General features: G+C 35.5%; 8 protein-coding genes and 4 pseudogenes across 10 annotated transcripts; 9 read left to right on the forward strand and 3 right to left on the reverse strand.

The window, feature by feature from the left end:
* The first annotated feature begins 13,647 nt into the window (after positions 1–13,647).
* Positions 13,648–16,035, forward strand: LOC143625098 (serine/threonine-protein kinase SAPK7-like; annotated as a pseudogene). Its single transcript, XR_013152215.1, has 9 exons — positions 13,648–13,786; positions 13,882–13,956; positions 14,201–14,302; positions 14,671–14,724; positions 14,810–14,902; positions 15,101–15,193; positions 15,276–15,380; positions 15,539–15,637; positions 15,735–16,035. The product of XR_013152215.1 is annotated as a serine/threonine-protein kinase SAPK7-like (transcript).
* A 501-nt stretch (positions 16,036–16,536) lies between these two features.
* Positions 16,537–18,604, reverse strand: LOC143625099 (20 kDa chaperonin, chloroplastic-like). The gene is made up of 5 exons (XM_077095550.1): positions 18,412–18,604; positions 17,652–17,831; positions 17,378–17,533; positions 17,133–17,210; positions 16,537–16,769 (listed from the first exon to the last, which is right to left on the reverse strand). The coding sequence occupies exons 1-5, from the start codon at positions 18,577–18,579 to the stop codon at positions 16,596–16,598; spliced, it is 756 nt and encodes a 251-aa protein (XP_076951665.1). The 5' UTR covers positions 18,580–18,604; the 3' UTR covers positions 16,537–16,595.
* A 3,816-nt stretch (positions 18,605–22,420) lies between these two features.
* On the forward strand, positions 22,421–27,760 carry LOC143625176 (eukaryotic translation initiation factor 2 subunit gamma-like; annotated as a pseudogene). Its single transcript, XR_013152231.1, has 8 exons — positions 22,421–22,529; positions 22,633–22,694; positions 23,590–23,702; positions 23,789–23,891; positions 24,738–24,965; positions 25,457–25,675; positions 25,755–26,014; positions 27,251–27,760. The product of XR_013152231.1 is annotated as a eukaryotic translation initiation factor 2 subunit gamma-like (transcript).
* A 16,166-nt stretch (positions 27,761–43,926) lies between these two features.
* On the forward strand, positions 43,927–47,187 carry LOC143625100 (NAD(H) kinase 1-like). The gene is made up of 9 exons (XM_077095551.1): positions 43,927–44,063; positions 44,143–44,456; positions 45,125–45,238; positions 45,374–45,468; positions 45,578–45,681; positions 45,799–45,872; positions 45,960–46,038; positions 46,288–46,595; positions 46,879–47,187. Exons 1-9 carry the CDS (start codon positions 43,991–43,993, stop codon positions 47,185–47,187), a joined length of 1,470 nt encoding a protein of 489 aa, XP_076951666.1. The 5' UTR covers positions 43,927–43,990.
* A 2,060-nt stretch (positions 47,188–49,247) lies between these two features.
* Positions 49,248–56,250, forward strand: LOC143625177 (uncharacterized). Its single transcript, XM_077095607.1, has 14 exons — positions 49,248–49,675; positions 51,097–51,266; positions 51,493–51,596; positions 52,009–52,075; positions 52,878–52,970; positions 53,050–53,214; positions 53,335–53,475; positions 53,687–53,764; positions 53,850–53,962; positions 54,067–54,127; positions 54,313–54,480; positions 54,584–54,685; positions 54,761–54,850; positions 55,962–56,250. Exons 1-14 carry the CDS (start codon positions 49,390–49,392, stop codon positions 56,022–56,024), a joined length of 1,701 nt encoding a protein of 566 aa, XP_076951722.1. The 5' UTR covers positions 49,248–49,389; the 3' UTR covers positions 56,025–56,250.
* Positions 56,251–57,169: 919 nt separating this feature from the next.
* Positions 57,170–59,746, forward strand: LOC143625101 (uncharacterized). Its single transcript, XM_077095552.1, has 8 exons — positions 57,170–57,492; positions 57,581–57,668; positions 57,999–58,084; positions 58,175–58,253; positions 58,355–58,414; positions 58,516–58,637; positions 58,716–58,787; positions 59,422–59,746. The coding sequence occupies exons 1-8, from the start codon at positions 57,209–57,211 to the stop codon at positions 59,522–59,524; spliced, it is 894 nt and encodes a 297-aa protein (XP_076951667.1). The 5' UTR covers positions 57,170–57,208; the 3' UTR covers positions 59,525–59,746.
* Positions 59,747–63,710: 3,964 nt separating this feature from the next.
* Positions 63,711–66,841, forward strand: LOC143625178 (fructokinase-2-like). The gene is made up of 4 exons (XM_077095608.1): positions 63,711–64,137; positions 65,051–65,383; positions 65,456–65,572; positions 66,480–66,841. The coding sequence occupies exons 1-4, from the start codon at positions 63,724–63,726 to the stop codon at positions 66,609–66,611; spliced, it is 996 nt and encodes a 331-aa protein (XP_076951723.1). The 5' UTR covers positions 63,711–63,723; the 3' UTR covers positions 66,612–66,841.
* Positions 66,842–67,993: 1,152 nt separating this feature from the next.
* On the reverse strand, positions 67,994–69,757 carry LOC143625022 (uncharacterized). The gene is made up of 6 exons (XM_077095492.1): positions 69,648–69,757; positions 69,424–69,573; positions 69,151–69,323; positions 68,448–68,558; positions 68,303–68,344; positions 67,994–68,180 (listed from the first exon to the last, which is right to left on the reverse strand). Exons 1-6 carry the CDS (start codon positions 69,732–69,734, stop codon positions 67,994–67,996), a joined length of 750 nt encoding a protein of 249 aa, XP_076951607.1. The 5' UTR covers positions 69,735–69,757.
* An 8,855-nt stretch (positions 69,758–78,612) lies between these two features.
* LOC143625103 (glucan endo-1,3-beta-glucosidase A pseudogene) lies at positions 78,613–79,623 on the reverse strand (annotated as a pseudogene).
* A 7,455-nt stretch (positions 79,624–87,078) lies between these two features.
* Positions 87,079–87,966, forward strand: LOC143625023 (F-box/kelch-repeat protein At3g23880-like). The gene has a single exon (XM_077095493.1). It carries the CDS (start codon positions 87,079–87,081, stop codon positions 87,964–87,966), a length of 888 nt encoding a protein of 295 aa, XP_076951608.1.
* A 1,936-nt stretch (positions 87,967–89,902) lies between these two features.
* On the forward strand, positions 89,903–92,373 carry LOC143625024 (F-box/kelch-repeat protein At2g43270-like; annotated as a pseudogene).
* Positions 92,374–95,156: 2,783 nt separating this feature from the next.
* LOC143625104 (guanosine nucleotide diphosphate dissociation inhibitor 1-like) lies at positions 95,157–102,445 on the forward strand. The gene is made up of 13 exons (XM_077095553.1): positions 95,157–95,243; positions 96,874–96,936; positions 97,013–97,096; positions 97,176–97,283; positions 97,371–97,543; positions 97,683–97,794; positions 97,890–97,970; positions 98,087–98,149; positions 100,822–100,923; positions 101,120–101,244; positions 101,906–102,116; positions 102,181–102,255; positions 102,333–102,445. The coding sequence occupies exons 1-13, from the start codon at positions 95,157–95,159 to the stop codon at positions 102,381–102,383; spliced, it is 1,335 nt and encodes a 444-aa protein (XP_076951668.1). The 3' UTR covers positions 102,384–102,445.
* Positions 102,446–115,939: the final 13,494 nt, after the last annotated feature.

Consider the following 115,939-nt stretch of genomic DNA (forward strand, 5'->3'; position numbering starts at 1 on the left):
TAAAGATGCGTTGAAAGATTAAGCAAGAACCGACTTTAAACAAGCACAAGTTAACCTATAAATAAGATTATTGTTTTTAACGATCGGTTTTAAGTCTTGATTATAAGTTAGCATAATTAATAAGTAAATTATTATATATATATATTACCGGAAAAGCAGGGCAGAACAGGGAGGAAGACGGAGGCAAGAGAGGAGGGAGGCGGCTGAAGAACAACGGCAGAGAGTAAAAAGGGAGGAAGAGAATAAGTGTAGTGTGTGAAGTGTTAAGAAAATAGTACTATATATAGGCAAACCCTAGGGGACACAAACCCTAGAAAAGATCTCCAAAAGTAAAAGAAAAGATATCAACAGTAAAAAGTTATGAAAAGTAAAGATATCAAAAGATATGGTAGCAGGGAAAAAAGAGAAAAAGGCTGACAGGATTCAGAAAAAGGCATGGGAGAGGACAGATAAAGTTACTGGTCAAGCATGGCGAAAGCAGATTCTCAAAAGATTATGTCAGTCACTTTATCTGCCAACCAATGGGGTTGGCGCGCATGCTGCGCCGAAAGTAACTTTTCAGACATAAAGCAGATTAGGTCAACAGCTCAAAAGATAAGACAACACAAAAGCAAACGGCTAGATTCAACAGAAGGAAACTCAAAGGGTTCAGCGCGAGAAGGCTAAGGCGCGAAGGCAGACACAGAAGGTCAAGAGAGCGCGAGCGCGAAGGCAGACAGAAACAACCTTAACGCGTCGCGGAAAGAACTACATTTCTAAGCGCGTCGCGGGAAGAATCACATTTCTTAGCGCGCCGCGGGAGGAACTAGAATTCCTCGCGCGCCGCGGGAAGAACTATAATTCTTCGCGCGTCGAGGGATGAACTACGATTCTTAGCGCGCTGCGAGAAGAACTACCAATCCTTAGCGCGTCGCGGGAAGAACTACCGTTCTTAGCGCGCTGCGAGAAGAATTACAATTCTTAGCGTGCTGCGAGAAGAGTTCGTCTCGCGTATCGCTGCAACAGATGGTCTTCACGCAGGCTTCCTTGAAAGGAGTCTGGCGCGTGGAGCTGCGCAGACAACCTTAGGCGGGAAGGAACAAAGGACAAGCAAAGAGTTAGAAGGAAAAGGAGGGAAACAAGGTGTAAGGGCGGGACGGGGACAAGAGGGAAAAGAAGGCGGAAAGAGAGAAGAGGGACGGGACGGCGGGAAGGAAAAGAGAGGAAGAGGCGGGAAGGAAAATATATTATTATTATTAAAAATAAAATAAATATTAAATCATAAAAGAAAGAGATCGGGTCAGAGAAACGGGTACCTGGGTCGGGTCGAATCAGGGCAGATGTCACAGACACTGTACCCGCACCCGTCTTATAGTTACTTGGTTGCCAAGGTAAGGGGTATTTTCCCGCTTACTTTTGAATCTTTTTGAAATTTTGAAATTCGAAGAGTTGGTGAAAGGATAAGAACAGTCCAAACTGTTGAAACGTCGTGCGACGGTTTCTTCTGACTGTGTCAGGACGTGCAGGAAGTTATGGTGACGTGACAGTACATGGTCATTCCAGACGCCTTTTCAGGCGCGTGGGCGCGATTTTTCGGGCGCGTGGCCGCGAAATTAATGGCACGCGTCCTTTCAACAGCTGTTGCCAGCTTGCTTTTTGCCACGTGTCATAGTTTCATTGCACCTGCGATTTCTCTCTCTTCCGCATTAAATTCATCGCATTGATTGCGATTAGTATATAAAGGGGGAGAGGGTCCTTTGTAATCCACACTTTCACTTTTCATCTTCAAAACGATTTCCGGCGAATACTCACATTTTCAGTCGAGCATTCTTTTGAAATCGTTTTCTTTTATACCTGCAAGATGTCTTCTGCTTACGATCTTGAGGCTACAGCCCAGGAGGCTGGGGTGTACGCCGAGAACCCGTCATCCACGTCCGACAAGGATGACAAGAGTACTGCTGGCGAGTGCCAGTGTGCTCTGCCTGTCGATCTATATCAGTACATCGTCAGGAAGTTCATGCTCGAGTCTCTCGAGCCTGAGTTTCCTGAACCTCATCAGACGGTGTATGATGCCCCCAGAGGCAAGATCGGGGTATATGCCGCATTCTTTGTCTATGGGAATCGTAGGTTCCCCTTGACGAAGTTTGTGTACCGTGTTCTGGAGAGGCACGGTGTACACCTGACCGAGGTACACCCGATGGCGATCGCGAAGATTCGCCACTTCGAGTGGGTGTGCCGGATTCTGGGCGTTGAGCCCTTCGTCGACCGCCTGATGACCTTCTACTCTTGGAGGTGAATCCAGGGGTGGTATACTCTGATAACCCGGATCAAGGGTTTGAAGATTTGCGCAACCGAGCGCAGTCTTCGTTCATGGAAGCGGGAGTTCTTTTATATCTCCGCTCGCGCCGTCCCCCTTGCCATGAAGTTCAAGAATGGGCAAGCTCTCCCCAGCCTTCACGCCTCCAACTACCAGGAGGCGGAATGGTTTTCAAAGATTTCCCGAGTCCAATCTCCGGTTTACCGGTTTGCGGAGTCCGGGATGGTGATGCTCGGGATGAGCCGGGTGTGGAAGGATGCGGAGGCGCAAAAGATCCCGATCGTCCTTGAATACGGTTTGAACTCTGTTCCTTACGGTATGCTCTGTCTTCTTTGTTTATATAGGTTTGTCTTCTAACTGTTTTTCTTTTATTTCAGAGGGGAACGACTTGCAGTCGCTCCTGCATCCGCGGGAGGCTGATAGTCCCGCTCGGATGGGTACTCGCGCTCTAGACGAGAACGAGTTGCCCATCCTTGAACAGACGGCGGATCGGTTCGTGGAGGTCTACCCGCCAGGCCACGAGATTCTGAGCGCCAGGCGGCCAGGTAAGGGGTTATTCAACCCTCGACCCCTCAATGCTGAAACCTCTGCTGGAATTCCTCTAATCTTGTGTTCTGATGAGGAATCCGCAGATGGTCCTCCGTTGGTGCGGAAGAAGAAGGCTGCCGGCGGGAAGGGGAAAGCGAAGGTGGCCTCCACTGCCGATCCGGTGCCTCGGTCTGATTCAGAGACCGAGAGCGAGGAGGTGGCGGGGAACGCTGGTGGTGATAAGACCACTGCTCCGGAGGCTGCGACGACTGTCACCTCCGGAGAGCCCAGGATGACGACGGTGAGCGGCGTAAAGAGGCCGGCTCCATCGGGTTCGTCCCCGCCTGTCCGCACTTTTAGGCTCAAGAAAACCCGTAAGTACAAACTTCCTTTATTTTTGACTTCATAGCTTTCCATCATTAACACTTATCTTCCTTGTGCAGGCGTGGATGCTACCGCATTCCAGGGTGGAGCGGGGAGGAGTACCTCCGGACCCATGACGGTAGGCTTGGTCAGCCTACCTGAGGCGACGACCCAGGCGGCTGCGCCTGCTTCAGTTGGTTCAGTTGCTCACCCAGTTGAGCCAACTGTTCCAACTGTGATGACATCACCGCCGGCTGTCAGTGCCATATTTACTGAATCTTTCACTGAGCCGGCGGTTACATTTTCTGCGCATTCCGCAGCGGCGACCACGGTTGTGAGTTCACCTCCGGTAAGTTCACCTCCGTTGGTTTCTACCGCGGCGGCCTCCATGCCTCCGACGTCGGCAGCTACAGCCGATCCTTCAGGTATGCTTGGGGCTTCTCGCCAACCTCTGCCTCCTTCCCATCTGCCTGACCTCTTGGATGGATTTTCCTTGGGTTCAGGTGATGGGTTTGGCGGCTATCGGCCTGTTGTCGACCCTACAGGTGCGTAGGGTTCTTTTGGCCTTTTTTTTTTTTTTTATATATCATCTTTTCCTAACTGCTTTTTGTTTTTTGCAGTATCGGATTCCAATGAAGTGTATGTTCCACGATGGAACATCCGCCGAGGAACAACCCTTCGCACGCCTGTGGAGTGCGTGGAGTGGGCTCGTCACGCAGCTCCCAGCGGTGCGTTGGGGGAAGCTATGGCTAGCTACCAGGAGGGTAGGCTAACCAATGAGCTTCGGATTCTCCTGGCCCGGATGCAGCCGCGCGTCGAGCTGCTTTGTCGTGAAAACGACAAGTTAAAGCAGCTCGTATTCAAGAAGTAGCTCAGACGCGGGCTGTCCGGGAGGAGAACATAAGGCTTACCGCAGTGGCTGCGGAAAAGGAGAAGGCCTTCAAGGCCCTCGAGGTTGAAGTTCAGGCCCGGCTCGAGGCCCGTTCCAAGGCTGCCCAAGCTGTTAACGAACAGCTTCAGCTGGCTAAGGAAACTGCAAGGAACGCAACTGAGAGGGCCACCAAGGCTGAAGCTGTTGCTGAGCCTTTACGCCTCGAGAATGAGGAACTTAAAGCCAAACTAGAGGCGCTCCAACATGCTCATGATGCCTTGGCGATGGAAGACGCCAAGAAGCTCCAAGAGATCTTGTACCAGAGGGTGCTTGACCATACTGAGCGGAAGCTAAAGGGCGTTGAAGAGGCTGCGGCTAAAGAAGTGTTGCTTGCCAACCTTAACAAAAGTGAAGCCGAACGCGCCCGTAATCAAGCTCAAGCTGCCCTCCAGGAAGCTCTGGTTACCAAGGAATGGCTTCTTCGAGAAGCGTTGTCTCAGGTAAGCTTAGCTTCATAATGTCTTCACGCTTTTCTTTGTAAATAGAAAAGGTTTTGATACTTGTATATTTTTTTTGTAGGTTGTGCATCGAGTCTTCACGGACACATCATACGATGATGCCATGAGCGCAGCCCTCAACGCTTCTCATGAGGATGGGGAAAAGGCCGGCTTCCTGCTTGGTCTAGGGTTCGTTGAGAAAGGCATCCCGCCTTCCAACTTCCCTTTGTATGATGTGGATACCGAAGCTGTTTATGACCAAGCAGTGAATCAGTATGCCGCCTTCCCACATCCGGTGGTGGAGAAGGTGAACGAAGTTGCTGCTGCTGATGATGGGCTAGCTATCCTTAAAGCTTTCCTTGAACCGCCACGCTCTACTGATGGTGCTGGTCTAAGTGGAAGTGGCCCTGAAGCTTGATCCTGAAGATCCCTTCCCACTGTTAGGATAGGTTTAGCTTGTATAGATTTATATTCTTGTAGGCGGGTAGTTACCCGGCCATTCTTGTAATGAATATTATGAAATATAAATCTTTGTGCGGGTAAGACCGCTATTTTCACTGGATGACTTGCTTTATAAACGTTATATGACTTGCTCATGAATACTTTAGTTTAAATTAGCAATTTTCCAAGTGTTTAGAATAAGTTAACCTTTGAACGTGGTAGATAATAGGTTGAAGTTTTGCTTCCTCCTTCGTGATTGTGCGGGTAGGACCGTCACTTGCACTTAGGATGGCTAAACTTTACCTATATCCGACCTGCGTGGAGGTTTTCCTCATCTTTTTAGAAATCTTCTAAGTGTTTAGAATAAGTTAACCTTTGAACGTGGTAGATAATAGGTTGAAGTTTTGCTTCCTCTTTCGTGATTGTGCGGGTAGGACCGTCACTTGCACTTAGTAGGATGGCTAAACTTTACCTACATCTAACCTGCGTGGAGGTTTTCCTCATCCTGTTAGAAATTTTCTAAAGTATTTTGAATAAGTTAACCGTTCGACGCGCGGTTGTCAATAGGTTCGGTTTCCTCTCATGATTTGTGCGGTTAGGACCGGCACTTTCATTTAGTTGGATGACCAAAGTTTACCTATGACTGACCTGCGTGAAGGTTTGCCGTTTTTTGGGTTTATGCGGGTTTTGCCGCCTTCTCCACGCAACGACTTTCCACGTAATTATGCGGTGAAAACCGGCATCAGTGTTGAATAAATTAACCGTTCGACGCGCGGTTGTTAATAGGTTAGTGTTCAGTTTCCTCTATCATGATTCGTGCGGTTAGGACCGTCACTTTCATTTAGTGGGATGACTGAACTTTACCTTTAACTGACCTGCGTGAAGGTTGCAGTTTTTTGGGTTTATGCGGGTTTTGCCGCCTTCCCCACGCAACGACTTTCCACGTAATTATGCGGTGAAAACCGGCATATCCGTGTGGAAAGTTTATAAAGTATAAATGTAAAATAATCAGCGTCGATGTTCTAAGGAGAATCATTTCCATTAGAAGTGGCTCTGGGCCTTTTCTTTACAAATTTGGAATTGATCTACATGCAAACTGTGTAATTGAGCTCCCTTCCATGTTGTTGGGATGGGAGTGCCATCGAGCCGATATGCACCTGGTTCGGGATCTCGTTGTTTACGCAGTATGTAGTCTCCGGCATTGAAGCTGCAATTTTATTCGTGTTTTCCCCAACTGGGGTTCTACACGCATCAGCCTGCTCAGCATTCATTGCGCCACGAGGTGCGCGAGCGTCCCATCTCTGACAAATGCTTCGACCATGTCCTTTACGTCTGTGCATTCTTCAGTGTTGTGGCCTTTTGTCCTGTGAAAGTCACAGTATTTGCTCCGATCAGCATTGTGACGATGTCGGATTATTGGAGCCTTTGGCCATGGGAGCTCCTCAGTGGCGAATATCTCGGTGACGCTTTTGGTGAGTGGCGTCCATCTGGAGTTCTGGTTCGACTATACGTTATCCCTTCCGCCTAACCGATGTTGCAAGCCGGATGAGGTGTCAAAGTTTACCCTTGACTGCCAAATTCCTAGCTTCCGCTTTTTGTTTAGTCGGGCGGTAAGGACGTTGTCTTCTCTTGTTTTCTGGGTGTAGAGGTTTGTGCTCTGGGGGAGATCTCTACCCAGTTGCTTCTCCGTTTCCGTAAAGCGTTTAGCTGCTGTCATGATGGCATCCCATGTGGATGGCATGCCGTCTTTACCCGTTAAGGTGCGGATGAGCTCTGGGTCGTTCGCGCCCTGGATAAAAGCAGCGAACAAGATCTTCGCTAATATTACCCAAACTTAGCTTCTTTGAGTTGAAGCGAGTGATGAATTCTGGCAAAGATTCATCTTCCTCTCGAATGCATTTGAGGATTGTCCATTGCTCTTCGGTATACTTTCTTTGTTGGCTGAAGTGTTGGCTAAACTTCTGTTGGAAGTCTGCCCAGTCGTAGATGTGGTTGACCGGTAGACGATCGAACCACGCTCTAGCTGGCCCAACAAGCGTCATTTGGAACATGTAACACCACGTAGGTTCCGTCCAACTACTGACGGTTGCCCCCGCTATGAACCTGTTCAAATGATCGTCTGGATCAGATATACCATCGTAAGTGCCGATGTTGGACATCTGTTTGGCACTTTTCGGGACGATTGCTTCCGCAATGTCCCTTGCAAATTTGGACGTTCCCGCCTTTGCAGCAGCCGGTGTAAATTTTTTGGAGAAGTCGCGTGGGTTTCCACCAGTAGCTGGTATTCCCCCCAACACCAGTAGCTGGTGTAAATGTTCGTAAAAACTGTGTAGTCGCCGGTATTCCCCCCAGTAGCTGGGGTTGTGGTTACCGTAGTTTCTTTAACCATCTTTCCAGAAGTTTGAAAAAACTGAAAAGAAATGAAGTTCTAGCTTTTATGCACGGATGGCGCCAATGAAGAAACACTAAATTACCCCGGGCAGATTACGGATAATCTGGGGGTTAAATAGATGTTTCCCACGAGGGGTTAGATCCGGCAAAGATGGTTCTTCTGATAACACGCAAAACAGACACCGTGAGCTCGTCACTGAAAAGGGGGGGGGGTTCCTCCTTGTGACCACCCTCCGGCGTGAGAATCAGACTAGATTGCTCTTGAATATAAGTATATATTAAGAGATTGCTAGAGCAGATATCAGGTATAATATGTAAGATACCAGATTAGATATGATAAGATGAGATGATCATACCATTTGGGGTATTTATAGCCGAAGGTAGGTTTCCAAGAAGGTATAGCCGGCTGAATAGTATTCCTGTTCTACCAACTGTGGCCTACGCACGTGCCATGCTGGTAGTTGGTGGGTAGGCAGCGGCTGACAGTGACCAGGCCTGCTGTGTACTATTCCTTTTCCACCAACTGCCGGCTATGCACGTGGTATGACAGGAGTTGGTGAGTAGGCAGCGGCTAATAGTGACATACAGTACAAGAGCATGCTGCTCGCCATACTGTTGTCAATGAGCTGTCGTATCTTTGGTCAGATCTTTTGCCCATACCTCGTCAGGTACAGTACAAAAGATCTTCCCGTATCGTACGGACTGGCTTATTTGGGCGGGAGTATTCCCCCTCCCGCCTTTGTGCGGGATTGTTCCCGGCTTTGCTCATTCCTTCGGGTGACAACTGAATTATTGAGAGTTAAGTGCCTTGTGCGTGTAGCCTTGCTGCGCGGGTGGCCTTCCCTGATGGCTTGTATCCGCAGCTGCGGGAACAGGCGGAGTACTTCACCATTGGGAGGCATTTCCTGCGGGAACAGCTTGCGTACTGCGCGTAAGGACGTCACGTCTCTGAGCATGGTGGGTCCTGCGGATCCAGTTGGTTTCTGCGCAGACGTCTCTCTTCAAGGTGAGTCCTGCAGGTCCAATTGGGCTCTGCTGGGACCTACCTCTTCAATTAAGAAACCAAATTTGAGTATAAGTTTAGAAGATGTTTGAATAAGAGTGTTACTAAACGTGTCCCTCTTTATATGATTTTTTTATTAAATATACATTCTACCTTAAACTTATCAAATCAATTATTATTTCCCCTTAATGTTATTTACGTACATATCAGTCTCTCTAATATTTTGTTTCACTTGATAGTTTTAACTAAAATTAAAACTTATTTTATTATTATTAATTATTTTTTTATTATCACTGTAAACATTATTAATTTTTTTTTTAATTATATCAATATTAGCATCACTCTTTCACGCAGTCGCATATTTATATATAGTTTTATAAATGTAATAATGAATCAACATCGATAGTAATAAGTATTATTATGATATTATGATCAAGAACAATAAATACAAAAAAAGAGGGTCGCAAAAAAATAAAAATAAAACATTAAAAAATAAAAATAAAACTTTTAAAGAGAGGCCACAAAATTTTAAAAATATTAGAGGGTACTAATATGTCAAATAAAATTGTTAGAAGTCAAAATTCAGAGAAGGAAGGAATTATGACAAGTAAGGAGGGGGTACGTTTAGCCTGAACATTAAATAACTAATTAGAGGTAGGGTCCGGTACAAACAAAATAATAATTACTCCAGCATTAACATAATTATTCAAATTATTTATATTATCCTCACGTTAAAACTGTATGTATTCGATGCTAACACTAAGGGAATGTTTGGTACGCGGTAATGGAATAGATGAGGGAATGGAATGAACGTGATAATGGAATGGAGAAAGGAATGAAATGGATCATTACCATTCCATTGTCATGTTTGGTTACTATGTAAGAATGGAATGATTAATCATTTTATCATTATTAATATTTTTATTAGTAATAATAATAAAGAATAAATAAATAATATTAATAATAAATGAATATTCATAATAAGTATTTTTAGGACCTCGTGCTGCAACGAGATCGTTAAACTGTATATGCGTTGTGAAATGTTAACTCATCTAATTTAAAAATAAAATATATTGATAATGTAGTAATAGTTCTAATATAATAATAGTTATATTATAATATACAAAATGACAATAATAATAATAATGATAATAATAATAATAATATAATTATAATTTTATAATAGTAATAATGATGTTGACTTTTTGACTTTTTCATTCCTTGAAGGAATGGAAAAAAAACACCCATACCCAAAGGAATAAAAATCCTAAAAATGGAAGGAGTTTCATTTCATTTGAAACGATCCATTCCATTCATGCATGGTAACCAAACATTTTTTTTTATTCCTTTGAAATGGCTTATTACATTCCACCTTCCATTCCTTCATAACAAACACTAACTAGCTATTTAACTAACCAATTATTGGGGGCTAAAGGTTAACATTGACGGTGAGAAAGTCAAAGTATGAAGCCCTTGCGTTTCTTCTTCCTCAACAGCCGGCGACTCTGAAGATCCAAAACTCTTATACCTCACTCATGTGTTTCCTTCCATTAATAAAATCGATCTGGATTCATTCATAATTATAATAATCTTCCAACTATTACTACTTTTTTTGTGTAGATTTTACTACACACCATATATTGTTTTTTTAACAATTTTAATTTAAACTAATTACTCGCTTATCTACATCTACTTATTCTAAAAAAGTAAAAAAATTGTAGACACTTGTCATGTTTTAGTTAATTCTTACAATTCTTTTCCCTCCAAAACTAATATCTTAATTAACCCTAATATATGTAATAGATTAATAATTATTCATTACTCTATTTATATTATATATACATTTTTATAAAAATAAATATTAACATATTCTTTTACTATATATTCCAAAATACTTGGTGAAATTCAAAAATTAACAACAAACCATGTTTGTCAAATATTGAAAAGAATATAATTTCAGATGTTATCATTAACATATTGTACTATGTATATTGTAGGAAATTGTAAATAAAAACAAAACTTGAATATGCTTTCATTTTACAAAGTTATTTTATAATCATTAAATTATAAATATATGCTTAAAATTCGATCCGTTTTTTTTTAAATCAATCAATTTATCTATTATTATTGTTGTTGTTGCTATAAATTGTCATATAAATTTAAAAATTAAAAATCTATGCTTTAATCTATTCATTTATTTTTCAGTTAATTTACGAACTCTATATATGTTAAAATGTAAGGATAGTATATATCAGTCACTCTCAGACATAACAAAGTTTATCATATTTAATTTTTTATTATTTTTATCAAGGATTGTTCCGGGTTTTTTGTGTAACTTAATTTGATTTTTATGGGTCAACAGTTGGTAAATATTTTGTTCGGTACAAGTTAATTGTATTTAGAATCAAAATTTGTTACAGGTCAAAAATGGGAAATCTGTGTATTTTTAAAAGTTTGAGAATGCAAATAGATTTATTATCAAATTTGTTATGGGTTCAAAGTGTTGACTTGAAAATGTCAAACGGATGAAAATTAGAATTTTAAACACGATTCGGGTTTCAAAATATTTTCAAGGGCATTTTTGGAAATAATCAAAAGGTTCGGGATTTGACAAATTGACTATTTTTCCCTCGACTACTAAAATTTAAGAAAAGATTGTGAACACTTTCGACATGCCACCCCCAGACCTATCACTGCTTCTAACTTTTATCAAATTTGAAATAGTTGTGTAAGCGTTAACTTTTCCTTCAATTGTAATCAGAGCGTTGTATGAAAAGCATGTCATGCAAAACTATGCTCAAATAAAGCAAAATAATCACAAAATTGAATGAGTCAACATGCTTATTTTTATGTTGTCATTATGACAAAGTCATTATGCTCCCTGAAATTTATTGAAATCTTTTCATGGTGTAGCTCAGAAAAACATAGTTTATGAAAAGCATCCGTCGTTATAACTTATGTTCTCCTTTTCTTTGATGGGTGGTAAATTGATAAATTATATCAATAAAGGTAACACTTATTTTTTTGCATTTAAGCTGAGTTGTTAGAACTAGGGGTGTTCACGGTCCGGTTTTGACGGTTTTTGGGTCAAACCGTAAGCCAAACCGTTAGTACGGTTTTTTCTACTAAAAAACCGAAGCCAAACCGTTGAAAATAAAACCAAACCGAACCGAACCATTACTAACGGTTTGGCTCCGGCCGGTTTCACGGTTTAGGCTTTAATATGCTATTGTCAATAACTTGAACTCTAATTCACAAGTTCAGATTTCAAACTGTCCAAAAATAGAATAACCAAAATGCAAGTTCCCCATAACTAATAATATTGTCCAGAATTTAAGCCTAAAACATGTGGTCAAAATACACAAAAGCTTAATACAAGTTGACGGGATACTGGACTTTTAGTAAAGCTGGACTAAATTACACACTAGCATTTTATAGTGGGCTAAGACAAGAAGCCCAATTTTTAAAACATATGATATATTATAAATAATTATATAAATCTAATATAAATTAATAAAATTTATATATAAATAAATCATACGATCCGGTCCGGGTTTTTACGGCCGGTTTTCAATAAAAACCGCAAGCCAAACCGTTCATTACGGTTTGAAAATTTTGAAGCCGACCGACCGAATGCCAAAAAAAAAACAACCGCGAAGCCAAACCAATGACCAGCTTGGACGGTTTCGCGGTTTTAAACCAATCGCTGAACACCCCTAGTTAGAACTACTATTGTATGAGAACTCTTATACCTGAAATTAGTTAATAACCAAAATTCTTTCAATTATACATATGTGACACTGAGAATGAAATTTTCAATAGAAAGAGCGTTCTCGGATACATTTCTGCACGTGCATTTTTTTTATTAAGTTCATTAAAAAAATTATTTTGTGATTTAAATAAAATGAATTTATGTACACATAGTATACAGACAAGCATAGATATAATACATTTTTTCATATACGTTATGTAATTATTTGTTTTACTTGTAATTTTATAATTTGCATAATCCCGTGTGTGACACGGGCTCTAAAACTAATATTATAATAAAGTAAAATAAATGGGGACACTTGTCATGTTTTGGTTAACTCTTACAGTTTTTTCCCTCCAAAACTAATATACCATAATGTATGTAATAAATCAATAATTATTCACTTTTCTTTTACACCATATTTATATAATATCTATATATTTTTATAAATATAAATATTAACATACTATTTTACTATGTATTTCAAAAAACCTGGTGAATTCCAAAAATCAACAAATCATGTTTCTCAAATAAAATTGTTTCGGGTTTTTTGTGTAAGTTAAATTTGATTTTTGGGTCAAAAGTTGGTAAATAGATTGTTTGGTACAAGTTAACTACATTTAGATCAAAATTTGTTACGGGTCAAAAATGAAAATTTTGAGTATTTTTAAAAGTTTGAGAATGCAAAATAGATTTATCGTCAAATTTGTTATGGGTTCAAAGTGTTGACTTTAAAATATCAAAAGTATTAAAGTTAGAATTTTAAACATGATTCGGGTTTCAAGTTTATTTTTAAGGGCATTTTTTGAAATAATCAAAAGGTTTGGGATTTGACAAATTGACTATTTTTCCCTCAATTATTAAAATTTAAGAAAATATTATGAACACTTTCGACATGCCACCCCCATGCCTATCAATGCTTCTAACTTTTATCAAATTTGAAATATTTATGCCAACATTAATTTTTCCTTCAATGGTGATAAGAACGTTGCATGAGAAGCATGTCATGCAAAACTATGCTCATATATGCTATGTAATTATTTGTTTTACTTATAATTTTATAATTTGAATTATGCCGTGTGTGACACGGGCTCTAAAACTACTTTAAAACATATATTTATAAGTTCAACCCACCAACATGTTTACAAACTTTTATTACGATCATAAACCTACTCTAAAGCTATATATTAACTTGACACCAAAGGTATAATGAATATTTATGATTTTATATATAAAGCCAATCCAAAGGTTAATTGTTTTGAACGTTGAAGTAACAAGCCACTCAACATTAAAAAAACCAAACACAATAATTTAACGATTGGAGTCATGGGAGTTCGTGGAAGTCCATGTGAGTTCCCATGCCGACTTCATATATCCAAGTCTCCTTCCCACGTGTTTTAGACCCCATCTTCATTAACACTAGCGTGTGTTGTCAGCCCACATCTCAAAATACACACACATTTGAGTATATATACATTGGAAGAGATGGTTGTCAGCCCACAAGAAGCTCATCCGAATCGTCGCCATGGACAAGTACGAGGTGGTGAAGGATCTTGGAGCGGGTAATTTCGGTGTTGCAAGGCTCATGAGACATAAAGAGACTAAAGAACTTGTTGCCATGAAATACATTATGCGCGGTTCTAAGGTATGTGTATCGATTTTATAATATTTTATAAGCGAATGTTTATTATTAATTTTTAAATCTTTGGTGTTTAATTGTGTATAAAATTTATAATGTAGATTGATGAAAGTGTGGCAAGAGAAATTATCAACCATAGATCCCTTCGGCATCCTAATATTATTCGTTTCAAGGAGGTACGTGCTTGTATGTAAGTGATCAATGACGGATCTAAGAATTTTATTTTACAATGTTATATTTGTAAAAGACGAGTTTAGCTCAATATGCAGTTTGCAATTTTTCTAATTTTAAACTTAGACCCCCTTTTATTCTGATATATATTTAAATTATAATAATATAATTTAATTTCCTAAACAAATTAAGTTCAAAGTTCATATAGTTCATTGTTGGTTAACGGTTAGTTTACGAATATGGATGAAGGTGGTATTGACACCAACACATCTAGCAATAGTGATGGAGTATGCTGCCGGTGGAGAGCTATTTGATCGTATCTGCACAGCTGGTCGATTTAGTGAAGATGAGGTAAGCCTTTGATATTTTGCAAGTTTGATGAGATATGTGAAATTACTTATTTTTATGGAGAAATTTCACATATCCCTTGAAATGTATAACATATTATATTTCCTTGAAACATACAGTTCGAATGATGATTTACAATATTCTTAAACAATGATATGTTTAGATAAGATATATGAAACTCTTTTTATAGGAGCATTTCATATATCAAGCTCTAAACTTGATAAATAGTGTATTTTCACATAACCCAAGTTTTTGCACATAAGCGCTCTTAATGAATGATTTACAAATTTTTGTATTTTTAAAGTTTGAAAGATATATAAGAAACTGTCTATACTTTCATGTTTATATTTGTAAAATATTTAATTGGACAGGCAAGGTATTTCTTCCAACAATTGATCTCTGGGGTCTCCTTCTGCCATTCCATGGTACATTAAAGTTTCTATGTTAATGTTTGATAACTAACAACATTAAAGTGTCCCGTGTTTAAGGTTTCGATATTGTTACATGCAGCAAATATGCCATAGAGATTTGAAGCTGGAAAATACACTTTTAGATGGGAGTCGAGCACCTCGCCTCAAAATATGCGATTTCGGTTATTCAAAGGTTCTTTACCTATTTTGTTGACTGTAATCATTTAGAGCTGTCAAACGTGTCATGTTGTGTTAAACATGTCTGATTTACTCAAACATAAACACGAACATGTTTAATAAATGGGTTAGAACTTATGAGTTACGATACATATTTAACATGATTATACATAACTAATGCAATAACACAAATGCATATATATATATGTTATAGTCGTCGCTTTTACATTCAAGACCGAAATCAACGGTTGGCACTCCGGCTTATATTGCCCCAGAGGTTCTTTCTCGTCGAGAGTATGATGGCAAGGTACAAAATAGCCAAATTTATACATAATATTTATTCGAATTTTACTTATTTATATTTAATTGTTTTTATATATATTTTGTAGTTGGCTGATGTGTGGTCATGTGGTGTAACACTAAATGTTATGCTTGTGGGTGCATACCCTTTTGAAGATCCATCTGACCCCAAAAATTTCAGAAAAACCATCACTGTAAGTCACATCAAAATCTGTTTACTTTATTTTTATTTGTTTTTACAATCCCAAATTTAATAACTTTAATGTTTATGTAATGTGAAAAAGCGTTTGAAAAAATATTGACCGTTACCCGACCCGAACCACAAGTTAACAGCTTTCTCTTTGTCTTGCAGCGTATCATGTCGATTCAGTACAAGATCCCGGACTATGTTCACATATCTCAGGAATGCAAACAACTTCTTTCGCGCATATTCGTCGCGAATCCTTTACGGGTCAGAAACAAAAGCAAAAAATATTAAAAGTTTTGTAAAACTTAATAAAAGAAATATTAGCCTTTTGCTTAAAGTTTTATTACATTATGATGAACAGAGGATTACAATTAAGGAAATCAAGAATCATCCATGGTTCTTGAAGAATTTACCAAAAGAGCTCATGGAATCGAATCAAACCAACTATTATCAACGAGACAACCCGAGTTTTTCAGTACAAAGTGTGGATTGTAGCTGAGGCGAGAAATCCTCCACCGACGTCAAAATCTGTTGGGTATTTTGGGTGGGGAGCAGAGGAGGATGAAAAGGAGGAAGAAGTTGATGAGGAAGATGTAGAAGAAGAGGATGAATATGAAAAGAGGGTGAAAGAGGTTCATGCTAGTGGTGAATTTAATGTTTGAGCATATTATTGATATGTTCTGTTGTATTATGAATTGTAATACTAGTTTTTATTCTTTTGTATGATTACTTAAAAGTGATAAAACTTTGATGATTAATGAACAGGTAATAAACTATTGATTAATGATCAAAAATCAGCGTTAATCATACAATTTAGATGGCTGCTAAGTTCCATTTGTTACAACTCGCTGTAAACGAGAGGAGAGTGAGCAGAACAATCCAATTATTTTACCACTGTTCACCATGAAACTCGAACTCTCAACCTTTTGGGGGTAGTCGTCAATTTACACGCATGTGTGTAATTGCGGTACCTTGTACAAGAGAGGATTACAATTAAGGAAATCAAGAATCATCTTTAAAACATACAGAATTCTTGACACAAAAGTAGTAAAAGTAATTATTTTATAGCAATCACCAAAACATAAACATACATTGAATTCTCGCAACCGAATCTTGCTTGCTATAGAAACAGTTCGACATAAGTCTCAAAGGCTCAATACATCACTGCAAAACTATGTTATCCTTTTTTAAAGGAGCATACATTTTAACATAAGCCCAGGAACTATGAAAGAACAGCCATGACATCCGAAGCCCGAAGGGTAATATACTCTGAACCATCAACCCCTTTGAAATCGTTCCCTGCAAATTTTGAGTAAAGAACAGTGTTTCCTGGAGATACTGGCAATCCTACTCTGTTTCCTTCTTCATTCAGCGGGCCTGGCCCGACCGCAATCACCTGTGATTCCAAAGCCCACAAACATCCAGTAAGCACAAGATATAATAATAAAATACAACACTTTTTTTAAGGAATAGGCTGAAAAGTTTCGTTGTTTAATTGGGTCAAAACAGCAGGATTGGCACATATCGTTATCATAATAATAATCTGAATCTTTGAGTGAAGACAATTAAGAGAATTGTGCGTGGCAACTTTCAATAAGTATTGAAAGTTATACATGTTAAAAGTTAAAAAGAGTTTTTATTCGACCCGTATGAGATAAAGCATTGCACAACCAAATCAAGACAAGCAATATTCATAAGTGAAATCTATTACATATATACCATCCTTAATACAAACATATGTAGAGGTTGTTTAACTAACCGTGCCAATAGAGGGTTTCTCTTTGGTTGCTTGTGTTAGCAATAAGCCACCAGCGGTTGTTTCCTCAGCTTCCTCAACCTTTTATTTAATGTCAAAACAAGTGAAAATAAGAAAACTTTTGTCACTTGATGAGAATGTCAAACAAAATTTTATTAATATAAAAAAAATAAGATAAGCAATTATCTTGCATCATAATCCACAATCGAAAAAGCATATACACATCAAACCAGTGAACAATGTCCAACCTTGATAAGAACTCGATCATTAAGAGGCTTCAAATCCTTAACATCATCTGTTTCAAGGATACCAACAATGTCATCCTCCTTCAATATGAGGTGGCTTGATCCGTTGAAGTCAACCTCAGTCCCAGCGTACTTGGAATACACAACTGGAGTGCCAGTCTACAAAACAATAATATGCATATCAGTCAATAAGTTCACATCCAAATATGCATATCAGTCAATAAGTTCACATCCAAAGTAACTATGTGTAAAAATTCAAAACCAGTCAAATAATTACCTTCACACCAATCTCCACCTTTTTATCTCCAATTGTTCTACCTTCTCCAACAGCAACAACCTCACCCCCTTGAGGTTTTGTCTGTGCTGTTGATGGCAGTAGAATACCACCGACACTCTTCTCCTCCGCCGCCTTGATTTTGACCAATACCCTATCCCCCAACGGTTTCAATGTAGTGTACTGCAGGATTAAACGAAGACTCAGAACATCTTAACATGTATGAATAAAAATAAATAAAAAAAATAACAGTAATTCAACCATTTATACATCCTTAAAGCTTGAACAAAGGATATTATACAGTTATGTGTATTCATCAGTTCAGTTATCAGCTACTTCTGTTTCGATTTTATTCAGTAACTCACCCAACCAAATAAGAAAAATGTTTTAACTGTACATAATAAAGATTCAGCTACGGTTAACTAACTGATATTAACCAAATTAACTAACTTAACCGAATAACTGAATAAGAATTGGTTCGGTTATCAGCTTATTCAGTCCGGTTCATTCGGTTTTTGACTTTTTTCGGGTCGTAACCAAAAAGCTACATCGTTTCGGTTAACAATCAAGTCAACCGATATTAGCCTAATTAATTAAGTAAGGTAAATTATATATCTGATAACAAATAACTGATAAGAATTCGGTTAGGTTTACAGTTTAATCTGTTAGTAACAGAATAACGAACACCATTTCATTTGCAGTCGGCCCGTCAGTAATTTTTAATAGATAAGCAAATATCTTGTAAACTAAACTAAAAATTAACCTTGGGAGCAACGGTGGTGGCAGCTTTGACGACCAGAGCACGGGTTGACCGGAGAGTGAAGCTTCTGAACGGCGAAGAGACCATAACCGAAGAAGGTTTAGATGTTGAAGATCTTAGGCCTTCAAAGGACGGAAGAATACATGTGGATGTCAATTGAGCAGCAGCCATATCCTACAAAACCACAAACTAGCAAAGGCAAAGTGGATAATGGATTCAATTGGATATGAATTGAAGAATACTGTTGATTTAGAATGACATACCTTGATGGAAGAGACGAGACGATGTGGTTGTGTTGATTGAAAATGGAAAGGATAACGAAACCCTAGGATTTGGAGTGGAGTGGAGTGGAGTGGGTGAGAGGGCTTGTTTAAAACTGTGGAAAGATGTTTCCAGAAGGTTTGTTTGGTCTTTAAACGGCCTCGTTTTGATAAGCCTTTCTATGTCTTTCTCAACTCTTCCAAAATAACAACGATAATAATAGAATTGGTAACGGATGCTAGACTTCCTTCGTGAGGTCTCCGAACTAAAACGGAGGTTTTATTTTACATGTGTAACGCCCGGCGAGACTGGTATCAAGTGGCATAAGGGAATATGGTTTCTTCAAGGATATGGGAAGGACCTGAGAACCAGACAGAAACTCTCTAGAGTTCTAAACCGGGATCAGCTTAACACTCAATCATGCCGTAGTAGACTGTCGTCGTTTTAAAAATAAAATTGTATCAAAAAGTTAAGTTACGTATGCGTTTTATTAACATGTTACATTAAGTTTTGTTAAATCATGTTAACTTGTCTTGCTTTAGCTCGCTAAAGTTAGTAAACGTGTTGTGTCAAACACAACATATTTTGCCGACTCTACTCATCCCATTTAAGGTGAGCATACACCACTCTATCGAGCATGTTCAAAAAAAACATTGAAATTTGAAACATACCAAACGAGCTAAAACAGCCGGGTTAGGAATAATATAGTTTACAGTTGGGACAGAATGGGTAAACCAAACCTAAAACACCTGCAATTCTCATCAACCAAATTTTATCAAAACTTTGCAGCGAAAAATCGGTTCACATTCTTTATCTTTTGTTTTACTTACCATGTTGAATGTAGATTCAATGCACTGAAATATTTAGTTACAAAATAGTGAAATACATTCCAAGTCATCCCTATAGTAGTATACTAGATTTCATACAAGCCAAGTATAAGATTTATGACATTCAATCATTTCGAAAGACTTGTTAAATCCTTGGTTTTTCGCTTCTTGATCACAGCTTGCCTTTCCTTTCTCACTTCATTCCTAAAATTACATGTGTACCCTAGTTAGCAAAGGTTAAATCCATAAAGAACTTGAAGTCGTACCAATTTTAATCCATTGTCATTATTTTAAAAATGATTTTTTTTTATCATAACTCATTTTAACCCGAACCAGTTTTGGTCCATTACCATCCGTCCGTATTAACTCTGAAAAAACCCGAACCTGAAGAAACCATGACAGATTTGGATTGGGATTCGAGTCTATATTTAAAACTTTGAAACCCGAAGAACCTGACCTGAAAAACCCGAAATCCGAAAAATAGCCTGGAGAACACCCCTATTAACCACTATGCGTGTTTGATTTAAATAATCTTATCTTACTATACTATTAAAGCAAAACAATATATCCATATGGCCTTCAACTAGCATGTTCACATACGTTTCCAAGTCATTCGGTTTCCATATATCAAATTGTATATAATTCACTAATTAATGTTTTCTAGAATCATAACTTCACTAATTAATATTTTATAGAATCATAACTAATTATTTCCCTTTCAAATGATTTAAAAATTGATTTTGACTACAATTAATTATTGATAATTGATTTTGTGCTCCCTTTTTTGTATGACTATTACTTTAGCAATTCAATTATTTTTATATTTATACAATTTCTCATTCACACCATATATACATATTTTTCCACATCTTTCGGTTTTGCATAGAACAAGGTAAAGAATTCTTATAATATTTATCTCTCTCTCTATATATATATGGTAAGGATCCTAAGAGAACCATTGGCAAATTGAGAACTTTGAGAACCATTTTGGACCACTAAAAAAACCTATAAAAAATATTTAAAAAATTACAAAATAAAAAAAACGAAAATTTTAAAAAAGTAAAAAAACCAAAATTCTTATATTTCATTCCGGTTTCATAAAAAACGATTTTTTTTTCTTTTTAATTTGTATTATACCTATACACATATGTATACTTTCATTTAATCTCTGGTTACGTAATGTACACATATGTAAATTATCATTTACCTTAAATTATACATATGTGTATAGAAAAAAAACATGTGTGTACATATATGTACATATTATACATATATGTATAATTTAGCTAAACCGAGATTTTTTTACCTTTTTTTTATAAACCGGGATGATAAATAATAACATTGATTTTTTTACTTTTGTGTTTTTTTTTTGTTTTATGGTTTTTTTTTGGTTTTTTTGTGGTCCAAAATGGTTCTCATAGTTCTCAATTCCCAAAAAGTTTCACATGATCCTGATACTATACATATACATATAATATTACTATATATATATATAAATGAAAACCCTAAAATCTTACGTGTCGCGATGTGGTCGCTTCCCCTTTTATGGAAACCACCAGATTGCTTGATTTTTAAATGGAAGCCTCTCGATTTACCCCAAATTCATGGGTACGGGTCTTACCAAAACCAGATAGCTCTTAAACGGGTTATAGCATCTCATTAAATTAAAAAATAATCTTACCAGTTATTTGATATGAAAATCCAATAAAATAGGGATATACTAAAATTTAATATGCAATTTAAAAAGAAAAAGTTATTATTTATAATTAATAAACAATTTTATAGTAAAAAACATAAGCGGGTCACAGGTCACCAAATCTAGATAGATTTTAAACGGGTTATAACGTATCATTTATTTATGAAACCCTGTCATCATCAAACCCTAACTATATTATTAACTTTCTTACAATAAAGAAAATTAAAATTCAAAAAATAAATATTAAAAAACAAAAAATGTAAAACAACCATTATCTCAAGCCATTAGATTGTTTTATTTGTAAATGAAGGCTTCTCACGCATTTGACCCGAACTCACGGGTAAAGGTCTCACCAAACTCAGATAACTCTTAAACGGGCTATAACATCTCATTATATTAAAAATTAATCTCATCAAATATTTGATATGAAAATCCTATAAAATAGGGATATACTAAAAATTAATATCATATTTTATTTAAAAAATATTATTATTTATAATTAAGAAACAATTTTATAATAAAGAAAATAAACGGGCTATGGGTATCACAAAACCCAGATAGCTTTTAAACCGGATTATAACATATCATTTATTTGTGAAACCATTTTATCATCAAACCTCAAGTATATTAATTATTTTTTTTGAAAAATAGTATATTAATTATTAACTTTCTTACAATAAATAAAATTAAAATCCATATATATATATATATATATAAATACTAAAAACGAATAATTTAAAAAACCCCATAATACGAGGGATAAAATCTAGTATATATATGACGTTAGAAATATTTTTTACCCGTGTGTAACACGTGCCACCATCCTAGTAGATAAAATAAAATAAAAAAAGGGTGTACAAAGAACCAAAATGGAACCGCCCGAATGAACACTTTCGGGTCGGATAATTGAACCCACCCGGAACGTGGTGGGCAAGTCACAATATTGTCATATGGTCACCACTTTCCACAGAACCCTCAAACCCTAGCTAACTCAATATTATCCACCAACACCGCCACTGCTACTGCCACCACCACCGCCGCCGCCGGCGTCAAAGGATCACAGAATCTCTATAAGCGATTCGGTGCATCCTCACTGAACAAAGGTCAATTTCACTTCAATTTCAATCCCTGTAAAATCAGATTCACGATTCGTTAACTTCTAGTCGTAATTGCAGGTCTCGTGATAACCTAGGGTTTCTACAAATTCTGATATCGAATAGTGAATTTCAATATGGCGCGAAAAGGTTTAATGGAGCAGGATTTGAAGAAGCTGGATGTGGCAACGCTGCATCCTCTTTCTCCTGAGGTCATTTCTCGCCAGGCTACGATCAATATCGGTATATTAATGTGTCTGTTTAATCTGTTTATGTATTAATGGCCTTTGTTTTATTATTGTGAATGTTAAGTTGTTAGTGTAAACATTTTATATGTGTTTAACAGGGACTATTGGTCATGTGGCTCATGGCAAGTCAACAGTTGTGAAAGCAATATCTGGTGTGCAGGTAAACATTAGACTTGGAGTCATGCATTTGTTTTATGCTGTTTTATTTTGCAAATAAGAAATTACGGAAAGTTTTAACATGAGATAACTAAGCTGAAACTCATCATTGTTGAAGTAGTAAGTAGGAAGCAGTAACACATTATAGTTTTGTTGCTATCTTGTGTACGTGTGGTATGATTAAGTATAATTAACCTTTATATTTGTTAACATCTGTGTATTGTTGTTTGCCATATGCCATGTTTTGTGCTGACACCATGTGTGTGAACCACACAATAACTGCAAGTTATAAAAAGCTTGCACGGGCAATTGAGTGATTTTCAACACCATAGTGGCATAGTGATAACGAGGCCAATGAATCTGTTTTTTTTTCAATTTACAGATTATCTTAATTCTTTAAAAGTGCGTGATTCTTTTCTTCATTATGCATAACTAGCTATGGTTTTTGGAAGTGTGTTTGTTATTAGTTAATGTATCATTACGTTTCCTTTACTAAGAGTCCGGTTGCCTGATGCATGAGAGATAATTTATACATACAGGTTTCCGTAATACAATCACTTAAAAGATTTTATGTTCGTTCTTACAAGTTTCTTCTTTCACCTTATAAAGTCTCATTTAGTTGCATTCTAGTGAGTAGTGACCTACGTATGTATTAAGTATGCATCTCAAGTGACCACTAGGAAGGACGGAAGGTAATTGAAGGAGACTTTATAAGGTAAATAGAAGGATCTTGTTGAGGATGAGTATTCAATGTGTTAAGTTTTTGTTACCATGTGCCAATTTTGTATCAGTCAGTCATTAATACCCCGTCCTGTGTGGAGTGTGACATAGTTCTACCTCTAAACTCTTTTAAATTTTATACATCTTTTGTTGACTTTTTTAAACACCTTGTCATCCAGACTGTTCGCTTTAAAAACGAACTGGAATGTAACATTACCATTAAGCTTGGGTATGCTAATGCAAAGATATACAAATGTGAAGATGAAAGATGCCCCCGACCAATGTGCTACAAGTAAGAATGCAATTAGGACAATATTATTGTATCTTACCATTATCATCACCTAGCATGTTATTAAAGATTTGTTTGAATTTTTACAGGGCCTATGGAAGTGGGAAAGAAGATAGCCCTCCTTGTGATGTGCCCGGATTTGAGAACAGCAAGATGAAATTGGTTAGGCATGTATCTTTTGTTGACTGCCCGGTAAGTATATAACAGGCTCTGAAATCTTTCTTAAAACTTGCATTAACGTGATTAGATTTGTATTTGGTTACAACACATTCACAACTTTATTTTGCTATACTTTAGAAATTATCTGCGACTAGTTTTTAGACTTTTGAATCATATCCCTTGAGACATAAGTAGGCTTGTAAGTGAACACAAACGGATCATGTTAGTGTTTGTTCGTTTCAGTTTAACTGAACAAACGACTGAACAGGAACAATTAAAGGGACATGGTTTTCTTGTTTGTGCTTGCTCGTTAAGGAAGTTAATGTGTTCTTATGTTCATTCATGTTTGTTCATTAACAGTATAAACGAACGCTTCGTGAACGTAAGCGAACATACATAGCTGAAAATAGATGAATTAACACAACTGAAAGTTATTAAAGTTAGACTAAATTGCAATGATCCTAAAAGTTTTATTCAGTCTATTTATGAACGTAAACGAACAAATCTAAATAAACGTAAACAAACGAACATAAAGATTGTGTTCGGTTTTTTATAAAATAAATGAATTTTTCGTCCAACGGTCACTAAGCGTCTAGTTTGTTTACAGACCTAATAAAAGCAGTGGTACTGGTTCTATCCTTCTGATATAGGCTGCAAACAGTTTTACAAATTGAAGTATACCATAGGACTATAGATTATATAACATTAGAAATCATGCTAACATGTACAAGAAAATAGGATTAAGCTATTAGTGTATTTAAAACATCATGATGGCTGCATTTCTAGTCAACCCCTTTTTTTGCAGAACTTATGGTTTACAACATGTCTCACTAGTTGTATATTTGAAATTTCATCTATTTTCTTTTATTTTCTTTACAGGGACATGATATTCTCATGGCTACTATGCTTAATGGAGCTGCAATTATGGATGGAGCATTACTTCTCATAGCTGCAAATGAAAGTTGCCCTCAACCTCAGACTTCTGAGCACTTGGCTGCTGTTGAAATTATGAGGCTTCAACATATTATTATTCTTCAAAATAAAGTTGATCTTATTCAGGAAAATGTAGCCATTAATCAACATGAGGCCATTCAGAAATTCATTCAGGTTATCTGCCATGCTCTTCTTCTCTTACCTTCTGTTGATTTCCATGAATTGGTGACAATTTTGATTCGTTTTCTCTCGTGGGTCGGTTTGGGTATGTTGTATGAGGTTATACTAGTTTAGAAAATATTATTAGCTTAAATGTGTCAAATGGGTAGCATTTTGCTCAAAAGTGTTTTTTAATTGCATCAAGCATCCTAATACATTTGCTTTGAAAAAATCTAGTAAAAGTTTAGATGCTTGGACAAAAATCAGTAGGCTGAACGAACCAAAACAAACGAGACTTGTTTGTATTCAAACAAACGTTCAGACATGAACAATTAAACAAACAAGATTTCCTTGTTTGTGTTAGTTCATTGCGAAAATGATCGTGCTCTTGTTTGTGTTCGTTTATGTTTGTCGGTTTGAAAGTATAAACGGAGACAAACGGACATAACTGAACAAGATGAATGAACATAACCGAGCGACCATTAATTATTACTTTATGATATCAGGGAACGGTTGCTGACGGTGCACCAGTGATCCCGGTGTCGGCTCAGCTTAGGTATAATATTGATGTGGTTTGCGAATACATAATTAAACGAATTCCCATTCCTGAGAGAAACTTCATCTCACCTCCAAATGTGATAGTAATTCGTTCGTTTGATGTTAACAAACCTGGATCTGAGGTTGATGAGATTAGAGGTGGTGTTGCTGGTGGAAGTATCCTCAAGGTTTGTTCTTTCTTTACTTCTTTAGTACTAATATTGGCATTATTCTTTACTTCTTTAGTACTAATATTCTTTTATACAGGGTGTGTTGAAGGTAAACCAGAATTTGAAGTGCGACCTGGGATTGTTGTTAAAGATGAGAGTGGCAACATTAAGTGCACACCTATCTACTCTAGAATAGTGTCACTGTATGCAGAGCAGAACGAGCTTCAGTATGCTGTACCTGGGGGTCTTATTGGTGTTGGAACAACAATGGACCCTATGTTGACCCGTGCTGACCGGTTGGTGGGTCAGGTTCTTGGGGAAGTCGGGTCTCTTCCTGATGTTTATGTTGAACTCGAGGTAACCTTTCATAACATGTGAGCAATTGGGCGTACAATCTTTCTTTTTCTTTTTGTGAGGTTGATATATAAAGGTGCCATTTTAAAATTTCAACATGTTTACTAAGAAACGAGTACACTTAAAAAACTGGTTAAATATGGAGCGGGTTAAATATGCCTGGTGGGCAGAGTCTGGAAGGTGACCTGTAGCACATCTAACCAGGGTCCCAATTTTGATCAATTTTCTTATGAAATTTCTTGACTTGTGTTGTTAATTTGGTAGCAACAAGCAGGCCAAGTTGAAATTTTAGCTGTAAAGGGAATGGGTCAAATCAGTTGTAAGCTACCCCTTGTTTGCACACAACCTAAAATATTTTTTATTTAAAATTTTAATTCTTTTGTTTTTGTAATCATAATTAATTATTTGAGAAAATTACAGTTTGCGTCCCTGTGATTTTAAGGGGGAGGCACAATGAGTCCCTGAAAAATTTTTGAACTGGTTTGTACCTGTGGTTTCAGAAACGAACTATTTGAGTCCCTGCCGTTACTTAACTAACTTTCATTTTACTGAAACCACAGGGAATCAAATTGTTCGTTTCTAAAACCATAGGGACTCAAATTGTTCTTTTCTGAAACCATGGGGACTCAACCTGTTCAAAAAAATTTTCAGGGACTCATTGTGTCTCCGCCCTAAAACCACAGGGACGCAAACAGTAATTTTCTCTAATTATTTTAAGAAATGGACATAAAGGTGTTTTCCTGGTCAACCCACTCATCTTGCTACTTTTTGTATATCCTTGTAAAGTAGGTTGCTTTATCAGAAAATTGATTAACGTGTACAATAGTATTTTCTTTCTCCGTAATTAGGGGTGTATACGAGCCAGCATTTAAAAACCATAAAGGTATCCTCACATTTTAGTCAACAAATAATGTATAAATAACACCAAGATGGGATTAAATAGTTCAAATTTTAAAAACCACATAAAAGGTGAATGACATTAGTAGTTATCATGCATTAAACTTTGGGCTTGAATTCAAGCGAGCCAAATGAGCGAGCCTACGAGCCAGGCTTACCTAGGCTCGCTTAAAACAACTCAATTTCAACCGAGCCGTGAGTATTTTGAACAGCCCTGTTTGTAATGATATTTAATGCATTGATTCTTTATGACGCTGGATAAAAAAATGTTGACGCGTCAACCTAACTCTTTTGACCCCGAAAAAGAAAATGACCGATGCCCTTTTGGGCTCCTATTGTCAGGTGAACTTTTTTCTTTTGCGTCGGCTACTGGGTGTGAAGACAAAAGGAACAGAAAAACAAGGGAAGGTATCAAAGCTGTCAAAGGCAGAAATACTGATGCTCAACATCGGATCTATGTCTACCGGGGCCCGTGTTTGGCAGTTAAGAACGATTTAGCAAAACTGCAGCTGACATCACCCGTGTGTACTAGCAAAGGTGAGAAAATTGCTCTGAGCAGGAGAGTCGAGAAGCATTGGCGGTTGATTGGTTGGGGACAGATTCAAGCAGGTCTAACTCTTGAAATCCCACCTTGCCCCATTTAGACATACATTTGGATTCCAGTTTTGTCCATCACTTCTTCGTTTATTCTTATTTCTTGTTTTGGTTTACTTCACACTATTTGAACCTGTTTTAAACAAATACTCTGCATGGTGTTTGAAGAAATGATCATAAGACATGTACCTTTCACCTTTAATTGTTTTTATTGTTTTATGATGAGAACTAGATGTGATGATTTTTTAATACTTATGTGTAATGAGTTGATTTGAGTTGTATAATAGCCTTGTACCCGAAAAAATCTAAGTTAGTTGCGGGTATGTATTTGTACAGCCGATTAGAAACTTATCACGACTGGTAAAACATTGCTATATGTTTAAATAGCCAAACATACCCGCAACAAAGTTCTACGAATGCATACAGCAACAAAGTTGTTAAATAGTACATTGTATGAGTAATTGAGCGGTACAACGTAAGGGGGTCACGCTGTAGGTAGAACTCTGCCAAGTTTTTAAATATGACTGAATCACCAAACAAATCAACATTACTTGTTTTGTGGTTTAGATGAAATCTTGTACTGGTATGAATCCTAAATGATTACTAATTGATAAAGAACATTTAGCCCTCAAGCATAGTACAGGGAGAAATATGTCTTGCTTGTCCTGTCGAAAAGATAAAATGAGTATTGACTCGCACGCAAAATGATAATTACAAATCTAGTGATCGAAAAAATGATTAAAATTTTAATCATAGATTAAGATATAATCTTACAGAATGGATTTTCCAGATAGATTATTAAAAAGATATAGAGTTGTAGAAAGTGGCATAGATTTATTATAAAGACACGAAGATGTCCACGTCTCAATAAAAGATAAATGAAGGCTTAAAAAGACCTGACAACTATTTGATAAGGACAAAGATTGAAGCTAACATTTGGCACATCGCACAAAGGCGATAAGCTCAAATGAACAAAGTTTTCTACTTCAAATTTTAAAGAAAATTTTATTTCGTTGAGAAAGTCTTTTCAGAACCTGCTTCTTTTTTTTATATAAAAATTTAGAAGCCTTGGTGAAAAGAATAAAGGATTATTGCAAAGACTTACCCAAACTACAAATACCAAAGAAAAAACGATGATTTGCTTTTAGAAACAAATGCTTCAGAGTACTAATGAAGTTAACTATTTAAAAGAATATAAAGAGAAAATTGAAAGGTATAGAACAAATTGTATCACAAACACTCTCTCAAAAGATAACCATATAGATTTGACAGTGTGAAGATGAAATTTTTAAAACTTTAAATAAAAGAACTATTTCACAAACATACATTTATGTGTTTGGGTGACTTGTTATTGTAGGGCTTGCCTACTTGATAAAGGCACTCGCCCCTTGCCTATTAGTGGGAGAGATCCCATGTTCAAATACGTGAAAGGTATACTTCAGATTTTTTTTTGGTGTAATATTGCCTAGGAGTAACATTTTCCTTTCAGTAAACAAAAATTAAGTGATATATTTGTGTATGTACATACGTGCTCATACAAATATATAATTATATTAAATTTAAATGATTTTATTACTTAAATGCCCTATCACTCTTATGATAATACTATTTATTTATCTTATAAGTGTAATATTTATTTATCTTATTACCATAATACCAGAAGTGTGCAATTTGAAGTGGGCCTTGCATTTGTGTTTTAAATAAATGGGCTGATGTCCAACGTGTCATGTTTAGCCTAGCATGTTGCTAAGGTTGTTAGGGTTTTATCGAGTCCTTTGCTTTGTCCTAGTTTTCTGGAGTCATGAGTTTGACCTGGTTTCCAGGAGTTCGTTTATTTCATTTGAGTTGATGTAATGCTATTTATATAGCAGCCAGTTTATGGAATAAGATACCCGAAATTATTGAGTGTTTCTTGTTTCTGATATTACTACCATTACACAATTTACATGTAACGCAACTAGCCAGTTTTGTTATTGGAACAATATTCTTTGCCTTCCATTAGATACTTACTTAGGACACAGGGTGTCGTCGAGAACGTGGAGAGTAGGATGAGGTGGGCATCGATTGCTACTACCATCAAGGTGATCTGAATGAAGGAGGGAATCTCGTGGGGATGGACGTAGAAGGAAAGTCGCTAACACCCCATCTCCATCGGGAAAGTGCGGCTTGGTGATGGGAACGAGACGACACCGTCTGTCCTTAGTAGAAGCGGTTCTGTCAGTTCGTAGTTGATAAATGTATAAAGGTTGCCCTTTAGAATCTAACAACTACACAATATTATCATCCTATTAGTTTGTAGTTGTGAAACATGATTCAGATGACCAAATCATGGTTTGGAACCCCGGTTTCAAAGTGCAACAGATACATATACGAGTTTTTATTTTCATTTACCACAAAACAAATAAAGCATACATTGATTTCAAATTGGAGAGAAAAACAATTTTATGCCATCGAAAATTAAATAAAAGCCCACCCCAACTCCAAAATCAAAGAAACACACTTTTAAAATCAAAATCAGATGGCAATATAATATTTTCCTTTTCAAGTTCTTCGTTTAATAGACATAAAATAAAAGCACGTGAGATTCTAAATAAAATTCCTCAATTACGGGACCTGTCCATTACTGCTTGTTAACATCTAGATGGATTCCCACGTTATACTTTAAATGCATAAGATACTATTCCCACATTGTAAATTAAATGCATAAGATTCTATTAATGGAGTTTTTTCCTAAAAAAGTGTTCGGAAAAAAATATTTACCAATCTAGTGTTTCTTTAAAAATATTTATCAATCTAGTGTTTTTAAAAAATTGTATTTTCCTCACTCCTAATTTAATTGGTTGACCTATATTAACAAAATAAGGCATATTTTTGGGGGAAAAATGCACACTAATATTAACAACCGGCGAAGTTTTAATAGGTTCGAACGTACAAGCAAAGAAAAAGAAGCGTACACCAAGCTAAAAAGATTTAACAAACCAATTAAAAAGATAAATGAATGAAATTAAACTTACACCATTTCTCCCACTTCAAACCCACATATATTCTTTTTTTTTATTTGCTCAAACAAAATAGATCCAAATAACAATGCATTTAAAAAGGAATTTTTTTTAAAAAAAGCATTACGTACGTTAGTATATATAAGAAATATATAATTATATATCTATATATATAGGTTGATGATTCGTGAAAATAGCACCGAATCGAAAGTAATTTTTCCAAAAAAAATTCATAATTTTTCTTTAAAAAATTAGTATACTTTTAAAAATCATTTTTCATGTTTCTTTCCACAGGAAATTACTGCATATATGTTATTATCCTACTTTATTTAAATTGTTAGAGGACAAGGTTTTTAATTTTTCAGATGCATATTATTTGTATATTTTGAGGGAACAAGTATAAAAAAGAGTAAACATTTGATTACACGAAATGTAAAAAAACAAGATTATATTTTGTTAAAAAAGAGAGGTTATCCAATAAAAGTAGGAGTAAGAAAATCTAGCTTGAGAAAAAAAGTTAAAGAACAATATTTTGGTAAATAGTTTTAAATGAACACTAGATTGGTAAATATTTTTTTCCTCAACACTCTTTTGGGAAAAACTCTCAATTAATGTGGGATACAAAGAAACTATGCCTCAACACTTTTCACATATAGTCGGCTTTTATTGAAAATTATGCATTATGCTTTCTCTGTGTTGTTGTCAAATAATGGCCACACTATAAATGAATGGGCGATTTAATTTGAAAAATATATATGCTACTTCTTATGGGATATATATATTCATATATGAAAAAGCGTATATGATGCTATGCATGTAAACTTATGTGCAAAATCCCCGTTTTATTTGATTTTTTAATGAAAGAAATCTAAAACAGACAAGTTTACTTTCATATTTCTTTGATGATTCTAGCCTTTTATATTTTCCTATTTTTTCCATAAGTACTTTTCACACATTTTAAATGACCAACTAAACAGTTACTTTTGGTCTTTTTAATTGTGTCCAAATATTAGAGTTTCACATGATTAACGAGACAACTTCACTTGAACTCCACCAAACCGGTTGTAACCGGTCATTGTACCTAGATTTCATGTTTGACATTCGTTGTTCAGTTTCTTTATAGTTTATACCTCTCCTTGTCATATGCAAATTGAATTCATTTTGAGGTTTGTTTTGTAAAATTTAAGCTGGTATGCTTTATTTATTACCTTATTATGGTAAGAATATCATGGGTTATTTAGTTTCATATAATAAGTTGTTTTGTTTTTCAAATTATTGTTTTAGTATAAATAAATAGTTGGTCAGGGTTTTTTCTTTTTGTGTGTCATGAATTCTTTTTCTCTGTAAGGTTGTGATTATATATAAAGAGTTGTAGATTGTTTTCCTCAGTATCCCGTGCTAGTTTGTTTGATCTAATTGGACCAACAAACCTCGTCTATTTTTTAACAGTAAGTTCGGATGCATTTTTGTGTTTTGGCTCATTTATTAATTTTATTATTTTCAATTGAAATTCAAATTTATTAGGACAACATTGTTGATAAACAAATAGTTTATATAACTGCTAGCTTTAGAACCCGTGCGATACACACGATTCTTAAAAGAAACACAATTAAGCTATATAAATTAAATGATAAAATTTTAAAAATAACTTATATTTTATAAAATTAAATGGTTTCATAGGTTCAAATTATAATTTTAATGGAATATTTTTACGATTATGTGGCGTATTCTCGCACAATTTCTTTATAATCACAAAAAAGATGCACCTTGTGATTTTATAATTTGTAATTATACTTTTTTTTTAATATAATAGCGAATTATAGCAAAAGATAATAAGATGTTTCATTATAAATAACATTAAAAAATAACATCATATATAAAATTAGCATATAAAATAAGCTTTATTATTACAGTTTCGAAAGAGATGATTGAACTCTCTTTGGATACATGAAGGTTGAATGAATATATGAAAATAAAATTGATATTCATTCATAATTTATTCTTATATTTATATATATCTTAAACCTATAAATATCGTTAATTAAATTTTATTACATTCATCGATCTCCTACACTCAAAAGTGTATATAAATTGATTTAATAAAAAAATTTTAGATCTGATTTCACTAAAGATATGAATATTTTTATTTTATTGATATAAATATCTGTATATTTTTAACCCTATAATTTAAGTAATTAGTTATTTCTAAATGGTGATCTGATATAGTTTGATTACTGATCGATGTCGAAAGGTCAATCAAAAACATTTGTAAAATACCTTTACTAGCAAGGGCAAGTAAGGTGTCAAATCCACAGGGAATCAGTGGAAAGTGCTAATCGAGCTTAATGTTTGATAAATAGTTATGCTAGGCAGACAGACGATGTCAAGCAGTTAAATATTAATTTAGTTGTAAAACAATTAAAAGAAAAGTAACCAAACTCCAGGTTTCAGGTTGTGAAGCAACTCAATCAATTGATTAAACTTATTTGGAAAACTATATCTGACCTTACCGATTGACAGAACTTGATCTGAACAATTGGTTTGGTTGAATAATAACCTAATTGATTACCAGTTTTAGGATTTGATCAATGTAAGTGATTTAATAGCTAGAGATAAACAGGTCAATGACTCTAAGAACTTAATCCTAAAAGTTGATGACCACAAATCAATTAACTGATAAAATCACAAAACATTCAATTACGAAAAACTGTTGAATGCACAAACAAACGCAAAAGATTAATCAACCGAATGACTAATCAACTATAGTTCCAATGCAAAGATTCAAAATACAAAAGGTCTTGCTTACAAACACAACCCTACTCCCGGAGATGGTCACAGAAGCTTTAGCCTTGCATTATCTTGAATAGCTTGATTATGGTGTGGAAGTATGAAAGCATGGATGATTGTGGTGATTAGTAGGTGTTAGGATGGTGGAAAATGGCTTCATAATACCCAAAAACGGCTGGGAGAAGTTCCATTTTCGTAACCTTAAGGTTATATTTATATATGGAGGCAAAAACCTAAAATCCGCTTCTTTTTACGAGCTAGGCCGCAATTTGTGCTCAGAGGACCGCAACTTGTGGCCTCCTTTACCAAAATTCCCTGATCTGCGCCCCTGCATGCGGCCTCTCTTGTGACATCTGCCCGAATCCGACCCGACCCAGGTACCCGTTTATCCGATCCGATCTCTTTCTTTTATGATTTAATATTTATTTATACTTATACTTTACTTTTAATAATAATAATATATTTTCCTTCCCGCCTCTTCCTCTCTTTTCCTTCCCGCCGTCCCGTCCCTCTTCTTCTCTCTTTCCGCCTTCTTTTCCCTCTTGTCGCCGTCCCGCCCTTAAGCCTTGAACCCCTAACTGTCCTTTGTTTCTTCCCGCCTAAGGTTGTCTGCGCAACTCCACGCGCCAGACTCCTTACAAGGAAGCCTGCGTGAAGACCAGTTGTTCATGCGATACGCGAGGCGAACTGTTCTCGCAGCGCGCTAAGAATGGTAGTTCTTCCCGCGACGCGCTAAGAATGGTAGTTCTTCCCGCGACGCGCTAAGGATTTGTAGTTCTTCCCGCGGCGCGCTAAGAATGGTAATTCTTCCCGCGGCGCGCTAAGGATAATAGTTCTTCCCGCGGCGCGCTAAGGTTTGTCTTCTGTCAGCCTTCGCCCTCGCGCGTGCGCTCGATGCCTTCTCGCGCTAAACCCCTTTGAGTCTTTTCTTCTGTTTAATCTAGCCGTTTACTTTTGTGATGTCTTATCTTCTGTGCTGTTGACCTGACCTATCTTATGTCTGAAAAGTTACTTTCGGCGCAGCATGCGCACCAACCCCATTGGTTGACAGAAAAAGTGACTGACATTATCTTTTGAGATCTGCTTTTCCCATGCTTGACCAGTACCTTTATCTGACCCGCCCATGCCTGTTTACTGTTACCTGTCAGCTTTTCCTTTGCCCCCTGCAGCTGCCATATCTTTTGATATCTTTTGCTTTTGGAATCTTTTACTTTTTGGAGATCTTTTCCCCTTTTCTAGGGATTGTGTTCCCTAGGGTTTTCCTATAAATAATAATGTTAATTCCTAACACTACACACACAAAGCACTTAAACTCTCCTGTTCTCTCTTACTCCTTGCCGTTGTTCTTCCTCTGTCGTCTCCTCTCTCTTTGCCTTCGTCTTCTATCCTGTTCTGCCCTACTTTTCCGGTAATATATATATTACATATAATAATTTACTTATTAATTATGCTAACTTATAATCAAGACTTAAATCAAATCATTAAAACAATAATCTTATTTATAGGTTAACTTGTGCTTGTTTAAAGTTGGTTCTTGCTTTATCTTACACCACATCGTTTATCAAGTGAGTAATCTCGTACCTAATCCCTTTTTATTTTTAATGTTTTGGGATGTTCATGTGTTCATACAAACTTAGAGTCTTAAACTTGTTTATGAACTTTAGTCGCGCAGTATCCCATGTGTTGAGGACGTTTACTTGGCTGTTTATTTGTATGTGTGTATCATTAACCGCTTTGTTCGGCCTATTCCGAAGTTTTCATGGATCCATTAGATGAACACGGGAGACCTATCGTTTACGGTTTTCTTTGTTTACACTTGCACAGATGTTTTCTTGTTTTTGTGCTCATTTGGGAGCACGGATTGAACTATGAACTATGATCTATTTAGGCTTGATCACAATCTGATTACACCCTTGTTAAACACCAGACATACACGTGTTGCGCGCAGTGCTTATTGTTATCTATGTATGATATTAAACTTGATTTCTCACCAACACGCAAGTGTTTGACGTTTTATTTTAACACATGTTCAGGTTTGCTGTAGCTACATTTGGAGCTTGTGGACACGTAGGACGTTTTTACTTTTGGACCTAGATTAAAATGTAACAAGACAAGTTATTATTGTTCGAATATTTTGTCTTATAATATATTGATTTATGTTGATTTATGTTATCTTGTGTTTACGTTGCGCGTGCGCGAATGAATATATTTATTAAATATTGACACCCAATAGTGTCACGAGTAATGAAACAATATGTGGCGCCCCGATGTATAATCCGCCTTTGGTCGGGGTGTTACAGATTGGTATCAGAGCTCGTTGACTTTAGGATAGGTGGTTAGACGTAACGGCCTAGAATACCTAAGAGTCCCTTCTCGCGCATGAGAGAAATCTCATGTTTGCGCGCTTATTGTTAATTACTCGATATTTATGAATATGCTTGCACAGACGCAGCGTATGGTTTTATGTTTTATTTCGCGATATTTCGATTTTTGCTGAATTTCGATTTTTATTGATTTTACTTACATATTCGTTTGTTGGGATTGAAAATCCGAAAAGTCATGGTGATACATGAATAGTTGATTTTCAAATTCCATTTACGATTATGTTCTGAGGTTGGAGACTTGAAAAGTCGTGGTGATACATGAATTGTCAACCTCCAATACTCATTTTCTTGTATCTTTTATATTGAGGATTGAAAAGTCATGGTGATACATGAATCGTCAATCTCCAATACTCGTTTACTAGTCATTTTAAATTGGGAATTCGGAAAGTCATGGTGATACATGAATTGTCGATTCTTGATTCGAATTTGTTACCTTTATTAAGTCTGCATTTAGGGTCAATTATTTACTTTAACTTTTGACAGTAACTGACTCCGCGAAACCAAGCTTTTCGAGGTTATACTTTGCGCTAAGATATTAACTAAAAATTAAAACTTTTATAGAATGCCTCCGCTATCTCGCCGTCATCAGAGGAGAGAAGCCTCGCGCAGGCGTAGACAGCAACGTTCCCAGGAAATGGCCGCCGCAATAGCCCAAGCTTTGAGCCAAAACAATACCTCCGGTTACAACATTAAGTCCTTTAATGCGGGTAACCCTCCGAAATTCACAGGGCTTGAAGGAGCCACCGTGATGCTCCAATGGCTCGAGAAGATTGAAAACACTTTCCTCCATACCCAATGCCCCTCAGACAGACGAACCCTATATGCTTCCAGTGTCCTGGAATCTAGAGCGCTTACATGGTGGAATGGAGTAGCTCATGCGCGTGGCGCAGAGGCTGCTTCCAGCATGCTCTGGGAGGAATTTAAGGATCTCTTGACGCGAGAATTCTGCCCTCCCAACTAAGTTAAGCGCCTGGAGGAGGAATTTTGGAATCTTAAGCAATACAGCGGTGAAGCGCGCGAGTACGCGACGCGCTTCCATGAACTAAGCCTGCTTGTCCCTCACCTTGTTACCCCTTCCCGCCGAGCCATAGAGAAATTCCTTGGGGGTCTCCCCATGGAAATTCAAGATTCTGTATGGGCCAGAAACCCAGCAACCCTCTCTGACGCCATCGAGTTGGCCGCTGTGCTCAGCGACAACCATGTCAGAGCAGGAACCCTGTTCCTACGGGGAACTGAGAAGACCAAACCCACCAAGACTGTCCCAGAACCAATAGAAACCAAGCCAGAACCCTCAAACCGTAACAACCTCAAGCGCAGGCGCAAAGCCTATGCGCTTACCAGCCCGCCCATTGTCCAGCAACCCGCCTACCAACCTCCAGTTTACGCGCCTAACCCACTGTCGACCTACCCAACACCTCCTGTAGTCCACAACTATGCCTTAACCAATCCCGCACTCCCTGCCCCGTCAACTAAGAAACCTTACACAGGAAACCAACCCTTTTGCCCAACCTGTAGACTTCACCACCCAACCCAAACCCCGTGTCGACAATGTAACCGATGTGGCCGCGTTGGTCACTCTGCTGAGTACTGTAGAGTCCCTTCCGCCAACCCAACTACGCAAACACCACCAACCTACCCGCAAAACCTTCAACCAACTTACCCTAACCCACGACCCAGATCGTGCTTTAACTGCGGTGATCCCAGTCATTTCCGGAACGCATGCCCGAATTTACAAGTTCAGATTACGCAAGCGAATCCGGTGAACCAGATTTCGAACCAAGTGACACGCGGACGAGCTTTTAACATAACCGCGCATCAAGCGCAAGCGAATAATGACATAGTTAATGGTACATTTTTGCTTAACGGATTTTATGCTTCTGTACTTTTTGATACTGGCGCCGATAGAAGTTTTATTTCTCGCGCGTTTGAGCAGAAGCTTGCGCGACCGCGCGATAACTTAAAAGAAAATTTTTCAGTTGAATTGGCTAATGGTGAAACTGTTTTAATTAACTCCGTGATTAAGGATTGCACGCTTAACCTTAACGAAAACGATTTTCTAATCGACCTCATCCCCATGCCTCTTGGAAGTTTCGATGTTATCATTGGTATGGACTGGCTCTCGAATAATCGCGCCGAAGTTATTTGCGCCAAGAAGTTGATTCGCATTCCTCGAGAAAACGGTGATCTTCATATCTACGGCGAGAAACCCTCCAGTGGTCTTAAGCTTATGTCTTGCGCCGAAGCCCAAAGACTCATGCGGAAGAAGTGTATTGCATTTTTAGCCCATGTGGTTAAACCCGATGAAGGAAAGAAGAAGCTTCGCGATATCCCTGTTGTGCGTGATTTCCCTGAAGTTTTTCCTGATGATCTTCCTGGTATCCCTCCCGCTCGTGAAGTCGAGTTCCGTATTGATCTTGTCCCTGGTGCTTCCCCCGTAGCTAAATCTCCTTACCGTCTTGCGCCCGCTGAGATGCAAGAATTGGCAAGCCAACTTCAAGAGTTGACCGCTAAAGGATTCATTCGCCCTAGCTCTTCGCCCTGGGGTGCTCCGGTGTTGTTCGTTAAAAAGAAAGATGGTTCGTTTCGCATGTGTATTGATTACCGCGAGTTGAACAAGCTCACCATTAAGAACCGGTATCCCTTACCGCGTATTGACGACCTCTTTGATCAACTCCAAGGTGCCTCTTGTTTCTCCAAGATCGATCTCCGCTCTGGCTATCACCAGTTGCGCATCCGCGATGAAGATGTTCCCAAGACTGCTTTTCGTACTCGCTATGGCCATTTTGAATTCTTGGTCATGTCCTTCGGTTTAACCAACGCACCCGCCGTTTTCATGGATCTAATGAATCGGGTGTGTAGGCCTTTCTTGGATAAATTCGTGATTGTGTTTATCGATGACGTTCTGATTTATTCTAAGACCAAGGCCGAGCATGAGCAACATCTTCGGTTGGTGTTGCAAAAGCTTCGAACCGAGCAGCTCTTTGCCAAGCTCTCCAAGTGTGAATTCTGGTCTGATGAAGTACAGTTTCTTGGTCATGTTGTAAACAAGATGGGTATTCATGTCGACCCATCCAAAATTGAAGCAATCAAGAACTGGATTACGCCGACCACTCCTACCGAGATCCGTTCCTTTCTGGGCTTAGCTGGTTATTACCGGCGCTTCATTTCGAACTTCTCGAAGATCGCTTTGCCTTTAACAGCTCTAACGCACAAAGGTAAACCGTATATTTGGGGCTCGAAGCAAGAAGAAGCCTTTCTGACGCTCAAGCGTTTGTTGTGTGAAGCTCCTGTCCTTGCGCTACCTGAGGGTAATGATGATTTTGTCGTGTATTGCGATGCATCCAACCAAGGTCTCGGTTGTGTTCTTATGCAACGAGGCAAGGTTATCGCTTACGCATCAAGGCAACTCAAGGTTCACGAGAAGAATTATACAACTCACGACCTCGAACTAGGCGCAGTTGTTTTTGCCTTGAAGATCTGGAGACACTACCTTTATGGTACCAAGTGTATCCTCTACACTGACCATAAAAGCCTTCAGCATATCTTTGATCAAAAGGAACTCAACATGAGGCAACGCCGACGGAACGAACTCATCAGCGATTACGATTGTGAGATCCGATATCATCCTGGTAAGGCTAATATGGTAGCTGATGCGCTCAGCCGCAAACCCTGCCAGCTTAACTGTATCTGGCCGCGCACGCAGCTTCACTTTGCGCCGATTCAGAGCAATCTTGAATCACGCATTCGCGACGCGCAGCGCGCATCCATCAGTAATGGTAACCTTCGCGCCGAGTTAGCGTGTGGCGCGGAAGCGCACTTTGTCCCTAATCTGAGTGGAATTCTCTGCTATCTCAATCGCATCTGGATTCCCTTTGATGAGAATCTTCGCGCTGATATCCTGAGTGAAGCGCATAAATCTCGGTATTCTATTCATCCCGGCGCTGATAAAATGTACAAGGATTTGCGCATTACTTATTGGTGGCCCGGTATGAAAAAGGATATTGCTGTGTTCGTAGCTAAATGCCTGACTTGTTCTAAGGTAAAAGCTGAACACCAACGCTCATCTGGTTTGCTCGAACAACCAGAAATTCCTACGTGGAAATGGGAAGGTATATCGATGGATTTCATTACCAAGTTACCTTTGACAGCAAGCAAACATGATAGCATTTGGGTAATAGTGGATCGTTTGACTAAGTCTGCTCACTTTCTGCCCATTCGTGAAAACTACCGTGTTGAGCAACTCGCGCAGCTTTATGTCAAGGAAATTGTCTGCCGCCATGGTACTCCTTTGAGCATCATATCCGATCGCGATGGCCGTTTTATATCCCGCTTTTGGAAATCTCTCCAATCTGCGCTAGAAACTCGCTTGGACATGAGTACTGCATATCATCCTCAGACTGACGGACAGTCTGAGCGAACTATTCAAACTCTTGAGGATATGCTCCGATCTTGTGTTCTTGATTTTGGAGGTAATTGGGATTCGCACCTGCCTTTGATCGAGTTCTCTTATAATAACAGCTATCATTCCAGTATTGGTATGGCCCCATTTGAAGCACTTTACGGTCGTAAGTGCCGCTCCCCGATTTGTTGGAGCGAAGTGGGTGAAGCTCAAATCACAGGACCCGAACTTGTTCAAGAGACAACCGATAAAATCGCCAAGATCCGTGATCATCTGCTGACTGCCAGAAGCCGACAGAAGAGTTACGCAGATCGTAGGCGAAAGCCTCTCGAATTTCAAGTTGGTGATCTTGTTCTCCTCAAAGTGTCGCCCTGGAAGGGTGTTGTCCGCTTTGGGAAGAAAGGTAAGCTTGCTCCTCGATATGTTGGACCATTTAAGATTCTCGCTCGTATAGGAAAAGTTGCCTACAGACTTGACCTGCCGCCCGCGCTCAGCAATGTGCATCCAACGTTCCATGTTTCCAATCTCAAGAAGTGTTTAGCCGACGAGAACCTTCACATTCCACTTGATGAAGTTCAAGTTGATGAATCTATGCATTTCGTTGAGAAGCCTGTTGAGGTTATGGATCGCGAGGTAAAGCAAACCAAGCGCAGTCGCATCCCTATCGTTAAAATCCGCTGGGAGTCCAAGCGCGGAGCCGAGTTTACATGGGAAAGGGAAGATCAAATGAAGATCAAGTACCCGCACCTGTTCTCTGCGCAACCTACTTCAAGATAAATTTCGGGACGAAATTTCTTAAAGTAGGGGAGACTGTGACATCTGCCCGAATCCGACCCGACCCAGGTACCCGTTTCTCCGATCCGATCTCTTTCTTTTATGATTTAATATTTATTTATACTTATACTTTACTTTTAATAATAATAATATATTTTCCTTCCCGCCTCTTCCTCTCTTTTCCTTCCCGCCGTCCCGTCCCTCTTCTTCTCTCTTTCCGCCTTCTTTTCCCTCTTGTCGCCGTCCCGCCCTTAAGCCTTGAACCCCTAACTGTCCTTTGTTTCTTCCCGCCTAAGGTTGTCTGCGCAACTCCACGCGCCAGACTCCTTACAAGGAAGCCTGCGTGAAGACCAGTTGTTCATGCGATACGCGAGGCGAACTGTTCTCGCAGCGCGCTAAGAATGGTAGTTCTTCCCGCGACGCGCTAAGAATGGTAGTTCTTCCCGCGACGCGCTAAGGATTTGTAGTTCTTCCCGCGGCGCGCTAAGAATGGTAATTCTTCCCGCGGCGCGCTAAGGTTTGTCTTCTGTCAGCCTTCGCCCTCGCGCGTGCGCTCGATGCCTTATCGCGCTAAACCCCTTTGAGTCTTTTCTTCTGTTTAATCTAGCCGTTTACTTTTGTGATGTCTTATCTTCTGTGCTGTTGACCTGACCTATCTTATGTCTGAAAAGTTACTTTCGGCGCAGCATGCGCACCAACCCCATTGGTTGACAGAAAAAGTGACTGACATTATCTTTTGAGATCTGCTTTTCCCATGCTTGACCAGTACCTTTCTCTGACCCGCCCATGCCTGTTTACTGTTACCTGTCAGCTTTTCCTTTGCCCCCTGCAGCTGCCATATCTTTTGATATCTTTTGCTTTTGGAATCTTTTACTTTTTGGAGATCTTTTCCCATTTTCTAGGGATTGTGTTCCCTAGGGTTTTCCTATAAATAATAATGTTAATTCCTAACACTACACACACAAAGCACTTAAACTCTCCTGTTCTCTCTTACTCCTTGCCGTTGTTCTTCCTCTGTCGTCTCCTCTCTCTTTGCCTTCGTCTTCTATCCTGTTCTGCCCTACTTTTCCGGTAATATATATATTACATATAATAATTTACTTATTAATTATGCTAACTTATAATCAAGACTTAAATCAAATCATTAAAACAATAATCTTATTTATAGGTTAACTTGTGCTTGTTTAAAGTTGGTTCTTGCTTTATCTTACACCACATCGTTTATCAAGTGAGTAATCTCGTACCTAATCTCTTTTTATTTTTAATGTTTTGGGATGTTCATGTGTTCATACAAACTTAGAGTCTTAAACTTGTTTATGAACTTTAGTCGCGCAGTATCCCATGTGTTGAGGACGTTTACTTGGCTGTTTATTTGTATGTGTGTATCATTAACCGCTTTGTTCGGCCTATTCCGAAGTTTTCATGGATCCATTAGATGAACACGGGAGACCTATCGTTTACGGTTTTCTTTGTTTACACTTGCACAGATGTTTTCTTGTTTTTGTGCTCATTTGGGAGCACGGATTGAACTATGAACTATGATCTATTTAGGCTTGATCACAATCTGATTACACCCTTGTTAAACACCAGACATACACGTGTTGCGCGCAGTGTTTATTGTTATCTATGTATGATATTAAACTTGATTTCTCACCAATACGCAAGTGTTTGACGTTTTATTTTAACACATGTTCAGGTTTGCTGTAGCTACATTTGGAGCTTGTGGACACGTAGGACGTTTTTACTTTTGGACCTAGATTAAAATGTAACAAGACAAGTTATTATTGTTCGAATATTTTGTCTTATAATATATTGATTTATGTTATCTTGTGTTTACGTTGCGCGTGCGCGAATGAATATATTTATTAAATATTGACACCCAATAGTGTCACGAGTAATGAAACAATATGTGGCGCCCCGATGTATAATCCGCCTTTGGTCGGGGTGTTACATCTCTTACCAAACAGGACCACAAATTGCGGCCCTGACAGCACAATTTGCGGCATGTATGGTCTTCTTCATTTTTTCTCCATATCTTGACTATCGGCCTCATTCATCTTTGTTCTAACTTTCAAGTATCATCCCAATAGTTTCCGTTAAGCTCCATTTGTCTCCATTAAGCACCAACACACCTGCAATCATAAAAGATCTCAAAGTAATCGTGTTCGATATATATAAATAGCTAAATCACACGATATTAGACATTAAAAATACATTCTTTTACCCACTCATCAATTACACCGACATAGACATGTTTTAATTAAAAATATAAAAATAATTTAAACGAAAAATTTAGGCTAAAAATAAAATTTCAAGTGAAATGTATTTATTTGAGTGATAAATGTGTATATTTTAGAATCAAATGGCTCGGCTGTAATAGCCGTCTGATAGGCTCGCCGGAGTTGACGTTATCTGTGCCGTCAACATCTTCCGTAAGCCTTCCTACATGTGCGGAGAACTAGTGCCGGTTCCACGTGTCCAAATAGACCCCACCTACCCACTCACTCCTAGGGTTTCCTCAAAGTCAAATACAAAATCCCCAATTTATTTATTTATTTATTTCATCAATCCAATTCCAATGGAGCTCCACAATTCTAACCCTAATGTACGCCTCTTCTGAATCTCATATGTGTTTTATGATTGATTGATTGTATTTAGTTAGGGTTTATCAGTTTATGTATTTTTTATCTTTTGATTTCACTTCATTTTGGTTTGTTTGATCATGTATGCACACTTTACTGATTCCAGTTTTGAAATGGATTGTATATATATATAAATACTAGTTGTTAGGGTTTCTGTGAACAGATAGAAGAGCTTGATTGAAGTTGACATTTTTGGACATTACTCATTGCTAAAAACAGAATAGGTGCAGTGGTTGTACTGTACATAAAAGTTACAAAAAACAACTTAACAAATTATTATTTTCAGCTAAAAAACACAACAATGGTTGTTAATAGATATTTTTTATTTTTTTTAGAGTAATAACATGTAAAAAAGGATTCTAACTTTCTACTAACTTTATCAAGAATGGTTTTCTTGAGACATAATTCTTATTTTTGTTATTTTTTTTAATACTTTTTAATAGGGTAATGCATCTAATTTGCCATTTGAGGACGGTTTTCTTGTAAACTCTGAGAAAGCTGCAATGGAAATGATTCAGCAGCCTCTTGTTGAAGGGATTGATGATCATCTTGTGGAGTTTTCGGAGGCCATGAGAAGTATGATTCTGTTTTCAAATTTTATTAACTTGTTAGAATGACACGCGATGACGATCCTTTTTGTTTATATATTATACAGCTGTTGGTAAGGCTTTGAGGCGGGCGGCTGAGGGGAAAGCTTCAGCTCAAGCTGAGGCATCGGAATGGAAACGCAAATATGAATTGGAGAGAGAACGGAATTTACAGCTAGAAAATAAAGGTCTAAGACACGAACAACATAGTAACTGTACTGTGAAGAATGTTGACAACTCAGCACACAAGCTAAAACTCTTGTCTGAAACCGAGGAACCGTCTCAATTGTTTTGTGGAAAAACGGGAATTTACTCTCATGAGGTTCTTCGGGACAGAGAGCATAATGCATGCTCCAATGTTCATAGCAAGCTTATCCGCAAGGTTCTAGGCATATATAAATGGGGATATAAGTCAAATGGGTAAATAAAAAAGAACCTCAAACAAGTCAAAAGTCTACTAAAGTATATTCATAGTGAATTAGTGATCTATAATAAATTTGTAACTTATTTGGCATACAAGCTGTTCATTCAAAATTAATTATTTTTGGAGAAATGGTGCTAGGGTCAACCCAATCCTCTTCGAACTTGGGGAGTAAACGAGCCAAGCCCACCTAGGCTGGAGCTCGGCTCGTTTCGAGCTCTATTTCTTAAGCTTGAGCTTGACTCTTGCATAGTTTTTCAAGCTTGATATATCAAATAAAAATTATATAAATGATAGGCTCGTTTAGGCTCGTGAGCCAGCTCGAGCTCGATAAGTAAGGCTCAGATTCGTTTACTAAACTAGCTTATGTTTAGACTCAAGCTCGTTCAAGCCAGACTCGATTTGGGCTTTTAGCGAGCTGATCTCGAGTAGCTCACATTATGAGCGGCTTGGCTCGTTTACACCTTTACGGACCCATACCAAAGTGACCCATTTTGATCTGAACACATACCCAACTTGCCCATCTTGTCACCTATCTTAATTTTCTTTTCTGATACATCATCGTATTGTAGTCTATAGTTTTACTTTCTGGAAAGCATGACTGAAAGACGAATTTATCCCTGTCACAGGCATCATTCAAGCTACATTGGTATTGCAAAGGTGAAAAGAATGATCAGCATAAACATGATATTGTGTCCTTTGAAAAGGGAAATATAACAACAGCAGAGCGTAGCAGTAAACAGGTATGACACACTCCCATCGAGATGGATAATTAGAAAATTGTAATTGTCAACATCATTGCATATTCATAATTTCATATAGAATTTTGATCTGTTTAAGCCTGCTGTAATTGGTGTTTTTATTGTATTTTATTTCAGATTTGTTTGAAGTGGGAATCTCCTCCACAGACTGTTCTCATATTGACAAAACCAAATTCAACTTCTGTTAAAATCATTTGTGCGGAAATGGTCAGGTGGCATCCGTTTGGCCCGAATCCTTTTAGCTATATTTATTATTTTACTCATCTGACTTGTTAAGAGATGTTACAAAACCCAAATCGACTCATTAATAAGTAATTTCAGGTGGTTGAAGGAGAATAATTTAAATATTTATGTGGAACCAAGGGTAAGAACAGAGCTTGTAACAGAGTCATCATACTACAACTTTGTGCAGACATGGAAAGACGGTTAGACATGCAACTTATCCTCGATATATTCAACTTCTAGTGTCATAAAGTTGGAGAATATGTTCTAGAAAGTTCTCTGGTCAAATGGTCAAACAATGTCGTCTTGTTAATTGACAGATAATGGCATTTTGCTTCTGCATGAGAAAGTTGATCTTGTTGTAACACTTGGCGGGGATGGAACCGTGCTTTGGGTGCGTTCTTGACTTCTTTCATTGTTAATATTCATGGTTTCTAACGTGACCAATCTTAAATAACTTTGCATTGCTTACTTTTTGCAGGCAGCATCAATGTTTAAAGGCCCGGTTCCTCCAATTGTGCCATTTTCTTTGGGTTCGTTGGGCTTTATGACTCCATTTCGTATCCTTAAATCTTTCTGGAAATAATATTTTTCTTCGAATTTGAATCGTGTATAGTGATTAGCAAGTAAAGGGATGGGATGGCATGGCAGGCTGAGTTGGTTGACAAGTCAAAAAGGACCTGGGTTGGAAAGGGTCAGATTGGGTTAACCCGTGATCTTATTTTGGAGGTGTCTGGCTTCCGACCCATTGGACCTATTTTCATTTGACTTGCAATTTACCAAAAACTGTGATCTTTAACTTTGATAAGATAGTGAACAATACAAAGAATGTCTGAAATCAATCCTCCAAGGTCCAATTAGCATCACACTTCGACATCGGTTGCAGTGCCATGTCATCCGTGAATCGGCTAAAACCGAATACGAGACCGAAGAGCCGATACTCGTGTTAAACGAGGTTACAATCGACCGAGGGATTTCAGCATTTCTAACAAATCTTGAATGTTATAGTGATAACTCGTTTGTCACATGCGTACAAGGAGATGGCTTGATATTATCAACCACTTCGGGGAGCACGGCATACTCCCTTGCGGCCGGAGGTTCTATGGTCCATCCGCAGGTACGTTGCATGCAATATTTTATTAACTTTTGGTACTTGTTTGGATTTTGATTATCTGATAATCATCTATAACAAAACACCAATTTGATTTTGTACTAGTAGGATAATCAGATATTTTTTGACAAATTCTTATGATATAAGGAATTCATAGATAAAAACATTAGTTTTCTTGCTAAGCAAACCCTGTTAAAGGTGCTAGCTCCGTCACTGATGAAATGTGACCAGATGATTGCACTCAATTTGCGTATGTTATTAATTTACACAACTTAAACAAAACTTGCAGGTTCCCGGCATCTTATTCACCCCGATTTGTCCGCATTCCTTATCTTTCCGACCTCTAATACTACCGGAGTATGTAACACTAAGAATCCAAGTCGCCTTAAGCAGTCGAGGTCCTGCATGGGTGTCGTTTGACGGGAAAGGTAGAAACCAGTTGGGCCCAGGTGATGCACTTGTGTGCAGCATGTCTATCTGGCCTGTGCCCACAGCTTGCAGAGGGGATTCCACCAATGACTTCTTGCGCAGCATCCATGAAGGCCTGCATTGGAACTTGAGAAAGACCCAGTCTTCTGATGGGCCCCGAGATTCGTAACAGCGAGTTGTGTGGGCTTGGATATCTGATGGTGTGTGTGGGTCTAAGATTATGCATGTAGTGTTGTGGTTTAGTCTGTAATTTTATGTGGTGGATGATATTATAGGTGGTGGGTTTTCTTTAGGGGCTGGTTAACTAGGTGGTGACCAGGATTGAAGGAATTTATTTATACAAACAATATTTGCTTAAAATAAGTAACCATTTAGTAACTTCATGTTATTATGGTGTGCCAAGAAAAACTGAAATCAGATAGAGAAATAACCATTTACAAGTTTAGGTTGCTTAATTTCTTGTTTAATACAAGTAAATCAAGTTTCAGTTAATATATTCAGCATTATGAGATTTCATTATTTTTAAACAACCATAGCACACCTTATAATTTATAAACATCATGGTACTCCGTACTTTACATATGGTAAAAGTTTGTTATACTTTCTATTTAGTCTATACAATAGACAAATAAACAAAGAGTTATAATTTATAAAACTCTTCAAGATGGATTATTGTACTGAAATTATAAGAATATGATAATCTTACGTCTCTTAACTACAGAGTTCTTGCTCCATATTCCTTGATTCTAATTTGCTGTTGTATTGAGTATTTATAGTTAAGAAAGAGAATATTGGATTGGAACCATTGATTGGTGGTGACTTCTTTCTTCTCGTTGGTGAGGTTTTACTTTTGTCTCCACCTAGTCATCCAAACGGTCCTTCTTTGTAAATTTCCTTGACGAGATTTGGTGGGATCATCTATATTTTGATCCATCGTAAATTTTCATGCGCCTTCAAAGTTGTCATTTATTTTTTTAATAAATTCTTATTTAATCAAAGATATATTTGAATTAATTAATTGTTATCTTCAACAGCATATTAGTTATTAAGTTTTTTATAAGTTCTTATTTAATCAAAGATATAATTGAATTTATTAGTTGTTTTTTAATGGATTTTACATGCATATATAAAATATTTAGTCATTTGAAAACTCACAACTTGAAAAGACAAATGTTTATCCAACACATTGATACTGCTAGACCCAATATCCTTTGATTGAATTTATGAATTGTTCGAACCATTTTTTTGATAACTAAATTAACCAAATAAGAAAAAAACAAATATCCTCTCAGGTGTTGAACTGAAATATTCCCTTTTGTCGGATGCGACTATGATCGATCAAGATTGCTCAAACCAAACATGCAAAACAGAAAATTGCAAGCCTCGTTACAAGATTGATATCTCCTGTATCTCCAACGGAAGAATCATCATATAGTTTTTCTATTTGGTAAATGTTTAAAGAAAACTTTCTTGTATCCATGGTGATGCTTATATTGTGGGTGCTTGTTAGTCATCTAACTGTGCCTTTAATGTCCTCATCACAAGATGGTTTAGTGTCTCACAATAAAGGTGATTGAATATTTTAAATTCTCTTAATGATGGGTTTAATGATTTGTTTTGTGGGTTGCTACATGGGAACGACCGATTAACAAATTTGTTATGTGTGTCACCTGGCCGTTTATCAATTGAAACGACAAGTTGTTAAAAAAACTAAAATATACCAAATTATTGGTTATAAATTTGTTTTTAAGCTTATAATCAAATCCAGTGCAGAAACCAACATGATTATTAGACAATATGTAGTGAGTTAACGCCCCACAAAACACAACTCCACCTGAATTCATTAGATTGAGTTAAAACACGTGCAACTTTTCTTCCTCTTTAGCGTCGTTTACATCTCATTGGAGTTAACGCCCTTACCACCCCTAGAATTAATAAACCATTCTTATTGCGTTAACCCATTATACATGATCTTAAAATACCCGAGGCACATCCCATTTGAAACAAGCTCAACAACTGGATGAGATCGGTACGTACCGGTACCGGTACCGAAAATCGCAAATTCTTGGTACCGGTACCGAAATTTTCGGTTCGATAACGGTATTTAAGGTAAATTTCAGGAAATAGCAAGACCGTACCAATACCGAAACTCAAAACTTTGATAGTTAGGGTACTAACTCTTTACAATGCCGGTATCGAATTTTCTCTTCCCGTCACCAATTACCCGATAAAACTGAACAAGCTACCTCATCACTTCTTAGTGACATCACCACTGCCACTTACAGAGTAGTATTACTTTCCAATAATTAAACCCTAGTTCACACTTACTCACACATCCAATCCAACGTCTCATCTGTTCTTGTTTTCATCAATGGCGGATCCCGGAGATGTACGACAACGACTACACGTGATCGAATCCTTCTATTCCGTCATTACACTCGTGTTCATCCTAATCGCCTGCGTTGAGCTCGGCGATGCATCTACCGTCGTTGACGTTTACCGCCTCATTCAGTACGATATCTCCGGTGCACCTTTCGGATCTCGTGTCGCATCGATTAATCACCACGCCGGTTCTTCTCTCTTCGCTCCTGGTTCCGATTTCTCTCGTACTGTTGTCGTACTTCCTCTACGTGAATTGAATGAGACTTTTATTAGAGGTAACTGTCGATTTGAATTTGAATTTGATTGATTATTTTGCGTTCGGTTAGGTGTTTTTGATTAATAATTGTGTTGTGAACGTAGTTTTAGAAGGTAGATATTAAGGATCACTTTGATGTCATGATATGTGGTATTGTTGATTAGAGTTTAGGTTTTGTTGAGTTTGATTATGATGAAATTGATACATGTGGTATTAATTAGGTGGCTTAGGGTTAGTTAGAAGCTTAATATAACTTGAGAAGCAAGCTAATTCACTGATTTTGTAATGATGACTTTCATTTGAGTTTGAGGTCGCTATTTATTTGATGGCTTATTTTGCATCTGTTTAGGTATTTTGATTGGTTGTGTGTGGAACATAGTTTTAGAATATACAGATCACTTTGATATCATGATATATGCTATTGTTGATTAGATTTTGCAAATTATTGAGTTTGATTTAGATGAAATTCATGCATGTGTTATTAAGTGGGCGGCTTAGGATTAGTTAGAAGCTAAATGTACCTGAGAAATGAACTACTTTACTGTTTTGTACTTTTGTTATTGAAGATTCACAACTTTACTTGTGTGAGTAGATTTATGAAGCTTTCATTCGTAGGTAACTGTTGATTTGATTGTTTCTTTTGCATTTGATTAGGTATTTTGATTAGTTGTGTTTTGAACGCGGTTTTGGAGTCTTGAGAATTGGGATCAGTTTGATGTCATGATATGTGCTTTTATTGGTTAGATATTGGGTTTTATTGAGTTTGATTAAGATGAAATTGATACATGTGCTATAGATTGGGCGGTTTAGGATCAGTAAGAAGCTATGCACTTGAGAGAAGCAAACTAATTCACTGTTTCTGTAAAGATGATTAACAGCTTTTCTTATCGGAGCAGATTTATAAAAGCTGTGCATTAAAGTTACAAAAGTGGTGAATCACTTTGCTTTTTGTGTGTATTCACTTTCTGATTTGGTCCTGACTCTTGACTGGGTTGGTTTTCTATGTGGGTCAATGGAAGATGGGACGGCTAAAATTTGATGCAGTTTTATTACACTTGCATACAAAGTATGACTAAAACAGAATTTAATTGGAGGTATTTGATGTCAAAGAGAGGGAATGCGACAAATAACTATTAATAGTAAAAACAGAAGATGAAATGTACTTTGAAGCAATGGGTGAGTTTTCTGAGATAAATTGATAGATACTATAATATAAAATCTGAACCGGTTATAGCATGCAAGTCCATGTGTTGATGCATAACTTTTCCTTTTGCACATAGTTTGGTTTAAATTATTAATTTATCTGATCATAGTTTTGTTAATCCTTTTGCTGTATTTATTTGAGCCTACTTCAACTAGTTTGGGGTAGAAGGCTTCTTATTGTTGTTAATTGTGTTGTAATCTGATTCAACTTTCTAACTACTGTTGACTATATGGCAGAATATATTCAGCATGGAAAGCCTTTAGGGGGCTTATTACTTCTACTTCCTCAATTTTTTCGTTCTGATAACAGTCAAGCTGTTGGAGGACATGCTGATAATCATGATAAGGAGAAAATGAAAGAACTATTGGCTGATTTGGAGCAGAAGCTAATACATTCTACTATTCAAGTGAGTGAACAATATATGTGCATATCAACTATTAACCATTTATCTTTGTGCATATGCAAGTGAATGTTTCTTTTAACCAAAAAAAAATGATGTTCGTCTATGATGGTTGATGCTTGAAATTTTTAGTAACAGTTTTGATTCTTTATAAGTCAGACCGGTGGTGCTTAATGCCTTTCTGTGCCTCACTTTTGTTATCTTGTGTATTAATTCTGCTTTTATTTTACAGTATCCAGTCTATTTTGCTTTTGAAAATGAAAATTTAGATGAAGTGTTAGTTGATATCAAGAGAAATGATGCGGCTGGTCAGCCTGCAACAGCAACTACTGGCGGGTTAGTTTATATTATATAAGCATACAATCCATTCATAGTATACCGCCATCAATAGAAGTTTTACGTTGCATTTACGTCGTCCCGAAAACAACGTTTTACCTTTTTTTTATTGTTACATAAAGTTAGAAGGATAATCTAAAACGTTGACTTCATATGCAAGTGTGCAACTTATCATTACAATCAAAACTTGTGTTATTTTCAACTTTGATTTTCATTAATAAGTACTTACTTCATCCTTCTGATGATATCTGCGTGCCCTTTTTGTGTATCAGCATGGATGCTCATAATATATTTCCTTAATTTTGTATTTAGTTATTTACACAATTAGTTGTCTCAATGCAACAAGCTGAATAGGTTGACCTTACTTTTATGTTGGTGGTGATACTGGTTATACTTCTTTCTATCGTTACAGATACAAGCTTATTGTCACGTCACCAGCTCCTAAAAAACTTGCATCACCTACTATTACAAACATTCAGGTTTTATTTGTAAATTTATTTTCTCCAGATTTTATATTTATAGAAGTGGGCCCACAACAGAATGGAGCAATAAACCTTTTATGCACTGTTAGTAAGGGAGACTAAGGTTACCCAATTGAATATAGTATAGGAATCTTAAAAAACTATGCTCCATCCACAAGATGAAACCCAGTATAAAATATGCTTTATTCGCAATTTGTTAAGCAGACTAAACCAAACTGAACATACATATAGTTGAAACTGAACAAAAGTTTTATGGTGAATCGACTAGGCGCTAGATATAGTGATTATGGGTGCACTCCAATGCTATAAATAAATAGAACACTATTCAATATTCTCTTAGGAGGTAAATTGTTAAATGCATTTTTGTGATCAGGCACTAAACAGATAAGATTTTGATGGATTCTAGTATTCTACATTTCTACAAAACATTGAACGTTACTGTAAACACGTATTGACAATATTTATTTGATAAATGAAACTGATTTCGCAAGAGGAGGGTATATTAATAAATTAAAAAGGGGCAGTTTTCTAGTTAGTTTTTGTAGTAGCACATGAATGGATTTAAAGAGTGCTTAAATGGCTAACATAGTTTAGGAGTAACGTCAAAACCAAAATGCTTTATACAACATAAGTACATACCCCTTTTGAGAGGTCTATATGAACCTAAAAGATGTGTTCCGTGACATTGATAATCAATCAAGAATATTGTGTAATGGCAACTATTTGCAAATTTTGCTGGGCTATTTCTCTTAAAATGAATTTAGCTGAAATATTCTAATACCGAACTAACTATATACAGGGATGGTTGCGTGGGTCAAAAGCTGACGGGAGTTCAAACCAACTTCCAACTATTGCCATTGTAGCATCATATGATACATTCGGTGCAGCTCCGGTAATTTACTAAATTAACCGTTCATTTACTTTTTAAAATTACATGACTTTTCCTGACTGTCTTTCATTATCTCTTATAGGCATTATCATTTGGAAGCGATAGCAATGGAAGTGGTGTAGTGGCACTTCTTGAAATTGCTAGATTATTTTCAATTTTATATTCCAACCCTAACACAAGAGGAAAGTATAATATACTGTTTGGACTGACATCTGGTGGACCTTATAACTACAATGGAACTCAGAAGGTAATTTTCTATTTTATCTTTCTTTCTAGACTTTTAGTTAGAGGTTGCTGTTTCAACCCATTTACTTCATATCTACTTTTTTTTTCCTGAAGTTCTTCAATCAGGTTTTCTTTCTTGCAGTGGCTTAGAAGTTTTGATCAGCGTCTACGAGAAAGTATTGATTATGCTATTTGCTTGAATAGTCTTGGATCAGCGGACAACGGGTTATGGGTTCATGTTTCTAAACCTCCAGAGAATGCTTATGTTAAGCAAATTTTTGAGGTAAGTAGATAAAAACATCCTAGGAAACACCATACGTGTTGGAACGGATACAATAATGATACATCTGCCATTCAATGCTTGACACATGGCCTGGGCATTTTGCGTCATAAAAACCAACTTTGCCATGTGCCATAATCTCATGTTAAGCATATTAATCACGTCTGTAAGTTCTGTTAAAAGCAGATTCCTGTCTAACTGGTCTTGTGTGCAGGGCTTTTCCAAAGTAGCAGATGAATTGAATCTTAAAGTTGGCCTAAAGCACAAAAAAATAAATATTTCCAATTCCAGAGTAAGTAAATTCAGAAAGAAAGAAAAACAAACTTATAATTCAAAGGATGTTATAAATTTGGAATTAATATGCTAACTACATGCAGGTAGCCTGGGAGCATGAACAGTTTTCACGATTAAGAGTTACTGCCGCTACCCTTTCTGGACTATCTGTTGCACCCGATTTGCTTGAAAAAACAGGAGGTATTTCTGATAACAGGTGAATATTTTGGAACCCTGATATTTTTACCATTTAGACAAATCATACAACAGTTGGGATTTGTTTTACTGATTGTTTATTATATTGTTTGGTTTGTCTTTTAGAGAGTTTGTTAGTGAAGCTGCAGTTGTTCGGAGTGTAAAGTTGGTAGCTGAGAGTCTTGCGGTAAGACTAATAATAATCAAGTATATATTATTAGTTTACAGTATCTTATTACATATATATTGTTTTGCTATTATACACATACATGCTACTACTAAAAATGCTCCAAGTGTTCTATAAGAAAATGAAACTATTTCATCCAATAGAAATGCAAACGGTTAAATTGATTCAACTATTGTTACACGCAGAGGCATATTTACGGCCAGGAGGGTAAAAATGTCAATATATTTGTAGATAACAGTGGTTTGGCAGTCAATCCATCTTACATACGATCGTGGCTTGACCTTTTGTCAAGAACGCCTTGTGTGGCACCTTTTCTCTCAAAGGACGATGCATTCATCTCAGCATTGAAAAAGGTATTGTTTTATCATCATTTTAAGTTCTAGAAAAAAGATATAAAAGTAACCAGTTTTTTTAAGTTTATTTCTGTTCAGACAATATCCCGTATGTTAATTGCAGGAATTAGCAGATCATGTTGTAGAAGTAAATTTGCAACATGACGTGATTGACGGAATGTTCACATTTTATGATTCCACAGTTAACACACTGCAGATTTATCAGGTGAAGTTATCGTCTTTTGCAATGAATCAAGTGGATAATCTTTTCATGAAGCTAATAAGATCAACTTTATTTCAGGTTGCAAGTGTAACATTCGACTTGCTTTTGCTTCTTATTCTTGGATCATATCTGATTACCCTTTTCAGTTTCCTCGTGATAACTACTAGGGTACGATCTGTTTCTTTTGCTAAACCTTTAGGTGCATGTGGTATGTTTACCTATGAATAGGTTGACCCGGGTTATGTTCTATCTCTAGCGGGTTCAACAAGTAGATTTTATAAAATATATAGTCTAAAAAGAAGCAGGTCAAACGTGCCGAAACTCAATGACAGTGCATCTTTAGCAGGCATGTAAATGAACTGAACGAACATGAATGGGCCCTGTTCATGTTCATTCATTTAACTTTAACCTACCAAACGAATGAACACAGACATTTAAACAAACAGATTTTATGTTTATGTTTGTTTATTAAGATAATGAACATGTTTATGTGCGTTCATTTATACTCTAAACAAACGTAAATGAACGAACATTAACGAATGTAAGTGAACAAAGAAAATGAACGTGTTCTTGTTCCTTTATTCAATTTGTTAGCCAAATACTCAAGGCTTGATTCTAAAATTCAATTGGGTGGGGAGTTGATACATGAGAGGCCAATTACAACAACATACCCAGTAAATCCCACACATAGCAAAACTATTAGTAGGGTCTGGGGACGGTGGGATGTAGGCAAGCCTTACCTCTATCCCTGAGGAATTGAGAGGCTGCTTCCGAGGGACCCCCGGCTCCAAAGACAAGCAACATAATAGTAGAATAGTAAATAAAGTATAAAATAGACTATTGGGAAAGTGTAATATTTAGTACTAACGGAAAAAAAGAAAAAGAAAAAAAATGATAAGTAGATAAAATAATTATAAGGAGCCAATTAGTATTGGTATATATTTAAACAAATATGTAAACGAGCATAAGGACACGAACGTAAATGAACAAACTTAAAACGAACGTTCATGAACATAAATGAACGAACACGCCATGTGTTCATTATTGTTCATTTAACTAAATGAACAATTTTTTTAATTCACGTTCGTTTATTGATAAATGAATGCAAACAATCTAACTGCCGAAAAGTTCACGAACTATTTACTGAGCATCCGGCTTAATCTTTTTGACTTTAATGCATGAACAAAGTTTAATTAATTCTTGTAAGTAATTAAGTGGTTTTGACCAACCCACTCGACTCTAATTTCTAACAGTATGTGCACATGATATCTTTTTACAGGGTCTTGATGATCTCATCAGTCTTTTCCGTCGTCCTCCATCACGCAAAATCAAAGTAGTTTAAGATGATACGCGGTGCCACAACCTTGCGGTTTCTGCATAACTAGCTTGTTCTGACTGCAGAGATTAGACACGCTCTTATTGAACCATAATGGTCTCTTCTAGCTTTATTTGTAGTAACCGAGCATTCAATTTTTTGTTATAATTGCAAACATGCAAGATTTTTTTGGTTATGCTTGAGGTGTAACCTCTGTAATCTTTCCAGGCTATTCATAGTATATTTGTTCCTAGTACTGTCATACTGATTATAGAATATCTGGCCGGTTCAATCTTGTTTGGTTCATTGGCTCATAACTGAACTGGTGGTCTTGATGGTTCACATATAAATCTGTCAGATCAGCCCGGTCTGGTCTGTAAACATTCGTTCCTAATTCGTGAATAATATTTCTGATGGATGTTATAACAAGTATAGTCAAGTGTAGACAGTTCATTTATTAGGATGACGATGGTTCAGGCGTGTCACAATTTTCGATGATCCTCATTCCATATTTCATATTCTATAGTAAAATTGTTTTCAGAGAAGGTCCTATACCGATCAGGTTTGCAAGATTCTACCAAGTGTTTTGTGTATCAAATGTGTCGTGGTTTCATATTAATCGTTAGAAATCTTGTTGAATTTCATACTTTTTATAACTTAAAATCCTAATTTATATGATTACATAAGTAAAATATGGGATTAGTTTTGAGTAACCGGGTAAGTATCAACTCTCATTATACGTTCCCAATTCGTGAAAATAACAATAACTAATTACATCCTCGTCAAAACCCAAATACCTATTTGAAATATTTTGGGCCTTTTGTCTTACCTAGCCCATATCTAGTGGTGGTGTTCTTTTGGTCAGAAGTTCAAAAACTTGAATTCGGGTTATTGGTCTTGGTTTGGTTAGAGATTACCAAATTCGAATTCAAAGTCCGGTTCTTCTACGGACCGGATTCAAAGAATCTAATTTCATTTTTTCGAATCCGATTCGAACAACCCATGACTCAATTGTTCACTTTACAGTTGATGGGCTGTTTATGTAAATATTCAAACTACAGGGACTGACATGTGCAATCAAGCCACAAATTCACAAAACATAACTGTTACAGTTTATCCAGTTAAAAAAACCATAAACCCCTTCAGAACCCTAATTCTTCAGCTTATCTTCAACTATCAATTTCAAAAACCAGATTATCTAACTTTGAATTATGCACATCTGCACTGCATTCAGTCATTCTTCTTCAATTTCATTAAATCAAGATAACTCGTATTTATGCCCTAAATTCGTTCTTAGAAACGTACGAACAACAATCAGCACCGTAACTGCAAAGTCATCCAGTAACAACTCCGGCGACGGTGATGACAGTGGTTCAGTAGTTGATGACGTCAGAGGCTCAGGTACGACGGCGAGAGGACGGCGATTGCTCAAGGTTCGAGAGGAAAAGAGGAAGCGTGAATATGATCGCCTTCACAATTATCCTTCTTGGGCGAAGTAACTTATATTTTATTTAATTAATTAATTACTGATTATTATGTTATGTGTGTGTGTGTGTGATTTTAATGAGATGTTTTGATTGCAGAGTGTTGGAAGATGCTGCAAAAAATGATGTTGAGCTTAGAAATGTTTTAGGTGATAGCATTGGGAAGCCAGAACAGATGAGACAGAAGGTAATAGTTTGTTAGATATTTTCATAATTTTGTTAAATGCTAAATTTATAGTTAGATGATTGTTAAATGCTTTATATGGTCAAAACTGTCAAAATTTCCGGTTTTCGGTTCAATTTGTAACCAAAACCAGTTTTATTCTGTTCAAAGCGAATAAACCTAATTCAGAAATACCATTATATTTCCTGGCTTTTACACATATAAAGATTTTCACAAATAGGATATAGATTAAAATTTTATGTACATGTACCTTTTATAATCTTACCTTTTGGTGCTTATAGATTAAAAACAATAGATAATATTATCTATAATTAATTTATATATATTTTACAGGTTGAAGACAGGATCCGGAAAAAAGGGCGAGATTTTCACAAGGCAAAAACGGGTTCCGTTGTTGCTTTCAAAGTCACCTTTAGAGAGTAACTAACTTTTTTTTATTGCTACTTAATTTTCTAAAATATTTCTTAACTTACCAAAAAAGGGTATTGATTTTTGTTGATGATTAACAGCTTCAGTCCTGTTGGTTCCAACATATGGTTCAAGTTATATGGACCGCCATCTGACCGGGATGTTGACCTGATTGGCAGCGTATGTTTTCCCAAATTGTTTTTGATTATATTTATCTTTTTAACATTTCAGTTTTACTATTTATAAACTGGAAATATTATTTTTGCTTCTGTATGTGACAGGTTATTCAGTCATGGTATGTGATGGGACGTTTGGGTGCGTTTAATTCATCTAATTTGCAGGTAACAACCTTAACAACATAAAACTAGTACCATGTTTCTGTATCTCGTTTAGGGATAACGAGTTGACTCAGTTAATCACTTTCTGGTCTTTAATTTTGAAGTTGGCGAATGCATCAATGGAATACAACCCTCTCTATGATGCAGATAAGGGATTCAGCGTGATGCCTTCATCATTTCATGATATTGGTGATGTTGAGTTTCAGGATAACTGGGGACGGGTTTGGTATAAAACTCTACACCATTTATTATATATCTTTTAAGAAATTAAATAAAGGTTGTGACTTTTGAAAACGTTGAACAGGGTAGATATTGGTACTTCGGATTACTTTGCTCTTGATGTGCTGCTTAATTGCCTCACTGTATTAAGTTCTGAGTAAGAATCTTTATTCGGATTACTTTCACTTTTTGCATCAATAAGTCCTAAATTGTTGTTTTTTGCACATCGTCCCTGTCTAAATCATTTAATTTCTTAAAGTTTAAAAATAGGGTCTTTTTTACGCAATTGACTTGTAAACTGATAAACTAGCGGTGTGTGTGTGACTGAAAAAATCGATTTGGTTTGTTCTCATAAAGTCTGAATTTTTTGTTCGGTTTTGGTTATGCATATAATTACAACCAAACTAAATCGTATTATTGACTTTCATTTTTAAATTTGAATGCTAAGTTATTTATATAATTTTAATAAATAGTGTAACTCATAAAGATTTAGGCACAAATTCATTATTTTAGATCAAATATTTTTTTGGCCCGCAACTTTTAAGCCCAAATGGTAAACCCGAAACCAAACAGTTCTCAGAAACTCAAGCTGGGTTTTCGGTTTTTGATTCGGTTTGAGCCCAAAACCGACCCATGCATACGGCTAGATCAAACTTCAACCTGAAACTCGATTTGGTTAACTTGTTTTATCACCATAGAACATGTTTTGTTACAACTGATTATCTGATTGTGTTTGTTCAATATTATTTAGTTACACTTTTTTGTTTTGATCATGGTGTTTTTTTGGGCAGGTATTTGGGTATACAACACGTAGTTTTTGGAGGTCGGTCAATGGGTGACTGGGAAGAGGGAATGAAAAACCCTGAAGACGGATACAAGTACTTTAAGATATAAAGATCATTGTGATCCACGTGGTTCGTCCATGGAAAATGAGTCAGGACTTAAGATCCGATGTAATATGGTCAATTGACTTGTGAGCCAACAAAGGAGGCTAGGAAAGGCTAGCCCAACCCGGAGATGGCTATTCGGTTAGACTACATGTATAGAATAGTTTTGTAATCTGTATGTTGTGCTCATTGTGTTTATCTTTGTATTCCCTTTCTTTGTGTGAGTTTTGCCATGGTTTGGACTAAATAGAGGTTGCAATAAGTGAATGGGTCGGTTCGGGTTACCTTAAAAGGGTAAACTAAAATGTAAAAAGTTAAAAAGGTCAAAATGATAACCCCTTCTTTATGTTCTTTCCCCTCCTTTCAGGAAAAAAAAAATAAAAAATAAAAAGAAGATAGAACTAGCAATTGCTGTAAAAAAGTTGGAAAGTTAGCAGATTGAAATCATATTAATATAAAGACGATCCCTCTCTACGATAACTTGATAATTTTTGAGTTACTCAGAAGTCAGAAGTATTGTTTGTTATAATCTACACAAAGTCATAAGACAAATTGATATAACTCTCTATCTTACAACTTGTTCAAGTAAACTATCATGGTACATGCCTTAAAGTGTCGAATCTGGTGCCCAAAATCACGAAGTGTGGGTTTTAAGAGTCTAACGGGATACTTATAAGCAAGGATATGAGATTATGGTTACGAGTCTTGATTGCATGGAACATGATGCTATAAAGGATAATAAATGTATCTGCTAAGATGGTAGTTGTTGGATTCATTCAATTTGCCCCTCATAATAGGAAGACATTTCTTTTATATGAGTGACAAAAGTTTATAGCACTAATTTTATCTTATCTTACTATGTTAATAAAAGAAAATGTTGATAGATTATATTTCTTCTAATTCCCAATATCTCATCTCCATTTATTTTAGTTATTCATGGATCATGGGTCAAAATCATTTTGTCAATTGAGTTATAACTTATAACAAAGTGTGGATTTTATTCATTATTGAGTTAAGTGTCGTTTTCGTACCCGAGATTTGACCAACTACGCAACTTTAGTACCTTAATTCATAAGTATTTTGAGAATCACATTAATTGAAATAACAAACCTTATTTATTTTTATCATTTGACAAATCACGTGTAATACACGGGTTCAAAAGCTAGTTTCTAATATACAATCCTATTAACCAACGGTTTGTTGATCCCATTCTATCACGCAGTGTTCCAGTAGATTTTGATGTCATATCACAAATCTTCATGTGTTAAATGCATAGGCGAGGTCCGTCTTGTCCTTGCCATACGATGCTAGGTCTGGCAGAATCATTCCTATCTTAGATAGTTGGAAAACCGCCACTACATCCTAGGGCTGTAATCGAGCTGAGCTGAGTCGAGCCAGAGTATGCTCGAGTTCGAGCTCGAACTTATCGAGTTGGCTCGAGCTCGGCTCGTTTTCTTTAAAATCGAGCTCGAGTCAGGCTCCTTTAATTTTTTTATTTATTATTTTACAAATTTTGATATATAAAAGACAAAAATTATGATTTTAACATACATATTATAAAAAATTTATAACTTTATTATATGGCTTACTTTTGTTATTTTTTTTATAAAGTTTTAGGGATCTGGTGACATAATATATGTATAATTTTTATTTATTTATATCTTGGTGTGCTATTATTATATATAGATATTAAAATTTAGAGTTTAATCTAAATGAGCCAAAGAGCCGAGCTAACAAGTCGAGCCAAGACAGAGCTGACCCTAACTCGAGCTCGGCTCGTTTATAAATCGATCCGAGTCAAGCCGAGCTCATTTAGAATCATGCTTTTTCCAAGCTGAGCTTTTTTCAAGTTATTTTCGAGCGAGCAGCGAGCCACAAGCTTTTTAAACATCCCCTACTACATCCATGCCAACTAGGCCTTAGAATGGGTAGACTGGCCGGTCGGGCCGCCCGTTTTATCCAGCTCATACTCGTTATTTTTGGATGACGCGGAAATAAAGTTTACTGTTCAATTGTATGTTTGGCTTGGCTTAAGCTGTAGACCCGGATTACCCTTATCTCATGAGTTAGTTTTGTAGTTTTGTAAGATAATTTACAAAATATATGGTAATAATGAAGATTATATGGTAATAATTTAAGATGAAGATTTTATGTTTTTGGGTTTAATTTTGATTATTATTAGTGTTCGATTTGGGCATAACTATAAATTTAATATATTGTTTATGAAGTTAAATTGGATTAAAAAATAACAAACTTTTAAGAGGAAGTTACGAAATTACACCAACAAAGACGATTTCTATAGTTTATATTTAGTATAGTGCTATTTCTTTTCTTTTCGACCAAGTTAAAAGATTGTAACAGTCGGTGCAATAACATTCATATTTGTAATCCAAATAATATCTACATTTAGAATATATTGGATATTCTTTGGTCATATTTTTAAAGAAAATAATATTTCATTTTGTTCAACAACTATTCCTTCCTACAATGCATCCATCTACCTAACGATCCCAAATAAAATCATCATACGAGAGCATTATCATCCCACCTCCTATCTTCAAACAAAAAATTACACTAAAACTTACTTTATTTTCTCTCTTCATTTTAATAAAATAATATTTTTATATCTGTTATCATTACCTTTTCTTTTTCTTTTATTCACAACCACTTTCAAAATATATTAAAAAGTTATAGCCTTATAGGGGATGAACAGTAACTTTTCAAATATACAGAAAAATCACTATTTTTTTTAAAATATAAAAAATCTTCACTCACAATACCCTGAATCACTCTCTAAATTATAAAAACACATTTCACATAATATAAGGGGTTGAATGAGAATGCTTTGACGGCCAAACTTGAAACATATAAGCTAAGTAATGTGACAAGTTCGGATATAAAACGGGATATATATATTGGCATACTCTAAATATTTCATAACTTTTATGCTGATGACGCTATATATGCAAATATTAATTTTTAATACTAAGAAGGATATGCACTTGAAAACTACAACAATTATTTTATTAGTAAACCAACATGTACGCCTAATATCTTCAGTATGTTCGATTTTTAATAAGTAATTATTTGGTAGACATCCGACATATATTAACCACCCACCTACGAGACACAATTTTAACGTGACATATTAGACTAAAATTATTGATACCTTTTTCATTTGATATCTATACATATACTATATCAAATTGGAAGTTTTAGTAAATTAAAATACCTTCTAGTCCTTAGCTTTTTTGTTTTAAAGTGTTAAGTATTTTATCAATTCAACCCATAACTTGTTGGTCCAGTGAAATGGTATCGTCTTTCATAAATATGAATTTGTGAGTTTAAATACTTGCAAATGCAATGTAAATATAAAAAATTACTATAAGAAAAAAAGTATTTTATCAATTCTAAATTACTTAGTCAAATAATATTTGTTTTAATTTTAATTATTTCATTAACAGACTATATTTGATCAGTCAAATGTAGAGTGTGTTTAGTTCATTAATAATGCACCTCTTAATGACTCATGAAACCTCCTAATGTTAAGTTTCAAAAACATACCAAATGATTCAGAATTTGAGATTGCCATCTCTTAATCAGCCAGACCTTTTAAAAGTATCTTACGAGATCTAATATTTATTTTTTTGGAACGTTGACTTTCTTGTGTGTCAGGTCGCATCGCTCCCCAAATTGGAGAGTCACGTTGCTCCACTCGGACCAGCCTACCTTTTCTTAACCTGACCCACGCTGGCTTTAGAGTTTTGCTTGGGCGTTATTCTATGAACCATATCGCTGGCTGCCACATGACGATCGTGCCACCACAAGAACAAAGGTGGGAAGAAAACCTGAGTGAGCCCTAAATTCAAACTAACAACCTTTACACAAACGTAGCTCAAATCCCTTGTTATCTTAATCCATCAAAAGCAACACAAGCAGCATACTTAAGTCTCCACAAGTAAACCACAAGTTGTGAATTACGAGATCTAAATAAGTGGCAATAATATTCATTTTGTTAACTTAATTATTCTTTTGGTAATTTAATTAATTAGTCGTTATCCATAATTATAATTATAATAATTGTACACCAACTTTGAACAATCTTGGCTTTATATAGACCCCCAACACCCTTTTTAGTTCTTCCTCACTCTTCTGCAAATAACAAATAACAAACAAAATTTCATTTTCACTCCAATCCAATTAAAAATGACTACCACTAACGGCACCGTTAACTCCAATGACCGCTTAGTCGTCAGCTTCGGCGAGATGCTCATCGACTTCGTCCCCACCGTCTCCGGCGTCTCACTCGCCGACGCTCCAGGCTTCCTTAAAGCCCCCGGCGGCGCTCCGGCCAACGTCGCCATCGCCGTCTCCAGACTCGGCGGCAAATCGGCCTTCGTCGGAAAGCTAGGTGACGACGAGTTCGGCCACATGCTCGCCGGGATCTTGAAGGACAACGGCGTCTCCGGCGACGGGATTAATTTTGATAAAGGTGCGCGTACGGCGTTGGCGTTTGTTACGTTGAAAGCTGACGGTGATCGTGAGTTTATGTTTTATCGGAACCCTAGCGCTGATATGCTGTTGACGCCGGAGGAGTTGAATATTGAGCTTATTAGATCTGTACGTATTTATTTTAATTTTTTTTGAAGTCTGGTACGTACGCCTATGCATATACTGGATTCTTCTGTATCTATATGTCTGTTGAGATTGTGTGAGCGCGTTTTGTTCACGCGCCATGGTTTTCGCACACGCGCCGACTCCACCGACCCACAGTTTTTATGACTTGTATGAAGAAAAATAAAAAAATAATTTTATTTTGATTTTTATTTTTTAATGATTTAAGTTGATATTTTTTGTAATTTAATTCGGGTGATCTGCTCATCATTTTTATAGAAAAAAATGGAATTTATACCGGCTAAAACTAAAAGAATTGTAAAATCACAAACATAAAAATCCAAAATTTAATTGATTTGCTTAATATCTTGGTGCAAAAGAATTAATTGGTATTTTCCCAATTGAGTAAGAAATAAAAAGATATCTATAATTTATTTGTTTGATTGTTAGTTGTTACTCACATTTTGTTTCAATTTCAATAGGCATATATACTGATCTAGTATTGACATAATGAAATGATTTTAAGGACAATCTATTCTATATATTAGGGTTGACATAGCATGCTGACATGAAACTATCTTTAATTATTTATGCTTAAAAATAGTAAATTCTCTCTCTTTCAAGCAAAATGCAATGTCCGATGTAATTAGTTTAAATATTTGAAATTTCGGGAATATCTTTTTAATAAAACGCGTGATCTTGGATTGGATTATTGCTTATGGAAAATATGTATTTTTGGAAACAGCCCAAAAGAAAAATGAATCATTTGTGAAACAAGAAACATATATTTGTTCTTGGATAATTTTGAATCAAGTTGCTTATTCATTTTCTTTGTTATTGCATTATTAAGTTATAATACATGTGATAATAACAAAACGGACAAAAATGGCAATTAAACTTTATGCATATGTATTTGCAGGCAAAGGTTTTTCACTACGGGTCAATAAGCTTGATCGTGGAGCCATGCAGATCCGCACATCTTAAAGCAATGGAGGTTGCAAAGGATGCAGGGGCACTTTTGTCATATGACCCGAACCTCCGGCTGCCACTGTGGCCGTCACCTGAGGAGGCCCGTGAACAGATCATGAGCATATGGGATAAGGCCCATGTCATCAAAGTGAGTGATAACGAGCTTGAATTTCTAACAGGAAATGATAAAATTGATCATGAGTCAGCACTGTCTTTATGGCACCCGAATTTGAAGCTTCTGTTGGTTACTCTTGGTGACAAGGGTTGCAATTACTACACCAAGGTAATTAATGGTAGATTATAATAATTAATTGTAATCTTTTGTTGGTGATATTTTGAATGTTGGTCCTTGCAGCATTTTCATGGGACGGTGGGTGCGTTTGCTGTGAAAGCGGTTGATACAACAGGTGCAGGTGACTCTTTTGTTGGTGCTCTTCTAACAAAGATCGTTGATGACCAATCCGTGTTAGAGGTAATATTGTCACCTTTTGATGCTTTAGTTAAAGTCGATCTTACATAAAAAAAAAGTTTGACCTCTTTAACGAATCAGAAAGGTAGAACCACTTTAAAAAAACTATATCAAACGGGTTGAAATCAGTCTGAGGTGTAATTTTAATGCATAAAACATCTTAAAATCATTTTATTAGAAGAATAGATTATTAAAGTTAAAGTCTTTCTTTTATAAACACAATTTGAAACACTAAATATTTATCAAAAAGGTCCCAAGTTTTTAGACAAAATGTGTTTTGACTTGTTATCGATCTAGATGTCTAGTATTTATATAATGTAATGATTATAAAAAAACAATATATTATATATAATATATGCTCCAAATTTGTAAATTATCTAGTAAAAATGTTTGATTATTGCTTTTTAAGGTTTGAAATTTGGGGAATATCTTTCTAATAATTTGTAAATTAATCATGTCAAACGGATTAACGTGTCAGGGGTTGAAAATGAACAAAAGCGACCACATATTTTTTTTCATGTCAAACATATCAAATCCTTACCTGGACACGCTTAAATTCATGTAATCTCAACACGGCCAGTCAACACATTTATTTAAATGGGTAAATAGGTCAAAATGAGTTGTAAATAGATTGTTTAAACAGCATGAACACTTGGCCTATAAGTTAGCGGTATGTAAACAACTTCTTGATAACCGATCACAAGCTTGTTGATCGGTTGAATTATAAATTAAGCAGTTTTATAAAGAAAAGGTTTAATTTTATATGTGTTTACTTATTTAATATTCAGATGGGTTATTCAGGTTAACCGACCATGTCTAATATAGAACCTGATTATTTTCATGTCGGGTCTTGAATAATGACACTATGACGGTATGATCTCATATATTTTAACATAATATTTAAATGCAGGATGAAGGGAGGTTGAAAGAACTATTGAGGTACTCGTGTGCTTGTGGAGCCATCACCACCACCAAAAAGGGTGCGATTCCAGCCCTTCCAACTGTGTCAGAGGTCGAAACCTTTCTGCACACGCATCAATAGATTGTCGCCTCGTGTTTTTTTTTCTTGATGGAATAATAAAATTTCTTTGAAATGGTTTTGTTTTGTCGTCAGTCAAGCAATGTTGAAGGAAATAGAATAGGGCAAAGAGTTTTGAGTCTTGTTGATTACTGAAACCAGTGATTTGATCGGCGACTTTTAATAATTTGGGTTTGTTTGTGCAGATGGTTTTGCTTTGTTAATGCTAAGTTTCCAATAATCCAATGTATTGCTTGATTCAGTGGAACTTAAGAGCAACTTTTATAGTGATTACATAAATTTGAACCAATTGCCTACCCGTCGGCCTTGGTAGAGGGGACGGGAGATGGCAATAGCGACAGGCAGAGATCGATAGCTATGACAATGGCAAGCACACCCTGTAAATAAAGGGTTCTCTTAATAGTGATGGATCCATGATTTTTGTAAGCGGGGGTAGAAATAGTCGGCCAAAATTGGTACATGTAGGTTAGTCAAAACAAGTCAAAATAGTTACTGTTACACCACATAAAGGCTGTCTGTGAGGTCTATATCCTTTATTTGGGGATCCGTTATTAACTTTCCCCTAATTACATTTTTCTTTTTCAAAATAAGGAGTTCATTATATGTTTTAGGAAGTATTTGAAAAGCTTAACCTAAGAACAAAGTAGGTTTATAAAGGATACTTTGTATGCCTAAAACATTGGGTAATGCAGTCTTTAATCACTAAACTCAACACTACTACAGAATAAGTGTTTTAAAGCTAGACAGGCTGTAAAAATGGAGTGCAAATTTAAACATTTATGTTTGAGCAAGTCACAAACTGATGATTCAACAATGTAAAGAGCTCAAGATGGGGGCCAAATCATGGGCTGTTAATGACTAGTTTTTTTTAACAATTAACAAATCTTTTTTTTTTTTTTTTTTTTTTTTGACATTACTAAGGTGTACCCTGTAGGGACCGAAACCTTAACTCAAAACGGATTTTCAAAATATCTTTTTTCTATATATATATATATATATTGTCACGTGATGAATAAAAAAATGACGATAAATCCGAAGTTTGGAACTGACTTTAAAGAGATTGATTTTGGGAGATTTTAAAAGTTAGGTGGAAGTTGAAATGAGTTATTATCCAACTAAATTGAATTATGTGTTTCCTTCAATTTTCCTAATTCCACCAACCCAAACCTCACCACCCCCCCATATCTCACCAAACGTTTTGTCTCAAAATAAATCCACAAACTAGATTAGAACAAAAAAAATGTCATTACAGAAAACTTATTTTGACAATTTATGCATGATAAATGATATATTTGTTTTCTGAAGACCAACGGTATTATATGTCTGCTCTTTCGCCTTTCATCAAGGCAGCACACAGGCCACGGCCAACAAAAACCTTGTTACTTTCAATTACATGAAATGACTATATGGTACAATGCAATTGCCTGCGGGTAAGTAGCATTGACCTCCATTTTTAACAACCCCCAAACATGTTTGCAATTTTCCCACCTGGCCTTCATACGAGCCAGAAATACCCCGGCCCACGCTTCATTATCACCGTCTATACTCAGTTCGTAAGGTACTGAGAAACTGCTTCCATCCCGTTTCGTGTGTAAAAATAAAATAAAAGAATAATATAAAATGAGGCAAAAAAAAAAAAGAAAAAAGAGTTGACAAAGATATTGACCAAAGGTCAAAGGACTTAGGAGTCTGACCTCATTAGTTCTTGTGGAGGTCTTTTACTGGAGCTACTGTTCCTGCAATTTTATGTATACCAAATTAGAACTATTATTAATATAACAGACAAGCCAATTGACGTGATACAAAATAAGAGGTACGATAAGAACAGTAAGCACAAACCTTCGTACATAAACGATGAAAAGGTTTAGTGATTTGGTGGAAAGATTAGAGACAGCTTCTTGTATATGGTCCTTGCCAAAAGTATAAACCACAGGGTAACCAAGAAGCCACCTGCAACAATGTGCCCATCTTTAGTTGCTACAATGCTACATACCCACACATGTGTGTGTTAATTTTTAGGTAGGACACAGTTTTGTGCGAGAGCACAAGTAAATGCATAACAAAATAAATCATTTATGTTTTCAGTCCTTAAATTTATAAAATATAAGAAAATAGTTAAAATGCATTGTTTACTCTATCTCTCCTAAAAGTTGAAAAAAACAGAACAAATTTCTTTAATATATGAAACCTACACATGTGAAGTTAAAACAAATAGTCTGATGATATTTTATGTGCATAACATGCATATTTGCATTCAAGATGTACAGCATTTAAAAATATAAACCACTGATAAAAAAAATTAAGTTTCTAAGTTTTGTGCCTTTTGCTCTTGCAATAATTTCGTGTTTTGTAACGAACCTAACCCTATATAGTATGTACAGACCAGACGTAATTAATTTTAATTATCTTTCAAAGTCTTTTTCGGTTCCTAGATAAAAAAGAGTCTTAACAATTCAGAGGTAGTCTTGAAATAACACTTGGAAGTTTGAACATTTAACCACATGTTATAAACTTATAATTATTGTTCAATGTAAAGAATTACCCGTTCAAAGTTGGCACTGTGACGGGTGTATCTTGCATAAAATGACTCAAATCAATGAAGTCAGAATTCTGATTAACATCGGTTGTTGCATCATCACAAAAAACTGAAAAAAACAGCTTCTGGAGTGATACAAATTGTGCACCTATAGAAATCTTTTCGGCCTCAGTCACCATCTGAAATAATTCACATAAAAAATAATTAGAAAAAGGAATAAACAAACAAATATAGCTTGAGAAATATATTAGCAGCTCAGAGAACATTCGAAATTTTAACCTTTGGTGGATCCTGTTCAAGATCAACAAAATGCAGTTCCAGTTCTTTGTTAACTGTTAATTTAATAAGTTCTGCAAGCCCTTTAACACATATCAAATATATCATGTCTTCAATAACCATGACCCTTAAATTCCCAAAGATCAAAGACTCCTGAACAAAGAGCACAATAAACAGTTATCCACAAATATACAAAACAAGCGGTTGCATATATTTTACAACTGTACCTCTTGGCTAAACTTGAGAAACGCGCATAACCGGTCTCTAAGTTCGGGCATCTTTCCACCATAATCTATCATTATTACCGGTCTCATTCCCGTGCATAATGCCAGAATATCTGTTAAAACATACACACTCTTAGCTATGCATTTAATTGTAAATATTTATATTTTAAAATGAGCATTACAAAAAACAAGCAATTTGATACCAGCAACAGATTTCTATGTTTATCATCTATCATTTACAATGAAACCTAATTTCAGTTTAATCAATTACTGTTGTGTAATTAGGGCTCTTAAAACTAAAACCAGCAAAATTAGGGTTATGCCGTTGGCTTTGTAAAGGTTTACCACATCTTGTGGGGAGGGCAAACTGTCACCGTTTACTCCATAGCACACGCCTACCGATTGTGCATCTGTTTTATAATAAGAACAAAGACATAAAAATCATATATGTAATCTATAATCACATCTTTTTAAGTTTGTTGTAATACTTGTTTAGCAGTGATACAAAATATATAATCTCCTAAATAGCGTTCCACTACGAATATTTACAAGATAGTTAAAACCTTTTTACCTAAAAAATAATCAAAATGAAAAAGACCCGACCAAAACTTGATATATAAGTTGTTCGGCAGAGAGATCGATGACGCCATCCTAGCTAAACAGAATAGCATACAAAACCAGCATTGCCACGCTGCTTTTGGCATGTATGTTATTCCGTGCTGCCCAAGATGAGGTCTTCTCTACCAAACAAATTTATGTTTATAAATATCCTTGGTAAAATGACGATTTTGAAGATTTTTGCTATATAAGAACACCCACAATGGGCTTAAAATCCTTAGGTTTGAATCTACGTGGCATCTATTAGACACATCCCATTACAAACTCTACCATTGTGGAGAAAGTTTGTCAAGTTGTAGTCCTTGTCGTAGACTTGTTACAAACAAGCAAAGCGGGTCCCAATGTCATATCTCTCTCTCTCACACATATACACACACACACTATATATATATATATGTGTGTGTGTGTAGTTTCAATATTTTAACAAGGTTTGTAGAGCTTTGTTGTAGAAAAAAGTAGGGATTTTAATGAAAGTTTGAAATTTGTTGTGGCGGTTTTTATGAGTTTATTGTTGTGAATACTCTAAGTTTATCAAATCTTGTATAATAAGAGATTGCCAGTGAGAAATATATTTGTATTGTATTTTGTAAGAACACAAATATGTTTTTCTTGTAAAACCAATACTGAAAGATCAAATGACAGAAGCAATTACCATATGCTTCATCAAATATCAGTGTACTGATCATAGTATATGCTAAATATACTAATGCACTCACGTGTACGAATATGCATATATAAACACGCACATGCATACACATACACATGATAAGCTTCCGTTTATAGAAGTGAGATAGACATGGATATAGAGGAATACCTGTGGAAACGAAAAGGCTTATGAGTATACCGAGCCCTAGGAGAGTTAATGCCATAGCGTTGAGTTTTCAAAACTTTTATATTGAGATCATCTAACCATCTTGTAAATATACATAGTGACGAGTTTGAGTGGTTAGGAGAGATTTAAATAATGCAAGTGTAAAATCTTTAATCAAAATTATTCATTTTCTATAACCGAGTCAACTGCAAGAATGCTTCTCTTGACAAGGTTATATTACAAATTATTTACAATTGCAATATTACTAATTTTCAATCAACACTAGTCCCTCGCAATAACTCAATCCATTCGGTCTCTCATTTATGTGTATCAAATGCAACTACAATGTGTACACGAAAAGGGAACGTTGTGTGGATGGACAAACTCTTGAACTAATTAAACCTGTATTTTCTAAAAATAAAATGACCTAAATTGAAATATAGGTTCACCATGCACATAACCATCACGGTAAGCTAATTTTATTATTATTGTTATTATCCATGATCAACTACCTAACTTAAATACAGTTTTGTTTTCTGTGCTTTCATGACCATTTGTCCACTTCTAAAAATGACAATGGAATATAAAACGGTGTTTGACATGCAGTTGATGAATAACTTACGTTGCCGTAAAGCAAATTATAAATAAATGTAAGTGAAAATAATTAAACTTTTGTTAATATTAGTTAAATTTTGTATTTGTAAATTGATTCTTATTATATGTTAATATTAGTTAAATTTTGTAAATGTAAAATGACCATACCATACCTAAATAACAAAGTATATATCATATACAAAAAATTATAATGATATGTATACACACACGCACCCATAATTGTAAGTATATATGAGTTAATTAGATAATAATTAAAATAAAGTTCACCATAAGCCCGAGCTTGATAACTTCTCATGAAATCTCAAGCTTTCATAAGATAAGCAAACTGGGCTTGAGCTTCAACAGCTCGGGCTCCGCTTTGCTGTGATCATTTACAAGTTGACTCAAAACCAAAAAGTAGAAAACTAAAAGAAAAGTAAAATTGCGTATTTTCTCATTTAATTCTGTATATATACCATAGATTTCTAACCATTAATTTTATTGGATAAAAGAATTTAAAATTAACAGATGAATGTATTTATCATACGCAAGAATTATAACACCCTACTTTTTGCTAAAACACCCACCAATACGTCCCGTATAGCTCTATACAGGGCGTATTGGTTGCTTTTTCTAGAAAAAACCATCAATTTTGTCTTATTATTAAAAGGGGGTATAGCCCTATACGCCGCCTCTGATATATTTTTTTTAATTTATTATTTGTTATTCTTATTGTTGTTGTTGTTATTATTATTATTATTATTTATTGTTGTTATTAACATAACTGGGGTTTTAAACATCCGTTTGTATCGATCCAGCGGTATTAAGTTCGTTTTTACTTATATTATCATATCTTAAAGTTTCAGGTTCTAAAATGTCGCTGGAATCGATCCAAACGGATGTTTAGAACCCCGGTTATGTTAATAACAATAATAATAATAATAATAATAATAACAAATAATATATTTGTTATTATTATTATTATTTATTGTTGTTATTAACATAACCGGGGTTCTAAACATCCGTTTGAATCGATCCAGTGGCATTAAGTTCGTTTTTACATATATTATCATATCTCAAAGTTTCAGGTTCTAAAATGTCGCTGGAATCGATCCAAACGGATGTTTAGAACTCCGGTTATGTTAAATTAAACGTTTAAGCGAGCTGGTTATGACCAGAATCTAAACAGCGAGTTGGAAGTCGGGTTTTGGTCGGTAGCCTTAAAATTTTGTTACAAAAATAAAAGTCTTCTAGACCGATAGTCGGCTCCGACCAGAAGCATGAGAAATTGACTAGTCAAAGATGTTTGACTTTAGCCTGTAGTTCCCGAAAATGTGATTTTTAGTCTTTTTAAGTGATTTTAAAAGTTTCTAAGGGACATTTGGCATAATTGAAAGTTATGAAATTATAAAATAAGTTAAACCAAGTTAAATACCAATAAATACAAGTTTTAAATAGTTCGAAAGATCCAAATTACGATCCCGAATCAGTTTAATGAATACAAATAAGAAAAATTCGAGATGTTACAGCACCCTCATCGGAATTATAACAGTAATAATAATAATAACAATAATAATAACAAATAATAAATTAAAAAAAATATATCAGAGGCGGCGTATAAATTTGATGTTTTTTTCTAAAAAAACTAATCAATACGTCCCATATAGGACTATACGGGACGTATTGGTGGGTGTTTTAGCAAAAAATGTGATGTCCATAGCAGGACCCTTATAATATACACCCCTTTTTGAGTAATTGACCCTGAAAATAAAAAGCAACTATAATTACATCTGTTATTAATTGTAAAACAAGTTGAACTCGTCCCAATTTAGCATACTTAATTGTCCTTAATTAAATAAAAAATCTCTCATTTATAAAAATAATTAAAAAAAACTAAAAGGTTAAACATGACTCAAGGTTAAATATGACTTGTTTATTATAATAATAAATTTGCTAAATCTCATATTTCGAGAGATTATTGATAATGTATAAATATGATATTTAATGCGTTTGACAAAATAAAGATACAATATTGATACTGTATAAATACGAAATTTAATGCTTTTTAAAAAATAAATATACAATATTGATAATGTACAGATGTGAAATTTAATGCTTTTAAGAAAAATAAAGATACAGTATTGATAATGTATAAATATGAAATTTAATGCTTTTAATTTTGTTTTAACAGCTAACAAACATAGAATGTCTAGGTACTCCGTACGGGGTGACCCAATGGCAAAAGGCCACTGCCAGCTAGCCCAACCCAGCCATACGAAGTCCTTAATCGCCTCCAAGTTATCTCCAGTTCCGGGAAAAACCCACCGCCCGAAGGTACACTGGTGGTAAAACCCAGATGCCTTCAGGGTCAAACTGAAAATCACAAAGATGTCAGTCTTTCTTCATTGAGCCACCAATATCCCTCCAAAGTGTTGTAAGTGGGAATTGAACTTGAGCCTATATTGAGAAACCCAAACTTCCTACCACTACACTACATTGGATATATTTAATGCTTTTAATATTGGTTATCTTTATAGTGTTTTTAGTTAAATGAGTAAAAATGATCTTTTAATTAACTAGTTCACCAAACATACTTCTGTTCTTATAATTTAACCCAAAAAATCTAAAATATGTATGGTTTAGTCCAATAGAAAAAAGAAATTCAGTTTTTTATTACACATAAATGGCAAAGAAACATTTGAGTTTTAAAAATTATATAGTTAGCCACCAAATAAGAAGTTTTAGACATAACCAAATGACTCTTATTTGACCGGATTACTTGGTCCAAAAAAATTTGTCATATATTGAAAGTATCATACACAATAATCCAAACATAATTATTTTATTTAAATGTATGCAAACGAATTTTATGAAACATAAATTAAATATAGCAACTTGTACATGTAAGAAGTATTCTTCCAAATGATGTTTGATGTTTTATGTAAAAATCGTAGCATGTGATGATATTGACTCTCTCATAGGTAATTCATCTGATTGTACGTACAAGTATATAATAAAATTATTTATGTTTAGGGCTCTTAAAAGATTTAGAGGTGAAACTTATTCATCGCGTGTGATGAGATTGACACTCATACAATATTAATCTATCTCTCTCTCTCTCTGCATATATAATACACACATGCGCATATATACATTAATTGAGTTTTGTATTTTATTTTTCTACATATTATGATTCACTGCAACAAACAAACATTTGGTTGGAAGTGTGGCTATATATACATAGTGAAGAAGTTGATGTTTAACATTTTGAAGTCTAAACGGCGATGCTCCACATTTAATCAAGACGTCGGACGGTATCGTTAGTATGGACATCCAAGTTACACATATAAAGCATAAGATGAATTAACAAAACTGAAAAAAGCGATGTAGACGTGTGTTTGCATTTTCAATACATTACTTGTCCAAAAATGATGTTTTAACTTATGATAAACATAAGGTAATCAAATGCTTATTAAGCACAATATAGCATGCAAGTGTTACAAGGTCGTTAGTTTTTAATACAAACAAGTGACAAAATTCAACATTCAAGTTATATTATTTTCAAATAGGCCACCAATTAAACAAGAAGTTTCAAATCAACACCTAACGGCAATAACTTTTAACTCGTTAATTTTTTGTTCACACATTGACATTGAATATAGGCTTTACTTATGTAGACACGCATTATTAATTTGACTTGATTAATATACCGATCTTGATTAATGGAGATTCTCATTAATAATTCATTAACTTAGAAGATATTAAATACAAGATTAATGACTAGGAGTTGTTACAACAATTTAGGAAGACCAAAACAGAAGTTATTTTATCTATAAATACAACATTAAAAATAATTTAAAATTGTATTATATGTTTTGGAGGGAATCATCGTATATTGAGTTCTATGGTAAGGTTAAAATGCAAAGAATGACAAAAACGAGAATTATGAGAAGGATTTGTGAAAATAAAAAACACACCTAAAAATATTCAAAAAAATAAAGAAAATAATCATAATTCAAAATATAAATAAAAAAAATTAAAAACCAAAATGTTTTTACCGTTATTCCCGTAAATAAACGACGAAAAAATACAATGCCGAGAAAAAAGACACAATGATGAAAATTAACAAAAGACACAATTATAAATAAAAAAGACACAATAGATGGCAAAATATAACACAATGCCGAATAAAATATAATACAATGTTGAGTAATATAACACGATATAAAAAAAAGATACAATGCCAAGGAAAAAATACACAATCAATGACGACAATAAACAAAAAGACAACGATATATATTTTTTTAGAACGAGAAAGACGGGAGAAACTTTATTGTTTTTTTACTTTTTTTATATTTTTTATTTTGAGTTATGATTTTTTTATTAATTTTTTAAGGGAATTTTTCTTTTTTGCCACAAATCAATTTTATCCTTCTAATTTTTATTCTCTTTTGTAATATAACCTGGCCCTTGAATTCTAATATAACCCGCAGCATACATGGACGATCTTGAGATGAGCCCGGTCTTAGATAAAAAAAAAAACTGGCAGAGTCGTAGCAGTGTTTAGCTAACGGTTTAGTTAGTGCGCTTACTAGTTGGTTGTCACCAGAGTCGTGATTTGCCCGTATGGAACCGTCTTGGACTTTTTCACGCACAAAATGCAAATCCAAGGCGAGACACTTCATGAATGAGTGGAAAACTAGATTAGCCGAGTAGCGTGTGACACTAGTTGTCATATCATATTGGCGGTGTAACAGTAGACTTGCAACCAAGTTCGAATAGTAGGGCCATTAACCATTGCACTTCGGTTGAGGCGACAAACGGAACTAAACTTTCGTTGAGGAAGAGGTAGTGTTGGCTGCCGTTTAGAGCTCCACGAAAATGGGTTTGATCCGAGGTAAACTATGTATTCGGTGGTATAGGTTTGTTTATTACTTGCCCAATCTGCATCGATGAAAGCATGAAGGTGCAAAGGTGTGTTACGTCGGATTAGCTAGTAGCCCATGGTGCATGGTTACATGCAAGTATCTTAATAAACGTTTAATTGCATGTAAATAAATTAAGATCGGTCGGTGTATGCATGAACTTGGATAATTTATTAACGGTGAAGGCTTAGTATTCAGTGGGTGAGGTAAGGGGACTCCAGGCATCTTGCTTCGTGAGTAGTTGTCGAGCATTGCATGGTGTTGGTGTGGTTGACTGGTTGTCGCCTACCGGTTTATAGTCAATGGCTATATATATTTGCCACCAATGTAATTTTTTCTTTATATATTATTTCATAAAATCAGCAACAATGTTTGTACCTTTGATTCGGTTGCTATATTTGCGAACGTTTTATGACTAAATAAATTTTAATTGGCTTTGGATCCTTTCATATCATCTTGGATTCTCACACACCATTTTTTTTCCTATACAGCTTGTATATGGCTATACGGTCGTATAGCACATGAATCATGTCAGTTTGTGTCGGAGCTCGTCGGTCATTGTTTGTAGTGCCTCGTATAGCCCTATACAGGCCGTATAGGGCTATACAAGCGTATAGACAAGTTTTTTGACACAATTTTAAATATTAATATATTAATACCGTATAGACCTATACGGGCCGTATAGACCTATACGGGCCGTATAGATGATTTCTTGGATACAATTTTAAATATTAATACGTTAATATCTTACATTTTAATGTATTAAGTACACATACTTGGCTAAATATGATATTTTAGAATATAATAAATTGTCTATTAACATTTACATAACATAATCGGCTAAATAATTTGTAGTTGTACCCCAAAAACATTCGTTTAAGATTATATTATGTTACATTTTATAATAGTCTATACACAATAATCAATCAATGATTACGCCAACAAGAAAACATATGATCAAAACATACTGATAAACATCTGGTTCACATACATAAAAATAAAAGTGCACCCCAAATATTTGGCAAAAGTTTTCTATACGGTCGTATAGCCCTATACGACCGTATAAGTTTTATGGTGTGTCAGCTAGCAATACGAGCCATTTAATACCTATACGACTCTATAGGTTGAAAAAAGTTTTTTTTTGTCCCCTTGTTAGTCATGCGTAGCCTATACGGTCGTATAGGCCTATACGAGCCGTATAGGCATATGGGAGTGGTCTAAGTGGATCACGTCCATTTTAATTTTAATTTTGAAACTATTGACCTTATTTGATTTTGAAATACTTTGGTTGCTATATGTGCGACTAAATTAAAGTAAATAAAAAAAGTTTTAGTTTTTCTTTTTTTAAACTATTTCTGAGACAAAAACTAAACTTTAGTCACAACATTCGCAACCATTTACAATGACCGACCGTTAGTAATTTCGCAAATGATTTTGCTGTGATCGCTAATTACTTGTGATCATTTTGATTTTGTTCATAAATACAATGGCTAACTAATTAACTTCGTGATCGTGTTTGTTGGTTGCACATTTGAGTTTTTTTCAGATGTGATGATGTTTGAGAAATATTTTTCATAACTAAGCATTAGGTTTAGAAGTTATAAAAAATAATACAATCTCCGTTAGTAACGACAACTTGAAGGTATATTATAGGGTTAGTCAGGGAATATAAGACTAATATTATTAATTGGGAATGTATAAGTTGCCATTAGTATATGTAGTATTTGCCCAATTATGTATAAGTATATTGTGACAAGACGAAACACGTGACACATCAGATGGATAATAAGGAAGTAAACACAGAAATAATTGAAGCTTGTAGATTGATTGATAGATGAAACTTGCATACATTGAACGAACCTTATACAAACTCTCTTAGTTAAATAGAGAGGCATACAACGGTACGTTCTTAACATAAGACCCAGATTCAAAACAAACTGACCCAGTGCATATTATATATATATAGCAGCACTTTTCTTCAAAGTCAAAATAACATCAACTGTAAACTTAATTTTTGTAATCAAAACCTTAGTTGATACTTGGATTGCTGATCCGGATAGAAAACCCCAAAATGCTGCTCACTCTTGGCTCCTGGTTTCCGGTTCTCATCAAACATTGCAAACAAATACGTCTCTATGGATCTTCCACGCCTTGCGGGCGTCCCTCTCGAACTCTTCACATGTGAAATCAAATTTCTATAATAAGTTCTTGCGTTTTCGATTGTCGCAAAAGGTCCTTCTGCCGACGGCCATCCACTCTCGGACACAACTATCTCAATATTGCCTCCACCAAGACGTAATTGAGCTGCATAATGGGCGTCATACATAGCTTCAAAAAGGTTGAAGTATTCTCGATCTTGAATATCAGTATAAGCGCGTGTTGTTCGGGTAAATAATGCGAACGGAAGATCTGGCAACGTGGGCGGACCAATATGAGCAAAGTAAGGGTAGATTTTAGCAAGCATTGGTGATCCATTTTGATTTAGGAATGTGATAATTGGTTGAATATAATTCAACACATTATCATGAAATACACCTTGACTCGGTGGATATGATATCTTTAACAGGCCCGTGTAGGTTGCGGTTGAGACCTTGATTCGGTCAGCAACGCCTAAGGCTCTAAGGGCGTTTTGAACATTTCTCATTGCTGGAAGCACGAACCCGATGAACTGACGAGTGTCCTTGTTATTTGGATCGACTTCATTTCCCACAGAGATGTATCGGAATCTTACATTAGGGTAACTTAAGATGTTATTTCTAACCCAAGTGGTTGCGGCATTTGGATTGTTGAGGGCTTCAAGATCAACGTTAGGTACGTCAACGATGAGTTTGATATTGGTTCCCGTGAGGGCTCGAAGAGTGGTTTGATTTGGAGCATAGATTCGCATCCTCGTTATGCCGTTGGCTCGGTAAAGGTTTACCACTTGTTGTTGGGTGGGCAAAGGTTTGCCAAGTTCTCCATAGCACACGCCTACTGGTTGTACTGGTTGTGCGTCTGTAATTTGCATCAAGATCAAAATCATTAACAACATGCATTAATACACCTGGTAAATTTACTTATAGAGGTATATATGCATGAAAAATAATTACATCCTAAAAACATATCTTTAGTCAAAGGGGAACTCAGATGTCATAAATCCGTACACAAAACCAAATACCAAGTCTTATATTTTTGTACATTTGTATTTTGCAAAATGGATATTGATATATGTAGGTACAAAAATATATACCCATATATATTTCTTTAACCATATTAGAATATGATCACAAACAATAACATAAGTTTGACTCTTGACAATTTCAAGAGGTAATATGCGTCTTCTAATTAGCATATTTAATTAGTTACTAACATATACATATAGTAAAGCAAATATGCATAGATAGAGGGAATTAATTAATCACCCGTGAGAAGGAAAATGTAAATTAGTAAACCACCGAGTAGTAGGAGATGAATGCCATAACGTTAAGTGCGTTGATGGAATTTGTGTTTTGGGCTTTGGGAGCTAACCATATATATAGTGTCGACTGCCGAGTTTGAGTGGCCCGGTTAGGATATTTAAATAATACAAGTCTGTAAAATCACAACTTAAATATTAAAATTATTTATTTTCCACGAGTATTTTGTATATTCCACACAAATGGACACAACCCACTTGAGTAAGGTTTTGTTTTATGTGCTTGCATGTCCATTTCTTAGAAATAACTTACATTTCTTAAAACCAATTTTATTTTTTATTTTTTGGAGAAAGACTTTTGTTAAACATTGACTAAATTTTGTATTTGTAAATGTATATATAGGTAGTGTTTTTTTATGTAAGTTATCTTGATTTGCCTTGATATTAATGGTAATGAATAATCTTAATACTATTATCGGTTCATATATTATATATTAAGTTTGAATTATTAAATTCTAACTTTATAAATAAATTTTAAGTTGGCGTGTCATTTATCACGTCATCGCAGGCAAAATGAGATATTTCTATGTGTTGGTTTAGTGTGCTTCTACGCTAACACAAATTGCACGATATTTCTATTTGTGAGATATTTGGCGGATCTCCTAAACATATACCTTCTATGCTAAGAAGTGGACCGCTTCAAGGTCTAGATTCTATCACCTAATCGATCTAATGTGAAAATCAGTTGAAGTGTTTGAAATTTGTAGCTGTTAACTTGTAAATGGAAACATACACACTTTCACTTGTTAAGGCTATTTAGGTGGGATTGTTTAGACATAATGTTTAACTTGGCATGTTTAAATATCTCATCTATATGTGCCAGTAAAAGGCCAACAGACGTTTACAAGTGAAATTCACAAGTCTTCCAATTTTAAACTAGTAATATATATTCGGCCAAAAAAAATCGTGAAAGTCGCGAGGTATTTACGTAAACAATACGAGGTGGTTCAAGTAATTGGCAAAGCGCATTTCTTACGTGAACTTACCTCACATTGTGTAAGCTAGTCTTTTAAATTTAATGACAAACTTATTTTGAGGGTATTTGCATGTTTTTTATAATTTTTTTTGCAAGGTTGTGATTACATCGAAACAAAAGGCAAGCGGGCAACAACTTACGCCTCTACCCATTTTGAATTGCAAAAATCAATCTTTTAAAAACTACATCCGTTGATATTGGAATACTCACAACATTACTATGCATAACCCGTTGAATTCGGCTAAATAACTCCATAGCTTCAAACATGAGGAAATCAAAAGTGTCAATATTTTAAAAAGTCAAAAAAATTTTATAAAATAATTCATATATGTGCATGAAAATTGTTATACAAGTTTGTAAAATAATTTACATATCGGTTTTATGCTTTATTAAAATTCATACTCCCTCTCCATCGCTCTTCAGGTGTCATGGTTTGAAAAACACTAAGTTTAAAATAGATTGAATGATTACTTTTTTTGTTTACCAAATGATAATAATGTCCTTGAAAATTGAGTCCATTAATATTGTTTTTTTAAATGTATATGTTTAAGGGTAAACTTAGAAATTGACTAATGAACTTTGAAAGTAAACATTTGTAATTGGACAAGTAAAAAGAAAATATGGACACTTTTAATGGGATGGAGTGAGTACTGTAATAGGTAAGGCACGTTTAGATATTCTAGTTATATCTTATATTTTAAAGACGGCTTGGACGCGTTTAATTATTAATTTGTATCATGTATTCGTGTTCGATTGTAAAGGCTATTTTAAGATAATACCAAAATACCCTTTTCATAATTCAAGACTAAGTAAAAAATGTTCGGTTTTAATGGCATGAATGCCCCGTCAAACAGCCAATGCGCTATTCCTCCGTGTGAATAACAAAATCTGGCCCATATATAATTTAACTTGTCTGTGGAAAGAAACAACGTTAACGTCTTTTAAGTGTTGCATCTTGTATAAGTAATGACTTTCAATTTTAATGTGTCACCCTCAAGTGGAGAAGTCATGATTGTCTGCTCAAAACTAAATAACGAATAACTATGTCGTCGGGATAGGACGTCGCCAGAAAACCAAAAAACGTGCCTCACCTTATAGCGTCGTTGCTGTAGGCTTTCATTTAATGCCGTTGCTATATGGTTGAAGTGTCACGCGATAAACAAAGTTATAGATTTTCTTTTTCTTCCGGACATAAATAGATCATGTCTTTTGCTTTTATATTAAAGGGTATACGTTAAATATTTGTTTTCTCCGTAACACATTAATTAAAGTGTATAATACGGAGTAATATGCATATTTTGCATAAGTTATATATGAAAGAAAATACATATATTGAGGTCGAGAGAGAGAGACAGATTATTATGAAAGAAACATTCTTCCTACTTTTGTAACATACAATTAATGTATGTATTGACTTGTTCACCAAAACCGTCCACATATTATTCGAATTTTATAGTTAAATGTGAAATTAAGAAATTAGAACAAAACATGGTTGACTTAACGACTTTCTAGTTTCTATAGACTTACAAAGCTCGTTGTGGGACGAGTTTTAATATTTGGATGGAGTGTCCATTGATTTTTATTGACCCTGTACGTATACACACAGTCACATATTAATATAATAATAAGTATTTAACAGGCTGGTTCTGGAAATTGATTTTCCTTGCGATTAATACGTCATTATGATGGAGCGAGCACACGTACTTAATTTGGGCAAAGATATGTGTGTATATTTACGTATTATATTTACGCAAGTTATGTATATAATTAATGTTATAATAAAAAAGTAACTATTTATGCATGCAATTACACAACATATATATATGATTAATTACGTAATACTCATCGTGATAATCATCAACTTGGACGTAGAAGGATCTGTCATTCTGAAAATTGGTCTGGGTGTTTGCTTCATTACAACGATATAATTCGTATTTCTAGATCTATGCCTATGGGCCGTTGGTGTAGTTACCACAAGATAATTCGTATTGTTAGTTATTGTAATGGCCTTGTATGTTTTTCTCCTAGAGGTGTCAAGCTTGTAGTAACCAATCCTTCAACTAGGGGAAAAAAACCTTCCAGTGCCGCCCTATCAACCTAATATGGATGGAATTGGAATGATCAGGGCAGTATTATGTTGGGGTTTCGGTTATGATCCGTGCATGGATGATTACAAGGTTATAGTAGGGTTTAGGAATAGACTTGATCGAAATTGGACAACCTTTTTTGTTTTAACTTTGAAACTTGGTTACCATTCTATGAGATATTGACTCAAGTAAATGAAAAGTTATTGGAAAAATAAGGTATAGGATTATAGTTTGTGTGGCGGGGCGCTTTACTGGTTCATGAGGGATGAAAATAAGAAGAAAGTTATTATTTCTTTGTATTTATCTACAGAGAAATTTAAAGAAATTCCCAACCGGATACGATTGATTATGAGATGCCGATGATCTCAGTGTCTCGGGGTTTTAGAAGGCTGTCTATGCATCTTCTTGTATTGTATTTTCCTTTGTTTCGTAACAAGATGCCGATGATCTCAATGTCTCAGGGTTTTAGAAGACTGTCTATGCATCTTCTTGTATTTTCCTTTGTTTCGTAATAAGAGGTGGGTAATAAAAAACAAGTGGGAACTATATATTAGCCATTGTCGCAACAAGTAGGATGTTGCACGAATTTTTTTTGAAAGGGGGGCTAATTTACAAAGATTAATCACTTGGGGTGCTGGAAAAATATTTTTTTAAAATGGGGGGTTGTCTCAATTTGTAATGGTGGGGAGTTTTAGAAATATAGGAGTGTCAGAGTTATGTCAGAGAATGTAAGAACTCCCATCCGTTCTTAATGGCGGGGACTGCAACTATCTCCCCTCCCTTTCTAACGGAGGGGAGTATGGAAAAGCGATCTCCCCTCCATTTGTAACGGCGGGGAGTCTACAAAATGTTTTTTTATACGAAAGTTTTGGGTACTAATGCTACTTTGAAATTTGAAGTTCTGCAAAGTATTTTGTAATATTGTTTTTAAATTTCAGCCATCAAAATTTTGAACCACCTGCTTTTAGAGATATCTCATGTATGAACCTCATTTTAAACCTCGTTTCATGCGTTGCAAAGTACTCACGCAAAAGAAATTAGTCAAGAAAAAAATTAGTTAAGAAAATCACGTATGGCGATTAAAGAAATACACACGAAGTTTACAAAAAACTGTTTTGTACTAATATTGTTTTTAAATTTTTACCTTTTAAAATCTTGAACCATGAACATTTGTAAGATTAATTTTAAATTGACATTAAAATGAGTCTCCTCCTTTTACAAACTCCCCGCCGTTACAAATGGAGTGGAGATAACTTTTCCAGACTCCCCTCCGTTAGAAAGGGAGGGGGGATACTTTTGCAGTCCCCGTCATTAAGAATGGAGGGGAGTTCTTACATTCTCTGACATAACTCCGACACACCTATATTTTTGAAACTCCCCGCCATTACAAATGGAGGCAACCCCCTTTTGAAAAAAAGTATTTTTCCGGCCCCCCAAGTGATTAATCCTTGTAATTTAGCCCCCCTTTCAAAAAAAATTCATGTTGCACACTTCATGCCATATATGGTGGATTCACAAAAGATCTGTAGTCTTGATGATTGTACTCCTATGCCCAACGGACAGAAATATATCAATGACAGTATCTTTGTCAAGAGCCTCGTATCTCCTTACCTCCATGTTAATGATTATTATGAGGGACCATTGAGAAATGTCGAGGTTCGATCATAATGTCCTTTACTTTTTACACACACATATATATGTATATATATGTTGATGCTAAATTGTCCTAATTTTCTGTTTGTATATGCATGCAATGCAGCAGGGGCATGACAATGGGAGTGTTAAAAGCAGCAACATAAGAAAGAGGAATAGGAGCAAGATAATCCTTTTTTGTTCAGATATTAAGCCTTACCGATTGTGTAACATGCACGTATATACTTCCATGTGTTCTGTAATTTGTACCATTATAATTACTTTAATCTCCATATTTTTGTTTTTTGTAATTCACACATTTATCTTCTGCCGTATGCAAACCTTTCAATAATCCTTTTCTGTTCAGTTACTTCCGATGCATCTTAGACATAACTTGAAAACCAGTCCTGTTAGTCTATGTATAATAATATGGAATAGCAGATTTGTTAGGATTAGTGAAGGCCTTTGGGCCGGGTTCGTTGGTTGACAATTAGAAGACAAAAGGGGCGGCCCATTTAATTATGGAGGAAAACCCATTTGACGTTTTCTTGGTCCCTAAGTCACTTAACCTAATTGTTCTCTATATATATGTCATAGTCATGTATTGTAATTTTTGTACTGTGCTTAATAAAATACCCTAGTTGCAGCCCGTGGACGTAGGTCGCCTTGACCAAACCACGTAGAAACCCGTGTTTCTTATTTATTGCTTTCGTTTGTGCGTGTGTGTTTGTGTTTCCGCTGCGTACCGACTCTGTTCAATACCTAACAAGATTAACTTTTAATATTTGTATTTCTTCAGTCAAACCTTTACTTCATTTATCTTGAAGAATTATATAACAAATTCTTCTTAGTTTCTTCTAAGAACAGAATAAATCGGGACGGGCCTAAGAGAAAAGTAGATGATTCTATCGGCACGGCACACCTAGATTATATCATGTTAGCTCTATTGTAAAGTTCTCTTAAAAGTAATACAAATATTTCTTTGTTTAAGTCTCAAATTTGTCAAAGAGTTATCTCCCATATATTCGCAACATGGAAGTGTTTACGGAAAGTGACAAGTAACAAATCTTGGAATGGAAAGGAGATGGGAATTAAATAAGTCACTACCATTCAATTGTACGTTTTATTTGATTTACATATTAATTAACATATGTTAATAGAATGTATTAGTACTTTATGTTTTTTAGGAATCACAAAGAAACATGAATGAAATAAAATGATCCCCAATTTCTCAAAATAAAAAATGATTACCAGAATAAAAGAAATTGCAATTGCGACGGTCGTAGTGGTGGCGCCAGCAATGGTGGTGGTCTAGCAGCGATAGTAGTGAGGGCAATGGCAATGACAATGGTTGTGGTGGCTATGGCGACAATGGTGGCGGTCGTGATAAGGCGGCGGCGACAGTAGCGGTGCAGGGGGGGTGGTGTTCAGGTGGTGGTTGTGGTGGCGGCGGTGGTGGTGACGGTGTGGGCAGTGGTAGTGGTTAGACAACGACAAGGGTGATGGCGGTGATGATCAGACGGTGACGGTAGCACGTATGATAGAGGCACTGCTACTCGCATGCATATTATACTGCATCAGCAAGTTCACCACTAACAAAAAGGACCGTATGATATATGACCCAAGTAATGACTCGGCATCATGTGTGACCCTTGGCATCATGTGTGACCAGCAGTAACACAATATAACGTACCATCAATTGTGCTTTAAAACTAATAAACGGATGTTACAAATTAAAAATTCACACCCGCACCGCGAAGCACGTGTAAGAATACTAGGGTTTTTTTTCCTGAACGACCAATTGAGATCATTGACAGTCACTGACGTATCCGATTATCTCCATTTCATCCTGAGAAGGAAACCCACCTATAATTGAAATAACGCTCTCTCCCAACTTGAGCCTCCTATTTTATTTTTTTGTCTCAAATAGGAATTTAATCCAAGTCCTCCTCTTGTTAAGTATTTTGGTCTTTTTGGGTGTCTCACCCTAACCACCTTGACTAAAGATTATTGAGAAAAAAGTATGATAAGAATACTAGTTTCCTTATTATACATGATCAAACTAATCAGACAGTTAATATAAAATATTGATTTCGGTTAATTTAATTTTTTTGAAATAAGAAAACCACAATATTATATATTGAAATAAGATGTAATTTGTAAAGAGAAAATCACCCAAAAGGCCGGTGGGAATCTTATTTAAAAAAATAAAATAATAATCTATATAGAATGTAGCGGGCTTGGGCTTGTAACATTCAACATATACCCTGCACCAAACCTAAACATAGCTACGTTGCCCACTTTCGATTCTATCGACCGATCTTGCAATTAGGATTCATGGCAGAGCTTGCTTTCGATGTGGTTGAGCAGATACTGTTACGAATGGATGTAAAAGATCTAATCCGATGCAAGAGTGTGTGTAAGTCATGGCTATCTCTTATATCCAGTCCTCGTTTTGTCAAAGCTCACTTGAACCATAATATCAAGAGTGATCGTAACAATCATCAACTTGGACATAGAAGGATTTGTCATTCTAAATCTATGCCTAATGGCCGCTGGGTTCGTTGGAACGAGATAATCGTTATTGTTGGTTCTTGTAATGGCCTTGTATGTTTTTCTCCTAGAGATGTTGAGTTGGTAGTAACAAATCCTCTAACAAGGGAACAAAAGAAACTTCCAACGCCACCCTATCGGCCTAATATGGATGGAATTGGAATGATCAGGGAATTAGTATGTTGGGGTTTCGGTTATGATTCATGTGCAGATGATTACAAGGTTATAGCAGGGTTTAGGAACAAATATGATATAAATTGGACAACCTTTTTTGTGTTAACATTGAAATCAAATACTTGGAAAGTTATTGGAAAAATAAGGTATGGGATGATTATTGAGGAGGAGGAGGATTGTGGTATTTTGTGTGGCGGGGCGCTTCATTGGTTCCTGAGTGATGGCAATAAGAAGAAAGTAATTATATCTTTTAACCTATCTACAGGGGAATTTAAAGAAATTCCTCAACCAGATACAGCTGATTATGACTGTGATATCAAAGATCTCCAACTCGGGGTTTTAGAAGACTGTCTATGCATATATTTGTGTTGCTTCCCTCGGTCTCGTGATAAGAAGTGGGTAATGAAAAACAACAAGTGGGACCCTTATATTGACCATTGTCGCGACAAGTATGATCTTGCACACTTCATGGGATTCCCAAAAGATGTGCAGTCTTGATGATTGTACTCGTGTGCGGCCCAGGGGACGGAAATATATCAGTGAATGTGTATTCATCAAGAGCCTCGTATCTCCCCATGTTAATGATAATGATAATTATGAGGGACCATTGGCAAATGCCTAGGTTCGATCTAAATGTCTTTTATTTTTAATTCAAATACACACACACACACATAATTGTCCTAATTTTCTGTTTGTATATATATGCAATGTAGCAGGGGCAGGGAGATACTGAGAGTGTCAAAAGCGGCAACATAAGAAAGAGGCAGAGTGGTTGGAGCAAGAGGTCTCCTAAGCATAGAAAGATTTCCGTATGGGCACGAAATTAGTTCCCGCGTTAGCTGCTGCCTTCTGGTGGTTTTTTATATCTTATTATCCAGTACTAGTAATTGCATGGACGTGTGTTTTATATTCATTGGCATCAATGCCTTATGATGAATTTATTGGTCTACTACTGTTAGGCTTTACCGATTATGTAATTACTAATATAGAAAATTACCAACCTAATGATTACAATAAAGTGGTAGACAAAAGGGAAACGTTTCATTGTGTAACATGCAAGTATATACTTCCATGTATCCTGCAATGTCCACATTTTTTTTCATTTTGTTATTTATAATTTACACGTTTATCTCCTGCAATATGCGAGACTTACAATTTTTTTATATTTAGTTCCGATGTATATTGATTATTGACATAACTTGAAAACCAGTATTGTTATTCTATGACATAACAAGCAATACTGTGGAAAGATTGGATTATATTCACGCAATGTTAAGAATTGGGAACCAAGACGATAAAAGATGCAATGAATCTAACTCAAATAATAAAGGATATAAAAATCGGTTAACTAGCTATGTAACCCAAATTTAGGCAATGCTATCTAAATCGAAATACACTAGTTGAACCCTTAACGTACGAATATTTTTTTTTTAAATCAACCTGAACTCTATCAATCGCAACCCTATAGAGAAAACTGAGAATGATCCGCCACCGTCTCATCAAAACCCAATTATTTTCTTGATCTGAGATTGCCACCTTGTAGAGTGAGGGGTTGTTTTTACTTTGAATTGGTCAGAGAGGTTGAGTCATGTATTTGGTTCACTTAAAAGACACATATTAATGGTTCATGTAGCCTCTAAATGGATAAGTTATATAAACTTGTTGATCGATTCAGAGGCTATACATGTTAATCAGTTTATCATCTTAACAGCTCAACACAATGTTTATCAAACAGCCGCAAGAATGCGATAATTAAGCTCACTGATCTTGTCATTATCTTCTGGAGGCCTTTTCCACCTCCAAACCCAATGGATTATGGACCCATTACGAACGTAACAAATCTCCGCCATGCAGTTCTTATTTAATTCCAAACTGAATAAGCATGGGATTTTCGAAGTACCAGTGAGGAGCCACAACCTTAAACTACTTAACCCAATGAATTTTTGACTTATCTTCGTTTCCCCTTGTAGCACCATGATGACAACCAATTGATAATCAGATCATAAGTCGAAAAGTAAACTAAAATATGTGACGATTTATGGACGTCCATTGGAAAATGGAGATTCTCTAAAAGATCATCCCTACATGAAATTTCAAATATTTTCTAAAACTTTGTAAAAGATTGTTTAACCTTTTAGACGGTTTGAGTAACAGTTTTTTAACTAACAAATGCATTTTTATGTCAATAAATTTATTAGTTACTATTAACTTATTATTATTATTATTATTTAAATAAGAAAATCTCAAACAAAAGTGAAGATTGATAAAAGTTCACAATATTTAAAATAATCTATATAGAATGAAGTGGGCTTGGGCTGACGTGGTTGGTGCTGGGGCTTGGGGGCTTATAAAGTTTAGCATTTTTACCCTGCACTGTAACCTAGACCTAACTACGTTTCGATTCGATTCGATCAATCCGCTAATATTAAGTTTCATGGCAGACCTTACGTTTGATGTATTTGAGCAGATCCTGTTACGACTGGACGTGAAAGATGTAATCCGATGCAAGAGCGTGTGTAAGTCATGGCTTTCTTTTATATCCACTCCTCGTTTTGTTAAAGCTCACTTGAACCATTATATTAAAAGTGATCATGACAACCATCAACTTGGCCATAGAAGGATATGCCATTCTGAATCTAGTTCTGAAGCCGTTGGTTACAACGACATAATTCGTATTGTTGGTTCTTGCAATGGCCTCGTATGCTTTTCTCCCAGAGGTGCTAGGCTTGTAGTAACCAATCCTTCAACTAGGGAGCAGAAGAAACTTCCAACACCGCCCTATCGGGTTCGTAGAATGATCACGCCAGAAGTACCTGGAATGATCAGGCATGAAGTATGTTGGGGTTTCGGTTATGATCCGTGTGCTGATGATTACAAGGTTATAGCAGGCTTTATGAACATACGTGAAAAAAATTGGACAACTTTTTACGTGTTAACTTTGAAATCAAATAGGTGGAAAGTTCTTGGAAAAATAAGGTATGAGATTACTCATAAATCTGCTAGTTTGTGTGGCGGGGCGCTTTATTGGTTCATGACGGGTGTAAATAAGAAGAAGGTAATTATTTCTTTCGATTTATCTAAAGAGGAATTTAGAGAAATTCCCCAACCAGATTTGGAAGATTATGTCTGTGATGTCAAAGGTCTCAGACTGTCTATGCATATATCAGTGTTGCTTCCTTGATCCTTCTCGTGATAAGAAGTGGGTAATGAAAAATAACGAGTGGGAACTATACATTGACCATTGTCTCAACATGTATGATGTTGCGCACTTCATGCCATATACTTGGGATTCACAAAAGATGTGTAGTCTTGGTGATGGTACTCGTGTGCCTAACGGAAGGAAATATATTGGTAAAAGTATATTCGTCAAGAGCCTCGTATCTCCACATCCCCATGTTAATGCCAAGGTTCGATCTATATTTTGTTTCTTTTTATATAGGCACACACAAGTATATCTATACTATATATATAATATAGAAGTGAGCGACCTCTTAAATTTTAAGAGGTACCACTTTTAATACATATTATACAATTAACAATGCATAGAATTTAAAAAATGTAAGGGTATGTTTGGTTAGAGGTAATGGAATGAAGGGGGAATAGAATGGGAGAAAGAATGGAATGGACAAGGGAATGAAATGGATAATTACCATTCCTTTATCTTGTTTGGTTAACCTATAGGAATGAAATCAATTATTAATTTTTATTGTTTGCTATCCAAAAAAATTGTAGAAATGAAATAGAAATAATAAAAACACTCCTATCTAAAAATACTTTTTAACAAAAAAAATATAAAGAAAACCTACAATGGCGATGGTGGTAGCTCCGACGACGAAAATGGTGGTAGCGGTGGCGATGGTGTCGGGGGGCGGTGGTGGTGTCGGCGGAGTTGGTGGTGGTGCCAATAGTAGTGGCGGTGGTGGTTGTTAGGTGGTAGTGTTGTTGAGAAAGTAGGGTGAAGGAGGAATGAAATGAAAAAAAAGAAGGGGGGTGGGAAGGAATAGTTTTGATTGAATGAAATTCCATGTGTAATGGATGATTCCATTCCATTGAGGAACCAAACATCACTTTTTTCATTCTCACGTAATGAATCAATCTATTCCTATTGTCATTCCTGCATACCAATGGCTACCTAAGTGTACTATAGTATTTGATCATTCAAAAATAATTTACGATAATGGCCCCTCAACTTCAATCATGTTTTGCTAATTTACAAAATAGTTACACATTTTCCCCCCCATTTTAAACCAACTACCCTTACGACTTTTTAACAACCATAACCTTTTTATACTTAAATATTTTTTCTAAAAAAATACACCATAAAATCCAATATTTTATTCTCTTTAATTTGAATATGGTATTGTCATAGTTTATTGGCAGGTCCGACTAATCGTGTCGGAACGGGTTAGGGTCAGAGCAGGTTAATACAAAAAGGGTTAATATAGTTGATGTAAGGATGGGCTTATATCGAAAAAGTTCATGTCAAAACGGGCTTCGGATTAAAACGTTTTCGGGTCGGAACAAGTCCTTCAAAACGAATGACATTGTTTATACATACCGGATTGCTCGCGTATAGGCGTTGTGTGGCGCGCTTACTGGCACCAGTTACACATCCGATGCCATGTTAAATGCATACCACCATCGGGTTACGCACATACCGTTGCGAGGTTACAAACGTATTAACACCGACTGTCTTTGCGCGTACACCGCTGCATCGCGCGGGCAACTGGCTAGTGTATATATATATATTGATGCTAATTGTCCTAATTTTCTGTTTGTATATACATGCAACACAGCCGGGACGGGGAGATACTGAGAGTGTTAAAAGCGGGATCACAAGAAAGAGGAAGAGGAATAGGAGCAAAAGGTCCTAATTGTAAGCATAAAAAGCGTCCCGGTGGATGAAAAGTTTATTTCAGTGTACGTTGGTTGATGCCTGGTATTTTGATATTTTCTTATCCAACACTGATAATTGCATAGACATTTGTTTATATATACTACGTACTATTAAGCTTTACCGATTGTGTAACATATTCTGCAACTTGTTCCATTGTAATTTCTGCAATCTCCACATTTTTTTGGTATGCAAGACTTTCAATTTTCCCTTTATGTTCAATTTGTATCTTGACGTAACTTGGAAACCAGTCCTTTTATTCTATGTAAGTACCATATTAACTTTTGGTATTTGTATTTCTCCGGTCAAACCTTTATTAAATTATTTCATTTATCTTAAAGAATTATATAAGAAATATATTCTTCTTAGTTTCTTAATTTTGAGAACAGAAGAAATAAATGGGATAGTAAGAAAACTAGATGATTCAAGTCTGTAATTCTAAGTATTGTGGAGAATGAAGTACAACAACTGTATTGCGTATGAATTTATGAGGACATTTACAGATTTCTATTGTCACGACACACCGGCCTAGAGTTATCATGTAAGCTCTAGTGTAAAGTTCTTAAAAGCAATACAAACATTTCTTTGATTTATGGACGTGCATTATAGATTCGCTAAGAGCATCCGTAACGGGCTCCAAAGCCCTGTAGCAAAATATATACATGTGAGTTGGAGACGGGTTTAAGTAATTCCAACCTCAAATATCTAATTATACAACATGTTGAATTTCTATCAGGTAATTACCTAGTCAGGTATCCACTGGTTTCAATAATACTCTTTAGTTACCTAATGTGCGACTCAAAACTTATAAAATATGTATCGGATACGGGTAAACATAAAAACAGTAATTAAATAAAAAAAAGGTGATTAAATAAAAGAGAAAAAAATCATGTCTGGTTCGTATAGTGTTGAATGATCGATAGAGTTATGGATTAGCTTGATTTTGTGGAGAAACAAGAAAAATGGAGACGGAGGGAGGTTTAGGGTTTAAGAGGTAGGAGATGAAAAATTCCGTCGGATCCGACAGTTCTTTACGTTCCGTCGGATCCATTATTACATTGACACGTGGCGATATTTTTTTACTGGTCAATGAGTTCTTTAACTAATTCCGTCAAATCCATTAAAATTCTATTGGACGACGGTTCTTGGGTGGCTATTTTAGGGATTTTATGGGTATGATGGCCAAAAATGGAAATAATTAAGTTGGTAAAATGACTATTTTGGAAAAATTTTCCCAAATTTAAATGTTATACTGGTCCGTACATGTAAAATATTATTTAAATATAAAACAAACATTTAACTAACAAACATAAACAAACGCATGTAAACGAACATAAATGAGCACATTACCGAACGTTCACCATGTTCATGTTCGTTCATTTAACTAAACGAACAAGATTTCTAGTTCGTGTTGGTTTATTTATTAAGCGAATGAACGTGTAAACAAACTTTCCGTCAAACGATTCTTGAACGTAAACGAACTTCTCACCAAACGGTTTATGATTTCCGTTGGTGCCCATGGAGATTCTCTAGAAGATGATCCAACATGAAATTTCAATATTTTATTAAACTTAAAATAAAAGATTATTTAACCTTTTCGTAAGTTTGATTAACAGTTTTTCTAACTAATAAATGCATTTTGAAGTCAATAAATATATTAGTTTCTATTAAATTATTTTATTTTTTATTTTTAAATATGAAAACCACAAACAAAAGTGAAAATTGATAAAAGTTCACCACACTATTTATTGGAATACCACCTAATTTGTTAACGGAAAATCATCTGAAAGCCGATCGATGGGAAAATCTTATTTAAAAATAACAGTCTTGTATAGAATGAAGCGGGCTTGGGCGGGGGCTTACAACATTCAGTATATATACCCTACACCGCAACCTAAACTTAGCTACGTTTTGATTCGATTAATCTGCGCTAATATTAGGATTTATGGCAGAGCTTGCTTTTGACGTTTTTTAGGAGATACTTATACGATGAGCGTATATATATATATATACACACACGCCAAGACAGAATATACGCCGTGTATGTTATACGGCGTGTAACTTACACTATAGCAACTTCGAAGATGAATAAAATGATGAATGAATACCGGGACTAAACTTTTAGTGTTTTTTGATTAAGAACTTTGTAGAATTTTAATCTTTACTACTATAGCAACTTTGTATTCGTATGGTTGTACGTAACACGCGCCTATTTTTGTTTTTCTGAATTTAATATATATGTAGCACTCTAATACATTCTTTATTCTTACAAACTTAAGATTATCAGTTTCATTTTTTAAGTTATTTTTGCATCGTCTACACATAACTTGAAAAAGAAAAAAAAAACCCGACTATAACCGAACCGAAACCGAAAATAACCGAAAAACAAAAACCGAACAGTTGCATATTCAAAAAACCAATGACTTCGGTTTCGGTTTTAGCTTCACCTAATAACCGAACCGTGCTCAGCCTTACAATAACAAATAGCTAGGATTAGTTTAGATTATTTTTTTTAAACGACGAACCAAACATGTACTCAACATAAATATTTTATGTTATATTTAATCAACAAAAACTAGACAGTAATTAAATTTAAAAATCCTCATATTTATTGATCGAAAACTTGGGTCCCTCAAATTGTAAGTCCAAAGGAGGCGAATGCGTGAAAGGTAACCTAATAAAAGAGAAAAAAATCACGTCGAGTGAGTATAGTGTTGAATATAAATAAAATTGGCGGAGACACCATCTTTACTCGATTAGGAACCCTAATTAGTATTTGTGTTAATCGGCGAGTATGGATGAAGAGTATGATGTGGTCGTACTCGGAACCGGTCTCAAGGAATGCATTCTCAGTGGTCTTCTCTCCGTCAATGGTCTCAAGGTTGTTTCATTCCGATTTTTCTGCACTTAATCACACACCTCATATCATCATACTTCTTCCTGATTTATAGTTACTTGATTAGTTTTTTAGGTCAACATTTGGTTCCGATTATTCGTCCGGATCATCAGATCTGAATTGATCAGTAGGATCACGCTATTTTTGCTATAAATTGAGAATAATTAGGTTATCATATTATTATTTGATGATTGTCAGATTGTGTATAGTAATAATAATCTAAGGCTGTTATGAGAGTTACTCCTTGATTCGTGCCAGTTGATAGTTTGCATTTGGATGTTTTGGACCTTTGGTGATGTAATAAATTTTATGCTTGTATTAAAGTGACAGAGAGTGAAATAATTTGTTACATCTGTGTTAATTTAGATTGGAACTCGGTCGATTAGTAAGATCTAATCATGTAATTCATTTGTTTAAAGGACGTGAAAATTTATTTATCGGTCTATGGATCAAGTTTATTAGAGTTGCTGATATTTAGATAATGTTGTTAAGATTTTGCAACTGCCACAAAAATAGAACAATGATTGTTTTAGTTGATTCTGTACCCTTTTAAAGATACATGTAAAATATAAAGTAAATTTGGTGATTGTAAATTTTTACTAGTAAAAATTTAGGATTTGTTTTTCTTAGTTTTACTTTTTTTAACAGAGCATAAGTATATGGTTGATCATTGGTTGGCTGGACAAATAAAGTTTTTACTTATTAGCGGTTTTCTTGAAGCGAATAGTAGTACTGTTTGTATTTGTTTTACACAAGACAATGTTAAAAACAAACTTCTTTGTATATCTTTAACTAATATGGTAAGGTAACATTTAAATTAAAGAGTAGTGCATCAAAATTTCATCTAAACTCAACACACAAACTTTATTTTGGATTATATATGTTTTAACTTGTTGAGTGTTGATATCACTAATAAGCCATCAAGATACTCTAATCATCACAAGCTTTGTATAATAATTTGTCAAAATACTATAATTTGTATAAATGTTTCATGAATTATTGTACGAATAGTATTGACATTGTTTGGAATGAACTGCTCTTCTAAATTTTGATAAGAGTTGTATGAATATATTACCGTTCCAAATATCACAATATCTCAATAAAGTATATCTAAAGCAAAAGATACCTTCATTATCTTCATAAATGATTTGTATGTCATCGGTCATCACTTTCATATGAGCCATATGTTATTTTGTTGCAGTAACAGTTGTATTTGACTTCTAACCTAATAGAAACATGCTTTTTTTTCTTTTTTAAATTATGAGAAAGGAACTGCTAATCTGCTATGTATTCAGTATTTATACCAAAAGGTTCGAAAGTTTGTTTTTTCCTTGACTGTCTTCATTATTGCTTGCCAGTTTTTTCTGTTATGTGCTGTAAGGCTATAATTGATATTAATAAAGAAACCCGCAACATACTTCTTTACTTGAGATTGTAATCATTAAATTAGATGTGCATAGTGGCTTTGTTGAAAATTCACCAACGAATTTGTTTAGTGTAATGCATATGTTTGCGAATTCAAAACATTATCTATTTTCAACACAATTTGAAGATCTTCATATAACTGACAAATGCATTTATGGTCTTACTCTTATACTTTATGTCTGTGAATCAGGTTTTGCACATGGACAGGAATGATTACTATGGAGGAGAATCAACCTCACTCAACCTTATTCAGGTTTTTTTTCTTTAGCATCTATCTTAATACAATTTTATGTAGATTTTAGTAACATAAACGGCTTTAAAACTTACAGCTTTGGAAAAAATTTAAAGGAAGTGATAAGCCTCCAGCTCATTTAGGATCTAGCAGAGATTACAATGTGGACATGATCCCCAAGGTATCTATCTTGTTAATTTTTGCTCTCTAAATTTATTACCTGTGTTAATTCTTCAGCATGATATTTTTTGTATTGCAAGTTTATAATGGCAAATGGTGCACTGGTGCGCGTCCTCATTCACACTGATGTCACAAAATATCTTTACTTTAAAGCAGTAGATGGCAGCTTTGTTTATAACAAAGGAAAGGTATATTGTTAATTTGTTTCCATCAAATAATTGCAACTTTTTGTAACTTTTAATGTCTTACAATTTTGAACTATTTTAACTGCATAGGTGCACAAAGTACCAGCTACTGACATGGAGGCCCTCAAGTCCCCTCTCATGGGCATTTTTGAGAAACGTCGCGCTCGCAAGTTTTTCATTTATGTTCAGGATTATGTTGAGAATGACCCCAAAACACACGAGGGGTTGGATTTGACGCGCGTGACAACCAGAGAGCTTATTGCGTATGCTTCTTGTTTTATTAATATTAAAAGATATCAAAGTTAATTGTGAAATGTTATTTTGCACCATCACTATTCAATGTTTGATTAGTTGTATGAAATGTTGTTTTCAAACGCCACTAATGATATCTTATATTTTCAGTAAATACGGTCTTGATGACAACACAGTGGATTTCATTGGCCATGCATTAGCTTTGCACAGAGATGACCGTTACTTAAACAAACCCGCTCTGGATACAGTCAAAAGAATGAAGGTGTAAATTATTTGTCAATTTTCGTTACTCGTCTTCTTTTCACTTCATAAATTTTTTTAAAACTAACTGAGTTTCAAATTTTGTTTGTGTAATAGCTTTATGCTGAGTCACTTGCACGTTTTCAAGGAGGATCACCATACATTTATCCTTTGTATGGACTAGGCGAGCTTCCTCAGGTACATGTTCTAGATACCTTTGTTTCATTTTTTAAAAATGGTTTTACAGTAAATCCCTCATTTTACAAGTATAATATGAAGTGGAGTTTAATGTTTTACTCCAACATACTTTGTAGGCTTTTGCTCGGCTCAGTGCTGTTTATGGTGGAACCTATATGTTGAATAAACCTGAGTGCAAGGTATGCTATATGTTGGGATGCGAAGGCCTTTAATTGGCCGGCCCTAGGTTGGTTTGAATTAAGGAAAAGGGCAGCCGGCCCTAATTAGTTCCTACCTAATTTAGATGACTTATTCCCCAAGCTAATCTCGTCCTATAAATACACATGATGTAATTGTATTCTTTGAGCACCTAATAAAGAATTTCCTAGTTGCAGAGTGGACGTAGGCATCTTGGCCGAACCACTATAAATCTCGTGTCTCTTATTTTTTCTGCTTTCGTTTGTGCTTGTGTGTGGTTTTCCGCTGCGTACCGACTCTGATTCCTAACAACTGGTATCAGAGCTTTGGCTCGTTGTTTACACACGGTTTTCCGGGTGATTTTGCAATTAGAATTCCTGTTTTGGACTTCTTGGAGTTGCAGGTTTCACTCGGGCGTTGCAGGTGAAGCACCGGGTCGGGTGTTTCGGGTTTTAGGGTTTTTTCTTTGGAGGTTGCTCGGCTTCAGGTTGTTCGTGTTTTTTTTTGGTTCTTTCTCGTTCGCAATGGCTGAAGACGGGAGGGTTCGAATCGACAAGTTTAACGGGACTGATTTTGCATGGTGGAAAATGCAAATAGAGGCGTTACTTGGGGAACACGATTTGGATATGGTTTTGACAGAAAAACCAAAAGGAATGAGTGCGGCTGATGAAGCGGTTTGGGACTCAAAGGACAAGAAGGCAAAAGGAAAGATCATACTGGCTTTGACGAGGAGCGTGGCTTTCAACATAATGAAAGAAACCACAACATGTGGTATGGTGACGGCTCTGTCAAACATGTATGAAAAGCCTTCTGCCGGTAATAGAGTGTTCTTGATGAGGGAATTGTTCATGACAAGGATGAACGATGGCGGTTCAGTTACTGATCATATTAATAACATCAATTCGATTTTGTCTAGGTTATTAACCGTAGGCATGAAATTTGATGATGATACTCAGGCTGTGATTTTGTTATCCTCTCTGCCTGAAAGCTGGTCAGGTTTTGTGACAGCGATCACGAATTCTGCGGGGGCTGGTACTTTGAAGTTTGACGGGATCCGGGATAGTGTTTTGGGTGAAGATATTCGCCGGAAGAACTCTAGTGGCGGGTCATCTTCAGAGTTACTTAATGTTGGCAGGGGAAGGGGAAATAACAGGAGCAGTGGGAGTAGGGGGAAAAGTTCAACTCGAGCTCTAAAGGATGTGAGGTGCTGGATCTGCGAGGAGTTTGGACATGTGAAAAATCAATGTCCAAGAAGGAACAAGGAAGAATCTGAGAAGAATGAAGGCAAAAAGCAGATAAACACATGTCAGGATCAATTTGGTTCTGATTCTGAAGAAGATGCTTTGATTTGCTGTACGGAGTCTTCTATTGATTCTTGGGCCATGGATTCTGCTTCATCGTGCCATGCCATGCACAGCGGGGATACGATGGTGAATCTAAAGGTTGGTAACTTTGGGAAGGTACGAATGGCTAATGGGGATGTTCTCGATGTTACGGGCATGGGTGACGTTACTTTAGTAACTGATTTGGGAACCACATGGAACTTGAAGAATGTCAGGGTTGTTCCAGCTTTGAAGAGTAAGCTTATCTCTGTCAGTCAGCTGGATAAACAGGGACTAGAAGTAAAGTTTGGTGGTGGCAAATGGAAGGTAACTAAAGGTAATCTGGTTATTGCTCGTGGAAACAGGCAAGGTTCATTATACATGGTGGAAGTACCTGTTGAGGGAAGCGTGGCCGTCCCTCAAAACAAAGTTAGGCTCACTGAGTCGAAGGGGCAAAAGAAGGTTCAGTTTGCAAGATTAGAGCCTTGTGCCAAAGTGATTCGAGCTGAGCGGAGTCGGAAGTCTAAACTAGGTCAGGGGTTCGGTGACAGTGAGAGCAAGGGACGTGTTCCGGTTACTGTTACAAAACAACGTTGGGTTTTGAAGACTGCTAGTCCGGCTGTGAAAATCTCTCTTGGAAGAATCTTGCTTAATAAGGAGAGTGGTAAAGGTCCTCGGTGTATCTCTGGATCCGGTGGAGTGTGCAAATCGGTTGAGACAGAGGAGAAGTTTGTGGCGGTAACAGTCACGACTGGGTTGGAGCTCGGGGGAGCTTCAACCGGCCCTTCAGTTAATTGATGAGGGGAATTGCAACTAGGGAGGTTTTGGAGTCTTAGCTTGTTCTGTGAGAACTGGAGGCTTGGAGGACTCAGACATAAAGAATACTGGAGTTACTGATGTTGGGTTATTTGGATGAAATTGCTGAATATGCAAAGACCTTCGAGTGGGAGATTGTTGGGATGCGAAGGCCTTTAATTGGCCGGCCCTAGGTTGGTTTGAATTAAGGAAAAGGGCAGCCGGCCCTAATTAGTTCCTACCTAATTTAGATGACTTATTCCCCAAGCTAATCTCGTCCTATAAATACACATGATGTAATTGTATTCTTTGAGCACCTAATAAAGAATTTCCTAGTTGCAGAGTGGACGTAGGCATCTTGGCCGAACCACTATAAATCTCGTGTCTCTTATTTTTTCTGCTTTCGTTTGTGCTTGTGTGTGGTTTTCCGCTGCGTACCGACTCTGATTCCTAACACTATATTGCTATATCACGCCCTTCCTCGTATTCTGAACCTGGCTTTCCCGAATATATAATTAACTAGGTTTATGGACGTTTTTAATTTTTCAAAATACTAGGTTGAGTTTGATGAAGAGGGCAAGGTCTGTGGTGTTACTTCAGAGGGTGAAACAGCCAAGTGCAAGAAAGTTGTTTGTGATCCTTCCTATTTGCCTAACAAGGTATATTTTTCTTCCTTGTCTTAAGTGGGATTCTATTATTATAGCATTAGCTAGCGTTGACTATTGTGCATTTGTGACAGTGTTACTCTAAATATATAATAAAATTAAGTATTTGGGCTGCTGTGTGATGTGACATGAATTATTAGTATGAAATCATTGTTGCGCTTATTAATTATCTAAGCATGGTCTTTGACAGGTGAGGAAGGTGGGCAAGGTGGCCCGAGCAATTTGCATTATGAGCAATCCCATTCCAAATACCAACGACTCACACTCGGTGCAGGTTATTCTCCCACAGAAGCAGTTGGGTCGCAAATCTGACATGTGAGTTTAAATATAATTTGGCATTTAATTGATATACTATCATAAAAACCAACACACTTTCTTATTTTTCACGGAGAAGTGTCAACCTATTTTTGGTATATTATCTCTCAGCTTGTAGAAAATACATGAAAAAGTCACTAACCTAATTTTTGTACATTAAAGTCCTTAAACTTGTCTAAAATACACTTTCTTATTTTTTTTTATTTTATTTTTTTTACTTGTCAAAAAAAAAAAAAAAACTCTGAAATTTGTCAAAATAACACGGTATAATTTTTTGTTGCAATTTTCAAAAATAATGAATGTTACTTTATTATATTTTGACCAATTTAAAAATAACACGGTATAATTTTTTGTTACAACTCATCATTTTAAAACAAAAATCACAGTTTTGTGCATTTTAGGCAAGTTTAGGGACTTCAATGTTTTTTAGTTTAGTGACTTTTCTGTATGTTTTTACAAGTTGTGGGACTATAATATATCAGAATTAGGCTAAAGGAAAGAAATTGTTGTTTTTTTACAGTATTGATCTTTTAATATTTATATACACTTATTTATTTGAAAGGCAATGATTAAAATATGGTTCATGCTGTTTTATATAATAATAATAATAACGGCTTGTTTAAAGTAAATAATATTACCAATAATGATTTACATTCTGCAGGTATCTGTTTTGCTGTTCATACTCTCACAATGTTGCTCCAAAAGAGAAGTTTATTGCATTTGTATCTACAGAGGCAGAAACTGATCAACCTGAAATTGAATTAAAGCCCGGGCTTGATCTTTTGGGTCCCGTTGATGAAATCTTTTATGATATATATGACAGATACGAACCAGTGAACGAGCCGTCTTTGGATAATTGCTTTATATCCACAGTGAGTTTTAATTTTTTGCAACAAATAGTTTTATCATGTTTTAATTCTTTTTTATGTTGAACAGAGCTATGATGCCACAACTCATTTTGAGTCAACTGTGATTGATGTGCTCAACATGTACTCGATGATAACAGGGAAGGTATGTAAATAATTCGTCTAATTAATTTGTTTCCCTTAATGATGTCTGTTTCTTTGCTAACACGCGTTTTCATGTAGGTACTTGACCTGAATGTAGACCTAAGTGCTGCAAGTGCTGCTGAGGAGTAGAAAGTTTGGAAGTGTGTTGTTTTTCTATATCTTTTAAGTTGTGGAAAAAGTTGTACTTGAAATTTTAAGGAGTTATTGTATGTGCTTTTGTGTAAAATGCGACTTTTAAGTGTTATCACAAAGGAAAATTATCGCCCATAAAAGGCCGAACAACTTTCATTGGTTACCAAAGAGAGATGATTGATGCACGATTTGACCATGGATTGATCATGCAAAGTATGTTCAAAAACTTTTAAAATGATAAAACATTAACAATGAATATACTACATACTTGCATATCCCACAATGAAAACAAAACCTTCAATGTCAGGTTTGGTTTACATGGGCGGTCCTAAGTTCCATATTGCTGGTTGCATCAACAAGCTGCCGTATTGTTGATATTGTTGAAACTGTAGAAATCACAAACCGTCTGACGTGCTTATTTATCCTTCTATCGATACCAACCCTCGATTAACACATCCACAAGAAAAACAAAACCTTCAATGTTGGGTTTGGTTAACACGGCCGGTCCTAAGTGCCATATTGTTGGTTGGATCAACCAGCTACCATGTTGTCAAAACTGTATAAATCTCAAACCGTTTGATTTGCTTATTTAAACCGTTCCATCAAGTTCAACCATCGATAAGCACATCTGTACTCCTCACTCACAGTATCTAAGTCACGGATAAACCAAATTAGGACAAAAGCTGAGAAAAGATTCTTGGTACCTTGTATGAACGAAGTTTAATGACAAAATTGGCACAAGAGACACAAAATCTATTGTACTCTAGTAATAATAAAGTTAAAATTTACAAATTTAAAAGACAACAATACACATGCTTTTATAATCATTTGATGAGAATTCTAAATAATAAACTAAAAGAATAGCCCTCCTTTACTTCTCATAAACTACCAAAATCCATCATATAATCCAATCTATCTTCTTTAAACCACCCTTTTGCGACGAGCAGTAGACGACCAAGAAGAAGGCACAACCGCAAACACCACAAGACCACCCAAAATAACAACCGGAAGCAGCAGCAACATTGGCGGCGGCGGCGGCAACGGCGGAAGTACCACCGGAAGTACCAACAACGACACCGCCAATCCCACCATCACCAGAACCGATTCCACACTAAAATAGCTCTTTGATTTTGATACCCTTTTCCCTCCAAAATCATACTCCAGCCGCCTCTTCTGCTGCACCACCATACCGTAGGTCATGTTCATATTCATATTCATTCTTCTCACTTCCATAATACTTGAACCTGTATCTGAAATGGGTTTGGATTGACTTTGTGAGAGGTGATGGATATTTGAAGGAAGAAAATTGTGATTGAAATCTGTGGTCGGATTAAGTGGATCGACAGAACAAGTGGTGGCTGCAACTAGTTTCCCTATTATTGCAACTAGTGTTGTGTTGTTCAAGACCAAAGGATTTGTTGAAAAATCTTGTAACTATGCAAGTTCTAAGAATCAATTTTTTAACATGTATAGTTTGTAATTAATCTAATATATCATGGGCTTTTGGTTACTTCTTATAGAAAGTTTTCGGTATATTAAACTTTGGATGTAATATTTCCATGTGATAAATATGCTATTGCAAAAGTCTTTCCATCATGTGCGAATTATGGTATTGATGGAGGCGATAACATCGAACATTTTTGACAAAGCAATGGGAGAGTTGAAATAGTAACCTACCTTTTTTTTTAAGTACATCCCACCTTTTACAAATATGCGTGTATTGACAAACCAAACTTTTTATGTATCATGTTTTGTATTGCATTCCACGTGTAAAGCTTTTTTTGTGATGTTTAATTGAATGTTCAATCTTAAATTTGAAAAGTTGCAACTTGCAAGTCCCAAAATAGTAATGGCCGTGGATATTGGTTCACAACGTGAATCAATTAAAAAAGTATATATAAAGAAAGATGGGCCATCAATCACGAAAAGATATACAACCCGCTAGAGAAAAAGCAACATAATTTGTCCTCTCTGGCGACTGACGAGTTCAATTGCTCATTGTCTCTCTTTTGGTCGAGTTTGACAAAAAAATTTCTAGATTAAATTGCTAACTACGGTTTTGAGAAACAACAGATCTAACCGGCTGAATCGACCGGTTTTTGGTGGTCTAAACGTTTTTTTAATTCAAAATCCATAGTTTGTATTTATAATTCTAATATAATAAATATCGTTAATTGATACATACATACATACATATACATTATTGCATATTCCAATAAAGAGAAACGCTAAAAGACCAGTTCAGTTTATATGACATGATTCAAGTTTCAACCGCTAAGCATGATAATCAAACAATGATACTGTCAAAAGTCAAAACCATACTATAGATTGAAACTGTACAAATTTCAAACCGGCAAAACCAGCTGACTTGATTACATTTGATCAGTTGAGTCAATTTCAATGGTTTGACTTGATGTCATTCGATCAATTGAGTTGATTTCAACGGTTTATAAGCACCCATATTCCTTTCAAACACCATCTATGTCATGAACCAATCAAATCAAGAAAAATGCTCAACAGGGAATCTGAGGTACCTTATAATGAATCTTACGATACATAAAGTTCAATGACTAATTAAATTGATATAACATATATACATCAAATGCATAAAGTTATAACGATTTACAAATGTAAACAATCACAATATAAACCAAACACATGCTTTTGTATCAACATTTTAATTTAAAAAAATAATAATAAACCATAAGTATAAGCCTTCAATAATCTATACATCTCTTAAATCCACCAAAACTCAATATTTTTTAAACCACCCTTTTGCGACGAGAAGTAGACGACGAAAAAGACGGCATAACCGCAAACACCACAAGACCACCCAAAATAACAACCGGAAGCAGCAGCAACATTGGCGGCGGTGGCGGCAACGGCGGAAGTATCACCGGAAGTACCAATAACGACACCGCCAATCCCACCAACACCAGAACCGATTCCACACTAAAGTAACTCTTAGATTTTGATAGCATCTTTTCCTTTTTCCCTCCAAAATCATACTCCGGCTGCCTGTGCTGCTGCACCACCATAATGTTTGAACTTGTATCTGAAATGGTTTTGGATTGAATTTGTAAGAGGTGATGGTATATGAAGGAAATGGTGATTGAATTAAGTGGGTTTGGGCAGACCAAGTGGTGGGTGCAACTAGTTTCCTTTATGTGCAAGTGTTTTGGTGTGTTTTTCAAGACCAAAGGATGGGTGTATGTATGGGTTCTTTGTTTCTGGACAAATCTTGGCGGCCAAAACACACCACTACACATATTGAATTTTAAGTGGATTCTATGTATTTGGTTATGCTTATTGCTAAACCCATGTGATACTTGTAAGATATGATCCGGTCGAACAAAAACCAATTTCTCATTACCTTCCTAGTCAAAAAGATGAAAGTTTGATTTAAGGACCATGTCAACTTAGAGATCATAATTTCCACATAAAGAGATTGCGGTGAGGCGAGACGAGACGAGTCGTTTTCCACAAAATTAGCTAGGATTGCTCGTTATGTGGATGATGTTAATGTTTGGGCAACGATTCAGTAAAAAATTTGAAGATTTTCTTAGACAAGATCAACCGATACAAGGTGACTTTGAAAAACAAAGTGATTAACAAAAGTAGTGTTTGGATCAAATACAAATTAAATTACATAATTACACTACTCAATTTTCATAGTTAACACGTTAATTTAATTTGTACGTTAACTTTCACCAACAAAAGTATGAGTATTGGCTTAGACTAAGTGCTTCAACATCTTTTGCAAAAGTTACTGAACCTAGGATTATATTTTCGTGATGATGATAGATGAGTGTTACATTAACCCCCCCCCCCCCCCCCCCAAAAAAAAAAAAAGGGGGCAAACATCACAAATCAACAATATTATGAATACGGATGTTTCAACACGGTGCAAGATATGCAAATCCAGGAGTTTGGGAACCGTATTAACGAGGTAATATTCGAATTTCTTATTTGTACGAGCAATTAAATACATGTGATAATTTTGGTAAGTTTGATAAACCGAAGATAGTATGTACGGTTAAGCGATATGTATCCATGATGATGATGAAAGAAGACTTTTGATTGAACTCCTGAACTACATTGATAATTTCAAAGCGGATGCAATATTTATATATGTTATATCAAAAACTAATATTTATATATGTTATATCGAAAACTAGTTGTTTAGGAATGTTTCTTTAAAAAATATAATGGCTCGGTTAAAAAAGATAAAAGCCCAAACCAACTTTAAGGATATTGTATATTATTTATGCATTTGAAATTTAATTTGGGTTTTATCCTTTTATTACTGATATGACCTGAACCAAACCGAAAAATCTAAAATCCAATGATAGACAACTCGGCATAAAAACTTACCAATGGAAAAAAAATGATAAAAACCCGTTCGCTGGATCGTCAAAACAATAAACCGTTCAAACTGAACCATGAATCGACACGTATAAAATTTTTAACCAGCAAAACCAATCGAATTTCTTTGATTTGCCAAGTTGAGCCGGCTTCACGGTTTATGAGCATCATTCCTATTCCTCCTTAACATCTATGCCCGGATCAATCAAATTAGTAAAAGCCTCAAACTTAGAAAAAGGAAATCCTTGGTACTTTATAAGTTATAATGAATCTTACGATATATGAAGTTTAATGACTATAAATTGATATAAACACAGACAAGAAATGCAATTTAAATCTAGATTTCATAAAATCATAACGATTTACAAATTAAAACCTCACAATATAAACCAGCATATGCTTTTTGATCAACATCTTAATTAATCAACTAAAAGTATAAGTCTTCAATTCTATACACCTCTTAAATTTAAATCTACCAAAACTCAATATTTTCTAAACCGCCCTTTTGCGACGAGCAGCAGACAACCACGAAGACGGCATAAACGCAAACACCACAAGACCACCCAAAATAACAATCGGAACCAGCAGCAGCATTATCGGCGGTGGCGGCGAAGGCGGCAGCACCACCGGAAGCACCAACAACGACGCCGCCAATCCCACCAACACCATCACCGATTCCACACTAAAATAACTCGTTTTCGACACCATCTTGGCCCTTTTTGGTCCGAAATCATTAGCGGACAATAACCGGTCACCGTAACTCATCTTCATGTTCATTCTATGCACTTCCATAATAATATTAGAACAAGTTGTCTAGCTTAAATGGGTTGAATAGAATTTGTGACTTGTGAGATGTGATTAATATTTAGAAGAAAGTTGTTATATTTAAATGTGTGTGGGGTGTGGTTGGATTCAGTGGATTCGGCAAGTGGGGGCTGCAAGTAGTTTCCTTTTACTATAAATGTTGGTGTGTTTTTTAGGACCGATAAGTAGGTACTTTGTTTCTAGACAAAGACTGGCGACCCCAACACGTTTTTCTCCTTTTGACCCATCATACTACGTTAGACAATCTTCGACCATCAAATATTTATTTTATGTTTTGTGAATTTAAATATTTGAGATTTGGGAATGAAACACAGCAAATAGACAAGCCATGTTGAACTTGTTTAATGTTTATTCTACTGGGTATTATTATTGTAACTTGTGTGTATTTTGTATTATATAAGTTGTTATTTTTTTTGTTATGTGAGTTGCAAATCAACACTTGCATAGGTTGATATGATGCATATTTTAATGCAACTCTTTACCTCACTTTTTATTTAACTTTTTTTATATATAAATTTTGACAAATACCATATAATTTTTTTTATGTTAGATATAATCTATAATATATATAAAAGAAAACCCAAAAATCTTATGTGTCGTGATGTGGTGGCTCCCCCTTTTTATGAAAGTCACCAGATTTTTTTATTTTTAAATGGAGGCCTCTCATTGATTTAACCCAAATTTATGGGTATGTGTCTTACCAAACCCAGATAGCTGTTAAACGGGTTATAACATCTCATTAAATTAAAAAATAATCTCATCAAATATTTGATATGAAAATCCTATAAAATAGGAATATACTAAAAATTAATATCCTATTTTATTTTAAAAAAAGATATTATTTATAATTAAGAAACAATTTTATAATAAAGAAAATAAACGGGTAATGGGTATCATCAAACCCAGATAGCTTTCAAACCGGATTATATCATATCATTTATTTGTGAAACCATTTCATCTCAAACCTCAAGTATATTAATTATTAACTTTTCTTACAATAAATAAAATTAAAATCCAAATATAAATATATAAATATTAAAAACGAATAATGTAAAACAACCTCCGTAATATAGGAGATAAAATCTAGTAGCATATATTATAAGAGACGGCTTAAAATTTAAATAGTGAAAAATCCTGAAATGGGTGGCTAGTGAACTCATTTTAATAAGATTTAAGGTGCAGGGGAATGAAAAAAAATTAATTATGATTGTTGCCTTTTATTTAGTTCTTTATTTTTTTATAAACTAACGAACTTTTTGTATGTTATTAATTATTAAAAAGGTTCTATTATAAAATCGTATAATTATTTTTAGTTTGATAATTAATTGATATGTTCTTAAAAAAACTTTTTTTTAACGGCGAAAATTATATATATAAAGCACCGACCAGCAAGAAACTAGCCGGACAAAAACAAGTAAGGAACATCAGGATTAATTTACTAGATCTTCATGATTAATTTACTAGATCATAAAAAACATTTTAACCTTGAAGTAGACACATCAGGATTAATTTACTAGATCTTCATGATTTTGCAGCCACTGGCCACTCACAACACAATGCGTTTATTCAAAAAATAATGATGTGTCAACACTGGCGAAGCTTTATTAGGGTCGGGGGAGGCCCCGGCCCCCCCGATTTTTTCGCTTAGTAGTGTAAATTTATCTGTTTTCGTCCGAAATTTTTTATGCGTAATGTAAATTTAGGCGTTTTCGGCCGAAAATTTGAGTCCGGCCCCTCATCGTTTGTGAATTTTTGTATACATTTTGACTCCGCCCGCACCCCCGCCCCCCGCCCCGGTACGTGTCTTAATCCAAGCTTCGCCACTGTGTGTCAAGTTCTTATGAAACTCTATCATATTGATGTTATATTTTTTTTTATCAACTTTTTACTGGTTTTTTATTAACTTTTTACAGTTTTTTTTCCAATAAATTATTTTGTCTAGAAACAACAGCATTTATTTATTCAATATGGCTCATATAGTTCTGTACTAACTCATAAAAACCTGCATCTATACGACTAGTATAGGTTAAATCGGATAGATGTTTGGTTGCATGGTATGTCTGAATTTTGATGTCTGTTCTTTTTAATTTTAAAATAATATAGATGCATTTACCCTTAACCCTTAGGCTGAGGGGTGTGGGGGGCGCGAGAGGGGGCGCGAGTGGGGGCTCCAGCCAATAATATTGTGACGTGTGGCAGAGAGAGAAACTTGATAAGATGGGTGTTGGAGCCCCCGCTCGCCCCCCTGGCCCTGGTGTGGAGGGGCGCGAGAGGGGGCGCGAGCGGCTCTATAATATTCTTCATCCCAACGGCTCTTCACGCATTCCCAATACCCCTTTACGCCTCTGCCCTCCCGCTAGCGGCCTTGCGCCTGCTTTGAAAGCCGTGCTCGCGCCCCTCTCGCGCCCCTCTCGCGCCTCGGTGGTGTGGTGCTCGCGCCCCGGGGCGCGAGCGGATGGGCTCACGCGCCCCCTCTCGCGCCCCCTCTCGCGCTCCACACCCCTCAGCCTTATACACATACTATTTAGTGGTGGTTATTTGATTATTTTAGCGCTTTGGTCCTTTTTTATATATAATAAATCTGCCTTACATCATAAATACGTTGGAGACACCCCACACCATTTTGTGTGATGACAGATCGATGTGGAAAGATCAATAAAAAACATTTATAAAGTACCTTCACTAGTTAGGGCAAGTAATGTGTCGAATCCACAGGGAATCAGTGGAAAGTGCTAATCAAGTTCAATTTGTAATAACTAATTTTACTGGGCGGACAAGCGATGTCAAGCGGTTTATAAGAATTGTTGAAACGAAGCGACTATTAATTTAATTTGTAAACAATTATGAAAAGGGTAACCAGTCTCCAGGTTTCATGTTTTGAAGCAAGTTGGATAGAAAACTAAACCTATTGGATTATAAGAGCATTCCCAACCCATCCCCTAAAATTATGTGAGGAGAGTTTGTAAATTATAGGGTGAGGTTGTGAGTGGTTGTGAGTGTAAATTATAGGATGGAGAGAAAAAATGTAGTGATTTTTTGTAAATTTGGGGAAAGGTAGTGATTTTTTTGTAAATTATAGGGTGGAGAGAGAAAACTGTAATGAAAAATGTATAAAAAATATTATTTAATTGAACATGAGAGAGAAATGTAGAGTTTTTTAGTGTAATTATATGATATACATGAATTTAGGGATAGGGAACGGGATGAGAATGCTCTAATCTTTCTTTGAATCAATAAACCAAAAGACTAAATGTTTGACTATGTTGATTATCAGAACTCAATCCGAATGATTGACACGGCTAAACAATAATCTAATTGATTGTTAAGTTTAGGTATTGATGAATTATTAGTTTTATGGTTAAAGATAGTTAGATCAATGACACTAAGAACTTAATCCTAATTGTTGATGACCACAAATCGTTAACTGATAAACTGTAAATCAATCAATAATCAAAAACTCTTTCAAGCACACAAACAAAATCCAAAAGTTAGGTTTAGAATACCAACAATCCAACAAACAACTCAACCCTACACCCGGAGACGGTCACAAGCGGATTAGCCTTGCATAGTTGTCTTCATTAGCTCTCTTGATTCTTCAATGGATGATGGCATGGATGATTATGATGATTGGGATGTGTTAGAAGGGTGAAAAACGGCTCCAAAATCGTCCAAGTATGTTAGGGTATAAAGCATAGCTGTCCTAGGGTTGAACCGGACTTAAATATGGAAGAAAATGCCAAGAAATCATGTTTTTCCGCCCAAGCAACCGTAGCCTACGGTCTCCCCACCGTAAGCTTCGGTGGGAACCGTAGCCTACGGTCCAAGCTCACTGCCTTACGGTGATTGCCCCCTCTCATTGTTTTACTCGTAACTTCTTCGTTATAGCTCTGTTTTACGCACCGTTTTCGGCCACGTCTTCGTCTTCAAATTCTCTATCATTTCATGCAATAAAATATTCATTTCCATTCCATCTCATATGTTCCAATTTAGCTCCTTTAATCCCTTGTAAGCTCCACTCACCTGTAAACGTAAAACCACTCAAAGTAATTGTGTCCAAGACATATAAACACATAAAATAAACGATATAACTTACTTAACAAACATTATTTCACCCACACATCAATGACAAAGGTGGTCTAGTTTTAAAATTGTGGTTAGAGATTCCCACTAGTAAAATGTGAAAAAACCTTACAAAAGCAATCGACTAAATTAAAATCAACAGCATTGATTTATTCAATAACAATTATTATTATTACTAGGTTAGATCCCGTGTATTACACGGGGTGATAATAAAACAAAATTAACAAAAAAAATAAATAAATACAAAATATATCATAAATAAGTATAAATAATTATAATTCATACATAAAAATACAAATAACATATTTTTGGTCATGCTTCAATTCAAGGTGCACAATTATGATAAAAAAATGCTGCTTCCCATATTATTAATTTATAGAAACATGGATGTTAGCATTCTCCTAAAGTAGCTTTAGATTTTGTTTTACTAAACCAGCTCTTAACACATATAAGTAAGGCTATCATGTGAGTGAACGGCAAAAAATACCACTTCCGATATTATCAATTTGTAGAAAGATGGATGGTTAGTATTCTTCTAAAGTAGCTTTAGATTTTGCAGTATTAAACCAATGCATAACAATACAAGTAAGGCTATTATGTGAGTGACTCGTTTTTAGTAGAATGCATATGTAAAAGTAGATTTAGTTTTTTATGTTATGCAAAATGTACATTACAAGTTTAATTCTTTATATTATTCAAAATTTACATTTCAAAGGCACATAATAATAAGATATTTTATAATATGTAGAGATTCTTGTCATATATAAATTTGTAATTATTTGCTTAACTTATTAATTTAACAAAATGATCTAACATTTTGTTAAAGTCATCTGCAGATTGAATCAGCCAAAAATTTTCATGAGAAAACGTTAAGAAATAAGTTTCAATCCATATTAAGAGCTAAACAAAGTAAACGTGATTATTTAATAATGTCAAATTTATTATTGTTCAGCGCCTGATTAATCTCATTCTGATCAATGTTTTCAATATCATATTAGATTTTGGATTTAGAAACACACATAATAAGATTTTAAAATGAGAGCTTACATATAGATGTTAATTTTAATGTTAATCTTAATTAAATATGGAGAACCCAAAGGTTTAATTTTTTAATTTGGAGTTATATGACACGTGGCAATTTGAGGGATTAGAAAGTTGTCACATATGATTGAAAGGAGCTAGAGAGGACATGTGACATTAAGATGGTTTTTGTTTATTAGTATAGTAAGATAAGATTATTATTATCTTTTGTAATAATGCATATATATTTCTCATTTCTTATTTTACTTAAAACCATACACATATCATGTTAATGATTTTAATGTAATTTATACTAAATTTTTATCAAGTTAATTGTAATATAAATTTAAATAAGTCGAATGCAGGGTACATACTTATTTAATTTTATTGTAATTTAAAATCGTATTGGTATTTAGGGGCGAAGCCCCTAAAAATTGGGTTCCAATGGGGCAACACCCCCTTGGCGGAGGTCCGGGGTCAACGCCCTTGGTAGCAAGGTCCAAGGGACGGTAGCCCTTGGCAGGGTCCAAACAGGAGCGTCATTTTTGAATTTCAAATGGATAATAACTGCAACAGGCAGTTAACAAACCCAACCCTAGAAAACTAATTGTTTGATCATACAAAATATTCCTATGGTTTATCAAAATCTCTCACAAAATCCATACTTGATTCTTGCTCTTAACTCTGAGTTTTATCCAAAGATATATAAACAAATGTCTACGCAATTCTGACTCTCAGATTTTACAAGGATATCCGTTTTCTATGCAATTTCCCCAATATATTTTAGTTTTTTATCATAGCTTCCGAGCAGGGCTGACTCAATCCTTTTGCGGGCCTAAAACAAAACAAGAATTTGAAGCCTTTTTCAAAATTTTAATGTTACAAAGCAAAACAACTAAACACGGATATGTTTGTCTTTACAAATAACCTAAGGTAAGTTTTATCATTTAATACGTTTTTTGGTCTAGCTTTGGTCTAAATTTCATTATTAAGTATGTCTTTGGTCTAAATTAGAGGCCTTATCCAAGTGAAGGTATAAAGCCCTAGCTCGATCATGGGTTCGAGTCTTGCAATGAGAGATTTTGCTATCCTTTATCGTAAGCGTGCTGGTCGTTAAAAAAACTAAAGAGACCCATAAATACAATCAACAGATTAGTCATACAAATAAAATGATTGAATGATTCTTTAAATATTGATAAAGAAAATCTTACTGAACAAATAAATAACTCAAAACAATTTTAAAAAGGTAAAATCAAAAGATTAGTTGGGCTACGGTCGGTGGGTCGAGTAACCGGTCGGCCACACCCTCCCCGAAATGAATGTTATGTTTCATGCATCATTGTTAAGAATTTTTAATTCATATTTTACACTTCAGTTCAGTTATGCTTTCAGTATTAGGCTATAATTACTTGTTTTGATGTTTAAAGGATTAGCAAATTTTGCTCTTATGTTTTGTTTACTTATTGAATGCTTGTAATGTGTTTGGCTTTGTTAGTGGCTTTGTCACATTAGATGATTTGTAGGATCGTTATAAGAATGTATGCCAATTGTTCGCTCATATTTGTTTGGATATGTGCTCACCTTCTCGCTAGTTGTTTAGTTAAGATCAAATTTAAACAATTTTTAACATAAGACATATAAAATGAATTAGAGCATTCACAAAAGCAAACCTTCATAGTTGTCAAATCATCTCTAATAAGGAATGTGAATAATAATCAAAATAAAGAAAGAGCAAATTAAGGATTGAAGATTGGTCATAACCATTAGCTCAATTGTCTCCGTATAATTAGTTATGCATATATTTGTATTTAATGTGTATTCCTATAAACTAGTCACCCCATTGTATTTATATGTCTAATTATTAATAGACAAAGTACGGTTTCATAATATATTCAAAACGTTAATAATCTCCGCATCCAATCCACCTCAAATTACAAATTTATTCACAAACATCAATTTCTCCACAATAACAAATCTCAACAAACTCTATTAAACATTGTGTGTGGAGCCCACACTCCCATCCGCTAGAGGCCTGCGAGTCTGGACCTTCTCCAAGTGGGGACTTCCTACACATCAAAAGCCACATCAGACAAAGGGTAATTGCAAAATTGTCATTGCTAATGCTCTTAGAGTAATTATTATTACACTTTAATTACTTTAATACTTTTTTACACTTCTCATGTTAAAATTGTTTGTACCAGATCCCGACATACACACACACACATACATATATATATATACATATATATATATATATTATACTTCTTGTAAAAAAAATTTCAACAAAATTTAAAAATAAAAAAAGGAGCAAATTGACATGCCATGTTAAAATAATTAAAATACAAAGGAGCAAATCGACATCCCATGTTAAGAGTCGTTTGATATTTATTCTAATTGCATTATTATAAGTTCACGTATTTTATAATATTAGTATTAAGATTATTTAAAAAATAATAAAGATAGTTTTTGATCATCTATTATAACCCTTGCTCCCTTACATCAACTAGAAATTTTCTTTTTAGATTTATTAGTAGATTTTTTTATTTACAAATTTTCCTTAATCGATTTTTTAAATAACTCGTTAGATTGTTAATTGTCATCATCCATTAACCTACAAAATGTAGGAAGCTGATAGAATGCGACATATATCTTGGGATGAGATATATAATGCACAAAATTACGCGTCGTATATCAATTATACAATGATGTGGCTTCTAGAATGATACACAAATTAAAGATTGTAACATTTTGATTTTGTGACAAATAAAAAAAAATAGTAAAATATATATGTAAATTGTTAGTTTAAAAACAGTGGATTAGTTTTAAACCAAAAAGTCAATAATACAGGCTATTCTTTCGTATTTTTAAAGATTTTTTAACCGTTAAAAAAACATGATCAAAGTTTCATATCACATTTTACACTTTGTAATTTTGTTTTTCACCCTAGTTATAATTATATATTTTGACTTTTTTGATAATACTTAAATATTAAATATCGCCTATTGTTAATGCTTTGCTTCATATTCAAACATGAAATGTGGTAAAATCATAAAATGGAATGCGAAAAACGTTGCAAAGCAACCGCCTAAATTGAAATCAACCTTTCTTTCTTTTACATTTTAAGCATTTGTTTATTAACGTCTGCCTATCAAAGTTTACTTTCTTAATATAAAACCTTTTTTTGACTATTGATTTACGCTCATCAAGTCATCCAGCATAATTAAAACGCTTCAATCTATAAATTTATAGTATAAAATAACCAA

The sequence above is a fragment of the Bidens hawaiensis genome, unplaced genomic scaffold (assembly GCF_021521415.1).
Source record: "Bidens hawaiensis isolate Kalapana, Puna unplaced genomic scaffold, B.hawaiensis_p1.1 tig00004020_1, whole genome shotgun sequence".
NCBI lineage: Eukaryota > Viridiplantae > Streptophyta > Magnoliopsida > Asterales > Asteraceae > Bidens > Bidens hawaiensis.

Coding starts and splice junctions, on each gene's coding strand:
- LOC143625099 (XM_077095550.1), bottom strand. CDS start 18,579: ATGGCTGCTGCTCAATTGACATCCACATGTATTCTTCCGTCCTTTGAA. Junction 17,832..18,411: donor CCACCACCGTTGCTCCCAAG/GTTAATTTTTAG, acceptor TTAATCCTGCAG/TACACTACATTGAAACCGTT. Junction 16,770..17,132: donor AGAAACCCTCTATTGGCACG/GTTAGTTAAACA, acceptor TTGGAATCACAG/GTGATTGCGGTCGGGCCAGG.
- LOC143625100 (XM_077095551.1), top strand. CDS start 43,991: ATGGAAATGATTCAGCAGCCTCTTGTTGAAGGGATTGATGATCATCTT. Junction 46,039..46,287: donor GGGCTTTATGACTCCATTTC/GTATCCTTAAAT, acceptor AACTTTGATAAG/ATAGTGAACAATACAAAGAA. Junction 46,596..46,878: donor GTTCTATGGTCCATCCGCAG/GTACGTTGCATG, acceptor CAAAACTTGCAG/GTTCCCGGCATCTTATTCAC.
- LOC143625177 (XM_077095607.1), top strand. CDS start 49,390: ATGGCGGATCCCGGAGATGTACGACAACGACTACACGTGATCGAATCC. Junction 49,676..51,096: donor GAATGAGACTTTTATTAGAG/GTAACTGTCGAT, acceptor ACTATATGGCAG/AATATATTCAGCATGGAAAG. Junction 54,128..54,312: donor TGGTAGCTGAGAGTCTTGCG/GTAAGACTAATA, acceptor TGTTACACGCAG/AGGCATATTTACGGCCAGGA.
- LOC143625101 (XM_077095552.1), top strand. CDS start 57,209: ATGCACATCTGCACTGCATTCAGTCATTCTTCTTCAATTTCATTAAAT. Junction 57,669..57,998: donor CAGAACAGATGAGACAGAAG/GTAATAGTTTGT, acceptor TATATTTTACAG/GTTGAAGACAGGATCCGGAA. Junction 58,788..59,421: donor CTCACTGTATTAAGTTCTGA/GTAAGAATCTTT, acceptor TTTTTTGGGCAG/GTATTTGGGTATACAACACG.
- LOC143625178 (XM_077095608.1), top strand. CDS start 63,724: ATGACTACCACTAACGGCACCGTTAACTCCAATGACCGCTTAGTCGTC. Junction 65,384..65,455: donor GTTGCAATTACTACACCAAG/GTAATTAATGGT, acceptor TGGTCCTTGCAG/CATTTTCATGGGACGGTGGG. Junction 65,573..66,479: donor ATGACCAATCCGTGTTAGAG/GTAATATTGTCA, acceptor ATTTAAATGCAG/GATGAAGGGAGGTTGAAAGA.
- LOC143625022 (XM_077095492.1), bottom strand. CDS start 69,734: ATGAGACCGGTAATAATGATAGATTATGGTGGAAAGATGCCCGAACTT. Junction 69,574..69,647: donor TTCTCAAGTTTAGCCAAGAG/GTACAGTTGTAA, acceptor CTCTTTGTTCAG/GAGTCTTTGATCTTTGGGAA. Junction 68,345..68,447: donor TTCATCGTTTATGTACGAAG/GTTTGTGCTTAC, acceptor ATAAAATTGCAG/GAACAGTAGCTCCAGTAAAA.
- LOC143625023 (XM_077095493.1), top strand. CDS start 87,079: ATGGCAGAGCTTGCTTTCGATGTGGTTGAGCAGATACTGTTACGAATG.
- LOC143625104 (XM_077095553.1), top strand. CDS start 95,157: ATGGATGAAGAGTATGATGTGGTCGTACTCGGAACCGGTCTCAAGGAA. Junction 97,971..98,086: donor GACTAGGCGAGCTTCCTCAG/GTACATGTTCTA, acceptor CATACTTTGTAG/GCTTTTGCTCGGCTCAGTGC. Junction 102,256..102,332: donor ACTCGATGATAACAGGGAAG/GTATGTAAATAA, acceptor GTTTTCATGTAG/GTACTTGACCTGAATGTAGA.